General features: G+C 46.1%; 1 protein-coding gene and 1 long non-coding RNA gene across 2 annotated transcripts; one reads left to right on the top strand and one right to left on the bottom strand.

Annotated features, from left to right (window-relative positions):
* Positions 1–4,266: 4,266 nt before the first annotated feature.
* On the bottom strand, positions 4,267–10,472 carry LOC143793322 (uncharacterized). The gene is made up of 3 exons (XR_013220111.1): positions 10,339–10,472; positions 4,743–4,912; positions 4,267–4,493 (listed from the first exon to the last, which is right to left on the bottom strand). It is a non-coding gene; the product is annotated as an uncharacterized LOC143793322 (long non-coding RNA).
* An 89-nt stretch (positions 10,473–10,561) lies between these two features.
* On the top strand, positions 10,562–84,620 carry MXD4 (MAX dimerization protein 4). Its single transcript, XM_077280191.1, has 6 exons — positions 10,562–10,842; positions 13,286–13,385; positions 58,395–58,424; positions 81,311–81,425; positions 81,688–81,847; positions 84,043–84,620. The coding sequence occupies exons 1-6, from the start codon at positions 10,779–10,781 to the stop codon at positions 84,192–84,194; spliced, it is 621 nt and encodes a 206-aa protein (XP_077136306.1). The 5' UTR covers positions 10,562–10,778; the 3' UTR covers positions 84,195–84,620.
* The last annotated feature ends 34,128 nt before the right edge of the window (positions 84,621–118,748 follow it).

The raw sequence follows: 118,748 nt of genomic DNA on the forward strand, positions 1-118,748 counted from the left end.
CTGTACAGCGGGCACAATGTAGTCAGGCTGGTAACATTCTCCTGGCATTCACCAAACTCAGACTCATCCATCAGATAGAGAAGTGGGAACAGTCGCTGCACAGAACACGTTTCTTCCAGATTCCAGTGAAGGCAGCTTTACCCCACTCCATCTGACGCTCGGCATTGTGCTTGGTGATATAAGGCCGCATGCAGCTGCTCGGCCAGGGGCGACAGGGATTATACACTGGGGTGAGATGTCCGATGTCATACCCTCATGTAATGGGGCTGAAAGTACCTATATAATTTTAGGGTCCCATAGTGTCCCATCACGCGCCCCTGTGTGTAGTATACAATATGGCGTCAGCAGACCGTTGGTGACTTTTATGCTCCTCAGCACTCACGTGCAGGTCACGTAATACTTTGTATGGTCCTAGGAGGATGGTTTTCTCGGAAACCTTACGAGGGGTTTATCCCGCCATCAACATTTATTACCTCCTGCAGAGAGCTGGCTGTTTTGGGGGCCTTGGGGAAATTTATCATCTTCTCCATTCTGATTTTCAATAGTTAAAAAGTGTGCGTGGGTCATCAAAGGGGTCAACAACAAATGTACTATAATGCACATTATTACTGTAAGGGGGACCAGGCGAGTAATTTATGCCCCCTAATCCGTGGACGATTATCACTCTGAGTCTCTCCTACCGCTCAGTCCAGTATTGATCCCCTTATTGCCCGAGCGCATGTAAAGTATTTTAAGAAAATACCGATGATTATTGTTTTCCCTTTGGAACTTTCTGCTTTTTACTGAAATATGAAAAAACATTTTAAAAATGAAATGTTTTACATTGGTTTACTACTATTTATTTATTTTATTTTCTTATTACATTTTTGTGTATTTTTTAGTGTAATGTGACTATTATATCGGTGTAGCCCTAAACCTAGCTAGGTTTACAAAAAGTGTGCAAAAATATAAAAAAATATGTCAAGACCGTCCACCACTTGTTCCCCCTCCAGATCACACATAATTACTCCTCTCTTTACAGCAGCCACAAACTTTGTGTCTAAACTTGATGCAAACCAAGGTGACCAACTACCAGGCCTGGAGAGACAAAGTCAATCAGATGTGCTGATGTACCAGCTGGGAAAACGTGATTCACTCACTGCAGGGGCAACATAGTGTGTGGGAGTGGGGGGTCATCCTACTCTGTGGGGGTCACTGCGGTGATATTATGCTGTGTGCGGGGGAGAATATGGGCCATCACACTGTGTGCGGGGAACTCTATAAAATGGGGAGGGCCTGCAGGGGCATCATATTTTATGTGTGGGGACTGAGGGTAATACTGCGTTGGGGATTACTGGGGGCCTCATAATGTGTGTGGCGGAACAGTGGGGACATAATACTGTGGGGTGGGGGCCTCATAATCTGTGATGGGCAATAGTGGGGTCATCATACTGTGTTGGGGGTTACTGGAGGTCTCATAATGTGTGTGGGGGAACAGAGGGGACATAATACTGTGGGGTGGGGGCCTCATAATCTGTGATGGGCAACAGTGGGGTCATCATACTGTGTTGGGGGTTACTGGAGGTCTCATAATGTGTGTGGGGGAACAGAGGGGACATAATACTGTGGGGTGGGGGCCTCATAATCTGTGATGGGCAACAGTGGGGTCATCATACTGTGTTGGGGGTTACTGGAGGTCTCATAATGTGTGTGGGGGAACAGAGGGGACATAATACTGTGGGGTGGGGGCCTCATAATCTGTGATGGGCAACAGTGGGGTCATCATACTGTGTTGGGGGTTACTGGAGGTCTCAATGTGTGTGGGGGAACAGAGGGGACATAATACTGTGGGGTGGGGGCCTCATAATCTGTGATGGGCAACAGTGGGGTCATCATACTGTGTTGGGGGTTACTGGAGGTCTCATAATGTGTGTGGGGGAACAGAGGGGACATAATACTGTGGGGTGGTGGGGCCTCATAATCTGTGATGGGCAACTGTCGGGTCATCTTACTGTGTTAGGGTTACTGGGGGCCTCATAATGCGTGTGGTGGAACAGTGGGGACATAATACTGTGGGGTGGGGGCCTCATAATCTGTGATGGGCAACAGTGGGGTCATCATACTGTGTTGGGGGTTACTGGAGGTCTCATAATGTGTGTGGGAGAACAGAGGGGACATAATACTGTGGGGTGGTGGGGCCTCATAATCTGTGATGGGCAACTGTCGGGTCATCTTACTGTGTTAGGGTTACTGGGGGCCTCATAATGCGTGTGGTGGAACAGTGGGGACATAATACTGTGGGGTGGGGGCCTCATAATCTGTGATGGGCAACAGTGGGGTCATCATACTGTGTTGGGGGTTACTGGAGGTCTCATAATGTGTGTGGGAGAACAGAGGGGACATAATACTGTGGGGTGGTGGGGCCTCATAATCTGTGATGGGCAACTGTCGGGTCATCTTACTGTGTTAGGGTTACTGGGGGCCTCATAATGCGTGTGGTGGAACAGTGGGGACATAATACTGTGGGGTGGGGGCCTCATAATCTGTGATGGGCAACAGTGGGGTCATCATACTGTGTTGGGGGTTACTGGAGGTCTCATAGTGTGTGTGGAGGAACAGAGGGGACATAATACTGTGGGGTTGGGGGCCTCATAATCTGTAATGGGCAAAAGTGGGATCATCATACTGTGTTGGGGGTTACTGGAGGTCTCATAATGTGTGTGGGGGAACAGAGGGGACATAATACTGTGGGGTGGGGACCTCATAATCTGTGATGGGCAGCAGTGGGGTCATCATACTGTGTTGGGGGTTACTGGAGGTCTCATAATGTGTGTGGGAGAACAGAGGGGACATAATACTGTGGGGTGGGGGGGCCTCATAATCTGTGATGGGCAACTGTGGGGTCATCTTACTGTGTTGGGGGTTACTGGGGGCCTCATAATGCATGTGGTGGAACAGTGGGGACATAATACTGTGGGGTGGAACCTCATAATCCGTGATGGGCAACTGTGGGGTCATCTTACTGTGTTAAGGGTTACTGGGGGCCTCATAATGCGTGTGGTGGAACAGTGGGGACATAATACAGTGGGGTGGGGGCCTCATAATCTGTGATGGGCAACTGTGGGGTCATCTTACTGTGTTGGGGGTTACTGGGGGCCTCATAATATGTGTGGGGGAACAGAGCGGACATAATACTGTGGGGTGGGGGCCTCATAATCTGTGATGGGCAACAGTGGGGTCATCTTACTGTGTTGGTTACTGGAGGCCTCATAATGTGTGCGGGGGAACAGTGGGGACATAATACTGTGGGGTGGGGGCCTCATAATCCGTGATGGGCAACTGTGGGGTCATCTTACTGTGTTGGGGGTTACTGGGGGCCTCATAATGCATGTGGTGGAACAGTGGGGACATAATACTGTGGGGTGGGGGCCTCATAATCTGTGATGGGCAACTGTGGGGTCATCTTACTGTGTTGGGGGTTACTGGGGGCCTCATAATGCATGTGGTGGAACAGTGGGGACATAATACTGTGGGGTGGAACCTCATAATCCGTGATGGGCAATAGTGGGGTCATCATACTTTGTTGGGGGTTACTGGAGGTCACATAATGTGTGTGGAGGAACAGAGGGGACATAATACTGTGGGGTGGGGGCCTCATAATCTGTGATGGGCAACTGTCGGGTCACCTTACCGTGTTAGGGGTTACTGGGGGCCTCATAATGCGTGTGGTGGAACAGTGGGGACATAATACTGTGGGGTGGGGGGGCCTCATAATCTGTGATGGGCAACAGTGGGGTCATCATACTGTGTTGGGGGTTACTGGAGGTCTCATAATGTGTGTGGGGGAACAGAGGGGACATAATACTGTGGGGTGGGGGCCTCATAATCTGTGATGGGCAACAGTGGGGTCATCATACTGTGTTGGGGGTTACTGGAGGCCTCATAATGTGTGTGGGAGAACAGAGGGGACATAATACTGTGGGGTGAGGGGCCTCATAATCTGTGATGGGCAACTGTGGGGACATCATACTGTTTTTGGTGCCTTGAGGCAACATCGTATTGTGTTCGGGGCACTGTTGGGACATCATACCTTGATGGAGGCACTATAAGGTCATTCTGATTTCCATATATGTTTCTGTCCCTTAAAATCTTGTAATGATGAATCCCAGTAATCAATGTTGGATAAATCGAAAGCCTTAAATAGGGCAATCTGCGCAGTAAAGCTGATTCTATCATCCTGTTCTGTACTTTTGATTATGATTCCTCCCATTTTGACAGGAACTGTGAATATGTGTTTATTAATAATCTTGCATCAGCTTGTAATTCCTGAGTAAATGGAAAAATACAATCCCCGGTGACTTCAGGTGCCAGGGCAGTCATCCAGTGGTAGTCGCCAGTCAGTGAGGAGACTATCCCACTGGGAAGAGCATATCATCTCCGTTGCACTACTGGTTTCTCCATAGTAACGCTCCCAGACAGCCTCATTTCTTGTAGAAAAAGAAATATTTCTTGGCCTGTAAGGTCAGAAAGTGATAAAACAGCTTAATAAGTCTTCAGGAATTATACCATTCTGTGAGCAGGAGGCGACGACGGTGTAATAAAGGGGCTCTGAAGCTGAAAGGGGTACTACAGTTTTAGCAAATAAAGATTATTTGCTTCAACAAAGTAAAATGCTTTTCAAGTTCCTTGTTGTTTTCAAGATCTATGCTTGCTATAAAATAAAGATGACCTGTCACTTGCCATAAATATGTTAATTTTTTTACCTGGTGTAAAAGGCCGCTGTTCCCCTGAATCCGGAGTTGTTTTTCTTTTGTTCTTGTGCCTCTCCGTTCCTGAGATATGGTCTCCTCTTGCATACACATAAATCCAGCCCTTTTTTTAGCCAAGTGGGCGTGATCCTCAGTTTTCATATGTGGGGACCACACCCAGATAGCTAAAAAAAAAGCAGCATTAATACAAGGTAAAATAGATTACACATTTATGGCAAATGATGGGTGTAAGGACCCCGTTTGCACATAGATAAAAAATTGGATTTTTAGGCTATAGAAAAGGTACAGATTTACTTATTTTTCCAAGTGCTATGTGGCAATATAAGTGGTTTGGTTTGTGTTTTTTCTTCTTTTTTGGATGGGAGGGAGGTCTGGGTTGATCATCATTGTAGATTCCCTTTAAAGGGAATTTTGACTTAAAGGTAAATGAAAATGATCCCCTATCCTTTGGAGTGACAGCTGAGCACAGCATTCGGACTTCTCCAGGATTCGCATGGACAATCAATGGAATGGAGTTCCAGTATCTGCACTTCCGCTAAATTCGAGATTCTGCAGAGATAATGACACTTAACTTTTGTTTACAGATCACTGCCTTGGAGACCGACCACCGCTGCTAGATAACCGAACCTGCGCAGTGAATACAAGCTCCTTACCATTGAACTTGTAAGTGTTGTTTTGAAGCTGGGCAGGATCGCTGAAGTGCACTGTTACCTGACTAGCTTCAGCACTTACAAGCTAGGTGGTCGGTCTCCTAGGCAACGAAATGTAAACAAAATAAAAGTGTTAATATCTCAAGAACCAGGGTCAGTAAAGACGGTCGTGTAGGAGCATTGCGGAGGCAGTCCAAGGAGTGGGGGGGTCGAGTACCACAGCAGCTCCAGCCGAACACCTCCAAAGGAGGCTAGAAGCAGGATTGAGTAGTGTAAATCGGTCACAAGAGCGCTGGAAGGAAGCTCTGACACCAGATATGTTTAGCCACAATGCGTTTCGACCGAAGTACTGTCTTCATCAGGTGGATGAAGTAACTGATGAAGACGGTACTTCCGTCGAAACGCGTTGTGGCTAAACATATCCGGTGTCAGAGCTTCCTTCCAGCGCTCCTGTGACCGATTTACACTACTCAATATCTCAAGAACGTCTGTAAGCCGGAAATGAGGGAATGATAGAGTTGGAAGGGACCTCCAGGGTCATCGTGTCCAACTCCCTGCTCAATGCAGGAGTCACTAAACCATCTCAGACAGATGTCTGTCCAGCCTGCTTGAAGACTTCCATTGAAGGAGAACTCACCACCTCTTGTGGTCGCCTGTTCCACTCATTGCTCACCCTCACTGTCAAAAAGTTTTTGTAGGGTCTTCAAGGAGCACATATTTTGCAATAACTTACATTGTTGTCAAATTATCTGTTTAAATAGGACTTGTCACAGGGTCAAAAGTGTCCAGTTCTTCCTCTTATTTTAGTCCCGCTCCTCATCTGAGTATTCAGTTTTTTATTTTTTTTCAAATCAACCATACGTTTCCAGAGATAAGGGCCTAAAGACACACCCCAGAGAATCCTGTGTGCCGTGCCCGCTCGGAAAAGACCATAAAAAAGTGTACTAAATAAAAAGGCCCATATCTCTGGGACCTTATGGCAGATTTGAAAAAAAAACAAAAAAAAAACAAAAAACTGAATTGTCGGGGGAACAGTGGGAATAAAATAAGAGCAAAAACTTGTCACTGTTGACCTGGTGAACAGTGCTCCTTAATCACTTGGAGATTAATATACACGATTTTAATTGTTATTTATTAAAGGCTGCATTTTATAGTATTTTATTAGAGCTTTACCAGGTTAGATCAGAGGGATTTACTGTGATTGTTATTTTTTTTTTATTTTATTCTCAACATAGTAGGGCTCCATCCACAGGATAGGAAATAGCTTAGTGATCACTGGGGGTCACTATATTCTACTATTTCCGGCATTCCCATAAATAAAGTAATGGGGGAGGGGGTCGACCGTGTACACCCCAACTCCACTGGAGATGGGTTTCTGCAGAACCAGGTTCCTGTGTTACAGAGCCCCATACTCAGGATTACAGGGGGTCCCAGTGATCCGAACCCCAGTGATCAGTAAGTTATTCCTATACCCTAAAGGTAAGGGATAACTTACTATTTTGGGAATAACCCTTTAACCCCTTCACAAAATGGCCCATTTCCATTTTTGCATTTTCATTTTTTTTTCCTTCCTTCCCTTCTTCCCAGAGCCATAACTTTTTATTTTTCTGTCAATATGGCCACGTGAGGGCTTGTTTTTTTGTGGAACATGTTGTACTTTTGAATGACACCATTCATTTTACCATATAGTGTACTGGAAAAGGGGGAAAAAATCCAACCGGGGGAGATTGTGAAAAAAAAATGCAATTCCGACATTGTTTTTGGGGGATTGTTTATACGGTGTACATTGTGTGATAAAAGTTACCTTGTAAAATGATTCTTCTCATCAGTATGATTACGGCGATGCCAAACATGTCCAGTTTTTTTTTATTATTTTAGTGGTGAATAAAAAGTGAGAAGTTTGAAAAATACATTTTTCGGGGGTTGTGTCGCCATTTTCCAAGACCAGTAACATTTTCATTTTTTGGTCGATGGAGCTGTGTGACGGCTTATTTTTTACAGGGCGAGACAACGTTTTCAGTGATACCATTTTGGGACAGATGTGACGTTTTCATCGCTTGTTCTGGCATTTCTTATGGTGTTGTAGCTACCCCAAAAATTTAATTTTGCCGTTTTTTTTTATGTTTTCACGGTGTTTACTGATCGGGTAAATTTAATATTTTGCTAGATCTGACTTTCTGAATGCAGCGATACCACATATGTGTAGTTTTTTTTAACTTTTCACTGTGTTTGTTAGTCCCCTTGAAGCTGCGGTCGTCCGATCGCTTGTGCTATATACGGCGATGCCGCAGCACTATTTATCTGACTATAGTGGTCTTCTAGTTGTCTTTATTTTAAGTGGAGAGACTAAGGGAAAAAATATGGTGGCCCGCTTTCTATTTTGCACCTTCACGGTCTTTGTTGCTCAAAAAATGACCAATCAGAACGCAGCTTTCATGTTACCAGAGATTTTAAGGAAATGAAAGCCGATCGCTGATTGGTTGCTATGGGCCATACCTCCCAACCGTCCCGATTTCAGCGGGACAGTCCCGCTTTGGCACCGGGGTCCCGCTGTCCCGCTTCGGGCATTTAAAATCCCGATTTTGCGGCCGCCGGTGAAGCCCCGCCCACTTCCGGGACGTAGAGAGAGCCCGTGGCTGTTTTTTTGTTTTTTTTTTATAAAAGCTGCCTCCTGACCGCCCGCGAGCCCCCCCCCCCCCCCCGCTCCCGCCCCCGCCCCCGCCCCCTGTGCGGCGCTGCCAAGCTGAACAGGAGAGAGCCAGCAGCAATCAAGAAGAAAGGTCAGCGATTCACTACCTCTGGCTGTGTGTGCACGGAGCTCCGGCTTCTCCTGTAGCTCTTAGCTGCTATCCCGGCAGAGAAGGAGAGACGGGGGAGGTGCCGGGATAGTGCAGAGCTGTGAGCAGGAGACTGAAGACTCCAGCAGAGAGCTGCACATGGACATCAGCCGCCCCTGCATCACAGAGGAGATTGTGTGTGTGTGATGTGTGTGATGGCTGCGTGTGTGTGTGTGTGTGATGGCTGGGTGTGTGTGTGTGATGGCTGTGTGTGTGTGATGGCTGTGTGTGTGTGATGGCTGTGTGTGTGTGTGATGGCTGTGTGTGTGGTGGCTGTGTGTGTGGTGGCTGTGTGTGTGATGGCTGCGTGTGTGATGGCTGCGTGTGTGATGGCTGCGTGTGTGATGCATTTGTGTCAAAGCTGCATGTGTTTGTGAGCTGCGTGCGTGTGAGCTGCGTGCCTGTATGTCATTATACAGTATGGAGCATTATGTCCGGTCATTATACAGTATGGAGAATCATGTGCGGTCATTAGACAGTATGGAGCATTATGTGCAGTCATTAGACAGTATGGAGCATCATGTGGGGCCATTATACAGTATGGAGCATCATGTGTGGCCATTATACAGTATGGAGCATCATGTGCGGTCATTATACAGTATGGAGCATCATGTGCGGCCATTATACAGTATGGAGCATCATGTGCGGCCATTATACAGTATGGAGCATCATGTGCGGTCATTATACAGTATGGAGCATCATGTGCGGTCATTAGACAGTATGGAGCATCATGTGCGGCCATTAGACAGTATGGAGCATCATGTGCGGCCATTAGACAGTATGGAGCATCATGTGCGGCCATTATACAGTATGGAGCATCATGTGTGGCCATTATACAGTATGGAGCATCATGTGCGGTCATTATACAGTATGGAGCATCATGTGCGGTCATTAGACAGTATGGAGCATCATGTGCGGCCATTATACAGTATGGAGCATCATGTGCGGCCATTATACAGTATGGAGCATCATGTGTGGCCATTATACAGTATGGAGCATCATGTGCGGTCATTATACAGTATGGAGCATCATGTGCGGTCATTAGACAGTATGGAGCATCATGTGCGGCCATTATACAGTATGGAGCATCATGTGCGGTCATTATACAGTCTGGAGCATCATGTGCGGTCATTATACAGTCTGGAGCATCATGTGCGGTCATTATACAGTCTGGAGCATCATGTGCGGTCATTATACAGTCTGGAGCATCATGTGCGGTCATTATACAGTATGGAGCATCATTTGTGGTCATACAGTATGGAGCATCATGTGCGGTCATTATACAGTATGGAGCATCATGTGCGGCCATTATACAGTATGGAGCATCATGTGCGGTCATTATACAGTATGGAGAACTGTGTGTGGCCATTATACAGTATGGAGCATCATGTGTGGCCATTATACAGTATGGGGCATCATGTGTGGTCATTATACAGTATGGAGCATCATGTGTGGCCATTATACAGTATGGGGCATCATGTGTGGTCATTATACAGTATGGAGCACTGTGTGGCCATATTTTTTTGTCTATAATTATTGTATATGAAACAGTGTGATCGGCAGTGCTAAATGGGTGTGGTTGGGATGTGGATATGGGTGTGACTAATTATGAATGGGTGTGGTCAGAGGCGTGGCCTAAAATTTGCCGCGGCGCGCAAAGCGCGCCGCAAACTTTGTCCCTCTTTCCCATCTTCAAAAGTTGGGAGGTATGCTATGGGCAACACAGATAGTTTGGATAAATGAGGCCCAGTGTCATTGTATAAAGAGTAATGGCGAGGCCTACACTATAATACACCTGTGTGTGCACGCTGATATCCCGGTCATTAATAAACTATACATGATAATTGCCCAGGGATCGTACAAGATGGAAAATATACCAAAGTGTTTCGTTTTTCCGTTGGTCATTGTCTTTGCCTACAGTCCCTAAACAGGTCAGGTCCCCGTGTGTGTGTTATGGTTTTTTTTTTTTTTTCTCCCTCTCCCTTTAAACTTTTCTCTTCCTCACAGCAACGTCAAGTTCAATGCCTCCTATTGGTCAGCGCCTGGCGGAGCATCCCCGCTGTCACAGTCACTGTACATGACCAATCAACGTTAGGCACCTACTTAACATGCATAAATGTATCCAATCCCGCTTCAGGTGGGCGCGGCTTCTCTCGTTGTTGCTAAGCTTCGGCATCTCAATCGTTACCATCCCTGGATTGGGATCTGTCAACATTCCCCGCTACGCTCCTCCCTTTGCTTTGCCCCGCCCTCTACCCTTACATAATGCTTTCCTATTGGCTACGACAAACTAAAAAACTACGCCTTCCTGTGTTTCCCGCTCTCCTATTGGTCGCCTTCCCCGTCCATCAGCGTATGTCAAACCAAGCTGCTCTCCTTTTTATATGGACTAAGAAGTCCCCCGAAGCGCCTGAACTCCTTGTAGTTCGTCCCACTTCGTCTTGTTTTGATTCGTCCCTCTCCTGCCCGGGGCGACGCGCACGGATCGCCACAGATCTACTTTTCCTCTTCTATCCTATAGACATATATTTGTATAGTGAAGTATGGAGCTGAACTCTCTGCTCATCCTCCTGGAGGCGGCGGAATACCTGGAGAGAAGAGACCGAGGTATGTGTCAGGGCTGCCGGAGCGTGTGCACACCGTGCGGTAATGGTGCCGGAGCGTGTGCACACCGTGCGGTAATGGTGCCGGAGCGTGTGCACACCGTGCGGTAATGGTGCCAGACGCGGCCTCACTGCACCGGCTGAGCTGTGTGTATAGCTGGATACCCGGCCTCTGTATACCGCTGCATGGAAACAGCAAGTGCACTGCTATGCCTGCCCTATATATACAGTATATGTGTGTACAGAGTATATATATATATACATACACACCCTCTGCTCTGTACTGTCAGTATATAGCTATACACACTTTGCACTAATATGCAGTGTAAACGTGTAAACAACACATGTACTGCTTTGCATGTTATTCGTTATTGTTTCATTCTATATGTGTGTGTATATATATATATACGCACTTTGCTCTCTGTGTACATGTACTGTCAGTATTTCCCCGCTCTGTGCGATCTGCACACTTTGCTCTTGTATACTGGTCCGTATACATGTAAACACCACACACTCCACTTTCTAATTTGCATGTTATTTCTTTCCTTACATATGTGTATATATATATTTTATCATTGTTAGACATAGATGTGTGTGTGTGTGTGTATGTGTATATATATATATATATATATATATATATATATATATATTCCATTGGTGTCTCTGTATATGTACTATGGCACTGTGAGTATGTAGCTCTGCGCCATCCTGATGCACTTTATTCTACGTGTAAACATTATATTTAGCACTTTGCCTACTATTTTTTTTTTGTATGAATGTGCATAAATATCTTTCTACTTTATTATATACCGTATATGTACCGTAAATATGTGCATTTATATGTAACAATTGATGTATAGTGCTGTCTGTCTATACATCTACCTCCTGCGATCAGTATATAGCTGTATATACGGTGCGTCACTGTTGTATATAGAGACGTTGCACACATTGTGTATATACAATGGCACAGGTTGGGTGTTCTCACCAGGATCTTTCAGTGACAGTAGATGCCATCTGACCGTGGCGCACGGCACAGATATGTGCAGAGTTGGTGACGAGTCCATATATTATTACAGATATCTATATATTGTGCCGTACGTGTCCTGTCGCTGGATACAGATGTCGCTGGGCACAGATATGTGCAGAGTTGGTGACGAGTCCATATATTACGCCATTATTACACATATATATAGTGCCGTACGTGTCCTGTCGCTGGATCCTTGTTTGTGCAGAGGCAGCGCTGCACGCCTGTCACGTGTGCGCCATGGCGGCGTGTGCGGCTCCGCACAGTCCATGTATGTGCTGTCACTCTGGGATCGGCTCCTGTCAGTACTGAGATCACCGGTCAGATCAGCTGACACATGCAGTCCTGAGAGGAGGAGGAGGCTGCCATATGTAGCAGAGCTGAATGTGTTTGCTTTGGGATTCCATTGTTTGTGCAGCAAGATAACCTCCTCTTATCTGCTGTTCCTATGGAAATGGCACATAACACACTCAGGGCAGCCGAGTTCACACACTCACATCAGCTGCAACCACAGGATCTGCTCAGGAGCAGCAACATAATCGGCTCTGCTGCATTCAGAAGCTCGCGTATTGCGCAGCCGCCTGCTCCGCTACAGCACATAGTCAGCCTCAACTATGCAGTGTCTGACATGCTCCAAATTGAACACCTCCACATCTGCAGCCAGCTCTGCTCTGCCATTACTGCCGTGTCCACGTAATCTGCGCTGCGACATGCATAAATAATCGGTTTCAGAGCCACGTACTCAGCTCTGCTACATCCACAAACAAAGCCAGCGACTCCTGTCTGTAAATGCACAAATAAGCTCTTGTAAAGCCGCATACTCAGCTCTGCTACATCCACACACAAGCTCCTGTAATGCCGCATACTCGGCTCTGCTACATCCACACACAAGCTCTTGTATAGCTGCATACTCGGCTCTGCTACATCCACACACAAGCTCCTGTAATGCCACATACTCGGCTCTGCTACATCCACACACAAGCTCCTGTAAAGCTGCATACTCGCCTCTGCTACATCCACACACAAGCTCCTGTAATGCCACATACTCGGCTCTGCTACATCCACACACAAGCTCTTGTAATGCCACATACTCAGCTCTGCTACATCCACACACAAGCTCCTGTAATGCCACATACTCGGCCCTGCTACATCCACACACAAGCTCTTGTAATGCCACATACTCAGCTCTGCTACATCCACACACAAGCTCTTGTAAAGCCACATACTCGGCACTGCTACATCCACACACAAGCTCTTGTATAGCTGCATACTCGGCTCTGCTACATCCACACACAAGCTCCTGTATCGCCCTATACTCGGCGGCTCACACAGCTCTGCTTGGTATGTAACACTCAGCTCTGCTCCATCTGTACGTTGTTGCATAAGATGCCACTTTTAACCCCTTCACCCCCTCTCGTTACAGAAGCAGAACACGGCTACGCATCCGTTCTCCCCTTCGACAGTGATTACTCCTTGAAAAAAACCAAAGCAGCCTCACTATCAAGAAAATCCCAGAATAACAGGTAACTGGAGGAGGCCCCGGAGGGAGGTGCTGGGCGGACGCCATCTTTCCTGCCTGGGCTTGGCTCTGTTTTGATTCCATATAAACATTGCCACGCGTACACCATGCCTGCGAGCCGTCCCCGCCATCACTGTCACTCCTGCCGTCCCCTCTCCTCACACACAACTGTACTGCTGCGTGCTCCGCACAGCTGACCCGTCCCCACTGCTCCGCACAGCTGACCCGTCCCCACTGCTCCGCACAGCTGACCCGTCCCCACTGCTCCGCACAGCTGACCCGTCCCCGCCGCTCCGCACAGCTGACCCGTCCCCGCCGCTCCGCACAGCTGACCCGTCCCCGCCGCTCCGCACAGCTGACCCGTCCCCGCCGCTCCGCACAGCTGACCCGTCCCCGCCGCTCCGCACAGCTGACCCGTCCCCGCCGCTCCGCACAGCTGACCCGTCCCCGCCGCTCCGCACAGCTGACCCGTCCCCGCCGCTCCGCACAGCTGACCCGTCCCCGCCGCTCCGCACAGCTGACCCGTCCCCGCCGCTCCGCACAGCTGACCCGTCCCCGCCGCTCCGCACAGCTGACCCGTCCCCGCCGCTCCGCACAGCTGACCCGTCCCCACTGCTCCCACATCATACACTGACGCCGCAGAGCAAATACTTCCCTTAGTAATACCGGCCTTGTGTTCCTCTCCTATTACTTTGGCGTGTGCTTTGCAGTTTGATTTCGTGCACGTTTTACCATTGCATCCACCATGACATTCCCAACTTAGGTCGGCATACAGCAGGTGCAGATCCGCACCGTAGGTCAGTTTGTGGTGCAGCTTTTCTTCCGCAGTGTGTGAGCGACTTTTCATGAGATGCCGCTGCTGTGACACCGCACAGATCTGTAGCCCGGAGAATACGGACACCGCAGGTTAGGGCCTGAATGTGGCAGCCTCCCACCATTGTGGCACGGGTAGAATTTACTGTGAATTTCACGTCTCTAATAACAACGTGGCGACGCATTTAATGATCGTTACCTATAAGGAGATAATAGGATTTTTGAAAAAAGATTCTGAGATGCCGGCTGATTTCTTTTCACACTTGGATCGGTTAAAACAACTTTATTATTGTTAGTATTAGTCTTGGAGGATCACACCAGGGGTTCTGATCCTTGATTTCCTCATGTGTTTTACTCCAGAGCTGCACTCACTATTCTGCTGGTGCAGTCACTGTGTCCATACATTACATTACTGATCCTGGGTTACATCCTGTATTATCCTCCAGAGCTGCGCTCACTATTCTGCTGGTGCAGTCACTGTGTCCATACATTACATTACTGATCCTGAGTTACATCCTGTATTATCCTCCAGAGCTGCGCTCACTATTCTGCTGGTGCAGTCACTGTGTCCATACATAACATTACTGATCCTGAGTTACATCCTGTATTATCCTCCAGAGCTGCGCTCACTATTCTGCTGGTGCAGTCACTGTGTACATACATAACATTACTGATCCTGAGTTACATCCTGTATTATCCTCCAGAGCTGCGCTCACTATTCTGCTGGTGCAGTCACTGTGTACATACATAACATTACTGATCCTGAGTTACATCCTGCATTATCCTCCAGAGCTGCACTCACTATTCTGCTGGTGCTGTCACTGTGTCCATACATTACATTACTGATCCTGAGTTACATCCTGTATTATACCCCAGAGCTGCACTCACTAGGGTTGAGCGACCTTTAATTTTTTAGGGTCGAGGCGGGTTTTGTGAAACCCGACTGTCTTAAAAGTCGAGTCGAGTGAAATCGGCCGACCACCGTTAAAAGTCGGGTTTCGGCCGAAACACGAAAACCCAATGAAGGAAATTATTATTATTATATACTGTTATTGTATGAGGTCCAGGATAGAGGGGCATTATTTCTGGAAGGAGCCATGACGGGGACATTATTCTATGGAAGGCAAACACACATTTCTTTATAAGACCTAGAATGCTACAATGGCCCATACATCTGACCAACATGCAGGTGGGGGCCCCTGTCCAAATTTTGCATCGATGCCCTTTGGCCTCTAGTTTCGCCACTGCCTGCTGGTAAAGAATCATAGAATGGTAGAGTTGGAAGGGACCTCCAGGGTCATCTGGTCCAACCCCCTGCTCAATGCAGGATTCACTAAACCATCTCAGACAGATGTCTGTCCAGCCTCTGTTTGAAGACTTCCATTGAATGAGAACTCACCACCTTTCGTGGCAGCCTGTCCCACTCATTCATCACCCTCAATGTCAAAAAGGGTTTTATAATATCTAATCAGTGTCTCCTCACAGTCAGTCTCATCCCATTGCTTCTAGTCTTTCCTTGTGCAAATGAGAATAATGATGATCCTTCTACACTGTGACAGCCCTTCAGATATTTGTAGACAGCTATTAAGTCACCTCTTGGCCTTCTTTTTTGCAAGCAAAACATTCCCAGATCCTTTAACCAGTCCTCATAGGACATAGTTTGCAGTCCGCTCACCATCCTGGTTGCTCTTCTCTGAACTTCCTCCAGTTTTTCAATGTTTATTTGAAAATGTGGTGCCAGAACTGGACACAGTATTCCAGATGATGCCTGACCAAGGAGGAGTACATGTAGAGGGGGATAATGACTTCACGTGATCTAGACTCTATGCTTCTCTTAATACATCCTAGAACTGTTTGCCTTTTTGCTGCTGCATCACACTGTTAACTCATGTGCAGTCTGTGATCTATTAGTATAGCCAAGTCTTTTTCACACGTGCTGTTGCTTATTTCTATTCCTCCCATTCTGTAGATGTAATTTTCGTTTTTCTTGCCCAGATGTTGATTCTTGCATTTCTCCCTGTTAAGTACCGTTCTATTAGTTGCTGTACATTGTTCAAGCTGATCTAGATCCTTCTGAAACCCTTCTCCTTCTTCTCTAGTGTTACCTATCCCTCCTAGCTTTGCATCATCTCCAAATCCGTATACCTTCAGTTCCCGTATCTAGATAATTTATAAAAATGTTGAACAACACTGGGGCCAGGACAGAGCCTTGTGGTACTCCACTGCAAACACTTTTCCAATTGAATGTGCAACCATTTATTGCCACTCTTTGAGTATGATCACTGAGCCAGTTATGAATCCACTGTAGCCTTGTCAATCCCATATTTGGTCACTTTTTTTTATGAAGGATAGTAGGAGATACTTTATCAAATGCTTTGCTGAAGTTGAGCTATACTGTATCTACCACATTTCCCTGATTCACCCAGTCAGTGATTCCATCATAGAAGGAAATTATATTAGTCTGACTTGACTTGTTTGGTATAAACTCATGCTGCCTCTGGTTAATTACTGTATACTTATCCAAGTACTTACATACATACTGTTTAATAATTTGTTCATGTATCTTTCCTGGTGTAGAAGTAAGGCTCACTGGCCTGTAATTTCCTACCTCTGTCTTCTTTCCTTTTAGAATTAGGTTCAAGAGATTCTCTCGTTCTCTCTTCTACCTTTTGAGCTGAATGGTAACACCCAGTTGTCAATATAAAGCAGACATGCACAACCCACAGCCGCTCATGCTGTGGTTATTTGTGGCCAGTAGCCAAATTCCTATATTAAAAAAAAAAAAAAATCACTAGAGCTGGCCCTAGTTATTACATGGCTGTGGAAGGGCCTAAAGGGGTGGTCTCTGGGTGCCGTTTGTTATAAGAAAACAAACCGCTCCCGGTGTCTGGTATTGGCTGCAGCGATGACAGCACTGCAGCCAATCAGTGAGCTCAGCGATACTGGTCAGGGCGTTCCATCTACATCAGCAAAGATGCTGAGCTCACTGTCTGTCAACATGATGTCAGTATATATATATTATGTACAACTCCTGGCAAAAATTATGGAATCACTGGTCTTGGAGGATGTTCATTCAGTTGTTTAATTTTGTAGAAAAAAAGCAGATCACAGACATGGCACAAAACTAAAGTCATTTCAAATGGCAACTTTCTGGCTTTAAGAAACACTAAAAGAAATCAAGAACAAAAAATGTTGTAGTCAGTATTTGTTAGTTTTCTGAGGAAAAAATTATGGTATCATGAAAAACAAACAAACAAAAAAAACACTCCAACACATCACTAGTATTTTGTTGCACCCCCTCTGGCTTTTATAACAGCTTGCAGTCTCTGAGGTATGGACTTAATGAGCGTCACACAGGACTCTTCATCAATCTGGCGCCAACGTTCTCTGATTGCTGTTGCCAGATCAGCTTTGCAGGTTGGAGCCTTGTCATGGAGCATTTTCTTCAACTTCCACCAAAGATTTTCATTTGGATTGAGATCCGGACTATTTGCAGCCATGACATTGACCTTATGTGTCTTTTTTCAAGGAATGTTTGCACAGTTTTTTCTCTATGGCAGGATGCATTATCATCTTGAAAAATGATTTCATCATCCCCAAACATCCTTTAAATTGATGGGATAAGAAAAGTGTCCAAAATATCAACATAAACTTGTGCATTTATTGAAGATGTAATGACAGCCATCTCCTCAGTGCCTTTACCTGACATGCAGCCCCATATAATAAATGACTGTGGAAATGTGCATGTTCTCTTCAGGCAGTCATCGTTATAAATCTCATTGGAACGGCACCAAACAAAGGTCACAGCATCATCACCTTGCCCAATGCAGATTCATGATTCATCACTGAATATGACTTTCATCCAGTAATCCACAGTCCACGATTGCCTTTCCTTAGACCATTGTAACCTTGTTTTTTTCTGTTTAGGTGTTAATGATGGCTTTCGTTTAGCTTTTCTGTATGTAAATCCCATTTCCTTTAGGCGGTTTCTTACAGTTCGGTCACAGACGTTGACTCCAGTTTCCTCCCATTCGTTCCTCATTTGTTTTGTTGTTCATTTCCTGTTTTGGAGACATATTGCTTTACGTTTCTAGTCTTGACGCTTTGATGTCTTCCTTGGTCTACCAGTATGTTTGCCTTTAACAACCTTCCCATGTTGTTTGTATTTGGTCCAGATCTTAGACACAGCTGACTGTGAACAACCAACATCTTTTGCAACATTTACCCTCTTTTAAGAGTTTGATAATCCTCTCCTTTGTTTCAATTGACGTCTCTCGTGTTGGAGCCATGATTCATGTCAGTCCACTTGGTGCAACAGCTCTCCAAGGTGTGATCACTCCTTTTAGATGCAGAATAACGAGGGGATCTAATTTGATGCAGGTGTTATTTTTGGGTATGAAAATTTACAGGGTGATTCCATATTTTTTTCCTCAGAATTGAGTGATTCCATAATTTTTCCCTATGCTTGGTTAAAAAAGTAACCATTACTGACTACCACATTTTTTGTCCTTGGTTTCTTTTAGTGTTTCTTAAAAACAGAAAGTTGCCATTTGAAATGACTGTAGTTTTGTGCCATGTCTGTGATCTGCTTTTTTTCTACAAAATTAAACAACTGAATGAACATCCTCCAAGGCCGGTGATTCCATAATTTTTGCCAGGGGTTGTATGTCCCCTATTATTAATGTGCTTATTAACCCTCTTGGTACCACAACCTACATTTACAAAGGTTGAAGCCAACTGTAAAGAACCAGTGCAACTAACACAATGAATAGTGATGTGAATCCAAAGGCTGTGATCTCGGCTGTTAAAGAGGTATTCTCATCTCCAAGATCCTTTGTAGTAGGTTTAATAATGATTATATGAGCAAATACCTGCACTTAGAAACGTAGCATAGTTCTTCTGATTAGCTATGTTACTTATCTCATGTGCAGGGCATTGCAGTAGCTTAGGTATCTATGGCTACGACAACTCATATAGTGGCAGTTAGTGGTTGTACCCATGGATACCTAAATTACTGGGATGCATTGCACATGAGGTAAGTGATATAGCTGATCAGAAGAACTATACTACATTTCTATTTGGAGGTATTTACTAAGATTTTTATTATTACACCTACTACATATTTGGATAGGATCTTGGAGATGGGAATACCCCTTTAAAACCCCTTACATCCCACTGTCAATGGCTACCATGTTCTCCAAGTAATCAAAACAAAGGAATTACCCTTTTACAAAAAAAAATATGTAAATGTTAAACACTAAATATTAAAATATGAATATTTCCTGACTGTGATTGAGTCTGTTCTGGCTGATGTTGCTAGTTTACAGCAGATTGTTGCTGCTGTATATGCCTAGGGTTCACATAAATATGCATTTTGCAGCAGCATTAAAGTCCCTGGCCGCCCAGTGCAGCCAGCGAGATGACATTACTCCTCCACTCTTTCACATGTTCGCTGGGCAGCGTTACAGGTCATTCAGCGTGACACGAACATTTTGTTCAGCTCCTTTGTTGTGGTAACATTTACACCGAGCTTCTAAAACAGCAGGTGTCCACCAGATGACTGACCGTATATCAGCTCTAGGTGGACGTCACATTCGTCCTGTATTAAACATGGAATGTTTTTCTCCGTATAATAATACATAATTTGTTCTTGAAGGAGTAATAAAATAAGAAATGCAGGCCTCATTTATCAAAACTGTCTAAAAGAATAACTATCTTTGTTTCCCAATCAGAGATCATCTATCGTTTCTTAAAGGAATTGTTAGTTACCATAAATGTGTAATATGTTTCTTACCTGATGTAAATGCCGCTGTTCTCCTGAATCCGGCGCTGTTTTTTTTTTGTTCCTGCGCCTCTCCATTCCTGACATACGGCCCTCTGTTTCCTGTATGTAAATCTGGTCTTATCTAAGTAGGCGTGGTCTCCAAGTCTACATTGTGGGCGTGTTCTTGAGGACCATGCTCAATTGGCTAAAAAAAACCTAGGAAATAAGGGGCCGTATCTCAGGAATGGAGAGGTGCAGGAACAAAAGAAAAACAACGCCGGATTCAGGAGAACCGTGGCATTTATACTAAGTAGATTTTGGCTTGAAATTGTGAATAAAGGAAGGGGTTTACCTATAAAATGCTCTTTAGGGCTGTCCTATGATGATGACTGTTGGGGCACAGGAATGTCAATGGAGATTTCAGGGATTGGTAGGTCACTCCTAACTTCTGACGTGTCTCACTGACTTATTAGGAGATGAGTAAAGAAGAACTATCCCTTTTAAAAAGCAAAATTCAAGCAACCTAAAAAATAGAATGGTCGCTGTCGTATCTGAAATAAGAAAACGTCTGATCTAGTGATCTCGGATATTATCCAGGGACTCCCCTAAATCTTTGTAATATGTGACCTGTGGTCCAGGTCCTTCTTCTCCTGTTAGTATAGTTATGGCTTTTGTGAAATTCCCCAACATTCCTATTGTGTTATAAAGTTTGTACACCCAAGGGAGTTTTTCACACCAGTGAACTATGTTTGAATTTGTTATCGTTATATCTTAATATTTATCTTAAAATAATATATACCTCTTAAAGGTGACCTGTCACTTGCCATAAATATGTATTTTTTAAATATGACTTTAATGGCGCCGTTCTACTGAACCTGGTGTTGTTTTTCTTTTGTTCCTGTGCCTCTCTGTTATTAAAATATGACCCCCTCTTCCTTATATGTAAATCTCCTCCTTTAAGCTCAGTGGGCGTGGCTCCCCAGAAGATTTCCATGTATGGGAGTCAGTGACCACACCCAGCTGACTAATAACACTAGATTTATATGCAGGAAAGAGGAGGCCATATCTCCGGAACGGAGAGGCGCAGGAACAAAAGAAAAACAGCGCCGGATTCAGGAGAACAGTGGCATTTACAAAGTGGTATACATGACAATATCCTGCTGGCTTTAGAAGCTGCTGATTGACATTGCGTTTTGTTGTTTTGTCTATGATCTCCAAGTAGTCCCAGATCCTTCTCTACAAGTGACTCTCCTAGTTTTACGCCCCCTAGAACATATGGTGCCCACAGATTATTAGTGCCCATGTAGATAACTTTAAGTTTCTCCACATTGAACCTTATTTTCCATGGGGATGCCCAAACACTTTGTTTGTCCAAGTCAGCCTGTAACTTATGAACATCCTCCATGGTCTGCACTACTCTCCATAGATTGGTGTCCTCATCTGCAAAAATACAAACTACAGTAATAATCTTCTATATAATTAATAAGTAAGTTGAATAATAGTGGCCGAGCCCTGAACCTCAGGGTCACCACTTATAACCGGGGACCATTTAGGGTGGCATTCACCACAACACCCTGGCCGCGCACATTCTTTGATACAGTTTTCAATCCAATTACAAACCTTCATTTCTAAATGTAAAGACCTTAATTTACCTGTCAGACTAGAGGTATCTGGTTTGGGTGTAATTTCCCTTTAATTGTGATGACTAATACTAATAATGTGCCACTCCTGGTGCCAAGAAAGTTGTAAATAGGTGCAGTGTTACACGTTGTATGGCGGTGTTCTCTGACATTATGTGGTGGTATTCTTTGACATTGCATATCAGTATTCTCTGACATTGCAATTCAGTATTCTCTGACATTGCATGGCGGTATTCTCTGACATTGCATGGTGGTATTCTCTGACATTGCATGGCGGTATTCTCTGACATTGCTTGGCGGTATTCTCTGACATTGCTTGGCGGTATTCTCTGACATTGCATGGCGGTATTCTCTGACATTGCATGGCGGTATTCTCTGACATTGCATGGCGGTATTCTCTGACATTGCATGGCGGTATTCTCTGACATTGCATGGCGGTATTCTCTGACATTGCATGGCGGTATTCTCTGACATTGCATGGCGGTATTCTCTGACATTGCATGGCGGTATTCTCTGACATTGCATGGCGGTATTCTCTGACATTGCATGGCGGTATTCTCTGACATTGCATGGCGGTATTCTGACATTGTATGTCGGTATTCTCTGACATTACATGGCATGGTAGTATTTTCTGACATTGAATGGCTTTATTCTCTGACATTGCATGGCGGTATTCTGACATTGAATGGTAGTATTCTCTGACATTGCTTGGCGGTATTCTCTGACATTGCTTGGCGGTATTCTCTGACATTGCATGGCGGTATTCTCTGACATTGCATGGCGGTATTCTCTGACATTACATGGCGGTATTCTCTGACATTACATGGCGGTATTCTCTGACATTACATGGCGGTATTCTCTGACATTACATGGCGGTATTCTCTGACATTACATGGCGGTATTCTCTGACATAACCTGCTATGGCCGATTTGCACCTTTAAAGACATCTACTCCCTATTAGTAAATTTCCACATACCATTAAAGCCCCCGTTCTTAATAATCACACATGGGAGACATATTCTATGGAGAGAATTGGCCACGGCGGACCTTTATTTATCAAACAATACAATAACCATTGTATATTACCAGAATAAAGAATGAGGTCCATGGAGCGACCAGATCTGGCACACTTTAACCAATTATTCAAATTAGAAATATCTTTACCCTCAGCCGTGAAACCCAAGCTCAGGGCCTCCGCACCACAGACAGTGGTAAAATAACTCCAGCCACCGTCTCCCAGGGTCCACCCCCCACCCAGAAACCTACTAAGTGCCAGATCAGCCATTAGTAATTCCATCCTGAAGGGAACCCTCCGTCTGATTCCTTCGCAACACATTTTTACACCAACTCCAAGGTCCCCCCTCACCACTACCTCTTGTAAAACCAAGATATCAGGCATTCTATCCAGACGTGCTGCCTTACGCAGCTCAGGTAACACCAACTCCACACCATACCTCTGAATCTGAGACATCTACAGTATGTGACCTACACCTACTAGAACTCCATCTCTACATCCGTTTTATGCCTTCTGTCCTGAGGCCTCATCTTCTGCAACCATCACAGAATCTATTCTAGAGGAGTGAGAGCCGAAACAAGGCGAAGCCAAACCCAACTCCCGTAATCCTTTTCTCGTAACAGCGGTAAATTGGTATCTTGAAAGAAAAGACCCATCAACATGAGGAAGCAACGGACCGCATCTCAGACCCAACCACCAACCCAAGCTTAACCCTTCTGCATCCACCTACTTGATTCGTCTTTGACCTTCTAATCCAATCCTTCTACAAGAACATCACCCCAATATAATAACCAGCTCTCCCATACTCGCCAAAAAGACTCATACGCCTCTCAGGTACCCTCAGAGACTGAACCACGAATTAATAGACTTAGTCCTCGGTAACCACCCTCCACAGTAAAGAGGGACACACCAACCCCAATTGTTGAGCCTCCAGAGCCAATTCTCGGAAACGATCCCACTGAAATCGAATCGAAGAGTCGGCAATACAATTCTTTACTCCCGGTACATGTACTACAACAATCCAGGCATTCCGTTCCAAGCAACGCAAAAAAACAGCTCCCTAAGCAATCTTCCCATCGGTGGGGAAAAAGCCGTAAGGTTGTTAATAATCGCTACCACCGCCATGTTGTCATGATGAAACCTAATCTTACAATTTTCGCCACATGTGGATATGGCCACTAGCACTCCAGCCATCGGCCCTGCTAACCTTCAACAAAAACCCCTACCCATAGGTAAAATTCTGTGACAAAAATTCAATTTTTTTTTCCCTCTGCATCAACTTGTGCAAGTGTTGCGCCCTGTCTACCTCCTGGCACAAAGACACCAATTTGTCCTCCGGTAAACGAAATTGCATTAACTCCGAATCAATTAAATATCCCAAAAAAACTAACTGTGCATAAGGTTCCTCCGTTTTTTCCCTTGCCAACGGAACTCCAAAACATATTGCCACCCATTCCATGGTCATCAAAACATTTGTACAAACTGCCGATTCAGGAGAACCCAAAAACAAGAAGTCATCAAAGTAGCGAATAACAGACTGAATGGTGGAAACATCACTCACCACCAATTCCGAAAAAGAGCTGAAGGTTTCAAAAGGAGAACAAGAAAAGGCAGTACCCATCGGCAAATGCCTATCGAGAAAGTACCCCCTTCCCAAAAAACAACCTACTAGCACAATACTATCAGGATGAACCGGCAACAACCTAAATGCTGATTCAAAATCTGCTTTTGGTAGTACGTACCATGACTGTAACGCCGAACGTCCCGGAGACCCGTCAACACTGTCAGACCCTACAACAGGAACATCGCCAGCAGGGCCCACTGCCTCTGTGGCTACTTCTGGTCATCTGGAAGGAACAGGCCTAACTCTTTGTGTGCTTTGCGGCCTACTTCCTCCCGTGGCCCCAGGCTGGCTGTTAGGATCCCTCCCTGGTTGTGGAAGCCTCGCGGCTGCGGTATTCTGGTGCCCGCCACCAGGAGGGTCCGTACAGGGGCTCCGGAGACGGGGCCTGGAGCAAGAGGTATTTTCCGAGCTTAGTCTCTCTGGTGGCCTCATCCTCCCCAGCCTCCGACCGAACTCCCTGCTACTCCAGCCACACTTCGCCCCTGACGTTCGCAGCCGTCCTAGAAGAGCCTCCATATTCGCCTTGGCTAACAGATAAGAGGCAGTATGATAGTAGGAGCGGTCACTTTTCACCTTGAGGATCCCCTAAAATGGCAAATTCAAATTCAAGCCCCATAACCACCAATCCCATAACTAACATTCTGCTCACGACCCGACCCCTGTCATGTGGGACCTACCCTTTTCTAGTTCAGCTCCGGCCCTTTCTTTTTCAGTAGTATTTCTTGGCATTGCATGGCAGTATTCACTGACATTTTCTGGTGGTATTTTCTGACATTGCATGGTGGTATTCTCTGATATTTTCTGGTGATAATTTGTAGACATTTTATGACCGTATTCTCTGACATTTCTTTACGGTATTTTCTGACTTTGCATGGCAGCATTCGCTGACATTTTATGATGTTATTCTCTGACACTTTGTGGTGGTATCTTTGGACATTGTATGGCAATATTTTCTGACATTGACTTTTTATTTTCCCACATCACATGGCAGTATCCTCTGATATTGTATGGCTGACTGTATTCTGTCATTGTATAGCAGTATTCTCTAGCATTGTACGTTAGTAATACTCCCTGACATTGTATAGCAGTATTCTCTGGCATTGTACGTTAGTAATACTCCCTGACATTGTATAGCAGTATTCTCTAGCATTGCATGTTAGTAATACTCCCTGACATTGTATAGCAGCATTCTCTAGCATTGGCATTGTACGTTAGTATTACTCCCTGACATTGTATAGCAGTATTCTCTGGCATTGTACGTTAGTAATACTCCCTGACATTGTATAGCAGTATTCTCTGGCATTGTACGTTAGTAATACTCCCTGACATTGTATAGCAGTATTCTCTGGCATTGTACGTTAGTAGTTCTCCCTGACATTATATAGCAGTATTCTCTAGCATTGTATGTTAGTAATACTCCCTGACATTGTATAGCAGTATTCTCTAGCATTGTACGTTAGTAGTTCTCCCTGACATTGTATAGCAGTATTCTCTGGCATTGTACGTTAGTAATACTCCCTGACATTGTATAGCAGTATTCTCTAGCATTGTACGTTACTAGTTCTCCCTGACATTGTATAGCAGTATTCTCTAGCATTGTATGTTATTTAGTTCTCCCTGACATTGTATAGCAGTATTCTCTAGCATTGTACGTTAGTAATACTCCCTGACATTGTATAGCAGTATTCTCTAGCATTGTACGTTAGTAGTTCTCCCTGACATTGTATAGCAGTATTCTCTAGCATTGTACATTAGTAATACTCCCTGACATTGTATAGCAGTATTCTCTAGCATTGTACGTTAGTAGTTCTCCCTGACATTGTATAGCAGTATTCTCTAGCATTGTACGTTAGTAATACTCCCTGACATTGTATAGCAGTATTCTCTAGCATTGCATGTTAGTAGTTCTCCCTGACATTGTATAGCAGTATTCTCTAGCATTGCATGTTAGTAGTTCTCCCTGACATTGTATAGCAGCATTCTCTAGCATTGTACGTTAGTAGTTCTCCCTGACATTGTATAGCAGTATTCTCTAGCATTGCACGTTAGTAATACTCCCTGACATTGTATAGCAGTATTCTCTAGCATTGTATGTTAGTAGTTCTCCCTGACATTGTATAGCAGTATTCTCTGGCATTGTACGTTAGTAGTTCTCCCTGACATTGTATAGCAGTATTCTGTAGCATTGTACGTTAGTAATACTCCCTGACATTGTATAGCAGTATTCTCTAGCATTGCACGTTAGTAATACTCCCTGACATTGTATAGCAGTATTCTCTAGCATTGTATGTTAGTAGTTCTCCCTGACATTGTATAGCAGCATTCTCTAGCATTGTACGTTAGTAGTTCTCCCTGACATTGTATAGCAGTATTCTCTAGCATTGCACGTTAGTAATACTCCCTGACATTGTATAGCAGTATTCTCTAGCATTGTATGTTAGTAGTTCTCCCTGACATTGTATAGCAGTATTCTCTGGCATTGTACGTTAGTAGTTCTCCCTGACATTGTATAGCAGTATTCTGTAGCATTGTACGTTAGTAATACTCCCTGACATTGTATAACAGTATTCTCTAGCATTGTACTTTAATACTCCCTGACATTGTATAGCAGTATTCTCTAGCATTGTACGTTAGTAATACTCCCTGACATTGTATAGCAGTATTCTCTAGCATTGTACGTTAGTAATACTCCCTGACATTGTATAGCAGTATTCTCTAGCATTGTACATTAGTAGTTCTCCCTGACATTGTATAGCAGTATTCTCTAGCATTGCATGTTAGTAGTTCTCCCTGACATTGTATAGCAGTATTCTCTAGCATTGCATGTTAGTAGTTCTCCCTGACATTGTATAGCAGCATTCTCTAGCATTGTACGTTAGTAGTTCTCCCTGACATTGTATAGCAGTATTCTCTAGCATTGCACGTTAGTAATACTCCCTGACATTGTATAGCAGTATTCTCTAGCATTGTATGTTAGTAGTTCTCCCTGACATTGTATAGCAGTATTCTCTGGCATTGTACGTTAGTAGTTCTCCCTGACATTGTATAGCAGTATTCTCTAGCATTGTACGTTAGTAATACTCCCTGACATTGTATAGCAGTATTCTCTGGCATTGTACGTTAGTAGTTCTCCCTGACATTATATAGCAGTATTCTCTAGCATTGTACGTTAGTAATACTCCCTGACATTGTATAGCAGTATTCTCTGGCATTGTACGTTAGTAGTTCTCCCTGACATTGTATAGCAGTATTCTCTAGCATTGTACGTTAGTAATACTCCCTGACATTGTATAGCAGTATTCTCTAGCATCGTACGTTAGTAATACTCCCTGACATTGTATAGCAGTATTCTCTAGCATTGTACGTTAGTAATACTCCCTGACATTGTATAGCAGTATTCTCTGGCATTGTACGTTAGTAGTTCTCCCTGACATTATATAGCAGTATTCTCTAGCATTGTACGTTAGTAATACTCCCTGACATTGTATAGCGGCGCTCTGAGATTGTTTAGTAGTCTTCTCTGGCTTTGTATGGAAATATTTTATGACATTGTATGGTAGTAATCCCTTATATTGCATTTCAGTTTTGTCTGACATGGTATGGCGGTACAAAAAAAACTAGAAAAAAGATCAGCACGCCTATAGTATTCAGTTAGTATGCAGGTGCAGAAATACTCTGTGGCCAATATACGAACATATGTACGTCCACTGTGCGTCAGCATACTGCGATTAATGAGTACATGTACTCGGCTATTGCTACAAATATTATTTGTTTGGCAGTATTCTATCACAATGCTTTGCAGAAATATGTCTTTGCATGGCGATTTTTTTTCTGAAGATGAATGGCAGTATTTTCTGCCATTGTATGGTGAGTTTCTCTGAAGTTACACGGTGGCTTTCTCTGACATTTTATGATGATATTCTTTGACATTTTCTGGTGGTATTTTGTGACATTGTATGGCAAGTTTCTATGAAGATATACAGTGGCATGTAAAAGCTTGGGCAGCCCTGGTCCATGTTACTGTTATTGTGAACAGTTAAGCTAGTTAAAGATTAACTTTAGGCCTTTTAGAGATCATTTAAAGATGTCATATTTCCTTTGTATTTTAGGCAAAAAAAAAAAATCTACGGTATATACAAGTGGGTACGGAAAGTATTCAGACCCCTTTAAATGTTTCACTCTGTTTCATTGCAGCCATTTGGTAAATTCAAAAACGTTAATTTTTTTTTCTCATTAATGTACACTCTGCACCACATCTAGACTAAAAAAACCAGAAATGTAGTAATATTTGCAAATTTATTGAGAAAGGAAAAATGAAATATCCCATGGTCAAAAGTCTTCAGCCCCTTTGCTCAGTATTGAGTAGAAGCACCTTTTGAGCTAGTACAGCCATGAGGCTTCTTGGGATTGATGCAACAAGTTTTTCACACGTGGATTTTGGGATCCTCTGCCATTCTTCCTTGCAGATATTCTCCTGTTCCGTCAGGTTGGATGGTGAACGTTGGTGGACAGCCATTTTCAGGTCTCTCCAGAGATGTTCAATTGGGTTTAGGTCAGGGCTCTGGCTGGGCCAGTCAAGAATGGTCACAGAGTTGACCTGAAGCCACTCCTTTGTTATTTTAGCTGTGTGCTTAGGGTCATTGTCTTATTGGAAGGTGAACCTTCGGCCAAGTCTGAAGTCCAGAGCACTCTGGAAGAGGTTTTCATCCAGAATATCTCTGTACTTGGCAGCATTCATGTTTCCTTCAATGACAACCAGTTGTCCTGTCCCTGCAGTTGAAAAACACCCCCATAGCATGATGCTGCCACCACCATGCTTCACTGTTGGGATTGTATTGGGCAGGTGATGAGCAGTGCCTGGTTTTCTCCACACAAACCGCTTAGAATTATCACCAAAAAGGTCTATCTTCGTCTCATCAGAGCAGAGAATCGTATTTCTCATAGTCTGGGAGGCCTTCATGTGTTTTTAGCAAACTCTATGCGGGCTTTCATATGTCTTGTACTGAGGAGAGGCTTCCGTTGGGCCACTCTGCCATAAAGGCCCGACTGGTGGAGGGCTGCAGTGATAGTTGACTTTGTGGAACTTTCTCCCATCTCCCTACTGCATCTCTGGAGCTCAGCCACAGTGATCTTGGGGTTCTTCTTTACCTCTCTCACCAAGGCTCCTCTCCCACGATTGCTCAGTTTGGCTGGACGGCCAGGTCTAGGAAGACTTCTGGTGTCCCAGACTTCTTCCATTTAAGGATTATGGAGGCCACTGTGCTCTTAGGAACCTTGAGTACTGCAGAAATTCTGTTGTGACCTTGGCCAGATCTGTGCCTTGCCACAATTGTCTCTGAGCTCCTTGGCCAGTTCCTTTGACCTCATGATTCTCATTTGGTCTGACATGCACTGTGAGCTGTGAGGTCTTATATAGACAGGTGTGCGCCTTTCCAAATCAAGTCCTATCAGTTTAATTAAACACAGCTGGCCTCCAATGAAGGAGTAGAAACATCTCAAGGAGGATCACAAGGAAATGGACAGCATGTGACTTAAATATGAGTGTCTGAGCAAAGGGTCTGAATACTTATGACTGTGATATTTCAGTTTTTCTTTTTTAATAAATTTGCAAAAATTACTACATTTCTGTTTTCTCAGTCAAAATGTGGTGCAGAGTGTACGTTAATGAGAAAAAAATTAACTTTTTTGAATTTACCAAATGGTTGCAATGAAACAATTAGTGAAAAAATTAAAGGTGTCTGAATACTTTCCGTACCCACTGTGTATATTTCATTTTTTAAATTTTAAAAATTACAAATCGGAAAATGGGCCTATGTAAAAGTTTGTGCACTCTGCATGGTTAGTACCTAGTAGCGCCCCATTTTGCAAGTATCACATCTTGTAAGTGCTTTTTGTAACCAGACAAGAGTCTTTGAATTCTTGTTTGGGGATTTTCTTCCTTGAAAAATTCTTCCAGTTCTGTGAGATTCCTGAGTCGTCTTGAATCTTCTGTTATTTTGAGGTTTAGCCACAGATTTTCAATGATGTTCAGATCAGTGGACTGTGAGGGCCATTGTAAAACCTTCAGCTTGCGCCTTTTGAGGTCGTCTATTGTTTATTTTGACGTGTGTTTAGGATCATTATCCATTTGTAGAAGCCATCCTCTTTTCAACTTCAGCTTTTTTGCAGATGGTGTCATGTTTGAATCAAGAATCTGTTGCAATTTAATGGTTGGCCAAATGTTCTTTTCCTGAAATTTTGTGTCCTTTTTTCTCCACACATACCTTTGATTGTTGTGGCCAAATACCGTATATACTCGAGTATAAGCTGAGGTTTTCAGCCCGTTTTTTTTTAGGCTGAAAGTGCTCCTCGTCTTATACTCTAGTCATTGTCCCGGGGGGGGAGCGGCAGGAGTGGCGGCTGTCACCTCCTGCTCACCTCCTCCCGGTGCGGTCTTTGCATGTCCCTGCTTCTCAGATGTCTCCGGCAGCTCTTCCTGTGTGAGCGGTCACGTGGTACCGCTCATTAAGGTAATGAATATGGACGCTCCTCCACTCCCATAGGCGTGGAGCGCATATTCATTACTTTAATGAGCAGTACCATGTGACCGCTGAATACAGGAACAAGCTGCCGGCGCCGGAGACCATCTGAGAAGCAGGGACGTGCAGAGACCGCATCGGGAGGAGGTGAGTATAACGGGGGAGGGTGAGCCATGTGATATTCACCTGTCCCCGTTCCACCGCCGCGCTGTGTCTTCCGCGTCCTCTGGCTGTGACGTTCAGGTCAGAGGGCGCGATGACGTGGTTAGTGTTCACCCTCTGCCTGAACAGTCATTGCAGAGACCTGGAAGATACAGCGGTGGTGGAACGGGGACAGGTGAATATCATAAGTGCCGGGGGCCTGAGCCAGCCGTGACTCCTGAACCTGGCGCCCAGCGATGAGTGGTGAGTATGTCTTCTTTTTTTTTTTTTTTTTTTTTAAATCGCAGCAGCATATGGGCAATATTATTCTATTATGCATCTTATGGGGCCATCATTAACCTTTTATGCAGCATTATATGGGGCATATTATTCTATGGAGCATCTTATGGGGCCATCATTAACCTTTTATGCAGCATTATATGGGGCATATTTTAATATGAAGCATCTTATGGGACCATCATTAACCTTTGTGCAGCATTATATGGGGCATATATTTTTTGTATGGAGCATCTTATGGGGCCCATCATGAACTTTATGGTGCATTATATGGGGCGTATTTTGTATGGAGCATCTTATGGGGCCATCATGATCTGTATGGAGCATTATATGGGGCTCCTGATTCAATATGGATATTCAAAAACACTTATCCTACTGATGTCTCAATTTTATTTTACTTTTATTGGTATCTATTTGTATTTTTTACATTTACCGGTAGCTGCTGCATTTTCCACCCGAGGCTTATACTCGAGACATTAAGTTTTCCCAGTTTTTTTGTTGCAAAATTAGGGGTCTCGGCTTATATTCGGGTCGGCTTATACTCAAGTATATACGGTAGTCCTATTTTAACCTCATCAGTCAGCAGGACTTGTTTCCAAAATGCATCCAGCTTGGTTAGATGTCCTTTTGCATACTTCTGACGCTGAATTTTATGGTGAGGATGGAGGAGCGGTTTTCTTCTGATGAATCTTCCATGAAGGTCATATTTGTCTCTGAACAGTAGAACAATGTACCACGACTCCAGAGTCTGCTAAATCTTTCAGAATGTCTTTTGCAATCAAGTGGAGGTTCTGATTTGCCTCTCTAGCAGTCCTACGACCAGCTCTCACTAACCTTTTTTTTTTTTGGTCTTTCAAACCTTATCTTGACCTCCACAGTTCCTGTTACCTGCCATTTCTTAATTGCATTTTGAACTGAGGAAAGGGCAACTTGAAAACACTTTGCTATCTTCTTATAGCCTTCTCTTACCTTGCGGACCTTCACCATTTTCATTTTCAGAGTGCTAGGCAGCTGGTTAGAAGAACCTATGACTGCTGTGTTTTTGGCACAAGGTTAGAGGAGGCTGGAGGTTTTCTCTGAAGATGTGTGGTGATATTCGCAGAGACTGTGTGGAAACCTTCTCTGAAGTTGTATGGCGGTATTCACTGACATGATATGACGGTTTTCTCTGAAGTTGTATGGCGGTATTCACTGACATGATATGACAGTTTTCTCTGACGTTGTACGGTGGTTTTCGCAGACATTGTATGGAGGCTTTCTCTGACTATGGTGGTATTCGCAGACATTGAAGGTTTTCTCTGAAGTTGTATGGCGGTATTCACTGACATGATATGACGGTTTTCTCTGAAGTTGTGTGATGGTATTCGCAGACATGCTGTGGTAGTTTTCTCTGAAGATGTATGGTGGTATTCACTGACATCGTATGACAGTAACTTTTCAAATCATTTAGGGCCCCATTTTCTATAAAACCGATCCTAGGATGTTCAGACTCTTTTGGGTTCTCATATAGGTGGTGGGCTATGCTGGGGTTTTTAGTTCTGTCATGTCACCCTTACGCCAAGAGTCTATATCAATGTGGAGGCATCGGGAGCGGTGACTATAATCCACCCAGCACGTACAGGAACCCGTCTAATGTCTCTGCTGATCCTGAGGCTGCTCGCTCGGGTCCTCCTGGCATTGTGCAGCGCTCCTTGCTGGGAGAGGGCTATATATAGGAGCTCGCAGGCTCTGGAATGCTTTTCCTCTGGACTCAAATACATTTTACATTCAGCTGTGGTAGAAATCTGGCCGGTGTGATTATTTTCTGTATTCTGTATATAAATAGTGGCCACATAATACATGTATGTCCGGGGAAAGATGGAAATACACGGCTGATGAATAGAGGTGCATCGCACATAAATGGCGCCTCCAGAGGTGGAGGATTCGCTGCTTGCATTTTCCATGGCAAGTTGTTGCATTTCCGCCTTGCGTGGACATAGCCCACAACTCTAGTCCTGCGGATCGATCACATCTCAGTGATTCATCGGGGCACATGTGGACCACAAAGGTAGCCACGTATAAAACTTAGGGTGCGGACCTTAACCATCCATGTGCCGCCATATGGTGCACAAGTATTACAGTAGTTATTCAGCTAAGGCTTGTATGTAGAGATCAGCGATTGCTTTGTAGATACATAGATGAATAATGGACAAAAACATACGTAGATCCTAAGTGTTATCTCTACTCCTGTGTCCAGGGCCGGACTGGCCATCGGGCAGTTCTGGCAAATGCCAGAAGGGCCGGTGCCAGTAGTGGGCCGCTGAGTGCCGATTCACCCTTCCCCCCCCAGCGCCGCCGCCGCATTCAACTATACCGGCGTCTTTGACGCCGGTACAGTTAAATGCAATGATGGAGGTGAGAGTGTCACCTGATGCTCCCTCTCCCATCATTCCCCGCTCTGCCTCTGACACTGCGGGTGCGCGCGCACTCACTGTGTCCCAGGCAGTGAAGCGGCAGTGAAGCGGCAGCTGCTGAGACAGGAGCAGGGAGCAACGCGGGCACGAGGTGAGGTGAGGAGTGTGTTTTTTTTATAACTGGACTGTGGGGCCATTCTAGGGGGGGGGGAGGAGAGATGTGGGCTCTGCTGTATACTATGTGGGCTGTGCTATATACTACTGTGTGTGCTCCACTGTATACTACTGTGTGGGCTGTGCTGTATACTACTATGTGGGCTCTGCTGTATACTACTGTGTGGGCTGTGCTATATACTACTATGTGGGCTCTGCTGTATACTACTGTGTGGGCTGTGCTATATACTACTGTGTGGGCTCTGCTGTATACTATGTGGGCTCTGCTGTATACTTTCTGAGCTGTGCTGTATACTACTATGTGGGCTCTGCTGTATACTACTGTGTGGGCTGTGCTGTATACTACTATGTGGGCTCTGCTGTATACTACTGTGTGGGCTGTGCTATATACTACTGTGTGGGCTGTGCTGTATACTATGTGGGCTCTGCTGTATACTATGTGGGCTGTGCTATATACTACTGTGTGGGCTCTGCTGTATACTACTGTGTGGGCTGTGCTGTATACTACTATGTGGGCTCTGCTGTATACTACTGTGTGGGCTGTGCTATATACTACTGTGTGGGCTCTGCTGTATACTATGTGGGCTCTGCTGTATACTATGTGGGCTCTGCTGTATATTACTGTGTGGGCAGTGCTGTATACAACTATGTGGGCTCTGCTTAATACTACTGTGTGGGCTGTGCTGTATACTACTGTGTGGGCTCTGCTATATACTACTGTGTAGGCTGTGCTATATACTACTATGTGGGCTCTGCTATATACTACTGTGTAGGCAGTGCTGTATACTACTATGTGGGCTCTGCTGTATACTACTATGTGGGCTCTGCTGTATACTACTATGTGGGCTGTGCTATATACTACTATGTGTGGGCTGTGCTGTATACTACTGTGTGGGCTGTGCTATATACTACTGTGTGGGCTCTGCTGTATACTATGTGGGCTCTGCTGTATACTTTCTGGGCTGTGCTGTATACTACTATGTGGGCTCTGCTGTATACTACTGTGTGGGCTGTGCTGTATACTACTATGTGGGCTCTGCTGTATACTACTGTGTGGGCTGTGCTATATACTACTGTGTGGGCTGTGCTGTATACTACTATGTGGGCTCTGCTGTATACTACTGTGTGGGCTGTGCTGTATACTACTATGTGGGCTCTGCTGTATACTACTGTGTGGGCTGTGCTATATACTACTGTGTGGGCTGTGCTGTATACTATGTGGGCTCTGCTGTATACTATGTGGGCTGTGCTATATACTACTGTGTGGGCTCTGCTGTATACTACTGTGTGGGCTGTGCTGTATACTACTATGTGGGCTCTGCTGTATACTACTGTGTGGGCTGTGCTATATACTACTGTGTGGGCTCTGCTGTATACTATGTGGGCTCTGCTGTATACTATGTGGGCTCTGCTGTATATTACTGTGTGGGCAGTGCTGTATACAACTATGTGGGCTCTGCTTAATACTACTGTGTGGGCTGTGCTGTATACTACTGTGTGGGCTCTGCTATATACTACTGTGTAGGCTGTGCTATATACTACTATGTGGGCTCTGCTATATACTACTGTGTAGGCAGTGCTGTATACTACTATGTGGGCTCTGCTGTATACTACTATGTGGGCTCTGCTGTATACTACTATGTGGGCTGTGCTATATACTACTATGTGTGGGCTGTGCTGTATACTACTGTGTGGGTTGTGATGTATACTATGTGGGCTGTGCTGTATACTACTATGTGGGCTGTGCTGTATACTGCTATGTGGGCTGTGCTATATACTACTGTGTGGGCTGTGCTATATACTACTATGTGTGGGCTGTGATGTATACTACTGTGTGGGCTGTGATGTATACTACTGTGTTGGCTGTGCTATATATTACTGTGTGGGCAGTGCTGTACACTACTGTGTGGGAAGTACTATATACTACTATGTGGGCTGTGCTATATACTATGTGGGCTGTGCTATATACTACTGTGTGGGCTCTGCTGTATACTACTATGTGGGCTGTGCTGTATACTACTATATGGGCTGTGCTATATACTACGGTGTGGGCAGTGCTGTATAGTACTGTGTGGGCAGTGCTATATACTACTATGTGGGCTGTGCTATATACTACTATGTGGGCTGAGCTATATACTACTGTGTGGGCTGTGCTATATACTACTATGAGGGCTGTGCTATATACTACTATGTGGGCTGTGTTATATACTACTGTATAGGCAGTGCTGTATACTACTCTGTGAGAAGTGCTGTATAGTACTGTGTGGGCTGTGCTGTATACTACGTGGGCTGTGATATCTGCTATGCGGGTTGTGCTATATACTATGGGGGGTATATTATATTCTATGGGGGAGGCCGTGTTATATACTATGTGGCTGTGTTATATACTATTGTGGGTGTATTATATTCTATGGGGGAGGCTGTGTTATATACTATGGGGGCTGCATTTTATTCTATGGGGGCTACATTATATATTATGGGGAAGTGGGCTGTATTATATTCTATGGGGTGTCTGCATTATACTCTGGGGTGGCTGCATTATACTATATGTGGGCTGCATTATACTGTATTGAGGACTAGGGGGAATACGTTATACTATACGAAGAACTATGGGGTGCATTATACTATGGGAAGTGAATTGTACTACATGAATGACTATGGTGGTGCATTATACTATATGGAGCACTATGAGGAGTGTATTATGCTATATGGAGGACTGAGCAGTGTATTTTAATATATGGAGGACTATAGGGAGTGTATTATACTATATGGAGGACTGTGGTGCACATTATAATATATGGAGGACTATGGGGTGTATTTTACTAAACAAGTAAAATGCTGCATACTCAGATTGTTTTTGCTGGAACAAAAATCATTGTTCTCAGCAGCACATCGCCAGTGTAAACTGTAGATGTGCTGCTGATAACATGATACTGTATGGTGATCTGTTAGTGATCGTTCTGTCCCATCATTTTGTCTCAGACGGTGGAAAGAGGCCGGGAAACAAGCGTTGAACAACTTCAGTATTGTCGATCAAACTCATTTAGCAGCCTGAGATCAGCGCTTGTAAATACAACCGAAATGCTTCTGTGTGATGTGCAATATGTTAGCATTTGGGGCCCCATTTTAAACTTTGCCTAGGGCCCCACTTTGCCTAAAACCGGCCCTGCCTACAAGTGTACAAAGATATTATACAGTCACCATGTGACAAGTGGGCCTGTGTAACTTCAAATGCCAGGGCTGAATTTTAGTCCCAGTCCGGCCCTGCCTGTGTCCTTGTGATCATACTTGTTCAATGTTTTCATCAAGACAATCCAGATTTTACACGTTTATACAAAACAGATGCAATACATGGTATGTGAATATTGATGTAGCTGTGTGCAAGAAGTGTTGTCACAGGGACACAGAAGGAGAGAAAGAAAAGTGATAGAATTAAAGGGGTAGATCCACCGTAACAACGTATCACCTACCAACAGGATAGCTATTAAAGGGGACCTTTTGTTGATTTTTAAAAATGTAATCTGACTCAACTTCTCCAATTGCTGCTGATCCACTGATTCTGGATCAGTTTTTATTTTTCTTCTGGGCCCCTATGTTCCAAAGTTATGACCTCCGGAAATAAAGATGCAAATTTCCCCTTCATCAAGTTGGGAGTGTACCACAGAACCTCCCTGTGGGCCTGTGCCTTGCAAAAGTATTCGGCCCCCGGAACTTTTCAACCTTTTCCCACATATCGTGCTTCAAACATAAAGATACCAAATGTAAATTTTTGGTGAAGAATCAACAACACGTGGAACACAATTGTGAAGTTGAACGAAATTTATTGGTTCACAACACAGAACGAGACCCCAATCAGAGGACAATAAAGCATTCACTCCTTATCTATGAACTGTTCCACTATTTATGGACTCAACTGTTTATCACTCTCCCATAATGATACTTCTGCTTCATGTCACCTGTCTTATCTATGGCATTATCTCTCTGCTGTGTTCTGCATAAATATGTGATTCTTCAGATTTTGTATTAGGGTACCGTCACACAGTACCATTTTAATCGCTACGACGGCACGATCCGTGACGTCGCAGCGATCGTATGATTATCGCTCCAGCGTCGTAGACTGCGGTCACACGTTGCAATCACGGCGCTGGAGCGATGCCGAAGTCCCCGGTAACCAGGGTAAACATCGGGTAACTAAGCGCAGGGCCGCGCTTAGTAACCCGATGTTTACCCTGGTTACCAGCGTAAACGTAAAAAAAACAAACAGTACATACTTACATTCCGGTGTCTGTCCCCCGGCGTTCTGCTTCTCTCCACTGTGTAAGCGCCATAGCCGGAAAGCACAGCGGTGACGTCAGACGTCACCGCTGTGCTCGCTTTCCGGCTGGCAGGCGCTCACACAGTGCAGAGAAGCTGAGACGCCGGAGGACAGACACCGGAATGTAAGTATGTACTGTTTGTTTTTTTTACGTTTACGCTGGTAACCACGGTAAACATCGGGTTACTAAGCGCGGCCCTGCACTTAATTACCCGATGTTTACCCTGGTTACAAGCGAACACATCGCTGGATCGCTGTCACACACAACGATCCAGCGATGTCAGCGGGTGATCAAGCGACGAAAGAAAGTTCCATACGATCTGCTACGACGTACGATTCTCAGCAGGATCCCTGATCGCTGCTGCGTGTCAGACACTGCGATATCGTAACGATATCGCTAGAACGTCACGAATCGTACCGTCGTAGCGATCAAAATGGTACTGTGTGACAGTACCCTTAGTCTAAGCCTGATGAAGAGACCTGAGTAGTCTCGAAAGCTGCAATCTGTTACCATCTTTTCAGTTAGCCATTAAAAGGTATCAACCACTGAGGACTCTCAATTCTAAATATTTTTTCTTTGTATACACATACACACATATAGATACATGGCCAGTCAAAAATCCACAAGAAAAAAATAATTATTTACACACACACACACACACACACACACACACACACACACACACACACACACACACACACACACACACACACACACACACACACACTACAGACCAAAAGTTTGGACACACCTTCTCGTTTAAAGATTTTTCTGTATTTTCATGACTATAAAAATTGTACATTCACACTGAAGGCATCAAAACTATGAATTGACACATGTGGAATTATATACTTAACAAAAAAGTGTGAAACAACTGAAATTATGTCTTATATTCTAGGTTCTTCAAAGTAGCCACCTTTTGCTTTGATGACTGCTTTGCACACTCTTGGCATTCTCTTGATGAGCTTCAAGAGGTAGTCACCGGGAATGGTTTTCACTTCACAGGTGTGCCCTGTCAGGTTTAATAAGTGGGATTTCTTGCCTTATAAATGGGGTTGGGACCATCAGTTGTGTTGTGCAGAAGTTTGGTGGATACACAGCTGATAGTCCTACTGAATAGACTGTTAGAATTTGTATTATGGCAAGAAAAATGCAGCTAAGTAAAGAAAAAATGAGTGGCCATCATTACTTTAAGAAATGAAAGTCAGTCCATCCAAAAAATTGGGAAAACTTTGAAAGTGTCCCGAAGTGCAGTTTCAAAAACCATCAAGCGCTACAAAGAAACTGGCTCACATTAGGACCGCCCCAGGAAAGGAAGACCAAGAGTCACCTCTGCTTCTGAGGATAAGTTTATCCGAGTCACCAGCCTCAGAAATCGCAGGTTAACAGCAGCTCAGATTAGAGACCAGGTCAATGCCACACAGAGTTCTAGCAGCAGACACATCTCTACAACAACTGTTAAGAGGAGACTTTGTGCAGCAGGCCTTCATGGTAAAATAACTGCTAGGAAACCACTGCTAAGGACAGGCAACAAGCAGAAGAGACTTATTTGGGCTAAAGAACACAAGGAATGGACATTAGACCAGTGGAAATCTGTGCTTTGGTCTGATGAGTCCAAATTTGAGATCTTTGGTTCCAACCACCGTGTCTTTGTGCGACGCAGAAAAGGTGAACGGATGGACTCTACATGCCTGGTTCCCACCGTGAAGCACGGAGGAGGAGGTGTGATGGTGTGGGGGTGCTTTGCTGGTGACACTGTTGGGGATTTATTCAAAATTGAAGGCATACTGAACCAGCATGGCTACCACAGCATCTTGCAGCGGCATGCTATTCCATCCGGTTTGCGTTTAGTTAAACCATCATTTATTTTTCAACAGGACAATGATCCCAAACACACCTCCAGGCTGTGTAAGGGCTATTTGACCAAGAAGGAGAGTGATGGGGTGCTACGCCAGATGACCAGGCCTCCACAGTCACCAGACCTGAACCCAATCGAGATGGTTTGGGGTGAGCTGGACCGCAGAGTGAAGGCAAAAGGGTCAACAAGTGCTAAGCATCTCTGGGAACTCCTTCAAGATTGTTGGAAGACCATTCCCGGTGACTACGTCTTGAAGCTGATCAAGAGAATGCCAAGAGTGTGCAAAGCAGTCATCAAAGCAAAAGGTGGCTACTTTGAAGAACCTAGAATATAAGACATCATTTCAGATGTTTAACACTTTTTTGTTAAGTGTATAATTCCACATGTGTTAATTCATAGTTTTGATGCCTTCAGTGTGAATGTACAATTTTCATAGTCATGAAAATACAGAAAAATCTTTAAATGAGAAGGTGTGTCCAAACTTTTGGTCTGTACTGTATATATATATATATATATATATATATATATAGATAGATAGATAGATAGATAGATAGATATCTATATAGGGCCCTACATCTCCTCTCTGGTCTCAGTCTACCAACCTACCCGTGCCCTCCGCTCTGCTAATGACCTCAGGTTAGCATCCTCAATAATCAGAACCTCCCACTCCCGTCTCCAAGACTTTACACGTGCGGCGCCGATTCTTTGGAATGCACTACCTAGGTTAATACAATTAATCCCCAATCCCCACAGTTTTAAGCGTGCACTAAAAACTCATTTGTTCAGATTGGCCTACCGCCTCAACGCATTAACCTAATTATCCCTGTGTGGCCTATTAATAAAAAACAACAACATAATCACGTTCCTCCATCATGTTCTCATACACTTTATGCAGTTAATAGCCTCTGTGTCTGTACTGTTACATACTTAGGCAGTTAACTGGTTCATGCAGCTTTACATGAACACCCGAGCCTTACACTATGGCTGGTCCAAATAACTAAAGCAATTGTTACCATCCACCTCTTGTGTCTCCCCTTTTCCTCATAGATTGTAAGCTTGCGAGCAGCAGGGCCCTCATTCCTCCTGGTATCTGTTTTGAACTGTGATTTCTGTTATGCTGTAATGTCTGTTGTCTGTATAAGTCCCCTCTATAAGTTGTAAAGCGCTGCGGAATATGTTGGCGCTATATAAATAAAATTATTATTATTATTATTATTATATATATATATATATATATATATATATATATATATATATATATATATATATATATATATATATATATATATACAGGGCCGTATTTGCCACTAGGCACTTGAGGGCACGTGCCTAGGGCGGGGACAGGCGGGGGGCGGCACCTGAGCAAGTGTATTTTTTTTTTTTTTTTGAATACTAGTTCTGTGGGTCCCTTCCTGAAGACAGGGGGCGGCAGAGCGGCAGCCAGAACACATGGTGCTGGTGCCGACTCTCCCTACTCCCCCTCACAGTGACCTCACTGACCCCATGCTCACAGCCTCACTGGTGGTGCCGGCCGGAATGTGACTGCTGAGGTGGAGCGGCGGCGCCCTGTGTGCCGACCCTGTGTCCTGTCCTGGACTCGCACATTGCTGGCCAGGAGCTGGAGGACTCGCAGACAGTAGAGCAGTACATGCACAGTAAGTAGTGTACTGTCTCTGTGACTCTGTCTGTAACGATCTCCCTCCTTGCTCCTGCCCGCGCGCTGCCTGCTGCACGGCTGTCTGTGACTCACCTCACGGTGCTCACTTCTTCCCTCACATTCCTCCTCAGCCTCATTTCTTCCTGTAGTGCCTGAGGCTGGAGGAGCCGTGCAAACACAGCAGCCCTGAATGTATGATATCTGTTTGATCTTTCCTCCCGGCAGACGGACCCAGAGAGTGAGTGGTGGGGGTGGGGTATAATACACCCCCACTCACTATCTGGGTCCTGGGAGCAATCATTGCCACTGCTGGTGTGCAGAGCTGTGTGTGTGTGTGTAGCTCTGTGTGTGCGGAGCTGTCTGTGTGTGCGGAGCTGTCTGTGTGTGCGGAGCTGTCTGTGTGTGCGGAGCTGTCTGTGTGTGCGGAGCTGTCTGTGTGTGCGGAGCTCTGTGTGCGCGGAGCTGTCTGTGTGTGCGGAGCTCTGTGTGTGCGGAGCTCTGTGTGCGCGGAGCTGTCTGTGTGTGCGGAGCTCTGTGTGCGCAGAGCTGTCTGTGTGTGCGGAGCTCTGTGTGTGCGGAGCTCTGTGTGCGCAGAGCTGTCTGTGTGTGCGCAGAGCTGTCTGTGTGTGCGGAGCTCTGTGTACGGAGCTGTATGTGTGTGTCTGTGTGTGCGGAGCTGTATGTATGTGTGTGTGTGCGGAGCTCTGTGTGCGCAGAGCTGTCTGTGTGTGCGGAGCTCTCGGTGCGCAGAGCTGTCTGTGTGTGCAGAGCTCTGTGTGTGCGGAGCTGTATGTGTGTGTCTGTGTGTGCGGAGCTGTATGTATGTGTGTGTGCGGAGCTCTGTGTGTGCGGAGCTCTGTGTGTGCGGAGCTGTATGTGTGTGTGTCTGTGCGGAGCTGTATGTATGTGTGTGTGTGCGGTGCTGTATGTGTGTGTGTGCGGAGCTCTGTGTGTGCGGAGCTCTGTGTGTGCGGAGCTCTGTGTGTGCGGAGCTGTATGTGTGTCTGTGCGGTGCTGTATGTGTGTGTGTGTGTGCGGAGCTCTTTGTGCGGAGCTGTATGTGTGTGTCTGTGTGCGGAGCTCTGTGTGCGCAGAGCTGTCTGTGTGTGCGGAGCTCTGTGTGCGCGGAGCTGTATGTATGTGTCTGTGTGCGGAGCTCTGTGTGTGCGGAGCTGTATGTGTGTGTCTGTGTGTGCGGAGCTCTGTGTGCGGAGCTGTATGTATGTGTGTCTGTGCGGTGCTGTATGTGTGTGTGTGTGCGGAGCTGTATGTATGTATGTGTGTGTGTGCGGAGCTCTGTGTGCGCGGAGCTGTCTGTATGCGGAGCTCTGTGTGTGCAGAGCTGTCTGTGTGTGCGGAGCTCTGTGTGTGCAGAGCTGTCTGTGTGTGCGGAGCTCTGTGTGTGCAGAGCTGTCTGTGTGTGCGGAGCTCTGTGTGCGCGGAGCTGTATGTGTGTGTCTGTGTGTGGAGCTCTGTGTGTGCGGAGCTGTATGTATGTGTGTCTGCGGTGCTGTATGTGTGTGTGTGTGTGTGGAGCTCTGTGTGCGGAGCTGTATGTGTGTGTGCGGAGCTCTGTGTGTGTGCGGAGCTGTATGTATGTGTGTGTCTGTGCGGTGCTGTATGTGTGTGTGGTGCTGTATGTGTGTGCGGGCAGCGGAGCTGTATGTGTGTGTGTGCGGGCAGCAGAGCTTTATGTGTGTGTTGGCTGGCAGCGGAGCTGGCTGTGTGTCTGCGGTGCTGTATGTATGTGGGGCTGTATGTGTGTGTGTGCAAGCAGCGGAGCTGTATGTGTGTGTGGAGCTGTATGTGTGTGGAGCTGTATGTGTGTCTGTGCGGTGCTGTGTGTGTCTGTGCGGTGCTGTATGTGTGTGGGGCTGTATGTGTGTGTGTGCAAGGAGCGGAGCTGTATGTGTGTGTGCGCGCAGAGCTGTATGTGTGTGTGGGGCTGTGTGTGTGTGTGCGGAGCTGTATGTATGTGTGTGTCTGTGTGGAGCTGTACGTATGTGCGGAGCTGTCAGTGCCAGTGTGTCGCCCCATCCCGGACCAACTTTTTACTATTGATGCTGCCTATGCAGCGTCAATAATAAAAAGATATAATGTTAAAAATAAGTAAAAAATTTAAAAATTGTGCTATTCTCACCTTCCGCCGTCCACCGATGCGCACGATGCTGCCGCCAGCTTCCGTTCCCAGTGATGCATTGCAAAATTACCCAGATGACTAAGTCATCTGGGTAATTTCGCAATGCATCACTGGGAACGGAAGCTGGCGGCAGCATCACGAGCATCGGGACAGCTTCGGTGGACGCCGGAGGGTGAGTATATAACTTTTTTATTTTAATTCTTTTTTTAACAGGGATATGGTGCCTATACTGCTATATATTACGTGGGCTGTTATATTCTACGTGGGCTGTGTTATACACTGCGTGGGCTGTGTTATACACTGCGTGGGCTGTGTTATACACTGCGTGGGCTGTGTTATACACTGCGTGGGCTGTGCTATATACTACGTGGCTCTTATATACTATGTGGCTGTGTTATATACTATATAATACAGCACTGAGGGGGTATAGAGCTGGAGTAACAGATCTACTCCCTCATTTGCATATGTATGCAAACTGATTTGAGATGAATGGACTGAACATGTAAAAATATTGCTGGAATTGTCTTTGAAAGAGCTACATGGGCATATACATAGATTTGGACCCCTTACTGATTCCCTATGGGACTTGCCAACATGTGCAGCACTTGCGGTTTTACACTTAGGATGAGACAAAAAAACGTTTTTTTCCATTGCTGCAAGTACCGCATTTATCGGATCGCGGCAAAACTGCAAGTGCGGCACATGTCCGCAAGTCCCACAGGGAATGAATGAGACCGAACGCAGTGTTGCCGTAAGTGATGCGTTACGTGGCAGATGCAGAAAAACTGCCGGATCGGCCACGAATGGTAAAAATCGGTGATGTGAAAGTAGCCCAAGTCACTGCCGACAGTGTCTGCATTAGTCATACTGACCAGTGGGGGAGGCAGCACGAAAAGTGCCTAGGGCAGCAGAAACTCTAAATACGGCCCTGTATATATATATATATATAGTGTGTGTGTGTATATATATATATATATATATATATATATATATATATATATATATATATATATATATATATATATATATATATATATATATATATATATATATATATATATATATATATATATTATATAGACACACAGCATGTGTGTTGTTTGCTTAAGTGTCCCACCTCTATGTAGCAATGGTTATTACTGTTTGCAAGTTTCGTCCTTGCCAAAAAGAGCGGGGGCCTCAGTGCTGCCTCAGAGGTATAATGTCCTTGTTGCCCATGCCAACCGAGCATTTCATCATAGAAGTCTGCCAAGATTGAAGAACACCCCCCAAACACCCTCCGCTCCGGCCGAGAATACAAAACTAAGAAGCTGAAACAAAAAGAATAAATCCAAGAAACAACACAAACATAATAGATAAAAATCTGCAAAAATAAAAAAATGTTATTTTTGTTTTTGTTTTGTTTTTGTTATTTTCGTTTTCATCAAAGGTTTATTTAAAATAACGAAAAAAAAATCCATAATGGTATAGAAGGCGACAGGTGATATGACTTGTGACGCAGCGAGCAGACGTGACAGCTCGTTCTCCTTTTCCCAGGATAGTTTGGATATTTTGAGCATTTTTTTTCGATGACTTGCCTTTCATTACATCGTCAATGGCTGACTATCTGATATAAAAGAGGCAGCTCCGGCCGCAGACAATGGCAACGAGCGATGTGTGAATGTCGGCCATTCATTACCATTCAGAGCCGCTTCTTTATGTGGAAACTATTAAACCTCCAGCCCAAACACAAACAGGGCGGCTGAATGGGGACTATAGGACTGAATGTAGTAGCCCAGGGACCTGTGAGTGCCGGCACATTCCTGTACCGTGGCTTCCACGTCGGGGTGGAAGTTCCCCTTTAAATCCCCTTTGATCAGTAGCGCTCCCCAGGATCCAGTTTCAGCCTTTTATTCCAGCAGCGGTGATATTGATGCTTTGATGTCTTACAAGTGGTGGCCAAAGTGAGTGTAAAAAGACAGAAGTCTAAAAAAAAAAAAAAAACCCACCTTTTTTCTTTTTTTGCGCTTTCCGTCGGGAGAACCGTACAGTAGGGCTTTTTTTTCATTACCGTTTTTTAATGACCCCATTAATTTTCCCATTTAATGTAATGCAAACGAGAGAAAAAAAAACCTCAAGTGCAGAAAAATGGCAAAAAAAATATAGAAATAACACAAAAGTAGAAAAAAAAAATTAGAAAAATTGACGAGTCAACTTTTTTTTTCTGAGAGGCCACGGAACATTTTAATTTTTCACTGTATGAGAGCTTGTATTTTTCATGGCAAGCTGATGTTTTAATTGTTTTTTTTTTTAGGAGATACGGAGCATGTTTTGATGCATTTTTTGGGAATGGATGGGACTAAATAACAGCACACTTGCGGTACGGTATTTCTTTTTTTTTTTTTTTTCTGCCTTACGGTATTTACTATTTATTTGATGGACTTTTACAGACTCGGCGATACTGAATATGTTTATTTTTGAACTATGACAATAAGGGCGTAAATATTTTTTTTGTTTGAATTTTTCAAAACACTTTTTTCTACTTTTTTTTTTTATTTTATTTTTTTATTTATTTATTTTAGTGCCCTTGAGCCCGCGATCAACCCTCACATTCCTATTGTGAATGAATGGTAGCGGAGGTGTGCGTGCTCGACCTTTACTACTTTCAGACGGGGACCGTAGGCTCAGCGAGGGTCCCAGTGGTCGGACCCCCGAGCGATCGAGAAGTTATCCTCGATCCTAACGTCTTGGTACAAAGTTTTAATAACAAAAAGAAAAATTTAAATTGTCTTTCTTTTATTTGGGGATGGAATAAAATTACCAGTAAAAAGAATAAACTAAAATTAAATAAAATAATTATTTATCATAAAAAAATAAATAATAATAATATTAAAAAAAATAAACTATCAAAGAACAAGCAAAAATACCTTATATTTGTTTTTTTCTTTTACAAAAGTTGCACAATGATGTCTTGTCATTAAGACTTTGTTAGTGAAGTGGTTAGTGATGGGAACCCGTGTTTAAAGGGACATGAGTGTTTTAGCTTCATCAGCATGTACGTGACATCATCGCCATCGAGCTAATTATATAGCATTTATCGCACGGCGACTGTGTAATTTGCTCCCTCGGTATCCGGACGCCTTATGTAATGGGGAATTTTCCTCTGCGTCTCCCATCCGGCCGCTTCCCCGGTGTTCACTCACAGTCTGTATTTGTGATCGCCTTTTTATGGCTCGATGAGGGTTGCTCTTAATGATAGGTGTTATATATAGGGTTAATAGGTTTTTCTTAAAGGGAACCTGCGAGAGATTTATTGGGCCGGATCCCCGGACAGCATGAATGAGACGCCAGCTGCAGCATTGTAGCAGCTTACATTTTACTCTGAAACGCGACAGCATTTCACAGTACAGCTAGAGTGGTTTGCGAAAGTATTCATCCCTTTTGGCTTTTTACTTGTTTTATCACATTACAATCTGTTTTTAATATTTTTGTAATCCTATTTGTGTGTGAGGCATCAGCACTAAATAGTCTAAGCTGGAGGTGTGAAAATTATAGGTTAGATACAATTCTAAAATGAAATGTTTGTGAAGGAAGCGAGTCCAGCTTCAATCCATAAAATCAAATTTACTATAGATATGGCAACACTGAAATATGCCTAAGCATGATTGGGGATAAGGGGTGGAGGAGGTGGAGGAGGAACCGACACGTCTCCAACGACTGCTGCGGTCTTTAATCTCAGGCTGCCATATCTATTTTAATCAAAATAAAGGATTTGATTTTGTGGATTGAAGCTGGACTGGCTTCCTTCACAAGCAATGCCAACGTCTGGCAGAGACGAGACTCCGGGCTTGTCCCCACCAGAAACCTACCTGGAGCTGAGGTTTTTTTGCTGCTTTTATAAATTAAATTTATGGGATCAAATAAGTAAAAAATTGTCATGTGCATATATATTCACCCCTTCTGCTATGAAGCCCCTAAAAAATTCTAGTAAGAGCAATTCCCTTCATAAGTCCCATGCTTAGTGACATGATATCCACTTGTGTGCAAGTGTCACTTGTCGGGCAGTATATACACACTACCTTTTCTGAAAGACCACAGAGGCTGCAGCACCATTAACAAGAGGCACCACTAACTAAACATCATGAAGGAAGAGGCACCACTAACTAAACATCATGAAGGAAGAGGCACCACTAACTAAACATCGTGAAGTAAGAGGCACCACTAACCAAACACCATGAAGGAAGAGGCGCCACTAACCAAACACCATGAAGGAAGAGGCACCACTAACCAAACATCATGAAGGAAGAGGCACCACTAACCAAACATCATGAAGGAAGAGGCACCACTAACCAAACACCATGAAGGAAGAGGCACCACTAACCAAACACCATGGAGGAAGAAGCACCACTATCCAAACACCATGAAGGAAGAGGCACCACTAACCAAACACCATGGAGGAAGAAGCACCAATAACCAAACATCATGGAGGAAGAAGCACCACTAACCAAACACCATGAAGGAAGAGGCACCACTAACCAAACACCATGGAGGAAGAAGCACCAATAACCAAACACCATGAAGGAAGAGGCGCCACTAACCAAACACCATGAAGGAAGAGGCACCACTAACCAAACACCATGAAGGAAGAGGCACCACTAACCAAACACCATGAAGGAAGAGGCGCCACTAACCAAACACCATGAAGGAAGAGGCGCCACTAACCAAACACCATGAAGGAAGAGGCGCCACTAACCAAACACCATGAAGGAAGAGGCGCCACTAACCAAACACCATGAAGGAAGAGGCACCACTGGCCAAACTCCATGAAGGAAGAGGCACCACTAACCAAACACCACCATGAAGACCAAGGAGATCTCCAAACAAGTCAGGGACAAAGTTGTTGAGAAGAACAAGTCATGGTTGGGTTATAAAGAAATTTTCCAACCTCGGATGATTCCCCAGAGCACCATTAAATCCATCATCAAATGGGAAGAACATGGTTCCACAACAAATCTGCCAAGAGAGGCAGCACAGAGACCAAAGGTAACCCTGAAGGAACTGCAGAGTTCCCAAGCAGAGACTGGAGTATCTGTCCATACGACCACAAAAAGAGGTGGCCTTTATGCAAGAGTGAGCAGAAAAAAACCTTTACTCACACAAAAATTGTAAGGATTGAATTGTTTGCCAAAAGACATGTGATTCCCCAGATGTATGGAGAAAGGTGCTTTGGTCAGAGGAGACTAAAACTGAAATTTTGACCACTAAGGTAAACACTTTGTCTGGCACCAAACCAACACAGTTCATCACCCTAAGAACACTATCCCCACAGTGAAACATGGTGGTAGCATCATGCTGTGGAGATGTTTTTCGGTAGCAGGGACAGGGAAAATGGTCCAAGTCAAGGGAAAGATGGATGGTGCAAAATATAGGGATGTTTTTGAGAAAAACCTGTTTGTCAGTGATTTGAGACTGGGATGGAGGTTCGTCTTTCAACAAGACAATGACCCAAAGCTTACTGGTAAAGCAACACTCGAGTGGTTTAAGGGAAAACATGTAAATGTTTTGGAGTGGTCTAGTCAAAGCCCAGACCTTAATCCAATGGAGAATCTGTGGTCAGACATGAAGATTGCTGTTCACCTGAGGAAACCATCTAACTTGAAGGAGCTGGAGCAGTTTTGCCTTGAGTAATGGGCAGAAATCCCAGTGGCAAGATGTGGAAAGCTCATAGAGACTTATCCAAAGCGACTTGCAGCTGTAATTGCTGCAAAAGGGAGGATCTACAAAGTTGTGACTTTAGGGGCTTGAATAGTTATGCACATTGAAGTTTTCAGTTATTTTGTCCTATTTGTTGTTTGTTTCACAATTAAAAGAAAAACAAATGTTCACAGTTGTAGACATTACACGAGCTGATGCAATCCCTACATGAAAAATGCCAAGGGGGCGAATACTTTTGCAAGCAACTGTATATGGGGACTATGGCTCTGGGCTGACTAGTCTGAGCTCAGACCCAATTGGTTGGACTGACTGATCCCTACATACATACATAGGAAGAGACCTGTCAGTGCAGGGGAACAGGTCAGGGATCGGCCGTGTACCAGTCATCCTCCTCCGCTGGCTCTTGGACATCAGAAGCGAGTAGTCCCCACCTGGCCTTTGACTAACTACAGCTCTGGCAAAAATTAAGAGACCACCACATCAAAACCCTGTCATGGGCAGCCCAATCTCCAGACCTGAACCCCATTGAAAACATCTGGAATGTAATCAAGAGGATGATGGATAGTCACAAGCCATCAAACAAAGAAGAACTGCTTATATTTGTGCACCAGAAGCCGTGTGAAAGACTGGTGGAAAGCATGCCAAGACGCATGAAAGCTGTGATGAAAAATCATGGTTATTCCACAAAATATTGATTTCTGAACTCTTCCTGAGATAAAACATTAGTATTGTTGTTTCTAAATGATTATGAACTTGTTTTATTTACATTATTTGAGGTCTGAAAGCGCTGTTTTTTTTTTTTTTTTTTAATTTTGACAATTTTTTTCTTCGTCAGAAAAAAAAAATACAACATTTATTGCTTGGAACTTCGGAGACATGTTGTCAGAAGTTTATAGAATAAAAGAACAATTTTACATTTTACTCAAACATATACCTATAAAGAGAGAAATCAGACAAACTGAACATTTTTACCAGAGCTGTATGTTTTCTTTAAACTCTGCAGTGTTTCGGAGACAAAAATACACGGCTGCCCGTAGGTCCGACTGCTGGGACCACCACTAATCGCTAGAATTGGGGGTCCTAAAATCCCACATGTGATTGTAGTGATAGTGCACTATCTCAACCATTGCGCCGGTCATTTCTATTTCTACATCAATGCATAGAAGTATATGGATCAGTGGTTGAGAACAGTATGTGCACTGCTGTTCCTTTAGAAGTGAATGGAGCGATGGTCGAGTATGTGCAATGCTGCTCCCATAGAAGTGAATGGAGAGGTGGTCGGGTATGTGCAGTGCTGCTCCCATAGAAGTGAATGGAGCGGTGGTCGGGTATGTGCAGTGCTGCTCCCATAGAAGTGAATGGAGCGGTGGTCGAGTATGTGCAGTGCTGCTCCCATAGAAGTGAATGGAGCGGTGGTCGGGTATGTGCAGTGCTGCTCCCATAGAAGTGAATGGAGCGGTGGTCGAGTATGTGCAGTGCTGCTCCCATAGAAGTGAATGGAGGGGTGGTTGAATATGTGCAGTGCTGCTCCATTCACAAAGATGACTCCCAGCAGCGGAGGAGCCATAGCTGGCCTTACCTGCTGTCCAAGAAGGATAAGCGTCCAGACGTAGGCCGGTGTTGATGTGTGAGGTCCCTGGTGACACAGGACGGAACACATTAATGTTCCTGTGCTAACAGGTTGTAGCCAGGGTGAGCGTAGTGACAATACCTCGGGGTCTAGACATGGAGGATACAGCAGTCTACAGCCCGATGAGGAATATATAGGCAGACACCTACCCTGCTGTCTACAACACCTCACTATGGAGGCCGAGGAGTATATAGCCAGACGCACAGGGTGAATCACACACCACAGAGATGATGACATGAGAGCGAACGAGGTGACACATCCAGGTCCTACAAAGCGATGAGAAAGTCACGATTACCCAGGGATCTGATCCAGTGCACGGTATAAGACTGGGTTCGTTATGTATAAGCAAGATTTACTATAAAACTGGGCTAGTAGAGGGGATCCCACAGCATGTCTGGGTCTGGAGGACCCCACATTACACACAAAGCCCACTGGTTTCAGAAGAAAATGTCTAATACTTCTTTGATCCTGTGGTGGCGCTGCAGGGAAACTGAACAAATTTTAGTCGATCACTGGTGATCGCTACAGGACACTCAGTGATCAATTTATACCCTTGGGACTAGGTAATGATATTGTGTGTCCATTTCCATACCTTCTATAGAGCTGCACACTCGGTTCACTTCTGTAATACCCCGTTAAGAAAAGAGGGCATCCATTCACTAAAATCCAGGGGGATATTTAAAATACAAGGCCCCCCAGAGTAAGATGCTTTCACTCCCTCCTCCTGCATGTGAGACCGGGTTTAGTGGAACGTGGTCCAAGTGCCACAAGCCCCAGGTCTACTGACCCGAACTGGCCCTAGGTCTACTGACCCGAACTGGCCCTAGGTCTACTGACCCGAACTGGCCCTAGGTCTACTGACCCGAACTGGCCCTAGGTCTACTGACCCGAACTGGCCCTAGGTCTACTGACCCGAACTGGCCCCAGGTCTCGTGACCCAAACTGTCCCCGGGTCTCGTGACCCAAACTGTCCCCGAGTCTCGTGACCCAAACTGTCTCCGGGTCTCGTGACCCAAACTGTCCCCGGGTCTCGTGACCCAAACTGTCCCCGGGTCTCGTGACCCAAACTATCCCCGGGTCTCGTGACCCAAACTAGGCAGCTCCATATATGCCGGGTCGGACATCTTGGTTTGCACTAGGACTGTCTTCCACAGATTTCTGAATCTTGCCTAAGGCTATGTTCACACAGAGTTTTTGAGTTGTTTCGAGGAGGATTTTGCAACGTATCCTATTTAAAAAAAAATAATAAAAAAATCTTCAAAAAAACTCAATGTGAACATGACCTTAAACTTTAGAGGAAATTCCCCTGCAGCAACCATTCCGATACCCCACAGATACAAGTGACAAGCCTGTAGTCTCTGACAATGATGTCTGCTGAGGGCGAGGATCTTTAGGCTATGTGCACACGGTGCGGATTGGCCGCTGTGGATCTGCAGCAGTTTTCCCTGAGTTTACAGTATCATATAAACTATGGAAAACGAAATCCACTGTGCATATGCTGCGGAAAAAAACGTGCGGAAACGCTGCGTTGTTTATTCCGCAGCATGTCAATTCTTTGTGTGGATTCTGCTGCGGTTTACACCTGCTCCATAATAGGAATCCGCAGGTGGTAAAACTGCAGGTGGAATCTGCACAAAAAACGCTGGAAATCCACGGATTTTTCAAAAACTGAGCGGAAAATTCCGCACAGAAATCCGCAAAGTGTGCACATAGCCTTAGGCTTCGCTCGGTGGTTTCGTGCCCGGTGTGCGCCCATCTGTAACCAGTCACCTTTCATCTCGCAGACAGAATATTGTGGTTTTCTGTGATGATTTATGAGGGTTTTTCTGCCTTTCTCACATGCCGTGCAGTAAAGGTTCGCAGCTGCGCGCTGCGCGGGGCTTTACTTACATTGGCACTTAGAAAATCATCTGTTCCCAGTAGTTCAGCAATTCAGCCCCTAAAATGCTCCTCTTAAATATTGGCTTAGGCAAACATTGTTAGAAGATCAGCGCTGTGTCCTGCTGCTGAGACCCTCATTGATTAATCTGTGGGGAAACCTGGCAAAAAGAGCAGCAGCACCTCCGCAGGAGAAATGGGGTATTGCGCCGTACAATGATTGACCCTGTAAAGGATGGATCTACCAAGTGGTCTCTGGAGAGAGCGAGAAAAACATGCCATTTTTTGTCACTCTAGTTTATAAATGAGGGTCCTGAATAGAGAGACCCCCTATGTCAAAATGTCATTCCTCCCCCCCCCCCCCCCCCAAAGAAAAATACATTCTTTCTGAACAACCCCTTTAATTGATGGTTTCCTCTCTAGTGGAGTATTTAAATATAGGTTTTCGACATCCGTCCACCACTTTAGTTACTCGTGTGTTCACACAAAGTTTTTATTAAGGACTCCGAAATCCTCCTTAAAAATGTTGGAAAACTCTTCCTATTAATTTCTTTGGGATATCTATGATTTTTAATTTTTTTTTTATTTTGTTTTATTTATGAAAATGTTTTAGAAAATTTAATGGTGGGAAAAAAAGTGCAGGTCAATTCTTGAAGGAAACTTCTCCAAGTTTAGGCACTGACCAATCAAAACGCTACAAAGAACGATTCAGGGGAAAAAAATCTCTTCCAGGAATCCTTGAAAAAGTTAAACTCCTCCAATAACTTCCCTAAAGTGGCAGTTCCTGAAGTGGTTTCCAGTTGAAAAACTCCGAGCTCAAAGAAAAGACAAAAAAGAGTAAAACTTATCAGTGGAAACCCCTTTAAGAAGCCTTCTCCTTCCTTATGGTACACGTCTCTGAGCCTCTGTGCTGTACCTTCCCCTTTAAGAGCCCCCAGTGTTTACACATGGTAATCATTGCTGCAGCTCTGTGTAATTCATCTTCTGATCACTGAATACAGTCAGAATGTGCAGTGTAAGCAGAAAATGTTCCTGGAAAGCAAAGTAAATATTCAGTCTGCAGAGTTATGTCCCTCAAGGATCCAGTAGAAAGTATTTGCTGCAGAGGCGTCGCTCCTTGTAGTGTCCTCCCCTCTACGGCCCGAGCACCCCCAGCCGTATGGAGGAAAGTATAGCACGGTCTTATCATTGAGATCCAGTGTTTCACTCAGTCCCATTTGTATAACCTCCGCCCCCCAGGGTGTATAACCTTCACCCCCTGGTGTATAACCCCGGTCCCCTTGCCCCCAGTGTATACCCTCCGCCCCCCTCGCCCCCTGGTGTATAACTTCCACCTCCCTCGCCCCCTGGTGTATAACCTCCAGCCCCTCGCCCTCCCCAGTGTATACCCTTCGCCCCCTGGTGTATAACCTCCACCCCCCTCGCCCCCTAGTGTATAACCTCCACCCCCCTCGCCCCCTGGTGTATAACCTCCGGCCCCTCGCCCCCTGGTGTATAACCTCCGGCCCCTCACTCCCAGTTTATAACCTCCGCACTGTGCCCGCTGTAGAGTTTGGTGGAGGAGGATAATACTATGGGGGTGTTTTTCAGGGTTTGGCCTTTATTTCCAGTTAAGGGAAATCTTAATATTTCAGTATACAATTGTAGCTTCCAGCTTTTTTGGGAAGACCCATTTTTGTTCCCCATGAAGGTGCCCAGTACACAAGCTCCATACAGACATGGCGGGAAGAACAAGATCTCACAGATCCCGGACTTCAGCCCCATCCTACACCTTTGGGATCAGGTAGAACGGAGATTGTGAGCCCGTCCTCTGCCCCATCAGGGTCTGACCTCACAAATGCTCTTCTGGATGACGGGGCAAAATTCCCACAGACAGAAGTCTACAAAACCTTGTAGTGAACCTTCCCGAGAGTGAAGCTGTTCTCGCTCATGTCTGTGGATGTAGAATGGGCGGTGAGGAATCCTCTGTGGGTGTACACAGTGCTGTATATTGTGATGACTGCAATATATTAAGACAATAAAAACTTTAATAGGAGCAGGAGGAGTGCTTCTTTAATCAAATATGCTAATTAGTGTGCCCGGTGCACCCTGAGTGTGGCCAAGTGCAGTCCCAAAATATAACATGTTAGCCTATCAATTTTTTTTTTCTTACAGAGTTTACTTTATGCATTAAGTAATTTTATATTTTCAGAGATTGGGACAGACACATCTAATTCCTAATATTTTATTATTTTCTTACTAATGTTTTAAAACTTTTCACTTGATTTTTTTTTTTTGTCCCCCTAGAGGAATTTAACCTGTCATTGCCTCAACTATATGACCTTAGCATATATTGAAAATCACGGTTACCTATGTGCGAACAGGCATCCCACCAGTATTGTGCCATTTTAAAGAGGTTGAGCAAAGTACATTTTAATTACCGTAATAGATCTTGGAATACTATTAATTTACACAATTGTATGTGATTAAATAAAATGTTCCTGGGCTGAGATAATCTTCTAAATGTGCCCCTGCTGTGTACTGTGTAATGGCTGCGTCCTACCATGCAGAGCTGCTCCAGTTCATGGTCAGCGAATACCACATCTTCTGTCCAGGAAGGAAGCATAAGTCACTTAGGATAAATGCGTTTACAGGCTAAATAGCAGAGGTTTGCAGCTTTCTGAGGTAACAAAGAACCTATAGGAGAGAAGAAGCGCACGTAGGGTCATATCCGACAATTTCAGAATCTGTTATTCAGAAAACTGCTCACCTGGTGCCCCTTTGATAGGGCATGTAAACGTCAGCTGCCGCAGATCCACGGATATGTGTGTGGTATTTCCCGAGGAAGAAGTCATATATAGACTTCGAAACGCGTCGAATAAAACCACCATTCCTTTTCATCAATATGTCCGGGTTTCCATTTGTTCAGCAGCGCGGACAATATCCACAAAAATCCTTTGTATGCTTTCTGAGGTAACACATTTCCCCAGCCTGTTTTATCACAGGAGCTAGTGACTCTGCGGCGCGTCATCGTTCAAGGGAGCTTGTCATAAATCAAGGCTGTGACATATGAGCTCAGCGCCTGCTGGATCCCCTATTATGATGAGATCAGAGGGCTGGAGACATGGCAGAAACACTCACTCCTGTGATAAAACAGGCAGGGAAATGTGTTACCTCAGAAAGCTGTGAGCCCCTGCTATTTCCTCTGTATACTCACTCATCATATGTCACTTATGCTTCCTCCCCAGAGTTAACCATTAACTAGGGAAGCTTTGCATGGTTGGACACAGCCTTCACACAGAACATAGCAGGGGAAGATATGATATATTTATGCTTCTGGAGTGGTAAAAACCTTTATTCGGCACTAGCCCGGCCCAGCTTTTCCTCCTGCACTCGTATTTCGAGGCGAAGACCGGACCCCTGTTGAACATCCCCCCTTTGCCTACGAGCTTGTGACCGGGAATGTTTTCAGTGTAAATATCCAGTAATTGGATCCGCCCGCTGCGGACCGCACATTTGTTTTCATTTCAGTTCTGAACATATGTTTCATGGGTCTTACAGAATGCAGAAGGTGCCAGGTGCAAGAATCTGATGAAAAGCGAGAATAGCGCAGAAACGAAAACACCGAAAACCCTCCATAGATTGCAATCCCAGATGCTGTACTTCTACCCATTTATTCCCAGTTGTATCCACCATCATTTGCCTGCAGAGCTGACACTCGCTTGGACGCATCGTCCACTGTATACAACCCACATTTAGCAGTGTGAGATGTCATGTATCCCCCGCTGTAAAACAAAATCACATTATTTGCTCCATTAAAGGAGTTCTATATTCTTAAATGTGTGTATTTTGGACTAAAAATAAGTTTTGGAGTTGGGTTTCATGAAAAAATTTGCTTTGTTTGTCTTTAATAGACTCTTTTTTTTTCCTTTTTGTGTTGCTGGCTGAATGATGAGTTAACTGAGAATCTGTCAGTGAGCTCATTGAGGAGTTTTTACTCTTTTATCTGTATTTTTCTGAACTCCTTTGTTCTTGGTTATGATCACAGACCACATCAAAGTTGAGCCCAGCTTTGCGGTGATAAATGAGAGATGCTTTTCTGAGAGATGCTCAGAAAAAGACAAATGGAAAATGGAGCAGATCATGAGGAGAATTAACCCTGTGGTTCCTCCAGGAGTTTTACAAGGCTGTCAAACACTCGAGTAAAATTATCTCAGTTTGACGGTTCATTAATTCCTAGGTTTATACTTAATGGGCTTTTTCTGATATCACAGCATTTATTTAGATGAGCTGCACTACCAGACATGACCTTTGCACAAGAGTGGCGCTGTCTCTGAACGTGGTCATGCTTTTCCAATCCCCCATAAGAGTCTTAACTATAGTTATCAAATTATCCTGAGCTTTTGATGACCATCATTAAGGCCATAAACCCTTTCCCCCTTCGCTAGATGTAAAGAGATTAGGATGCCAGTGATAAGAAGAATGTTTATCATATTAAAGAGAACGTCTCACTTACCATACATGTGTGTGGGTGTAAATGCCGCTGTTCTCCTGAATCCGGCGCTGTTTTTCTTTTGTTCCTGCGCCTCTCCGTTCCTGAGATATGGCCTTCTCTTTTTCTGAATGAAAATGTCTGTTTATCCAAGTAGTTGTTATCCTGAGCTCTTCTGTGGGTTTCTTCACGAGGACCACACCTAGATTAGCAGTGAAGAGGAGGCCATATCTCAGGAACAGAGAGGCGCAGGAATAAAAGAAAAACCACGCCGGAATCGGGAGAACAGCGGCATTTACACCATTACATATTTATGGCAAGGGCAGGAACTCTTTAAAGGGGTATGAGGCTGAAGCTAGCCGATAGCAGAACTTCAGAACCCCATTTGTGGAATCCATGGGGTTCCCAGCAGTCAGGCTTTTATTGACCCTTTAATGATCAGAAGCCCTGTCTTTGCAAGGTTCCAGAAATCGACCCCCAGTGATCATTTAAATGATGGCATATAGTCTACTGCAGTGCCATCACTTACTCAGATGGAAACACCCCTTTAAGCACAGTGTTTATTTGTATTCCCATTGCTCACAAATGCCATGGGGTGACATCCGTTTTACCAAATGTGCCGCATTCCAAGATGCTGAGACTTTCTGGGACGGCGGCCATCCCACGCTGACAATATTATATGAGCGCTCAGTGTCTTTTGCCTGTGCATGAAATCCACCATGATGTATGATTCCTGGGCTCGTCTGGAAACTTTCTGCAATTGATTATCTCTATTATTTCCATGTTAGTTGCTGTTTTGGTGAATACAGGACTCTACTTTTGCATAGAATGTTATGGGAGATTTTTTAGTAGCGGAAACCTCCGAGCCGTGTCAAAGGGGCCTTGTCTCTCTGCAGAGCCTTTCGATACTAGAAATCAGTGGTGGTCAACATGTGTAGAACAGATTTCTAATGACATTCTCTTTTTTTTTTTTTTTTTTTTTTTTTACAGGTCATCGCACAACGAGCTAGAAAAGCACAGGTAAGATGGACACTTCTGTCACATGCTGATTGTCTACACTGGGGACAGTGGGGGAAACCTGTCACTTCAAAAACTAGTGCTATGGTTGTATAGGTCTTAGTACAACAAGAAGAATGACACCTGTATTGTAAAAATCCGATGTGCCAGCGCGGAGATATACAACTTTGAAGCCACATGCAAATGAGCCTGGAAGTGCACTGGGGGCGTGTCAGTCTACTCAGAATTCAACACGCCCTGAACATACTTAGTCTCATTTGCATTTTGCTTCAAAGCTTGATTTCTCAGCGCTGGCACATCGGATTACTACAATACAGGTATCATTTTTCTTCTTGTGCTGTGACCTACACAGCCGTAACACTAATTCCTGCAGTAAAATTGTCCTTTAACAGCCAAGACTTTATGTTATAGGTGGAGCTGTCACCTTGTAAAGGTGGAAAATGACCCCAATAACCTTATTACTAATCCACCTTGTATTCAGTGAACTTAATGGACAAATAAAAAGGGACCGGGTGCTTAAAATTCGAAGACTTTGCTCACACCAGACACTGGAGGCGCTATAATGGCCGTCCATACACTTACATGCAAAAAATCTGAGCCGACAGTAGATAAAGTGACACAGCGCGTAACAGATCACTGTCAATGCAACCGTTTCAGATCAGACATTGGTGACTATCTTAGCGGATATGCTACCATTATTCGGGGTCAGCTACGTTCTTTTAAGGGGAACATTGGGAAGTTTTGTTTTTTTCCCATAGTGCAATTTTATTAACTGAAAACAACCACTAACCTAAGTTTCAGACGACAATCTTCATTTCTGCATTCATTTTCAGATATGCAATTTGCATTTGTGAGAGTTTCAGAGATTTTTTTTTTTTTTGGGGGGGAGTGTCTCTCTCTGTAATATAGGCTGAACGTGAGGTCTTTGTGTATCCAGGCTGCTGCTGTCCTCATTAGCTCATATATCAGCACAGCCTCTATCCTGCATTAATTTTCTCTTTCCCTTCCCATAGGTTAGTGGTTATCTTCAGTTAATAAAATCGCACTAAGTTTCAGTCTACTATCTTCATTTCTGCATTCATTTTCAGATATGCAATTTGTGAGTTTGAGTTTTCTTTTCTTTTGGGGAGTGTCTCTCTCTGTAATATAGGCTGAACTTGAGGTCTATGTGTATTCAGGCATATATATCATATGCTCATATATCAGCACAGCCTCTATCCTGCATGAATTTTCTCTTTCCCTTTCTTCCTTTTCCATAGTCTGTTTTCTCCGTCCTCTCTGAGACTGTAGATACTTTCTTCCCTCTCCACACTGGAGCTCTGTGTACATCTCCTCCCCCTACACATCCCTGCTGCTATCTCTAACTCTGAGAGAAGGGACAGCCGTCAGAACAGAGGCGGGGCTCTATCACATTTTTTTTTTCAAAACGTTCCACTAGATAAAAGCCTTACAGCAGCAAAATGGTAGAAAGCTTAATGACGACTGTGGAAAGTTTGTATTTTGGAAGCTGCTGGAAAGTTTCTGTCCCTGTTTCCGGTAGAGGGCTGTGGTATCCGGCAGGCAGAGAGCAGGGTGATGTGTAGTCACCGGACCCCGCTCTGTTCCCTCCCCGGACCCCGCTCTGCTCCCTCCCCGGACCCCGCTCTGCTCCCTCCCCGGACCCCGCTCTGCTCCCTCCCCGGACCCCGCTCTGCTCCCTCGCAGACCCCGCTCTGATCCCTCCCCGGACCCTGCTCTGCTCCCTCGCAGACCCCGCTCTGCTCCCTCCCCGGACCCCGCTCTGCTCCCTTGCAGACCCCGCTCTGCTCCCTCCCCGGACCCTGCTCTGCTCCCTCGCAGACCCCGCTCTGCTCCCTCCCCGGACCCTGCTCTGCTCCCGCTCTGCTCCCTCCCCGGACCCCGCTCTGCTCCCTCCCCGGACCCCGTTCTGCTCCCTCGCAGACCCCGCTCTGCTCCCTCCCCGGACCCTGCTCTGCTCCCTCGCAGACCCCGCTCTGCACCCTCCCCGGACCCTGCTCTGCTCCCTCGCAGACCCCGCTCTGCTCCCTCCCCGGACCCCGCTCTGCTCCCTCCCCGGACCCCGCTCTGCTCCCTCCCCGGACCCCGCTCTGCTCCCTCCCCGGACCCCGCTCTGCTCCCTCCCCGGACCCCGCTCTGCTCCCTCCCCGGACCCCGCTCTGCTCCCTCGCAGACCCCGCTCTGCTCCCTCCCCGGACCCCGCTCTGCTCCCTCCCCGGACCCCGCTCTGCTCCTTCCCCGGACCCCGCTCTGCTCCTTCCCCGGACCCCGCTCTGCTCCTTCCCCGGACCCCGCTCTGCTCCCTCCCCGGACCCCACTCTGCTCCCTCCCCGGACCCCGCTCTGCTCCCTCCCCGGACCCCGCTCTGCTCCCTCCCCGGACCCTGCTCTGCTCCCTCCCCGGACCCCGCTCTGCTCCCTCCCCGGACCCCGCTCTGCTCCCTCCCCGGACCCCGCTCTGCTCCCTCCCCGGACCCCGCTCTGCTCCCTCCCCGGACCCCGCTCTGCTCCCTCCCCGGACCCCGCTCTGCTCCCTCCCCGGACCCCGCTCTGCTCCCTCCCCGGACCCCGCTCTGCTCCCTCGCAGACCCCGCTCTGCTCCCTCCCCGGACCCCGCTCTGCTCCCTCGCAGACCCCGCTCTGCTCCCTCCCCGGACCCTGCTCTGCTCCCTCGCAGACCCCGCTCTGCTCCCTCGCAGACCCTGCTCTGCTCCCTCCCCGGACCCTGCTCTGCTCCCTCGCAGACTCCGCTCTGCTCCCTCCCCGTACCCCGCTCTGCTCCCTCCCCGGACCCCGCTCTGCTCCCTCCCCGGACCCCGCTCTGCTCCCTCCCCGGACCCCGCTCTGCTCCCTCGCAGACCCCGCTCTGCTCCCTCGCAGACCCCGCTCTGCTCCCTCCCCGGACCCCGCTCTGCTCCCTCGCAGACCCCGCTCTGCTCCTTCCCCGGACCCCGCTCTGCTCCTTCCCCGGACCCCGCTCTGCTCCTTCCCCGGACCCCGCTCTGCTCCTTCCCCGCATCCCGCTCTGCTCCCTCCCAGCCTTTCCTGCCTCCAGATCTATTTCCAGTGCTGTCTGACTCACTTGCCCTTTACAGGACTCGCTGGAGCTTGTGGTCGGCCTGTTTTAATGCAAAAAATAAAGGCTCATTTAATGGGCGCAACGTCCACTACAACGCGGGTGACGATCCCCCAGTGGATGGCAATGGCAGCAGCTCCACCATGAACACACACTGTACGTCGACTTAAAGGGGATTTCTATTTTAAGGACATATATGACTTTCACAATATCTCCTACCTCACTGCCAGTGACTGAAAACATTCTTATGTATGTACAGAGGCTGGAAAACCTACCTAGACCATGTCCCGGGGTTAGGCTATACCAAACTTTCATACACTGAACAAGCCCTGAACCACCCCTTTAACTGGACGGGATCAGGAGAGGATTTTAGCTTCGAAATAAAAACTAAATAAACTAAAAGCAGAAATCTGAGCATTGGTCAACACATTCCATAAGGAAGAGGCTTATGGTAGAATCAATGTATTGATTGCACCCCCTAGTGGAGGTCTGGGGCATCACTAGCGGATCTGTGCACAGCTATATACAGATAGCTCCCTCTAGTGGAGGTCTGTGGTATCACTAGTGGATCTGATCTGTGCACAGCTATATACAGATAGCTCCCTCTAGTGGAGGTCTGGGGCATCACTAGTGGATCTGATCTGTGCACAGCTATATACAGATAGCTCCCTCTAGTGGAGGTCTGGGGCATCACTAGCGTATCTGTGCACAGCTATATACAGATAGCTCCCCCTAGTGGAGGTCTGGGGCATCACTAGTGGATCTGATCTGTGCACAGCTATATACAGATAGCTCCCTCTAGTGGAGGTCTGGGGCATCACTAGTGGATCTGATCTGTGCACAGCTATATACAGATAGCTCCCTCTAGTGGAGGACAGGGGCATCACTAGCTGATCTGTGCACAGCTATATACAGATAGCTCCCTCTAGTGGAGGTCTGGGGCATCACTAGTGGATCTGATCTGTGCACAGCTATATACAGATAGCTCCCTCTAGTGGAGGTCTGGGGCATCACTAGTGGATCTGATCTGTGCACAGCTATATACAGATAGCTCCCTCTAGTGGAGGTCTGGGGCATCACTAGCGTATCTGTGCACAGCTATATACAGATAGCTCCCCCTAGTGGAGGTCTGGGGCATCACTAGTGGATCTGATCTGTGCACAGCTATATACAGATAGCTCCCTCTAGTGGAGGTCTGGGGCATCACTAGTGGATCTGATCTGTGCACAGCTATATACAGATAGCTCCCTCTAGTGGAGGACAGGGGCATCACTAGCTGATCTGTGCACAGCTATATACAGATAGCTCCCTCTAGTGGAGGTCTGGGGCATCACTAGTGGATCTGATCTGTGCACAGCTATATACAGATAGCACCCCCTAGTGGAGGTCTGTGGTATCACTAGTGGAGCTGATCTGTGCACAGCTATATACAGATAGCTCCCTCTAGTGGAGGTCTGGGGCATCACTAGTGGATCTGATCTGTGCACAGCTATATACAGATAGCACCCTCTAGTGGAGGTCTGGGGCATCACTAGTGGATCTGATCTGTGCACAGCTATATACAGATAGCTCCCTCTAGTGGAGGTCTGGGGCATCACTAGTGGATCTGATCTGTGCACAGCTATATACAGATAGCTCCCTCTAGTGGAGGTCTGTGGTATCACTAGTGGAGCTGATCTGTGCACAGCTATATACAGATAGCTCCCTCTAGTGGAGGTCTGGGGCATCACTAGTGGATCTGATCTGTGCACAGCTATATACAGATAGCTCCCTCTAGTGGAGGTCTGGGGCATCACTAGTGGATCTGATCTGTGCACAGCTATATACAGATAGCACCCTCTAGTGGAGGTCTGTGGCATCACTAGTGGAGCTGATCTGTGCACAGCTATATACAGATAGCACCCTCTAGTGGAGGTCTGGGGCATCACTAGTGGATCTGATCTGTGCACAGCTATATACAGATAGCTCCCTCTAGTGGAGGTCTGTGGTATCACTAGTGGATCTGATCTGTGCACAGCTATATACAGATAGCTCCCTCTAGTGGAGGTCTGTGGCATCACTAGTGGATCTGATCTGTGCACAGCTATATACAGATAGCTCCCTCTAGTGGAGGTCTGGGGCATCACTAGTGGATCTGATCTGTGCACAGCTATATACAGATAGCACCCTCTAGTGGAGGTCTGGGGCATCACTAGCGTATCTGTGCACAGCTATATACAGATAGCTCCCTCTAGTGGAGGTCTGGGGCATCACTAGCGTATCTGTGCACAGCTATATACAGATAGCACCCTCTAGTGGAGGTCTGGGGCATCACTAGTGGAGCTGATCTGTGCACAGCTATATACAGATAGCTCCCTCTAGTGGAGGTCTGGGGCATCACTAGTGGAGCTGATCTGTGCACAGCTATATACAGATAGCACCCTCTAGTGGAGGTCTGGGGCATCACTAGCGTATCTGTGCACAGCTATATACAGATAGCACCCTCTAGTGGAGGTCTGGGGCATCACTAGCGTATCTGTGCACAGCTATATACAGATAGCTCCCTCTAGTGGAGGTCTGGGGCATCACTAGTGGATCTGACCTGTGCACAGCTATATACAGATAGCACCCTCTAGTGGAGGTCTGGGGCATCACTAGCGGATCTGATCTGTACACAGCTATATACAGATAGCTCCCTCTAGTGGAGGACAGGGGCATCACTAGCGTATCTGTGCACAGCTATATACAGATAGCTCCCTCTAGTGGAGGTCTGGGGCATCACTAGCGGATCTGATCTGTACACAGCTATATACAGATAGCTCCCTCTAGTGGAGGTCTGGGGCATCACTAGTGGATCTGATCTGTGCACAGCTATATACAGATAGCTCCCTCTAGTGGAGGTCTGGGGCATCACTAGTGGAGCTGATCTGTACACAGCTATATACAGATAGCACCCTCTAGTGGAGGTCTGGGGCATCACTAGTGGATCTGATCTGTGCACAGCTACATACAGATGGCTCCCTCTAGTGGAGGTCTGGGGCATCACTAGTGGAGCTGATCTGTACACAGCTATATACAGATAGCACCCTCTAGTGGAGGTCTGGGGCATCACTAGTGGAGCTGATCTGTACACAGCTATATACAGATAGCTCCCTCTAGTGGAGGTCTGGGGCATCACTAGTGGAGCTGATCTGTACACAGCTATATACAGATAGCTCCCTCTAGTGGAGGTCTGGGGCATCACTAGTGGAGCTGATCTGTACACAGCTATATACAGATAGCTCCCTCTAGTGGAGGTCTGGGGCATCACTAGTGGAGCTGATCTGTACACAGCTATATACAGATAGCACCCTGTAGTGGAGGTCTGGGGCATCACTAGTGGATCTGATCTGTACACAGCTATATACAGATAGCTCCCTCTAGTGGAGGTCTGGGGCATCACTAGTGGAGCTGATCTGTACACAGCTACATACAGATAGCTCCCTCTAGTGGACGTCTGGGGCATCACTAGTGGAGCTGATCTGTGCACAGCTATAGACAGATAGCACCCTCTAGTGGAGGTCTGGGGCATCACTAGTGGATCTGATCTGTGCACAGCTATATACAGATAGCTCCCTCTAGTGGAGGTCTGGGGCATCACTAGTGGAGCTGATCTGTACACAGCTATATACAGATAGCACCCCCTAGTGGAGGTCTGGGGCATCACTAGTGGATCTGATCTGTGCACAGCTATATACAGATAGCTCCCTCTAGTGGAGGTCTGGGGCATCACTAGTGGATCTGATCTGTACACAGCTATATACAGATAGCTCCCTCTAGTGGAGGTCTGGGGCATCACTAGTGGATCTGATCTGTGCACAGCTATATACAGATAGCTCCCTCTAGTGGAGGTCTGGGGCATCACTAGTGGAGCTGATCTGTACACAGCTATATACAGATAGCACCCCCTAGTGGAGGTCTGGGGCATCACTAGTGGATCTGATCTGTGCACAGCTACATACAGATAGCTCCCTCTAGTGGAGGTCTGGGGCATCACTAGTGGATCTGATCTGTACACAGCTATATACAGATAGCTCCCTCTAGTGGAGGTCTGGGGCATCACTAGTGGATCTGATCTGTGCACAGCTATATACAGATAGCTCCCTCTAGTGGAGGTCTGGGGCATCACTAGTGGAGCTGATCTGTACACAGCTATATACAGATAGCACCCCCTAGTGGAGGTCTGGGGCATCACTAGTGGAGCTGATCTGTACACAGCTATATACAGATAGCTCCCTCTAGTGGAGGTCTGGGGCATCACTAGCGGAGCTGATCTGTGCACAGCTATATACAGATAGCTCCCCCTAGTGGAGGTCTGGGGCATCACTAGTGGATCTGATCTGTGCACAGCTATATACAGATAGCTCCCTCTAGTGGAGGTCTGGGGCATCACTAGTGGATCTGATCTGTGCACAGCTATATACAGATAGCTCCCTCTAGTGGAGGTCTGGGGCATCACTAGTGGATCTGATCTGTGCACAGCTATATACAGATAGCACCCCCTAGTGGAGGTCTGGGGCATCACTAGTGGATCTGATCTGTGCACAGCTATATACAGATAGCACCCCCTAGTGGAGGTCTGGGGCATCACTAGTGGATCTGATCTGTGCACAGCTATATACAGATAGCACCCCCTAGTGGAGGTCTGGGGCATCACTAGCGGAGCTGATCTGTACACAGCTACATACAGATAGCTCCCTCTAGTGGAGGTCTGGGGCATCACTAGTGGAGCTGATCTGTGCACAGCTATATACAGATAGGCTCCCTCTAGTGGAGGTCTGGGGCATCACTAGCGGAGCTGATCTGTACACAGCTATATACAGATAGCTCCCTCTAGTGGAGGTCTGGGGCATCACTAGTGGAGCTGATCTGTGCACAGCTATATACAGATAGCTCCCTCTAGTGGAGGTCTGGGGCATCACTAGCGGAGCTGATCTGTACACAGCTATATACAGATAGCTCCCTCTAGTGGAGGTCTGGGGCATCACTAGTGGATCTGATCTGTGCACAGCTATATACAGATAGCACCCTCTAGTGGAGGTCTGGGGCATCACTAGTGGATCTGATCTGTGCACAGCTATATACAGATAGCTCCCTCTAGTGGAGGTCTGGGGCATCACTAGTGGATCTGATCTGTGCACAGCTATATACAGATAGCTCCCTCTAGTGGAGGTCTGGGGCATCACTAGTGGATCTGACATGTGCACAGCTATATACAGATAGCTCCCTCTAGTGGAGGTCTGGGGCATCACTAGTGGATCTGATCTGTGCACAGCTATATACAGATAGCACCCCCTAGTGGAGGTCTGGGGCATCACTAGCGGATCTGATCTGTGCACAGCTATATACAGATAGCACCCTCTAGTGGAGGTCTGGGGCATCACTAGTGGATCTGATCTGTGCACAGCTATATACAGATAGCACCCTCTAGTGGAGGTCTGGGGCATCACTAGTGGATCTGATCTGTGCACAGCTATATACAGATAGCACCCTCTAGTGGAGGTCTGGGGCATCACTAGCGGAGCTGATCTGTGCACAGCTATATACAGATAGCACCCTCTAGTGGAGGTCTGGGGCATCACTAGTGGATCTGATCTGTGCACAGCTATATACAGATAGCACCCTCTAGTGGAGGTCTGGGGCATCACTAGTGGATCTGATCTGTGCACAGCTATATACAGATAGCACCCTCTAGTGGAGGTCTGGGGCATCACTAGTGGATCTGATCTGTGCACAGCTATATACAGATAGCACCCTCTAGTGGAGGTCTGTGGTATCACTAGTGGAGCTGATCTGTGCACAGCTATATACAGATAGCTCCCTCTAGTGGAGGTCTGGGGCATCACTAGTGGATCTGATCTGTGCACAGCTATATACAGATAGCTCCCTCTAGTGGAGGTCTGGGGCATCACTAGTGGATCTGATCTGTGCACAGCTATATACAGATAGCACCCCCTAGTGGAGGTCTGGGGCATCACTAGTGGATCTGATCTGTGCACAGCTATATACAGATAGCTCCCTCTAGTGGAGGTCTGGGGCATCACTAGTGGATCTGATCTGTGCACAGCTATATACAGATAGCTCCCTCTAGTGGAGGTCTGGGGCATCACTAGTGGAGCTGATCTGTGCACAGCTATATACAGATAGCTCCCTCTAGTGGAGGTCTGGGGCATCACTAGTGGATCTGATCTGTGCACAGCTATATACAGATAGCTCCCTCTAGTGGAGGTCTGGGGCATCACTAGTGGATCTGATCTGTGCACAGCTATATACAGATAGCTCCCTCTAGTGGAGGTCTGGGGCATCACTAGTGGATCTGATCTGTGCACAGCTATATACAGATAGCTCCCTCTAGTGGAGGTCTGGGGCATCACTAGTGGATCTGATCTGTGCACAGCTATATACAGATAGCTCCCTCTAGTGGAGGTCTGGGGCATCACTAGTGGAGCTGATCTGTACACAGCTATATACAGATAGCTCCCTCTAGTGGAGGTCTGGGGCATCACTAGTGGATCTGATCTGTGCACAGCTATATACAGATAGCTCCCTCTAGTGGACGTCTGGGGCATCACTAGTGGAGCTGATCTGTACACAGCTATATACAGATAGCTCCCTCTAGTGGAGGTCTGGGGCATCACTAGTGGATCTGATCTGTGCACAGCTATATACAGATAGCTCCCTCTAGTGGACGTCTGGGGCATCACTAGCGGAGCTGATCTGTGCACAGCTACATACAGATAGCTCCCTCTAGTGGAGGTCTGGGGCATCACTAGTGGAGCTGATCTGTGCACAGCTATATACAGATAGCTCCCTCTAGTGGAGGTCTGGGGCATCACTAGTGGAGCTGATCTGTGCACAGCTATATACAGATAGCTCCCTCTAGTGGAGGTCTGGGGCATCACTAGTGGAGCTGATCTGTGCACAGCTATATACAGATAGCTCCCTCTAGTGGAGGTCTGGGGCATCACTAGTGGAGCTGATCTGTGCACAGCTATATACAGATAGCACCCTCTAGTGGAGGTCTGGGGCATCACTAGTGGATCTGATCTGTGCACAGCTATATACAGATAGCTCCCTCTAGTGGAGGTCTGGGGCATCACTAGTGGAGCTGATCTGTACACAGCTATATACAGATAGCTCCCTCTAGTGGAGGTCTGGGGCATCACTAGTGGAGCTGATCTGTGCACAGCTATATACAGATAGCACCCTCTAGTGGAGGTCTGGGGCATCACTAGCGGAGCTGATCTGTGCACAGCTACATACAGATAGCTCCCTCTAGTGGAGGTCTGGGGCATCACTAGTGGATCTGATCTGTGCACAGCTATATACAGATAGCTCCCCCTAGTGGAGGTCTGGGGCATCACTAGTGGATCTGATCTGTGCACAGCTATATACAGATAGCACCCTCTAGTGGAGGTCTGGGGCATCACTAGTGGATCTGATCTGTGCACAGCTATATACAGATAGCACCCTCTAGTGGAGGTCTGGGGCATCACTAGCGGAGCTGATCTGTGCACAGCTATATACAGATAGCTCCCTCTAGTGGAGGTCTGGGGCATCACTAGTGGATCTGATCTGTGCACAGCTATATACAGATAGCACCCCCTAGTGGAGGTCTGGGGCATCACTAGTGGATCTGATCTGTGCACAGCTATATACAGATAGCTCCCTCTAGTGGAGGTCTGGGGCATCACTAGTGGATCTGATCTGTACACAGCTATATACAGATAGCTCCCTCTAGTGGAGGTCTGGGGCATCACTAGTGGATCTGATCTGTGCACAGCTATATACAGATAGCACCCTCTAGTGGAGGTCTGGGGCATCACTAGTGGAGCTGATCTGTGCACAGCTATATACAGATAGCTCCCTCTAGTGGAGGACAGGGGCATCACTAGCGGAGCTGATCTGTGCACAGCTATATACAGATAGCTCCCTCTAGTGGAGGTCTGGGGCATCACTAGTGGAGCTGATCTGTACACAGCTATATACAGATAGCACCCCCTAGTGGAGGTCTGGGGCATCACTAGTGGATCTGATCTGTGCACAGCTACATACAGATAGCTCCCTCTAGTGGAGGTCTGGGGCATCACTAGTGGATCTGATCTGTACACAGCTATATACAGATAGCTCCCCCTAGTGGAGGTCTGGGGCATCACTAGTGGATCTGATCTGTGCACAGCTATATACAGATAGTACCCCCTAGTGAAGGTCTGGTGCATCACTAGTGGAGCTGATCTGTGCACAGCTATATACAGATAGCTCCCTCTAGTGGAGGTCTGGGGCATCACTAGTGGATCTGATCTGTGCACAGCTATATACAGATAGCTCCCTCTAGTGGAGGTCTGGGGCATCACTAGTGGAGCTGATCTGTACACAGCTATATACAGATAGCTCCCTCTAGTGGAGGTCTGGGGCATCACTAGTGGATCTGATCTGTGCACAGCTAGATACAGATAGCTCCCTCTAGTGGAGGTCTGGGGCATCACTAGTGGATCTGATCTGTGCACAGCTATATACAGATAGCTCCCTCTAGTGGAGGTCTGGGGCATCACTAGTGGATCTGATCTGTGCACAGCTATATACAGATAGCACCCCCTAGTGGAGGTCTGGGGCATCACTAGTGGATCTGATCTGTGCACAGCTATATACAGATAGCACCCCCTAGTGGAGGTCTGGGGCATCACTAGTGGATCTGATCTGTGCACAGCTATATACAGATAGCACCCCCTAGTGGAGGTCTGGGGCATCACTAGCGGAGCTGATCTGTACACAGCTACATACAGATAGCTCCCTCTAGTGGAGGTCTGGGGCATCACTAGTGGAGCTGATCTGTGCACAGCTATATACAGATAGGCTCCCTCTAGTGGAGGTCTGGGGCATCACTAGCGGAGCTGATCTGTACACAGCTATATACAGATAGCTCCCTCTAGTGGAGGTCTGGGGCATCACTAGTGGAGCTGATCTGTGCACAGCTATATACAGATAGCTCCCTCTAGTGGAGGTCTGGGGCATCACTAGCGGAGCTGATCTGTACACAGCTATATACAGATAGCTCCCTCTAGTGGAGGTCTGGGGCATCACTAGTGGATCTGATCTGTGCACAGCTATATACAGATAGCACCCTCTAGTGGAGGTCTGGGGCATCACTAGTGGATCTGATCTGTGCACAGCTATATACAGATAGCTCCCTCTAGTGGAGGTCTGGGGCATCACTAGTGGATCTGATCTGTGCACAGCTATATACAGATAGCTCCCTCTAGTGGAGGTCTGGGGCATCACTAGTGGATCTGACATGTGCACAGCTATATACAGATAGCTCCCTCTAGTGGAGGTCTGGGGCATCACTAGTGGATCTGATCTGTGCACAGCTATATACAGATAGCACCCCCTAGTGAAGGTCTGGGGCATCACTAGCGGATCTGATCTGTGCACAGCTATATACAGATAGCACCCTCTAGTGGAGGTCTGGGGCATCACTAGTGGATCTGATCTGTGCACAGCTATATACAGATAGCACCCTCTAGTGGAGGTCTGGGGCATTACTAGTGGATCTGATCTGTGCACAGCTATATACAGATAGCACCCTCTAGTGGAGGTCTGGGGCATCACTAGCGGAGCTGATCTGTGCACAGCTATATACAGATAGCACCCTCTAGTGGAGGTCTGGGGCATCACTAGTGGATCTGATCTGTGCACAGCTATATACAGATAGCACCCTCTAGTGGAGGTCTGGGGCATCACTAGCGGAGCTGATCTGTGCACAGCTATATACAGATAGCTCCCTCTAGTGGAGGTCTGGGGCATCACTAGTGGAGCTGATCTGTACACAGCTACATACAGATAGCTCCCTCTAGTGGAGGTCTGGGGCATCACTAGTGGATCTGATCTGTGCACAGCTATATACAGATAGCACCCTCTAGTGGAGGTCTGGGGCATCACTAGCGGAGCTGATCTGTGCACAGCTATATACAGATAGCACCCTCTAGTGGAGGTCTGGGGCATCACTAGTGGATCTGATCTGTGCACAGCTATATACAGATAGCACCCTCTAGTGGAGGTCTGGGGCATCACTAGTGGATCTGATCTGTGCACAGCTATATACAGATAGCACCCTCTAGTGGAGGTCTGTGGTATCACTAGTGGAGCTGATCTGTGCACAGCTATATACAGATAGCTCCCTCTAGTGGAGGTCTGGGGCATCACTAGTGGATCTGATCTGTGCACAGCTATATACAGATAGCTCCCTCTAGTGGAGGTCTGGGGCATCACTAGTGGAGCTGATCTGTACACAGCTATATACAGATAGCTCCCTCTAGTGGAGGTCTGGGGCATCACTAGTGGATCTGATCTGTGCACAGCTATATACAGATAGCTCCCTCTAGTGGACGTCTGGGGCATCACTAGCGGAGCTGATCTGTGCACAGCTACATACAGATAGCTCCCTCTAGTGGAGGTCTGGGGCATCACTAGTGGAGCTGATCTGTGCACAGCTATATACAGATAGCTCCCTCTAGTGGAGGTCTGGGGCATCACTAGTGGAGCTGATCTGTGCACAGCTATATACAGATAGCTCCCTCTAGTGGAGGTCTGGGGCATCACTAGTGGAGCTGATCTGTGCACAGCTATATACAGATAGCACCCTCTAGTGGAGGTCTGGGGCATCACTAGCGGAGCTGATCTGTGCACAGCTACATACAGATAGCTCCCTCTAGTGGAGGTCTGGGGCATCACTAGTGGATCTGATCTGTGCACAGCTATATACAGATAGCTCCCCCTAGTGGAGGTCTGGGGCATCACTAGTGGATCTGATCTGTGCACAGCTATATACAGATAGCACCCTCTAGTGGAGGTCTGGGGCATCACTAGTGGATCTGATCTGTGCACAGCTATATACAGATAGCACCCTCTAGTGGAGGTCTGGGGCATCACTAGCGGAGCTGATCTGTGCACAGCTATATACAGATAGCTCCCTCTAGTGGAGGTCTGGGGCATCACTAGTGGAGCTGATCTGTGCACAGCTATATACAGATAGCACCCCCTAGTGGAGGTCTGGGGCATCACTAGCGGAGCTGATCTGTACACAGCTACATACAGATAGCTCCCTCTAGTGGAGGTCTGGGGCATCACTAGCGGAGCTGATCTGTGCACAGCTATATACAGATAGCTCCCTCTAGTGGAGGTCTGGGGCATCACTAGTGGATCTGATCTGTGCACAGCTATATACAGATAGCTCCCTCTAGTGGAGGTCTGGGGCATCACTAGTGGAGCTGATCTGTGCACAGCTATATACAGATAGCACCCTCTAGTGGAGGTCTGGGGCATCACTAGTGGAGCTGATCTGTGCACAGCTATATACAGATAGCACCCTCTAGTGGAGGTCTGGGGCATCACTAGTGGATCTGATCTGTGCACAGCTATATACAGATAGCACCCTCTAGTGGAGGTCTGGGGCATCACTAGTGGATCTGATCTGTGCACAGCTATATACAGATAGCTCCCTCTAGTGGAGGTCTGGGGCATCACTAGTGGATCTGATCTGTGCACAGCTATATACAGATAGCACCCTCTAGTGGAGGTCTGGGGCATCACTAGTGGATCTGATCTGTGCACAGCTATATACAGATAGCTCCCTCTAGTGGAGGTCTGGGGCATCACTAGTGGATCTGATCTGTGCACAGCTATATACAGATAGCTCCCTCTAGTGGAGGTCTGGGGCATCACTAGTGGATCTGATCTGTGCACAGCTATATACAGATAGCACCCTCTAGTGGAGGTCTGGGGCATCACTAGTGGATCTGATCTGTGCACAGCTATATACAGATAGCACCCTCTAGTGGAGGTCTGGGGCATCACTAGTGGATCTGATCTGTGCACAGCTATATACAGATAGCACCCCCTAGTGGAGGTCTGGGGCATCACTAGCGGATCTGATCTGTGCACAGCTATATACAGATAGCACCCTCTAGTGGAGGTCTGGGGCATCACTAGTGGATCTGATCTGTGCACAGCTATATACAGATAGCACCCTCTAGTGGAGGTCTGGGGCATCACTAGTGGATCTGATCTGTGCACAGCTATATACAGATAGCTCCCCCTAGTGGAGGTCTGGGGCATCACTAGTGGATCTGACATGTGCACAGCTATATACAGATAGCACCCTCTAGTGGAGGTCTGGGGCATCACTAGCGGAGCTGATCTGTGCACAGCTATATACAGATAGCACCCTCTAGTGGAGGTCTGGGGCATCACTAGTGGATCTGATCTGTGCACAGCTATATACAGATAGCACCCTCTAGTGGAGGTCTGGGGCATCACTAGTGGATCTGATCTGTGCACAGCTATATACAGATAGCACCCTCTAGTGGAGGTCTGGGGCATCACTAGTGGATCTGATCTGTGCACAGCTATATACAGATAGCACCCTCTAGTGGAGGTCTGGGGCATCACTAGTGGAGCTGATCTGTGCACAGCTATATACAGATAGCACCCTCTAGTGGAGGTCTGGGGTATCACTAGTGGAGCTGATCTGTGCACAGCTATATACAGATAGCTCCCTCTAGTGGAGGTCTGGGGCATCACTAGTGGATCTGATCTGTGCACAGCTATATACAGATAGCACCCCCTAGTGGAGGTCTGGGGCATCACTAGTGGATCTGATCTGTGCACAGCTATATACAGATAGCTCCCTCTAGTGGAGGTCTGGGGCATCACTAGTGGATCTGATCTGTGCACAGCTATATACAGATAGCTCCCTCTAGTGGAGGTCTGGGGCATCACTAGTGGAGCTGATCTGTGCACAGCTATATACAGATAGCTCCCTCTAGTGGAGGTCTGGGGCATCACTAGTGGATCTGATCTGTGCACAGCTATATACAGATAGCTCCCTCTAGTGGAGGTCTGGGGCATCACTAGTGGAGCTGATCTGTACACAGCTATATACAGATAGCTCCCTCTAGTGGAGGTCTGGGGCATCACTAGTGGATCTGATCTGTGCACAGCTATATACAGATAGCTCCCTCTAGTGGACGTCTGGGGCATCACTAGTGGAGCTGATCTGTACACAGCTATATACAGATAGCTCCCTCTAGTGGAGGTCTGGGGCATCACTAGTGGATCTGATCTGTGCACAGCTATATACAGATAGCTCCCTCTAGTGGACGTCTGGGGCATCACTAGCGGAGCTGATCTGTGCACAGCTACATACAGATAGCTCCCTCTAGTGGAGGTCTGGGGCATCACTAGTGGAGCTGATCTGTGCACAGCTATATACAGATAGCTCCCTCTAGTGGAGGTCTGGGGCATCACTAGTGGAGCTGATCTGTGCACAGCTATATACAGATAGCTCCCTCTAGTGGAGGTCTGGGGCATCACTAGTGGAGCTGATCTGTGCACAGCTATATACAGATAGCTCCCTCTAGTGGAGGTCTGGGGCATCACTAGTGGAGCTGATCTGTGCACAGCTATATACAGATAGCACCCTCTAGTGGAGGTCTGGGGCATCACTAGTGGATCTGATCTGTGCACAGCTATATACAGATAGCTCCCTCTAGTGGAGGTCTGGGGCATCACTAGTGGAGCTGATCTGTACACAGCTATATACAGATAGCTCCCTCTAGTGGAGGTCTGGGGCATCACTAGTGGAGCTGATCTGTGCACAGCTATATACAGATAGCACCCTCTAGTGGAGGTCTGGGGCATCACTAGCGGAGCTGATCTGTGCACAGCTACATACAGATAGCTCCCTCTAGTGGAGGTCTGGGGCATCACTAGTGGATCTGATCTGTGCACAGCTATATACAGATAGCTCCCCCTAGTGGAGGTCTGGGGCATCACTAGTGGATCTGATCTGTGCACAGCTATATACAGATAGCACCCTCTAGTGGAGGTCTGGGGCATCACTAGTGGATCTGATCTGTGCACAGCTATATACAGATAGCACCCTCTAGTGGAGGTCTGGGGCATCACTAGCGGAGCTGATCTGTGCACAGCTATATACAGATAGCTCCCTCTAGTGGAGGTCTGGGGCATCACTAGTGGATCTGATCTGTGCACAGCTATATACAGATAGCACCCCCTAGTGGAGGTCTGGGGCATCACTAGTGGATCTGATCTGTGCACAGCTATATACAGATAGCTCCCTCTAGTGGAGGTCTGGGGCATCACTAGTGGATCTGATCTGTACACAGCTATATACAGATAGCTCCCTCTAGTGGAGGTCTGGGGCATCACTAGTGGATCTGATCTGTGCACAGCTATATACAGATAGCACCCTCTAGTGGAGGTCTGGGGCATCACTAGTGGAGCTGATCTGTGCACAGCTATATACAGATAGCTCCCTCTAGTGGAGGACAGGGGCATCACTAGCGGAGCTGATCTGTGCACAGCTATATACAGATAGCTCCCTCTAGTGGAGGTCTGGGGCATCACTAGTGGAGCTGATCTGTACACAGCTATATACAGATAGCACCCCCTAGTGGAGGTCTGGGGCATCACTAGTGGATCTGATCTGTGCACAGCTACATACAGATAGCTCCCTCTAGTGGAGGTCTGGGGCATCACTAGTGGATCTGATCTGTACACAGCTATATACAGATAGCTCCCCCTAGTGGAGGTCTGGGGCATCACTAGTGGATCTGATCTGTGCACAGCTATATACAGATAGTACCCCCTAGTGAAGGTCTGGTGCATCACTAGTGGAGCTGATCTGTGCACAGCTATATACAGATAGCTCCCTCTAGTGGAGGTCTGGGGCATCACTAGTGGATCTGATCTGTGCACAGCTATATACAGATAGCTCCCTCTAGTGGAGGTCTGGGGCATCACTAGTGGAGCTGATCTGTACACAGCTATATACAGATAGCACCCCCTAGTGGAGGTCTGGGGCATCACTAGTGGATCTGATCTGTGCACAGCTATATACAGATAGCTCCCTCTAGTGGAGGTCTGGGGCATCACTAGTGGATCTGATCTGTGCACAGCTATATACAGATAGCTCCCTCTAGTGGAGGTCTGGGGCATCACTAGTGGATCTGATCTGTGCACAGCTATATACAGATAGCACCCCCTAGTGGAGGTCTGGGGCATCACTAGTGGATCTGATCTGTGCACAGCTATATACAGATAGCACCCCCTAGTGGAGGTCTGGGGCATCACTAGTGGATCTGATCTGTGCACAGCTATATACAGATAGCACCCCCTAGTGGAGGTCTGGGGCATCACTAGTGGATCTGATCTGTGCACAGCTATATACAGATAGCACCCCCTAGTGGAGGTCTGGGGCATCACTAGCGGAGCTGATCTGTACACAGCTACATACAGATAGCACCCTCTAGTGGAGGTCTGGGGCATCACTAGTGGAGCTGATCTGTGCACAGCTATATACAGATAGGCTCCCTCTAGTGGAGGTCTGGGGCATCACTAGCGGAGCTGATCTGTACACAGCTATATACAGATAGCTCCCTCTAGTGGAGGTCTGGGGCATCACTAGTGGAGCTGATCTGTGCACAGCTATATACAGATAGCTCCCTCTAGTGGAGGTCTGGGGCATCACTAGCGGAGCTGATCTGTACACAGCTATATACAGATAGCTCCCTCTAGTGGAGGTCTGGGGCATCACTAGTGGATCTGATCTGTGCACAGCTATATACAGATAGCACCCTCTAGTGGAGGTCTGGGGCATCACTAGTGGATCTGATCTGTGCACAGCTATATACAGATAGCTCCCTCTAGTGGAGGTCTGGGGCATCACTAGTGGATCTGATCTGTGCACAGCTATATACAGATAGCTCCCTCTAGTGGAGGTCTGGGGCATCACTAGTGGATCTGACATGTGCACAGCTATATACAGATAGCTCCCTCTAGTGGAGGTCTGGGGCATCACTAGTGGATCTGATCTGTGCACAGCTATATACAGATAGCACCCCCTAGTGGAGGTCTGGGGCATCACTAGCGAATCTGATCTGTGCACAGCTATATACAGATAGCACCCTCTAGTGGAGGTCTGGGGCATCACTAGTGGATCTGATCTGTGCACAGCTATATACAGATAGCACCCTCTAGTGGAGGTCTGGGGCATTACTAGTGGATCTGATCTGTGCACAGCTATATACAGATAGCACCCTCTAGTGGAGGTCTGGGGCATCACTAGCGGAGCTGATCTGTGCACAGCTATATACAGATAGCACCCTCTAGTGGAGGTCTGGGGCATCACTAGCGGAGCTGATCTGTGCACAGCTATATACAGATAGCTCCCTCTAGTGGAGGTCTGGGGCATCACTAGTGGAGCTGATCTGTACACAGCTACATACAGATAGCTCCCTCTAGTGGAGGTCTGGGGCATCACTAGTGGATCTGATCTGTGCACAGCTATATACAGATAGCTCCCTCTAGTGGAGGTCTGGGGCATCACTAGCGGAGCTGATCTGTGCACAGCTATATACAGATAGCACCCTCTAGTGGAGGTCTGGGGCATCACTAGTGGATCTGATCTGTGCACAGCTATATACAGATAGCACCCTCTAGTGGAGGTCTGGGGCATCACTAGTGGATCTGATCTGTGCACAGCTATATACAGATAGCACCCTCTAGTGGAGGTCTGTGGTATCACTAGTGGAGCTGATCTGTGCACAGCTATATACAGATAGCTCCCTCTAGTGGAGGTCTGGGGCATCACTAGTGGATCTGATCTGTGCACAGCTATATACAGATAGCTCCCTCTAGTGGAGGTCTGGGGCATCACTAGTGGAGCTGATCTGTACACAGCTATATACAGATAGCTCCCTCTAGTGGAGGTCTGGGGCATCACTAGTGGATCTGATCTGTGCACAGCTATATACAGATAGCTCCCTCTAGTGGACGTCTGGGGCATCACTAGCGGAGCTGATCTGTGCACAGCTACATACAGATAGCTCCCTCTAGTGGAGGTCTGGGGCATCACTAGTGGAGCTGATCTGTGCACAGCTATATACAGATAGCTCCCTCTAGTGGAGGTCTGGGGCATCACTAGTGGAGCTGATCTGTGCACAGCTATATACAGATAGCTCCCTCTAGTGGAGGTCTGGGGCATCACTAGTGGAGCTGATCTGTGCACAGCTATATACAGATAGCACCCTCTAGTGGAGGTCTGGGGCATCACTAGCGGAGCTGATCTGTGCACAGCTACATACAGATAGCTCCCTCTAGTGGAGGTCTGGGGCATCACTAGTGGATCTGATCTGTGCACAGCTATATACAGATAGCTCCCCCTAGTGGAGGTCTGGGGCATCACTAGTGGATCTGATCTGTGCACAGCTATATACAGATAGCACCCTCTAGTGGAGGTCTGGGGCATCACTAGTGGATCTGATCTGTGCACAGCTATATACAGATAGCACCCTCTAGTGGAGGTCTGGGGCATCACTAGCGGAGCTGATCTGTGCACAGCTATATACAGATAGCTCCCTCTAGTGGAGGTCTGGGGCATCACTAGTGGAGCTGATCTGTGCACAGCTATATACAGATAGCACCCCCTAGTGGAGGTCTGGGGCATCACTAGCGGAGCTGATCTGTACACAGCTACATACAGATAGCTCCCTCTAGTGGAGGTCTGGGGCATCACTAGCGGAGCTGATCTGTGCACAGCTATATACAGATAGCTCCCTCTAGTGGAGGTCTGGGGCATCACTAGTGGATCTGATCTGTGCACAGCTATATACAGATAGCTCCCTCTAGTGGAGGTCTGGGGCATCACTAGTGGAGCTGATCTGTGCACAGCTATATACAGATAGCACCCTCTAGTGGAGGTCTGGGGCATCACTAGTGGAGCTGATCTGTGCACAGCTATATACAGATAGCACCCTCTAGTGGAGGTCTGGGGCATCACTAGTGGATCTGATCTGTGCACAGCTATATACAGATAGCACCCTCTAGTGGAGGTCTGGGGCATCACTAGTGGATCTGATCTGTGCACAGCTATATACAGATAGCTCCCTCTAGTGGAGGTCTGGGGCATCACTAGTGGATCTGATCTGTGCACAGCTATATACAGATAGCACCCTCTAGTGGAGGTCTGGGGCATCACTAGTGGATCTGATCTGTGCACAGCTATATACAGATAGCACCCTCTAGTGGAGGTCTGGGGCATCACTAGTGGATCTGATCTGTACACAGCTATATACAGATAGCTCCCTCTAGTGGAGGTCTGGGGCATCACTAGTGGAGATGATCTGTGCACAGCTATATACAGATAGCTCCCTCTAGTGGAGGTCTGGGGCATCACTAGTAGAGGTGTTCTGTACACAGCTATATACAGATAGCACCCCCTAGTGGAGGTGTGGTGATGACTCGGCCATTGCTGAATATTCCCCTTTGCTTTCCAGTATGCTTTGGGTACATTTTCCTTCTGTCCTGTGATGCTCCGTCCAATCAACCTTGCTGCATTTGGTTGAATCTGAGCAGAAAGTTTCGCCCTATACACTCGAGAATTCATCCGGCTGCTTCTGTCTTCACTCACATCATCATTAAACACTAGTGACCCGGTGCCATTGGAAGCCATACATGCCTACACCATCACACCGCCTCCACCATGTGTCACAGAGGATGTGCTGTGCGGAGAATGATGAGCCGTACCACGCCTTCTCCATACGTTCTCCATCCCATCATTCTGGTACAGGCTGGTCTTAGTTTCACCTGTCCTGTGAATGCTTTTCCAGAACTGTGCGGCTTCTTTAGATGTTTTATGGCCAAGTCTAATCTTTCTATTTTTAGTGGGATTATTGGTTGGCGCCTTCCTCCGTATTTGCTCCCATGAAGTACTCTCTTTGTGGTAGACTTAGATGCTGAGACACCGACTTCCTGGAGAGGGTTCCTCACTTGTGTGGATGTTATGAAGGGGTTTTTCTTCACAATGGAAAGGATTCTGCGATCATCCAACACTGTTGTGGACGTGCAGGCCTTTTTGATTTCCCAAGCTCATCAGTACATTCTATTTTTTTGATAGAATGTACCAAACTGTTAACATGGTCTCTCCTAATGTATCCGCTATCCCTCTGATGCATTTCTTCTTTTTTTTCATCCTAATGATGGTCTGTTTGTCTTCCATTGAGAGCTCATTTGACCACATGTTGTGGGTTCACAGCAACAGCTTCCAAATGCAAATGCCACACCTGGAATCAGCTCCAGACCTATTAGCTGCTTAATTTGTGATGGATTAATTAGGGGAAATCCATTGCAGCCCATTAAAGAGCTTCTGAGCTAATTGTTCAATACTTTTGGTCCCTTCTAAAAAAGGCAGCGACATATTAAAGAGCTGAAATTTCTTACTCCAATTAGGATGTAAATCCCCTTAAATTAAAGCTGAGAGTCTCCACTACAAGCCCACAGTGGTTTTATGACTGCATATTGAATATATTTTGGTAAACGGGTGAAAATGCACATCTGCGTCACTGTCCAAATATTTCTAGACCCAACAGTGTGTGATTTTTTTTTTTTAATTACTTTAATGTAAGGCAAATGTTTACTGTGTTCTTACTTCTCTTATAATGAATATTATCTACACAGAATATGGTGAAGGACATCTCCATGTTGTATCTGACGTATTCAGAGGACATTATATCATTATTGCAGCAAGGATTTATTGTTAGCAGTTCTGAAAGTGGAAATCTAACAGGGCTGGGACTGCTGTTCCCAGATGTGCAGTGATACCTGTATCTACCCTCAGTGATTGTCTATATATGTATATACCGCGGTGGGAGATGGCCGGCCCGGCCTCACTAATGCAGCGTCTGTGCCCATATCTCTAGGCGAGCAAAGCTGAGGCTCTACCTGGAGCAGCTGAAGCAGCTTGTGCCGCTGGGACCCGACAGTAACAGACACACCACGCTGAGCCTCCTGAAAAGAGCCAAAATGCACATTAAGGTGGGCGACGCCTGTGTGTCTAGTATTTATCTATCTATTATCTATCTATTATCTATCATCTGTTATCTATCATCTATTATCTATCTATCTATTATCTATTATCTATCATCTATTATCTATCTATCTATCTATCTATCTATCTATCTATCTATCTATCATCTTCATGACCTCCTATTTATTTGCTATGTGACCCTGTATATTTGGGACCATTATCAGGAGTGTAATAAACCTACAGATCCGTTCTTGCTTCTTTTCCTATCAGAAATTAGAAGAACAGGACCGAAAAGCACTGAACGTCAAAGAGCAGCTTCAGAGAGAACATCGCTACCTCAAGCGTCGCCTAGAGCAGCTGTCCGTCCACGGCATGGAGCGCATGCGCACTGACAGTATGGGCTCCATCATATCCACGGACTCCGAACAAGGTGAGGGCCACGTCCCAATGTCTGCGGCCATTACAGGGTAGCGGGGATGGATGTCGGTACTTTGAGGCGGTGCTGGTCGGCTTACAGCTGAGGATCCACGGACCGGGCCCAGTGCTTCCCCCATGCGGCTCCAGGATCCAGTTCTGCAAGTTTCGCCCCAGTGGGTCATCATCTATATCTTCAGATCTTCACACTCGGCATGGTCTCCTGATCTTCTCAGCTCACTAGCTCCTGTGAATCCTTTCACCTGGTTCCACAGCTCATCAATCTTCCCGTTATATCCCCTCCAGTCATTGGCGGCGCACTTACTTTTTTAGCCCCCTCCCTAAATATCCCCCAGAGCTCACATTGTGACTTTAAAGCTTTTAATGTGGATATATATATTTTTTTTAATCATTAATTATGTCGCTTAATAGTAATTTCTCTATGAATACGTCAAAATAGATTAAGATTAGGGAGTTTGAAATTTCTGGGAACAAGAACAGTTCTGGGTAGTAATAAAGTAATTCTGGCCTTATCTCTGATCCAGAGACCAGCGGGTACGGGGGAGACGGTCAGCGGGTACGGGGGAGACGGTCAGCGGGTACGGGGGAGACGGTCAGCGGGTACGGGGGAGACGGTCAGCGGGTACGGGGGAGACGGTCAGCGGGTACGGGGGAGACGGTCAGCGGGTACGGGGGAGACGGTCAGCGGGTACGGGGGAGACGGTCAGCGGGTACGGGGGAGACGGTCAGCGGGTACGGGGGAGACGGTCAGCGGGTACGGGGGAGACGGTCAGCGGGTACGGGGGAGACGGTCAGCGGGTACGGGGGAGACGGTCAGCGGGTACGGGGGAGAAGGTCAGCGGGCAGGACGATGGCCTGTAACTGGGCAAACATCAGCTCTGGCCTGCATATCTGATCCATTCTCGCCTCTCATTTCGCAGAGAATGACACCGTTACGGCACATGTGACATCACTGGCGGGAAGAGGGTTTAATTACTGAGATCATTGCCTATGGCAGAGGTGTCAAACTGCATTCCTCGAGGGCCGCCAACAGGTCATGTTTTCAGGATTTCCCTGTATTGCACAGGTGATAATTTAATCACCTGCACAGAATGATTCCAGCACCTTGTGGAATGCTAAGGAAATCCTGAAAACATGACCTGTTGGCGGCCCTCGAGGAATGCAGTTTGACACCTCTGGCCTATGGGATGTTTCTGGAGGGGGTCTGATTTTTTGAGGGGAGTTTAGAGGTCTGGAATTATAGGGGTTTTCCATCAAAAGGAGTAAAGGCCGTCCATAAATGTTAGATAGCGGACGGACAGTCAGCCGGCAGCTATCTTCCCCGACACTCCCACGCATAGGTCTTCTATGAGAGAGCTGATGCCAGACTCATCCTCTGGCGTTGGCTCATTTCCTTGCGAATAAAAGGCTCGACAGTCCGAAATTGGACGCGTCTGATTCTTATCTCCCCCCAGCATCATCTGTTGGGGGCCGCCATATGGACAAACCGACATTAGACTTCAAACTGCAAACTTGTGAATCCTCGCAGTGCGTGCACCTCACACTTTGAAGATTCTCCTCTGGGGACCACACGTATGTGATTTGCATACATGCGGTCACATGCCGACTAGTCGTGCGTAGCCTCACCTCACTCAATGGAAGTGTATTGAGCAAAGTTGGACAAGTCTAGTCGTAATGTGGCCGGGGGTATGCAATTCTCATACTTGCAGTCTCAGGACCACTCAGTCACGGCACCGGAGAATCCTAACAGCGTACAGTGTGCGCAATGTGAGAATTCATAAGCCTAAGGCCAGACAACCCCTTTAATGGATGTATTTGATCATTTTACTTAGTTCCTTATGGGAAGGTTTACCACGGTTAATACACTGCGCATCCATTTTTTATGTATTCTCCACCTAGTCTTCCTGCCTCAGTGTAGCTAAATGTACGCGAAGGATCACAGAAAGTTCTCTCTGCTATATAATATACTGCCCCTCCATACTGCACAGACTTGTTTTTAGGGAAAAAAACAATGCAAAAAAATAAATAAAAACAAAACGCTAAACTTCTAAGCAAGTTAGAAAATGGAGGTTGGGTGTTGGTGGAGGAAAGTGCAGTTTTCGGGGTTAGTAGGCCTCAGCAATGATTGTGTGGTGTTTCTGGCTACGTATCGTCGTGCCGTAACCGTCCCCATTCTCCTTGTCTTTTCAGAAGTGGACATTGAAGGCATGGAGTTTGCAGCGGGTGAGATGGACAGCGTGGGAAGCGCCAGCGATGTCGACGACCACTACAGTTTGCAGAGCAGCTCGAGCGACAGCGGCTACACCCCACATTCCCTGAGACTTAATTCCAGCCTCTTATAGTGGCCAAATGACTGGACCAACTCAGGACCACCCAGCTGAAGGCACTTATATGTATAGAAAAAGAAGAAAAAAAACTAAAAAAACAACAACAATGGAAACAACTGCAAGAAAAGAAAGGTTACCCGCCGCTCAGCCGGGACTCGATCCATTGCTATGTCCTGAAGAAGGAGCTTTAGTGCTGAGCGGCCCCCTACACAGCACTCGGAGACCCCCAACTAGCCTCTGGTGGAATCCTTATGGTAGTAGCATAAAAAAAAAAAAGTGGCCCCAATTTGGCAGTCCTATCATTCCATTACTAAGTATTACACGAATACACGGGAGATATAAAGCAGGTCAGATATTTTTGATTACCAGAGATCATCTAGTTTATTTTTCAGAATTAATTAGTATTTGTACAAGAGAATAAAGGCAGCGACGCTTCCCGGAGTCAGTATTTCAAGCACTTTGAGCGGGAAGGGAGGGGTCCGATGGGGGCTGGGAGGTGATTGCAATGTACAGGTTGTACTGTATACACGGACCTCCTACACGTAGACGGCGTCTGGATCTCTCCCTGCCGACCAATCAGCTTTTACATTGCAGGCTAATATATACCTAATATATACGTTTCCTTAACGGGGGTTTTCTCCTGGTTTTTTTTTATATATTTGAGGCTAAAAATCATTTTTGCGATTGGGTTTCTGTACCAATTTTGCACCAGGCCTATTTTGTTTCATTGCGCATTCACCTTTGACGTGGTCCGCGGCTGTAAATCAGCCGAGAGGAGATTGGAAAAAGGATTTCAGACTGTTCTGTTAGGGCTTGTTTCCACATGCGAGAAACACGTCCGTGTCTCGCATGTGGGAACCAAGTTCTGGCGTCGGCACTCCAGAGCGGAGTGTGCAGCCGCATAGGAACACATGGAGCTGCACAGCTCCGCTCCAATGTGCCGACGCCAGAACTTGGTTCCCACATGCGAGACACGGACGTGTTTCTCGCATGTGGAAACAAGCCCTTAGAGTGAGTTCACTGACGGGTTCTCAGTTAACTCGTTCTTCAAATGCTACAAAAAACGAATGTGACATTTAAAAAAAAAAAAAAGAAAAAAAAACAGTTGCAAAAAATTATTTTTTTATCCCTCAAATAGATATATTTAGATTTTAAAAAATGGTCAATTAAGGGAGACGTAACCTATGTGGTGGCTTGGCGAGAGAGCTCCATAGTAGTGATCCGTATGGGCCCCCATTATGGTGCTAGGTGAGCCCCCATCACCGCTCGGTGCTTGTTTCTCTCTGTTTGTGACCCTCGGGCCAATGTGGCTTCTCTGGGGAGGGAAGCGCTGCACATGTTCCAGCCTTCACCGGGGCCCCACTAAAGATCTTGATTGACTTTGAATACCTATATCATGATAATAATACAAGATGATAATGATTTGCAAAAATCATGATATGCTGTGGGCCCCCCCAAAAAATGGAACTTCTGCATCCCCCCACTGCTCTGCATCCCCCCACTGCTCTGCATCCCCCCACTGCTCTGCATCCCCCCATGGCTCTGCATCCCCCCATGGCTCTGCATCCCCCCATGGCTCTGCATCCCCCCACGGCTCTGCATCCCCCACGGCTCTGCATCCACCATGGCTCTGCATCCCCCCATGGCTCTGCAGCCCCCTACGGCTCTGCAGCCCCACATAGCTCTGCATCCCCCCACGGCTCTGCATCCCCCCACAGTTCTGCATCCCCTCACTGCTCTGAAGTCCCCCATGGCTCTGAAGTCCCCCATGGCTCTGAAGTCCCACATATGGCCCTGCATCCCCCCCATGGCTCTGCATCCCCCCCATGGCTCTGCATCCCCCCCATGGCTCTGCATCCCCCCCCATGGCTCTGCATCCCCCCACGGCTCTGCAGCTCCCCGCGGCTCTGCAGTCACCCACGGCTCTCCCTGACCACACACTTGTATTATGGTTCTGCAGCCCCCCCACGGCTCTGCAGCCCCCATGGACCTGCAGTCTACCATGGCTCTGCAGTCCCCCACGGCTCTGCAGCCCCCATGGCTCTCCTGACCCCACAGTTGCATTATGGTTCTGCAGCCCCCCACAGCTCTGCAGTCCCCATGGTTCTCCCTGACCACACACTTGCATTATGGCTCTGTAGCCCCCCACGGCTCTGCAGCCCCCATGGTTCTCCCTGACCACACACTTGCATTATGGCTCTGCAGCCCCCATGGCTCTCCCTGACCACACACTTGCATTATGGCTCTGCAGCCCCCATGGCTCTCCCTCACCACACACTTGCATTATGGTTCTGCAGTCCCCATGGCTCTCCCTGAGCTCACACATGCATTATGGTTCTGCAGCCCCCCACAGCTCTGCAGCCCCCATGGTTCTCCCTGACCACACACTTGCATTATGGCTCTGCAGCCCCCATGGCTCTCCCTGACCACACACTTGCATTATGGCTCTGCAGCCCCCATGGCTCTCCCTGACCACACACTTGCATTATGGTTCTGCAGTCCCCATGGCTCTCCCTGAGCTCACACTTGCATTATGGTTCTGCAGCCCCCCACAGCTCTGCAGCCCCCATGGTTCTCCCTGACCACACACTTGCATTATGGAGTTTCCGCACTGCCTGGTGCAGTATACAGCATGGGACCGCCTGTCTAAGTCTTCTATAATATGCACTCAGATGTCCCCGTAAGACCCCCATAGACTCCCCTTCTAAACGTGGTACTCGGTTAGGAGAAAGCCGCTTGTTTTGTGTGTGACCTTTCCGCTACAGATGCAATATATAGATTTTTTTTTTTTGGCTTCCGGCTGCTGCGTATTATTACATTGTGTTTCCTCAGCACTATAGGAACTACGTCTGGAATGGCAAAAAACAAAAAAACAAAAACGTAGGGGAAAAAAAAGATCATGCTGTGAAACGGCACCGTTTATTTTGTATACTAATATATGTATCTATGAGAATTGTAGCAATACTATGAAGTCGTAGTCTAGTTTTATTTTGTGTAACGCGGCCGCGGTTCCTCAAGTGAAGTCCGGTAGAGGAAGGGCGGTATAACGGGGGGAAGAGGGGCTACTGGGGCGATAGTGTTAGCGCTTATAACGCCCGCCGGAGGAGGACCCGACGTCACATGGGGGAAGGCAGATGTCCAAATGTAGCCCCAGTCCTAGCACATCGTTAAAGCCGGCTGAACCATTGCTAAAGGTGGCCATAAACTTTAATTAATGGGGTATTCCCATTGCCAAGTAGGTGTAATAACAATAATATTGGCAAATAACTCCAATTAGCTAATCAGAAGAACTATACTAAATTTCTATGTCACTTAAATTATGTGCAGGGCGTTGCAGTAACTTAGATATCCATGGTTACGACCACTAGCAAATAACTGTCACTATATGAGTGGTCGTAACCATGGATATCTAAGCTACTGCCATGCCCTGCACATAGGGTAAGTGACATACCTAATCAGGAGAACTATACTACACTTCTAATTGGAGTTATTTGATATTATTATTAGACCTTCTACATATTGGGATAGGATCTTGGAGATGGGAATACCCATTTAACTCATTCAGCCAACCGAAATTCTTAACGAACCCTCACACATATGGGCGCTCCTTTCCACCAAGTGTGCATGTGTTTTTTTTTTTTTAACAAGAATAATGGAATCGCTACGAGACTCCTTATCTTCCTTAAGAACAAAGGATCGGGCATGTTGAAATCCAACATGACCGATCCGTCTGCCAAACGAACGTCGGCCAAACATTTCAACACAAGCCTAGTGTGTACGAGCACCTTAAGCTCCAGGACGCGTTTATGGTCTCACAAGTTGATGACAAAGCAGCTATTAAAGGGGTGATCCAGAAAACTGTAATGGAAAGATCTTCGTAAAGTTTTTAATTTACTTTGTGTTTCCATTTCTAAAAATCTCCGGTTGTTATCATTGATAGAGAACAGCCATGGTGGTATTCAGAACCTGTACAAACCGAAATAATGTTCACAGCTGAGGGTTTGCTGCAGATATATGCACTCTAAACAATCCTCCCAAACTCCAGTCTAATACTCTAATACCCTTTACAGCTAATTTGCATAGTTTCTTTCCCATGGAGCATTGTTTGGAGTGGTCACTTGCCATAAATATGTCATTTCTTTTACCTGGTATAAATGCCGCTGTTCTCCTGAATCCGGCGATGTTTTCCCCTTGTTCCTGCGACTCTCTGTTCCTGAGATACGGCCCTATATTCCCTGTATATAAAACTAGTCTTGTCAGCCAAGGGGGCGGGGCATACATAAAACTGAGGACCAAGCCCACTTGGCTTAAAAGACTAAATTCTTATGCATCAAAGAAGAGGCGATATCTCAGGAACGGAGAGGCGCAGGAACAAAAGAAAAACATCGCCGGATTCAGGAGAACGGCGGCATTCACACCAGGTTAAAAAAATACATATTTATGACAAGTGACAGGTCCTCCTTAAAGGGGTTGTCTCATGTTTCTATCTTCAGGAGCACAATTTTTCCCAGCGTCTTGACTTCTGCTTGTCAGGGATGGTTCCCTTCTGAAGATTGACAGTGCTGTACACTACAGAATTAAAAATCCCTCTGTTCCCGAGAAAGGAAAATATTTTTATTAAAAGGTAATTGCAATTTATAAGATGAGACAACCCCTTTAAGGAGAAACAGTACAATACATTTATATCACTAAAGTATTGGGTTTGGCAGAGATTAGGAATTAAAATACAATGGATATTAGAAAGTTCCAAAACTTTTTACAACATTATGACCGAGCCCTTTTATCGACCCTGCCATGTGCACACGTTCAGTATTTTTCGCGTTTTTTTTCGCGTTTTTCCGCTATAAAAACGTGATAAAAACGCGAAAAAAAACGCTTACATATGCCTCCTATTATTTACAGGGTATTCCGCATTTCTTGTGCAAATGTTGCATTTTTTTCCGCAAAAAAATCGCATCGTGGAAAAAAAAGCAACATGTTCATTAAAAATGCGGAATTGCGGGGATTCCGCACACCTAGGAGTGCATTGATCTGCTTACTTCCCGCACGGGGCTGTGCACACCATGCGGAAAGTAAGCAGATTATATGCAGTTGGTACCCAGGGTGGAGGAGAGGAGACTCTCCTCCACGGACTGGGCACCATATAATTGGTAAAAAAAAAGAATTAAAATAAAAAATAGTGATATACTCACCTTCGATGGCCCCAGAGGCATGCTGCCGCTTCCGTTCCTTTAGATGGTCTGTGTTCAGGACCTGCGATGACGTCGCGGCCTTGTGATTGGTCGCGTGACCGCTCATGTGACCGCTCAGCGACCAATCACAAGCCGCGACGTCATCGAAGGTCCTGAACACACACAGCATCTATAGGAACGGACGCCTGCAGGTGAGTATAACCATTTTTTTTATTTTTTTTAAAACATTCTATCTTTTACTATTGATGCTGCATAGGCAGCATCTATAGTAAAAAGTTGGTCACACTTGTCAAACACTATGTTTGACAACTGTGACCAACCTGTCAATCAGTTTTCCAAGCGATGCTACAGATCGCTTGGAAAACTTTAGCATTCTGCAAGCTAATTACGCTTGCAAAATGCTAAAAAAAAACGCAAAAAAAAACGCAAAAAAAAAATGCGGATTTCTTGTAGAAAATTTCCGGTTTTCTTCAGGAAATTTCTGCAAGAAATCCTGACGTGTGCACATACCCTAAAAAAAGCAAAAGTTTCCAGGCACCAATCGGTATAGACGGAGGAGATTATTATTTACCAATGGGACTGGTACGTCCATAAACTTTTGTTCTGGAGCACCCCTTTAAATATTTGTCAAAATGACCACCTTCCGCCACCTGATCATAACAGGTCGATATCCTGGATTTCCAGTTTGAGGTTGTAGTAAAAGAAGAAAAAGCTACAGACACTTTTCTGACGAGTGATTTTAGTACGTGTAGTCTATATTTCCTTGTAAAAAAAATAATATTTTTTGTATTATATTTTCCTAAATGTTCTCAATATATTGGGGGGTGGGGGAGGGGGAGATGGGGGGGAAAAAAAAAGGAAAGAATCCAAAATAGAGTCTCAGGGACTCTTTTATTTTTATTTTTTTTTCATACTGTGCCTTGTTAATCGATTATACTTTATTTTGGCTATGTCTGAGATTATTTTTTTGGTTACGAGACTTTATTTTAATACATATATTGTCTATTGTCTACAGAACCAGTATAGGAAGTCTGAATAACTGGCAAATATACATGTAAATATATAAGAGCTCCCTTTAAAGCCCCTATGGTGAAAGAAAGAAATATAACATAATTATCTGCCCCCATTAAGACTGTAAACACTAATTATCATTTTTTATTATAAAGCCCTTCTTATAGTTAGCGTATATTAATGACATCTTATATCTGTGAGTTCACTATATTTATACCATTTTTAAGAATTTCTACATATAAAAAAAATCTAACTTTATTCTAATATTGGATTAAAGGGGTTGCACCAAGTTTGAAAGTTATCCCCTATCTATAGAATAGGGAGCCGACCGTTGGGATCCCTCGAGAACGGGAATCTGCGGAGACCCGTCTGAATGGAGCGAAGTTCAAGCATACGCACCATTGTTTCATTCGTTTTACATGAGACTACCGGAGATAGCAAAGCACTGATTACCATTTAAGCACATGTATAGTATAGCGGAAGCTTTATCTGCTTTACAATGCACTGCCTCACCACGCTACACAGATTTGTTTAGTAGGTAACAAGAAACCAAAAAAAAAGGGCACCTGGATGTTTTTTTTATTAGTGCCGCAAACTTTGAATGGAGTTGTAGGGCATATGCTTGGCCACCGCTCTATTGAAATTTCTCTTGGGTCCTGTAGATGGCGGTATAGAAGTCCCCCGTTTCCGTGATCATTAATTGGACCTCCAACAATGTAGCATTTATTACCTATACCACTGTAGGAGATCCTCTAATTACCGCCTTCTGATATATCAGAAGAAAATGGCATCAGGTTCGTGAGCTAGAACCTCCGCCAATCACAAGATTAGGATTTAGTCCGGTTTCACGTGTCTGCCATTCATTATCAAAGTACGAACTATGATTTTTGTACCGAAGCAGATCTCCTGACCCGAATCCAACAGCCTTATAGGACATATAGGAGTTTGGGTTGGTTGGGCACCCATCGCGGTCCCTACTTTGTGAATATTGGATGTGTGAAACTGGCCTTAATAATTGATATTTTTGATACTGTAATATAAATCCGTGAGTGAAGATGAAAAAGGTATGGTGCTGGTAGACCGCCCTAACTTCCCCCCTGTTATTAGTTGGGGTCCCAGCTAACAGACCACCACAGGTGCTATACATAAAGGGTTTGACTGAAGTTATTAATAGTTAGGGATTAACTTATTGATCGCTGGTGGTCCGACTCCTTGGATCTAGAGAATCGGGCTCTGAAAAGCTCTGACTGAATGGAGAGATGGCCAGACCCCATTTATTCACGATGGGAGCACCGGTTTTTGGGATCGCTGAAGGTTCCAGTGGTTGAACCCCCGGTGATCAATAAGTTATTTTCTACCCTAACTTATTAACTTGGATCAAACCCTTTACAGGTGGTCACATCCTTTAAGAACCTTTTCTGACTTTTGCTGAGTACTTCCGGTCTTCGTCATTAAATGCGGCTCTTCTGTGGTCTGCGCACTTCCAAAAATTGTTATTTAGGTTGGTTAAGAAAAACAACACAGAGGCCGAAAGCTTTCTCTCCAAACACCAGTTACTATATAAATCTGAATTTACATTTTTGGCAGCTTAAGTAAAGGGCATATAAGGAAAAAGGTTCGGCTGATCAATCGGAATATTTTTTTTCTACTACAAAAAAAAAAGCAAGCCTCCGATTAGTCGTAAAGGAGCCTTTTTCCTTCTGTAATTTTTTTTAATTTTTTTTTTATGAATGTGCCCTTTTGTTTGCACTTACTTGGCTCATGTCTTGCCAACAACAACAACAGATATTTGTGTATGTTTTATTTTCTTACGATCTTATGATTCAGGTGTAACCCCTCGCTAAAGAATACAGCAGGGGAAGGAGGTGCAGTCACAACATGGCAGCTGACTATTCTCCTTGTGACTGCCCCGAAGAACTATAGTCTTTAAGACATTTTTTTGGCTTTTTACTATCTCCTAGTAGAGATAATTTAGTAATATTTTCATTTTTGTTGTTAAAAAAAAGAAGCATAGTTCTTCTGTTACGTCATATGCCTATTGCCTGTAAATCACGTGGGCAGCCATATTGTGGGCGGCTGAAAATATAGATATATATTTTTTTGTTATCCAAAGCTTAGGAGACGAGGTGCGTCCTCTTTAAGGGCATAACCCAAATTAAACTGCACAGCTAAAATCTGCCTAAAGCGTTAGGAGGCTTTTGAAATAAACTTTTCCATTTCTCATTTTGCACCGATTTTCGAGGTTTATGACATTTCCTTCTCCACTCACAAGCGAAAGCGAAAGTGCTCTGTGGACAGTCATGTGACCTGATCTCCCACAATGCACTGTTGTGTGGTCACCTAATTCTTATACGTAGCTTTCTGACTGAAAGGAGAAGGAGAGAAAAAGTCCTATAATTAAAAAAACGGTGCACAATAAGTAAAGCAAAGTATATAGAAAGATATTCAACGGAATATAGAGATTTAAATGGTGGGTTAATGGAATATGTTAGGAAAAAGTGGAGCTTTCCTTTAAGAAATCCTATAACATACCACCAATGTGAATGAATTATTTATGCCTAAAACATGGCCGCCCCTCTGTGTACGCGAGACCTCTTTGCTTTCATCACTGCCTTGGAAAACCCCCAATATTGAAATGCCTAAACTATGGATAAGAGGAAATGTCATTTATTGCACTATATCGAATGGAAAATTGGAGTCTTTCATTGGACGTCCATATTGGTGGTCTGCAACAGGTGACCCATCAGCGAGTGTATAAACTACATGTCCCAGAATGCCCTAACTGCAGACCACTAGTCGCCAATTAAAGGAGCCATCTTATTTGTCAGATTTGATGACAGAAAATTGCTCGCTTCTTTTTGAGTGTTTATAGCTCTCTCCTAAGTTCTTCCATATTGTGCACTAACCGCCGCCGCCGCACAAAGGACCTTATGTTTTGATAAGGTCGTGGAGATAAATTGCCTTTGGCAACCAATCAAATTACGGCTTATATCTTTCTGATGCAGGTTAGAAAATGAAAGCTGAACTCTGATTGGTTGCTGTGTTCAACAGGTCATTTTAGCCACTGGGATTTTAGTTGCTCATAGCAACCGGTTACAGCTGACTGGTTTCCTTCTGATTTAGAAAAAGGGGCTTCATTTTAAAGTAGAGACTCGAAAGCAGTTGCCTATAGCAACCAATCAGAATATAGATAAGATTTTCTAATTCTGGATAAAAAAAAGCGAAAGCTGAATCTTGATTGGTTGATACTGGCTGCAAGGTAAATTACTGTTGGGCCTTCTCTATAAGCACAGACAGCCATAACAACCAATCAGTTTCCAGCTTTCATTTATGATCCTGCACTGCAGAAAAGAAACATGGAATTTCATTGGTTGAGTCTTCAGTGTAAGCAGCCATTTTGTGGGGTGCGTCCACACAAGAGTTTTCGAGCCCACAAAATGGCTGCCAAAACAAATCTCAGTCTCCTGCGTTACCATAGCTTTAGCCATCCTTAAAAAGCACATTCCAATTATGGTTGATAATAATGTACCATTAATAAATGAATTACCATTGCTATGCAAGTTTTCTTTTCAGTCCTGTAAGAATTCGTATGAGCCCGGGTTCACACAGGGCTGGGTTAATTTTTTTTTTTTACAACTCCATTTCCTTAATAAAACCTGGGAATGTATTATATTCTCCAAATTATTCGGGGTGTACTTTTTACATTGTGGTGTTTTTTTTTTTTTTTTTTTGTTTGTTTTTTTAACATCTCTGATTGCAGTCAGTGAATGGAAACATTCTTATTTACTACCCAGAGGTGACTGCAATGTGGGATGTGTGAACCCGGCCTCACTCAATACTGTAAAATCCGACACTGGCGCAGCTTCTCGCCGACGTGGAGTGGCTGTGAATGTCCAGACGTCCAGTTGATGACACTGTGTCCTATCATAATGTCCTGGAGTCTCGGGACTTGTTTCCCAGGACTTTGTGCTGTTGATTTGAGAATATCTTGTACATATGTTTAACACGATGCTGCAATACACGTGATGTACGGAAATAAAATTGTCTATAAAGAGAAATTTGCGACTTTTTGTTGTTTTCATATATACATCCGCATCCATATACTGTATATATCCGATGAACATTCACTTATATTGAGTCGCTACCTATTTTTCCACTGCAAAGAAATTCCAAACCATGCAAATTTAGTTGAAAATTTTACACCCTTGTAATGCAACATGAGCAGTGCTTACAAGCTTTTTACAATGGAGCTTGTAAGCGCTGTTCTTAAAGGGAACCTGTCACCTGAATTTGGCGGGACCGGTTTTCGGTCATATGGGTGGGGTTTTCGGGTGTTTGATTCACCCTTTCCTTACCCGCTGGCTGCATGCTGGCCGCAATATTGCATTAAAGTTCATTCTCTGTCCTCTGTACTACACGCCTGCGCAAGGCAATCTTGCGCAGGCATGCTTTGTCCAACTGCGGGCAAAGCCGAAAAGCATTAGTGCGCATGCGCCGGCGCACTATGTCCCGGAAGTATTTCGCTGACCCAGGACCAGCTTTAGTTTTATGAGGATTTTTGGGCAACAGAATCCCAGTGAGCTCTCAATCAATTTCTCTTCCTCGAATAAAACTTTTTTATTTTTCGGTCTAGAGAGTTGTATGAAGGTTTTTTTTTTTTTGCGAAAAGAGCTGTCGCTTTTTTATCATTACCATCTTGGGTCCATGCAACTTTTTGATCTCTATTTATTCTGCTTTTAAGAAGATCCAGAAGCAGTGATTCTAGCATTTTCTTTCCTTACGTTTTGGTCATTCACTGTATAGTATAAGTAATATAATATTTTATTAGTTCAGACTTACCAATATCAAATGTTTTCTTTTTCATACTTTTTATATTTTATGTTATGGGTCGGAAAAAATGGCATGATATGAACTTTTATGTTTATTTGTTTTCCTTTTTCCTTTTTTTTTTTTATAGTTTACTTGACTTGATCACTATCACTTGCTCACTTATATACAATGTTTAGAAGCCTAATGATGCAACGGTTTTGCCAAATTTATTGATTCACGGTGGGGCCTTTATTAGGTAAGATAATGCCATCGGACCTTGCCCAGGTTTTCATGGTTAGTGGTCAGAAATTGATTTAGGAGTTATGGTAGCTTTAAAAATGTATTAACTTTTTTTTCAATGGGAAGGGTCGCTGAAACCATATTCAAGCTCGGAATCCTAACTACGCTCCGGTGCTCTTGGTCTGTCCGTCTCCGTCAGTCCAGGAGAGATTTGTCAAGACCACCAGTCACTTGATTGCTGAGGGCACTAATTGGCTGCAGAGTCAGGTTATCGGTGGGCAGGACATCATCTTATGTCAACACCACCACTCACCCGATTGTTGAGGTGGTCAGGACATCATCTCTTCCGGTGGAGATGGTCCAGAGCGGCAGCGCTGGAGCAGATTCCAGGGGTAAGTATGACTTAGAATCATAGAATGTTAGAGTTGGAAGGGACCTCCAGGGTCATCGTGTCCAACCCCTCTTAATGAAGGATCCACTATACCATCTCAGACAGATGTCTGTCCAGCTTCTATTTGAAGACTTCCATTGAAGGAGAACTCACCACCTTTCATGGCAGCCTGTTCCACTCATTAAAGAGTCATTTGTTTCTTTATCCTGTGATGCCGCGGTAGCACCGTACGCAGTGAAGAGGCAGTGACCCACAAAGTTCAAACACAAAAGTCTCTTTACTGTGTTACTTCACACATAAAGGTGCATAGCGTTTTACAGTACACAACATCAAAGTTAAATACACACAGCTGCATCTCGTCTCAGTGCCCGTTTCATAGCACTACACATTATATGGCTTTAGATTGCAGTCCCTAAACAGGCCGGACTTCCCTTTGTCCAGTTTCCCTGGACGACCGCACGCCATATTATAGTTTCCAAACACAGCTTCACATGGTGCAGACACTACACACGTCAGTCCTCCTCTGACAAGTTCCCGTGGGTGTCCTGCACCGTTGTATCATAGTCTCTTTACTCACACAGCCGTACACAGCCCAGGATATTCTTTAGATAACAGCTGGGCACCATATCCACCTGTTTGCAATCGTTACACATGCCAGTCCTCTTTCGGGCGCAGGACATCCACCTCCGGGCACAGGACTGTCCACATCCGACTCTTTCGGGCACCGGACATCCACCTCCAGTTCACCTCCGGGCACAGGACTGTCCATATCCGAGACCAGTTACCATGGATAAGTTGCATCGCTGCGGGTGCCAGGTTATTCAGCTGCCATAGCTGCTGGCTCCGCTGGCCTATGCTGCTTCACACACAGCCAGTTCTCTGCAGGCCTCTGCTCTGCACACCAGCACACACCAGACTGACACTGACGTTGCACCTGACACATCCATACCCCTTACTGCAGGGTTTTTAACAAACAAACCTGTGGCTTTCAGCCACATGGAAAACCCGGACCGGAAATCCGTGACTGCCATGCACACCTATGGACTTCATCCGTCTCCATGCACAACCTGGGGAGGACACACAGCGCCCCCTACCTGTGATATGAGTCACTGCCTCACACTTTCCACTGTTAAATTCTAATAAAAACCCAATTCTGTGATTTTCTCCTCTTTTTTTGGCCTAGAAAAGACTAATGGACATGAAAATATAATCTGTTACTTTACTCATACAATCTCCTTTCAGGTTTTTAGAGGAAGAGGATGCGAGTGCCAAGTCAGACATGGCAGCAGATGGTAGAAAGACTGCAGGACGTCGGGAAATTCGGATGCTCATTGGGCAGTGTAATGAGATCCTGGAAAATCATAGCTTAATCTCTGCAAAGAACACGGCGTCAGCAGAAGAAGGACTACAAGCCATGCAGCATGTATATAATAGTGGTGTATTGTTGCTGTTATATGGACAAAAAAGAGGGCACCGCCTCACAATAGTATAGGGATCTACATGTCACATAATGCAATAAATGCAAGATAGCTGTAGTTACAGATTCCCCGCCATGGGGGAATATAGAATTATTTTTTTTCAGATTGTTCTGGGTTCAGTTTTAAAGTCTGCCTGTCACAAAGAGTGTGCCTAAGAATAGAGGATAGAGCAGGGGTAACATATTTCCAAGGATATCTATTCCGTCAGCATCCTGTAAGAATGTACCTAGTGAACTGTTGTCATTTTGCTTTTTTTCATATGCAAATTATGCCTGCAAGTGCACTAATGGGTGTATCTGTGCACTTGCAGTCCACAGCTCTTCTTTGCTTCTCCCATTGACAGTGGTACAGAATATCACCTTTACTCTCCACTGTCAATCAAAAAGCGAGGGGCGCCGCCGGCAGGGAGAATCAAGCATTGCAAGTGCACTGTTGCACCCACTAGCGCACTTGTGAACCTAATTTGCATATGAATAAAACACGACTGTCGGTGCAAAGAAGCAGATTTGTCTGATGAAAGCCATGGTGCGATGGTTTGGCATTTTTTTTTTAATCAAAAAACATGTCAACTAAGTACTGTATATTATTTTCATGCACTATGCCGTTTATTTATTTGCTGAAGGGTATTTAATCATTATGTTTCTGTCTTTGGTTTTATCTCCTTAGGGATGAAGTGGAACAATTATCAATACAATGCTATAGTCAATTCTTCTTTTCCAACATCATCACTTGTTTTCTCAAATGACCTTTTTGTCAGTGAACTATTGTGGAAATCCAGGAGAATAGAGACTGGGCTGGAAAGTATCTTTAGGTGTTTTTTTTGGCAAAGTCTAATCTGGCCTTAATGTTTTTAATACTAATTAATGGTTTGCACCTTGTGGTGAACCCTCTGTATTTGCTGTCATTAAGTTTTCTCTTTATGGTAGACTTAGATACCGACACACCGACTTCCTGGAGAGGGTTCTTCACTTGGGAGGATGATGTGAAGAGATTTTTCTTCACCATGAAAAAGATTCTGTGATCATCCACCACTATTGTCTTCTGTGGAAGTACAGGCCTTTTTGAGTTTCCAAGCTCACCAGTGAGCTCCTTTTTTTGCAGAATGTACCAAACTTGATTTGTCCACTTCTAACTTTTCTGCTATCTCCCTGATGGATTTCTTCTTGTTTTTTTTTTCCAACCTAATGATAGTCTGACTTCACAGCTGTCGGCTGACCCGGAACCAGGGGCTCCTTCCTTGTTCCTAACACTAGGGGCGCCCTAGCTTTCCCTGCTTCCCAGGATACTTCTGAAGGTGAAGATGCCGGGGCCTCCTCCCTTTCCTTATCTTCTGAGTCCGCTCTCTGTCTGTTCTCTTCCCCCACCCAATTGAAGAGGGGCATTACTGTGCACCATAGTACACCAACCCGACAAACAAGGCAACACGAACAAGGGTTGACAGAAAACTCCAGGCATACAAAATATTCACTCACATAAAACAGAGGAATGCACCAGGGAGTGGAGGTAGGGGAATAAACCAAAATAGAGGATAGGGAAATACCACAGATACAACCAAGCAACAGTCACAGATAACTTCTCCAACGCTCCTTCTCATATGAACACCACCTACTCCTGAAACCATGCAGCAAATGCTAGCTCTGACAAGGATTTGCATCAGAGCCCAGATTATAAAGGGGAAAGGAGATGCGCTAACCGAGCTAAGCTGTTGGAGATTTCCAACACAGCCGATTAACCCCTGTTCTGCCAGAAGGAATAAGCACCATTAAAATGAAGTAGAAGTGCTTCTTCTCAGTGCCGAGGTAGGAGCAATCAGATACTGCGGTCTTCTGGCTCCACATTATCAAGGTAACCCCGTGACAGCAGCCAGTTAAAGAGCTTTTGAGATAATTGTACAATTACCTTTGATGCCTTTAAAAAGATTCAGCTACATATTAACGAGCTGTAATTCCTAAGCCCTTAATCCAATTAGGAGGTAAATATGATCAAATTTAAAGCTGTGAGTTTGCGCTAAGGGTATGTGCACATGTCAGGATTTCTTGCAGAAATTTTCCTGACTAAAAAAGGACATTTCTGCCAGAAAACCGCATGCGTTTTTTCATGTGTTTTTGATGCGTTTTTTGTGCGTTTTTTTCCAAATGCATAGAATTGCGAGAAAAACGTGGAAAATCCGCAAAATTAATGAACATGCTGCTTTTTTTTACCGCAATGCGTTTTTATCGCGGAAAAAAACGCACCATGTGCACAAAACATGCAGAATGCATTCTAAATGATAGGATCATAATGTATGCGTTTTTAATGAGTTTTTAAAAGCGTTTTTATAGCAAAAAAAACTGAACGTGTGCACATACCCTAACTGTATCTTGAATATGTCTTGGTAGACAGCTAATATTCCCAAATGTGTGTTACTGTCCAAATATTTCTGGACCTAACTCAATAAGGGCTTGGTAATCTTCTTTTGGCTGGAATCAAGAGTAGACGCCATGTCTCATTTGAAGATCCACGATGTGCCTAAACAGCGGAAACCCCCCCCATAAGTGACCCCATTTTGGAAACTAGACCCATAAAGGAACTTAACTATATGTGTGTTGAGCACCTTGAACCCGCAGGTGCTTTGCAGAAATTTATAAGTTGAGCCGTGAAAAGAAACAAAAATCACATTTTTTCCACAAAAATGTTCTTTAAGCCCCAAATATTTTATTTTCACAATAGTAACAGGAGAAAATGGGCCCCAAAATTTGTTGTACAATTTCTCCTGAGTATACCCCACATGCAAGGGAAAACTACTGTTTGGGCGCATGGCAGGGCTTGGAAGGAAAGGAGCACAGTTTGACTTTTCTACCATTAAAACAGTGAAGATAATTACATTTTTACCACAAACATTTTGTTTTAGCCCTACATTTTACATTGTCACATCGGGAAATGGGTAAAAATGGCACCAAAATGTGTCCCACAATTTCTGCTGAACATGGCAATACCCCATATGTGGCTGTACAGCACTGTTTAGCCACATGGCGAGGCTCAGTACGGACGGAGCGCTATTTGCCTCCTGGAGAACAGATTTTCCTGGAAATGTTTGCGAACTCCATATACAGGGCCCCTAAGTGGTAGAAGAGCAGAATCTCCCATCAAGTAATCCCATTTGGGAAATCATACCACTGCCAAACATGTGAATGCTAAATGTGGTTTAGGCACACTGTGGGGCTCAGAAACAAGAGGGCATTTGGATTTGGGAGTGCAGATTTTGCTGGATTTCTTTTGAGGGGTCAGGAGCCATTGCACTTTTCCATGCATTGAAAATGCATTATACCTATACAGAAGCTTCTTAGATCATGCTGGCACCGTCCCTGGCTGTTAATACAGGAGCTCGGCCACTAGCAGCGCCGAGCTCCTGCTGTGATCAGCCGAGAGATGCTGATATTTCAGCACCTCCTGCGTGATCTTGCTGTTGACTGACTGATCACAGTCCTTTGCTTGTGGGGATCACTGACATGGGTCATGGGTCCCCGTCCCTCTTTCCATAACGCTCAGCTGTCACTAACAGCTGTCGGCACAACACTGTCACTGCGTGTTCACATGAGATAGTTTAAAGCCATGAAATGAAGTTTAATTTTAAATCCAAAATAGTGGCCTGCAGAGCTGAAATCATGAAGATTTGTTCACTCTCCAAATATTTCTGATCCTAACAAAAAGTGTATGGTCAGGTGCCCCCGTATATTTAGACATATAGTGAAGTTTTGACCTATATCAGATCTGACCTACGGAAAACAATGTACACTGTGCAGCTTTTCCTCTCCTCTGCTCAGCATTCATCACAGTCATCTGCTTTCCACATGTTCTTCAGTTCGGATTCAGGCTGTCACAGAGCACTTAGCCTCCTGTCTTTCAGCTGTGGTTTTATAGCCTCCATTGTGTTTACAAGCCACACTAAAACCTAATAGAACCTTTTACAGTAATCCCCAAGCTATAGGTCACCTTATAAAATCATACGTTTACAAACTTCACATGGAAATCACAGCAGAATATTTAGGATCCGTAAAATATAGAGCGCTTAATGTATGTCAGACAGCAAAAACTTCTTTAACAGAAAGGAGATGGCGATGGACATCCTGCTAAACAGCTGACATGTTCACTTATTACAAATACACATTGTCCAGATGTGTCAGGAATGCCTTGTTATCCTGCCACTTTCCAGCACACATAGAAAAGGCAAAACCTTAAATTGAAGCTTCAGATTGCAGCCCTCGTATTATTGTAGGGAATGGCAGTCATTCCCTTATCCTGCTATATTGGGGTATTGTCAGACCCCATCACTGTACAATTAAGTATAATGGGAATTGTTCGGAGGAAAAAAGTAAAAATCTGTTGTTTCATCTCAGATTCTCACTGCAAGTGGAGTTTAGGCCAATCCTTGGACTCCATTTACAAAACTACCATAAACAGCCAAGTTTTCTTTTGTGATATCCTACTTACTTTGATTCCATTATTTATTAAGGTAATCGGATTTAGCCGACAACCAATTTGACTACCTATGCCATATGCTGCTCCCTGACTGGAAAAAAAAAGATATTTGAATTAATATGCAAAAGAGGCTTAAGTGCTCTGGGAGTGACAAAGCACTTCACAAGATTCTACCTCCCCAACTCAACGCCAAATGAACTGTCAATCAAGTAGAGGAAGGTGGGGCTTGTTGGGTTATAGAGCAGGGGAAGGCAGTGTCTTGCATATTCATTGAATATGAATTAAACCAGCAATTTTTCAGACAGGGAGCAACAGTAAGTAAAAGTATGGATGACATCTGCATGGAACCGCAGAGCTGAATATGCTGGACAGCACCTGGGTCTGCATGGAACAGCGGAGCTGAATATGCTTGATCACTACTGGAGCTTGCATGGAACAGCAGAGCTGAATATGCTGGACAGCACCTGGGCCACATAGAATAGCAGAGCTAAATATGCTGGACAACACCTGAAGTTGTGTAGAACAGCAGATTTGAATATGCTGGAACTGCAGAGCTGATTATGCTGGACAACACCTGGGCTATGTGGAGCAGCATAGCTGAATATGCTGAACAGCAGTTAGGGATATGTGGAACAGCAGAGCTGAATATGCTGGAAAGCTCCTGGGGCCACGTGGCATAGCAGAGCTGAATATACCGGACAGTACCTGGGACCGCATGGAATAGCAAAGTTGAATATGCTGGACAGCAGCTGGGGCTGCTTGGAACAACAGAGCTAAATATGTTGGACAGCTCCTGGAGCTGTGTGGAACAGCAGAGCTGAACATGCTGGGAAGCACTTGGGGTCACATGGAACAGCTGCACAACTCCTGGAGCTCCACAGAACCGCAGAGCTGAAAATGATGGACAGCACCCAGGGCTGTGTGGAACAGCAGTGCTGAAAATCCTGAACAGCACCTAGGGCCACGTGGAACAGCAGAGATGAATATGCTGGACAGCACCTGGGGCCACGTGGAACAGCAAAAGGGAAATCTTAATGTTTCAGCACACCAACACATTGTGGACAATTGTAGTTTCCATCTTTTTGGGAACAGTTTGGGGAAGGTCTTTTTCTGTTCCCCATGACTGTGCCCGGTGCACAAATTCCATAAAGACACGGTTAGAGAAGTCTGGTGTGGAAGAACATGACCGTCTGCTACTCCAACCCTTCAACACCTTTGGGGTGAACTGAACAGACATTGAGAACCTGGCCTCTCCAAAATCAGGGTCTGACCTCACAAATGCTCTTCTGGATGAAGGGGCAAAAAATTTTAAAAAACACCTCCAAAATCTTGGAAGCCTTCCCATAAGAGCGGGAGCTGTTATATCTGCAGAGGGGACAACGCCATATTATTATCAATGGATGTAGCATGGGAGGTCAGAAAAGCCAGTGTAATGTGGAGGGGGCACATACTTTTGTCCATATAGTATAACTGAGTGATCTCTCTGTCAGGCCATCTATGGGCCTGACATCTGCTATTTGAGATCCACTGGACTATAGGAAAGCCTGAGGGGGCAACACAAAATGAATGCATGGGATCCATTTATACGTATTTTAGCTCTGCCAGGCTCATAGTCATATTTAGCAAACGCAGAGCTCAGACACATTCTCTTGGCCATAGGCAACGACTTTGTTTTCACATCACGTCTCGAGCCTTTCAGAAGATCTCAGTCTCTGCAAAGTTCTGTTTCATCCAGAAAATAGCTGGGGCGGACGGGCGGCCGCCACAAGAGGACTTCATGTTCTGCAATGTTTACACTGTACCAGGAAAGGTCACAATGCTACATTCAGATCTCTCCGATACTTGATCGTGGAAGGACTGTTGGCTGGAATACAATGTTTGAAGCGGATCTTAAAGAGTATTTGCTGTTTTAATATTAATTTAATAAATCAATAGTATACATGAAAATTTAAAAAACTTTATAAAATATCTTATCAGAGAAAAATGCTTCTTTCTCCTCTTGGACTGATGGTTAAAGTCTGTAATCAGTGAAGAACGATTTCCCCATTACTGAGAAAGGAGACGGCAGTTGGTGCTTTTAAAATTCTATGGAGGAGGAGGAGCTAGTGGAACACAGACATTCCGCTGCAAGTTACAGTTCTCCATAGACCTTTATGAGCATCAACTGGCAACTCCTATCTCAGTAATGGGAAAATCTGTACTCACCGAAGACACATTTTACCAGTGAATTGAGAATTTCGAGAACAAATGATCAAAACAAGAGGAAAAAGATTTCTCTTACAATAAATATTACAAAGTTTGTTTTTTTCACGAGTACTAATTACTTATAATAAATAAAATTAATATTTTTGGTACTCACCGTAAAATCACTTACCGTACTTGTAGACTTCATTGGGTGACACAAGAACCATGTGGTTGGTCTGTTGGCATCTAGAGGCTGACACTAACAATACATCTTAAAAAAAGACTACGAGAAAGAGATTTTACACCGAGTACCAAAAATCTTCATTTCTCAGTCGCTTCATAGGGTGATACAGAAACCATGAAGCTGTCCCTGGGGAGGGGATAGGAAAAAAATATTATATTGTTACCACAGAAGTAATCGCCCTTGCTTAGGCCGCCGCTTGGGTAACTGCTGCCTGCTGTACCTTCCTGCCAAGACTTGTGAATGCCTACACAAAAAGTATGGACCCTGTAAAACTTAGAAAAGGTATGAACCGATGACTAAAGTTGCAGAACAGATGCCTTTTGACGGCCGGCCCAGGAGGCCCCCATGGACTGCATAGAGTGCCCCCGAATGGGGGAGATCTGGCCATCACCCTATATGCTTTAATAATGGACAATCGAATCCAGCAAGCAGTAGTCACTTTAAAAGGCAGCCAGACCTCTGCACGGGCCTTCCGCAAGGAATCTGAACGTCTGAATGGAGCAGTGGCTGATAAGTGACGCTGTGAGACTCTATGTCATGAATGTTCAAAGCTCAGTAGGATGAGAGGGCGAAGGGCAGAAGGAAGGTAAGACAATGTCCTCGTTAAGGACGCAACACAACCTTGTTCAGGTGAAGGATGAGGTAAGGAGCGCAACAAGAAAGGGCTGCTAACTCCAAAAAGGAACAGCGAGATGTCTCTATTTGGCTTAAAGGGTGGGGACTGAAGTACATCCAAAACAAGACTGAGATAGCAAGGATCAATGGGGGGAGGGCGCAGTACAGCAGCCTCTTGTGCTCCAATTCCTTGAATTAAATACTCGGAGGTCACCCGAGCGTGCTCGAGAAATCTCGAGTAACGAGTATATTCGCTCATCACTAGTCTTGACTTGCGGCATGAAGGCCAGATCTATATGAAACAGAATAGCCAAGGCAGAATTCTTACCCTTGAGGAAGCCAAGTCTCAGTTCCAACTCCAGAACAGACTGCAAAAAGTAGAGAAACATCAGCAAGGAGAAAGACACCGGGGCAATGTTGCTGGATTCACACCAGTGAAAGCAAGGCCTTACAAGTGTGATGGTAGAAGTGCAACAAGGAGGGCTTTTATGCACGGCTGTGGAGTAGGTAACCAAACCTCCGACTCCTCAATTTCCCTCACTCCGACAACACAGCACTGGTCACTGCTGAGCATGTCCAAAGAGCAGCACAGATTCATCTCAACTAAAATCCAAGATCCTTAGATCAGGGACAGAACAGACAATTATTGGACATTTCATTACTTTCCCAAATTCTTATGAAAAAATATACAGCACATCCTGCATTGTACTACTGTTCCCAATGTATTATATATTTTAGAACTTTTGAGTCTCTTCATTTTATACCTTCTCCAACTCCACCAAAATGGACACTGACTCCCCGACTCCAAAGCCCTGCTGTCATTCCTAAATTATAGCATGGATAATTGCATCCTACAGGCAAAATGTACTCAGAATTGTGGCTTAAACAGTCATGCCGTTAAAATGAGACACCGTAAATTCTGATGGAAGCGCGGAACCTGGAAAAGATCTGTACAGTCTTGGAGGCCGCATGAGACATTTGCCGGGATGTTGATGTGTGTATAACCAAGATCTTTGAGGCCAGTCTGGTGTGATGAGGATAATGGGGTTCCCCTCTGCCCTGATCTTCTTGAGCAGCCTGTGTAGCAGGGGCAGAGGTGGAAACAGGTATGGCAGGGTGAACGGAGACCAAGGGATTGCCAATGCATCAAGTGTGACCACCACTGGATTATGAGGTCTGGCCACAAACCTCAGCATCTTACATGCCATTAGTTCGACATCTGGAGTGCCCCACCGAAGACAGATCTGGCTGCAAACCTCTGGATGATGTGACCACTCTCCTGTAGATAACCCCTCACGGCTTAAAAAATCTGCATCTCAATTGTCCCATCCGGGTATGTGAATCACTGAAATAAACGGAACTCTGTCTTCCACCCAATCCAAAATCCGTGTGACCTTTGCCATGGCTGATTGACTTTGAATACTGCCCCGATATTTGATATATGCTGCTGTGGTGGCATTGTCGGACAAAATCCACACAAGCAAACCTGAGAGCAAGTGCTGCCAATAGAGAAGTGACAGGCGGGTGGCTCTGAGCTCCAATACGTTGATTGGGAGAAGCCTCTCCTGTCTCGTCCATGAGCCCTGAACGGAGAACTGACAGAAAACCATCTGAGGAGACTGGCATCCGTTGTTAGACCCTGCCACAAAGTAGGGTGGAAGGAGTGACCCTGACGTATCAGAGGCGACGTTAACTACCATCCTAAAGACCTGTCCCAACAAGATGGTAGGGCGTTCTGCAGGGGTTTGGAATGAAACTGGACAACAGTAAGGGACACACAGTGCTTAACTGTCCTGAATAAGCTTGATCCTGTGGCTGGGCATTGAGAAGTCCAGACACCATCTTCTACTCCATGCCATTGTACTGAGCTGTGGTGGGTAGGACGGAGTCAAAAAGAGCAAACGCCAAAGGTACCTGATCGCCAACTGCATCAAGGTACATTGTCCTGCCATAGTGATGAGAGAGGATACAGGCTGAACATTACAGGCTGTACTCTTCGTCGCTACGTGGGGTGAAACAGAATGGCCACTTACACTCTGTAATGGCACTTTGACATAGGAGGTAATTCCCTATGGGACAAAATGAACGTGGGACAAAACGCAGTGTGACAACACTCTTACCTCTTGACACAATCATGAGATCTAAAACACACAAAAAAAAGAGAGCTCAGCACCTAACCTACCAAAGCTCAGTCCCATGTCTGCCTCCAAATGACAAGCTAAAATGAGGAGGCTTGATGCCAGCAGGCGAGGTATAGTCTGCTGGGGAGGAGCCAACTTTTTTGTTAAGATGTATTGTTAGTACCAGCCTCTAGGTGGCAGCAGACAAACCCAAGGTCCTGTGTCCCCCAATGAAGTGCCTGGGAATTAACTCTTGCTCTTTCATCCCTTAAGAACCAGACAATTCTTATTTTATGCACGTTCACGTTTTCCTCCATTTCTTCCAAGATCCACAACTTTATTAATAATAATTTTATTTCTATAGCGCCAACATATTCCGCAGCACTTTACATTTTAGAGGGGACTTGTACAGACAATAAAAGACATTACAGAACAGCATTAATCACATAAATCAACAGATACCAAGAGGAAGGCGGGCCCTGCTCACAAGCTTACAATTTTCAGTCTTTTTCACCCATAACGTGGTATGGGGGCTTGTTTCTTTGCGAGAATAATTGTACTTTGAATGGCACCATTAATTTTACCATATAATGTACAGGAAAACAAGGAAAAAAATTTCAAGTGAAGTGAGATGGCAAAAAAACCCACATTTGTTTTTTCAGTCGTTTGGACAGCGCTTACTGTAGCGCTGTCTCCTGCACGGCACACGGACTGCACACAGCAACGTCCGTGTGCGGTACGTGTTTTACACGGACCCATTGACTTTAATGGGTCCGTGTAATCCGTGCGCTCCCACAAACACAGAAGTCATTGATTTTTTGCGGACCGTGTCTCCGTGTGCCAAACACGGAGACACGGTCCGCAAAAAATCAATGACTTCTGCACAGATGCATTGATTTTAATGGGTCTACGTGTGTCAGTGGCTCCGGTACGTGAGGAAACTGTCACCTCACGTACCGGAGCCACTGACGTGTGAAACCGGCCTAAGAGGGCGGTTTGAGGACATAATTTTTTTGTTTAATTATCATATTATGGGGTGGGCACATCATACTGTGTAAGAATCATATTTAGTGATGGGGAACCCAAATGGTAAAGTTCTGGGTCTGTAATGAACACTTAGTGTCAGTGCACAGTCTCCGAAAACTAACTTCTCCAGGAAGTCTGTTTTATTGTTCGGGTGTGGCAGCCCGAACATCGGGTGTTTCCCACGCTGTTGTTGAGTATTCCAGGAACAGGGGCTCCTTCCCTGCCCCTAACGCTAGGGGCGATATAGCTGTCCCTGTTCCCCGGTTTAATTCTGATGGTGAAGATGCCGGGGCCATGTACAGTACAGACCAAAAGTTTGGACACACCTCATTTAAAGATTTTTCTGTATTTTCATGACTATGAAAATTGTACATTCACACTGAAGGCATCAAAACTACGAATTAACACATGTGGAATTATATACTTAACAAAAAAGTGTGAAACAACTGAAATTATGTCTTATATTCTAGGTTCTTCAAAGTAGCCACCTTTTGCTTTGATGACTGCTTTGCACACTCTTGGCATTCTCTTGATGAGCTTCAAGAGGTAGTCACTGGGAATGGTCTTCCAACAATCTTGAAGGAGTTCCCAGAGATGCTTAGCACTCGTTGGCCCTTTTGCCTTCACTCTGCGGTCCAGCTCACCCCAAACCATCTCGATTGGGTTCAGGTCTGGTGACTGTGGAGGCAAGGTCATCTGGCGTAGCACCCCATCACTCTCCTTCTTGGTCAAATAGCCCTTACACAGCCTGGGGTGTGTTTGGGGTCATTGTACTGTTGAAAAATAAATGATGGTCCAACTAAACGCAAACAGGATGGAATAGCATGCTTGATGGTTTTTGCCACTGCACTTGGGGACACTTTCAAAGTTTTCCCAATTTTTAGGACTGACCGACCTTCATTTCTTAAAGTAATGAGGGCCACTCGTTTTTCTTTACTTAGCTGCTTTTTTCTTGCCATAATACAAATTCTAACAGTCTATTCAGTAGGACTATCAGCTGTGTATCCACCAGACTTCTGCTCAACACAACTGATGGTCCCAATCCCATTTATAAGGCAAGAAATCCCACTTATTAAACCTGATAGGGCACATCTGTGAAGTGAAAACCATTCCCGGTGACTACCTCTTGAAGCTCATCAAGAGAATGCCAAGAGTGTGCAAAGCAGTCATCAAAGCAAAAGGTGGCTACTTTGAAGAACCTAGAATATAAGACATATTTTCAGTTGTTTCACACTTTTTTGTTAAGTATATACAGTGGGGCAAAAAAGTATTTAGTCAGTCAGCAATAGTGCAAGTTCCACCACTTAAAAAGATGAGAGGCATCTGTAATTTACATCATAGGTAGACCTCAACTATGGGAGACAAACTGTGAAAAAAAAATCCAGAAAATCACATTGTCTGTTTTTTTATCATTTTATTTGCATTTTATGATGGAAAATAAGTATTTGGTCAGAAACAAAATTTAATCTCAATACTTTGTAATATAGCCTTTGTTGGCAATGACAGGGGTCAAACGTTTTCTGTAAGTCTTCACAAGGTTGCCACACACTGTTGTTGGTATTTTGGCCCATTCCTCCATGCAGATCTCCTCTAGAGCAGTGATGTTTTTGGCTTTTCGCTTGGCAACACGGACTTTCAACTCCCTCCAAAGGTTTTCGATAGGGTTGAGATCTGGAGACTGGCTAGGCCACTCCAGGACCTTGAAATGCTTCTTACGAAGCCACTCCTTCGTTGCCCAGGCGGTGTGCTTTGGATCATTGTCATGTTGAAAGTCCCAGCCACGTTTCAACTTCAATGCCCTTGCTGATGGAAGGAGGTTTGCACTCAAAATCTCACGATACATGGCCCCATTCATTCTTTCATGTACCCGGATCAGTCGTCCTGGCCCCTTTGCAGAGAAACAGCCCCAAAGCATGATGTTTCCACCACCATGCTTTACAGTAGGTATGGTGTTTGATGGATGCAACTCAGTATTCTTTTTCCTCCAAACACGACAAGTTGTGTTTCTACCAAACAGTTCCAGTTTGGTTTCATCAGACCATAGGACATTCTCCCAAAACTCCTCTGGATCATCCAAATGCTCTGTAGCAAACTTCAGACGGGCCCGGACATGTACTGGCTTAAGCAGTGGGACACGTCTGGCACTGCAGGATCTGAGTCCATGGTGGCGTAGTGTGTTACTTATGGTAGGCCTTGTTACATTGGTCCCAGCTCTCTGCAGTTCATTCACTAGGTCCCCCCGCGTGGTTCTGGGATTTTTGCTCACCATTCTTGTGATCATTCTGACCCCACGGGGTGGGATTTTGCGTGGAGCCCCAGATCGAGGGAGATTATCAGTGGTCTTGTATGTCTTCCATTTTCTAATTATTGCTCCCACTGTTGATTTCTTCACTCCAAGCTGGTTGGCTATTGCAGATTCAGTCTTCCCAGCCTGGTGCAGGGCTACAATTTTGTTTCTGGTGTCCTTTGACAGCTCTTTGGTCTTCACCATAGTGGAGTTTGGAGTCAGACTGTTTGAGGGTGTGCACAGGTGTCTTTTTATACTGATAACAAGTTCAAACAGGTGCCATTACTACAGGTAATGAGTGGAGGAAAGAGGAGACTCTTAAAGAAGAAGTTACAGGTCAGTGAGAGCCAGAAATCTTGATTGTTTGTTTCTGACCAAATACTTATTTTCCACCATAAAATGCAAATAAAATGATAAAAAAACAGACAATGTGATTTTCTGGATTTTTTTTTCTCAGTTTGTCTCCCATAGTTGAGGTCTACCTATGATGTAAATTACAGACGCCTCTCATCTTTTTAAGTGGTGGAACTTGCACTATTGCTGACTGACTAAATACTTTTTTGCCCCACTGTAATTCCACATGTGTTAATTCATAGTTTTGATTCCTTCAGTGTGAATGTACAATTTTCATAGTCATGAAAATACAGAAAGATCTTTAAATGAGAAGGTGTGTCCAAACTTTTGGTCTGTACTGTACCTTGCCTTAGCTCCTGAATCTGCCCTCAGTCTATACCCTTCCCCCACCCAGGGAAGAGGGCAGCATTAGTGTACCGTAATACACCAACCAGACTATCAAGGAAATACAAACAGGGATAGCAAAAAATAGCAATCATACAAATATACTCACACAAACAACAGAGGAATGCACTGGGGAGTGGAGGATGGGGTAAAACCAAAGTAGGAAAATGGGAATTATCACACACCCAAAAACCTAGGTACAGTCACAGATAAATCCACTAAACGCCTTCTCGAACAACAACCACCAACAACCTAAAGCCATGCAGCAAAAGCTACTCTGGCACCGAGTGCTAGCCAGGGCCTAGATTACATAGGAGATGGGAGTGGCTAACAGTGAACAGCTGAACCTTAATGCAGGAAAGCTTCCAGGAGCTCTCAACTGCTAAAAAGAAACCTGCCCGTTTAATATGAAGGTGAAGTGCTTCTAATCAGTGCCAGAGTAGGAGAAAGCAGACGCTGCGGTCTTCTGGCTCCTCTCTGTCACGGTAAACCTGTGACACACAGGTTCTGATCGGCAGTAAGTTCAATATCGCCGGTCAGAGCGCTGCAGTTCCCATTCAGATGACAGCATATGAACCAGCAGTAAAAAGGTTACCACTAGTGATGAGCGAGTGCACTCGGGTGATCTCCGAGTATTTGTTAGTGTTCGGAGATTTAGTTTTCATCGCTGCAGATGAATGATTTACAGCTACTACCCAGCCTGAATACATGTGGGGGTTGCCTGGTTGCTAGGGAATCCCAACATGTAATCAAGCTGGCTAGAACTAAATCTCTGAGCAGTTACAAATACTTGGAAATCACCCAAGCGTGCTCAGGAAAACCCAAGCAACGAGTACACTCGCTCATCACTAGTTACCGCCAGTCACAGGCGTCAGCTGATGAGAGTACTACTTTCATCATCGTACGCCTGCTCTTGCTGATAGCAGCAAGAGCAGGCATACGATGATGAGAGTATTCATCATCCGTCGCCTGTGCAATAATAAAAAAAAATATATGATGTGCGGTCCCCTCTACTTTTGTCAACCAGAGCAGGAAAAAACAAGTTGCGGGCTGCAGCCATCAGCGTTATATTGGTTAGGTCTACTATATAATTGTCTAAGGGTCACTTCCGTCTTTCTGTCTGTCTGTCACGGATATTCATTGGTCTCTATCTGAAACTCAACCTCTACAAAACTGAACTTCTGCTCCCGCCATCTACTAACCTCCCTAAATCTGACATTTCCCTCTCCGTGGGTGGCACCATAATAACACCTAGGCAGCAGGCACGCTGTCTGGGTGTTATGTTTGACTCCAATCTCTCCTTCACCTCCCACATACAATCTCTGGCCCGCTCGTGCCGCTTACACCTAAAGAACATCTCTAGAATCCGCCCTTTTCTCACCATGGAGACAACAAAAACTCTCACTGTCGCCCTAATCCACTCCCGCCTGGACTACTGTAACGCTCTACTAATTGGCTTCCCCCTCACTCGACATTCCCTTCTCCAGTCCATCCTTAATGCAGCAGCCAGAGTCGTCCATCTGACTAATCGTTACTCGGACGTGTCCGCTCTTCGCCAGTCGTTACACTGGCTGCCCATTCATTACAGGATACAATTCAAAGTACTTGTTCTCACGCACAAAGCTCTCCACAGTGCAGCACCCCCTTACATCTCCTCCCTCATTTCTGTCTATCGGCCTAGCCAACCTCTGCGCTCTGCAAACGACTTTCGACTAACCTCTGCACTAATCCGTACCTCACACTCCCGACTCCAAGACTTCTCCCGTGCTTCGCCAATCCTCTGGAATGCTCTACCCCAAGATATTAGGACCATCCACAACTTGCATAGTTTTAGGCGCTCGCTCAAAACACATTTGTTCAGAGCGGCCTATCACGTTCACTAATCAAAGTCATTTTATGTTTGTGTGTGTGTAGCCCATTCACTATCTCCATCTATCCCCCACCCCCTGAAGATGGCTGGACCATCATTGTAAATACATCAAACTAAATACACACCTGTACTTTGTATTTCCCCACCTCATTGTAGATTGTAAGCTCTCACGAGCAGGGGCGGCTTATTTTGCTTTATTACTGTACTAGCTATTGAACCCTTTCTACACCCGGGTGGCGAGCATTTATATTGGTATATGGTCTCCATTCTGACATGTGCTGCTCCCAACCTGCGCCCCCATTCTGACATGTGCTGCTCCCAACCTGCGCCCCCATTCTGTCATGTGCTGCTCCCATCCTGCACCCCCGTTCTGTCATGTGCTGCTCCCATCCTGCGCCACCGTTCTGTAATTTGCTGCTCCCATCCATATGCCCCATACGCTGTTCCATAAAGGTTTATGGCCCCCATAAGATGCTCCATATTATATGCCCCCGTACACTGCTCCATTATGGTTGATGGCCCCCATAAGATGCTCCATAGTATATACCCCTGTACACTGCTCCATTATGGTTGATGGCCCCCATAAAATGCTCCATAGTACTGTATATGCCCCCGTACACTGCTCCATTATGGTTGATGGCCCCCATAAGATGCTCCATAGTATATGCCCCCGTACACTGCTCCATTATGGTTGATGGCCCCCATAAGATGCTCTATAATATATGCCCCCGTACACTGCTCCATTATGGTTGATGGCCCCCATAAAATGCTCCATAGTACTGTATATGCCCCCGTACACTGCTCCATTATGATTGATGGCCCCCATAAGATGCTCTATAATATATGCCCCCGTACACTGCTCCATTATGGTTGATGGCCCCCATAAGATGCTCCATAATATATGCCCCGTATGCTGCTGTGATATATAAAAAAAATAATACCATACTCACCTATCGTCGCTGGGCGCCGAGTGCTGGGGGGCCTGAGCAGGCGGGGACACCGGCGTGCTGTGGGGGTCAGATGCCGGTATCGCCGCCAGCTCAGGCCCCCCAGCACTTGCTATACTCACCTGTTTGTCCCGTTCCAACGCTGCCCGCCGCTTCTTCCGGCTCCTCTGGCTGTGACTGTTCAGTCAGAGGGCGGCGCGCATTAAGCGCGTCATCGCGCCCTCTGAACTGTGACCGTCACAGGCAGAGGACCGGGACACGGAGACGGAGCCGCACGCAGCGCTGGAACGGGGGACAGGTGAATATACTTGCCCTCCTGGCGGTCCCTACCTCTCCGTTGGAGATCGCGGTGTGCGTTCAGTGTTTACGCTTACCGCGATCTCCTGGGAGCGTCACTCTGTGGGGTCCAGACTGCGAGTGACGCTCCCAGCGTTATATTATAGATTGTTAACGTTGTTACCTATGACTGTTGTGTTTGAAACTGTAAGGGTATGTTTCCACAGTCAGGATGGCCGGCGGTATCGCCGCTCGGCGCTAAGCCCCGCCCCCTTTCTGGGACGCGATCATGCCGGATGTGTTAACTCTTCACATCCGGGATGATCGCTCTCTCCCATAGCGCCGTGATATGCCTTGCGGGGACGCTGCGTCCCCGCAAGGCATACGGACATGCTGCGATCTGAAAAGACGCGCAGCATGTCCGGAGTCGCAGGGCTGCCGCGTGCGGGTTTCCACGCATAGTGGAGACAGGATTTCATAAAATCCCCTCCACTATGCTGGAACATCAGGACGCTGCAGCTCTGCGCAGCGTCAAACAAGCACCGTTTCCTGACCGTGGAAACATACCCTAAGGGCTCATTTCCACATGCGAGTCACACGTCCGTATCTCGCATGTGGAAACCAAGCTGTGGAGCCGGCACTCAGGAGCGGAGCTGTGCGGCCGCATAGGAACACATGGAGCTGCACAGCTCCGCTCCAAAGTGCCGGCGCCAGGGCTTGGTTTCCACATGCGAGATACGGACGTGTGCCTCGCATGTGGAAATGAGCCCTTAAACTGTAAAGCGCTGCAGAATATGTTGGCGCTATATAAATAAAGATTATTATTATTATTATTGGTAGCGGCCTCAGTCTCTCATGGAATCCAAGTCGCTGATTGGTCTTGCCAGCTGCCTGTCATGGCTGCCGCGACCAATCAGCGACGGCCACAGTCCGATTAGTCCCTCCCTACTCCCCTGCAGTCAGTGCCCGGCGCCCGCTCCATACTCCCCGTAGTCACCGCTCACGCAGGGTTAATGCCAGCGGTAACGGACCGCGTTATGCCGTGGGTAACTCACTCCGTTACCGCCGTTATTAACCCTGTGTCACCAAGTTTTTACTATTGATGCTGAATATGCAGTGTCAATAGTAAAAAGATCTAATGTTAAAAATAATAATAATAAAAAAAAAAATCATTATATACGGTACTCACCTACGCCGCCTTTCCCGCTCCTCGCGACGCTCCGGTGACCGCTCCATGCAAGCGGCAGGTTCCGGTGGCAAGGATCTTCCATGACGAGAAGGACCTTCCATGACGTCACGGTCATGTGACCGCGACGTCATCACAGGTCCTGCGCGCCTGCGTGAGAAGGACCTGCCATGACGTCACGGTCATGTGACCGCGACGTCATAACACCCTGGGACCGGAAGCTGCCGCCTGCACCGCACACAGGCGACAGAACTACAAGGAGCCCTCGGAAGGTGAGTATATGTTTATTTTTTAACCTGTGACATACGTGGCTGGGCAATATACTACGTGACTGGCCAATATACTATGTGGCTCTGTGCTGTATACTACTTCACTGGGCAATATACTTTGTGGCTCTGTGCTGTATACTGTGTCGCTGTGCAATATACTACATGGCTCTGTGCTGTATACTACGTTGCTGTGCAATATACTACGTGGCTTTGTGCTGTATACTACGTCACTGGGCAATATACTACGTTGCTGGGCAATATAATACGTGGGCTGTGATATATACTACGTGGGCTGTGATATATACTACGTGGACATGCATATTCTAGAATACCCGATGCGTTAGAATCGGGCCACCATCTAGTATTCAACAAAGAGGTCCCCACACCATTTTTTTTTTTAATTATTTAATCAAAGGCGTAGGGTCCCCCCATTTTTGATAACCAGCCAAGCTAAAGCAGACAGCTGGGGGCTGGTATTCTCAGACTGGTAAGAGGTCATGAATATTGCCCCCCAGCCTAAAAATAGCCAAACTCAACCGCCCCAGAAAAGGCACATCTACTAGATACACCAATTTTGCCCCTTAGTCTCGCTCTTCCCACTTGCCCTGGTGCGGTAACAAGTGGGGTAATAGTTGTGGGCTTGATGTCAACTTTGTAATGTCAGCTGACATCAAGCCCAGGGGTCAGTAATGAAGAGATGTCTATAAGATGCCCCCATTACTAAACCAATAGACAGATTGTAAAGAATACGCAGCCAGAATAAAGTTCTTTAATTGAAAAACACAGACTTCTTTTTTGTTTTAAACAAATACTCACTGTCCCTCTTTTTCCCATTTATTACTGTAATTTACTACTTTATTACTGTAAAATAAAAAATAATAAACCATCATATTCCTCACCTGTCCAATGAGAAGATAATCCATATTTGTTCCATGATGCGACAGCTCACCAAGCCAGATGGAACACACTGAGACAGGAGCGTGAGAACACCCCCGAAGTGTCTAGAGCTGAAGTGCGAAAGGTCACCGGGGTTCAACCCGTCAACTCATTGATGTCACCGCTCGCTATGTGAAAGCTTTCACATGATGGCAGCAGTGACGTCAGTGATATGACCTGGGTTCATCAGCTATGAACTCCGGTCCGGTGTTGTTTCTCAAGTCAGCGCTACACACTGCAGGAGCTTAATCATGCTCCTGTCTCAGTGTGAGCTGGCTGGTGTGGAGAGCAGTCGTATCATGCCAGCATTCAACAAACCACCCAGATGTAGCAGAACTGGGCTTCTTTGTGGGACAGATATGGATTATCTTCTCGTCGGACAGGTGAGGAATATGGTGTCTAGTTTCATTATTTTTAATTTTTGAAGAAAAAATATGGGCAAAAGAATGGTGGTATTTCAAATAAAGGACATTATTCTGACTGTCTACTGTATATTACAATATGGCTATAGGGTTAGTAATGGGGGCGTCTCAGACCTCTCTCCATTACTAACATCTGGACTTGATGACAGCTGACATTACAAAGCTGATATCAACCACACAACTATTATCCCACTTGCCACTGCACCAGGGCAAGTGGGAAGAGTGAGGCTAAGCGCCAAATTGGTGCATCTTATGGATGCGCTATTTTTGGGTCGACTAAGAGCTGATGTTTTTAGTTTGAGAGAGAGACAATATCCATGGCTCTTTCCTGGGCTACTTAACTAATTCCCATGTTGGGCGTAATAGTACGCTCACGTTAGACTCCCCGTTTGGTGCAGACTCCGGCGCTAAGCCCGCATCTTTCCGGGCACATGTCTGCTGCTGTATACAGCTGACGTGCCCATGACAGCTACGGGTGGAATCGCAATCCACCAGTGGCTGTTATGGTAATTAAATGCCGCTGTCAATCTCTGACAGCGGCATTTAACTCGCGCTTACTAGAAGCGCTAGTAAATTCTGCCCATCGGTGACCCTGTCACATGATCACGGGGCAACGATGGTCGGTATGACACCCAGAGGTCTGAAGCAGCCTCTATGGTTGTCATTGCGGATATGCCTTCTGCCTTTGACACTGTGGACCACTCCCTTCTGCTACAAATCCTCTCATCTCTTGGCATCACAGACTTGGCCCTTTCCTGGATCTCATCATATCTGACAGATCGGACATTCAGTGTCTCCCTCCGCCACACCACCTCCTCACCTCGCCCCTTGTCAGTCGGTGTTCCCCAAGGCTCAGTCCTAGGACCCCTACTCTTCTCCATCTACACCTTCGGTCTGGGACAGCTCATAGAATCCCACGGTATGCAGTACCATCTCTATGCTGATGACACGCAGATCTACCTATCCGGACCTGACCTCACCTCCTTACTTACCAAAATCCCGCACTGTCTGTCTGCTATTTCAGCCTTCTTTTCTGCTCGCTTTCTACAACTGAACATGGACAAAACAGAATTCATCATCTTTCCCCCATCTCACTCTACCCCTCCACCAGACCTATCCATCAATGTCAATGGCTGCTCACTTTCCCCAGTCCCACACGCCCGGTGCCTCGGGGTGATCCTCGACTCTGCCCTCTCTTTCAAGCCACATATCCAAGCCCTTGCCTCCTCCTGCCGCCTCAAACTCAAAAACATTTCCCGGATCCGCGCATTCCTTGACCGTGACACCACAAAAACACTAGTGCATGCCCTTATCATCTCCCGCCTCGACTACTGCAACCTCCTACTCTCTGGACTCCCCTCTAGCACTCTGGCACCACTCCAATCCATCCTACACTCTGCTGCTCGACTAATCTACCTGTCTCCCCGCTATTCCCCAGCCTCTCCCCTATGCCAAGCCCTTCACTGGCTTCCTATTGCCCAGAGACTCCAGTTCAAAACCCTCACAATGACCTACAAAGCCATCCACAACCTATCTCCTCCATACATCTGTGACATGATCTCCCGGTACCTACCAACACGCAACCTCCGGTCCTCTCAAGACCTCCTTCTCTACTCCCCTCTCATCTCTTCTTCCCACAACCGCATCCAAGACTTCTCCCGTGCTTCCCCCACACTCTGGAACTCTCTACCCCAACACATCAGATTCTCGCCTACCATAGAAACCTTCAAAAAGAACCTGAAGACCCACCTCTTCCGACAAGCCTACAACCTGCAGTGATCCTGAACCTACTGAACCGCCGCACAACCAGCTCTGCCCTCTCCTAGTGTATCATCACCCATCCCCTGCAGATTGTGAGCCCTCGCGGGCA

This window comes from Ranitomeya variabilis, chromosome 1 (genome assembly GCF_051348905.1).
Source record: "Ranitomeya variabilis isolate aRanVar5 chromosome 1, aRanVar5.hap1, whole genome shotgun sequence".
NCBI classification, from domain to species: domain Eukaryota; kingdom Metazoa; phylum Chordata; class Amphibia; order Anura; family Dendrobatidae; genus Ranitomeya; species Ranitomeya variabilis.

Coding starts and splice junctions, on each gene's coding strand:
- MXD4 (XM_077280191.1), top strand. CDS start 10,779: ATGGAGCTGAACTCTCTGCTCATCCTCCTGGAGGCGGCGGAATACCTG. Junction 81,426..81,687: donor GAGCCAAAATGCACATTAAG/GTGGGCGACGCC, acceptor TTTTCCTATCAG/AAATTAGAAGAACAGGACCG. Junction 81,848..84,042: donor ATCCACGGACTCCGAACAAG/GTGAGGGCCACG, acceptor TTGTCTTTTCAG/AAGTGGACATTGAAGGCATG.